This window comes from Carettochelys insculpta, chromosome 19 (genome assembly GCF_033958435.1).
Source record: "Carettochelys insculpta isolate YL-2023 chromosome 19, ASM3395843v1, whole genome shotgun sequence".
NCBI classification, from domain to species: domain Eukaryota; kingdom Metazoa; phylum Chordata; order Testudines; family Carettochelyidae; genus Carettochelys; species Carettochelys insculpta.
The window spans coordinates 21457459-21579354 of NC_134155.1; the positions used below are offsets into that span (position 1 = coordinate 21457459).

At 46.1% G+C, this 121896-nt stretch overlaps 1 protein-coding gene across 2 annotated transcripts; it reads left to right on the forward strand.

The window, feature by feature from the left end:
* The first annotated feature begins 56460 nt into the window (after positions 1–56460).
* On the forward strand, positions 56461–121122 carry SMTNL2 (smoothelin like 2). Of its 2 annotated transcripts, none has more exons than XM_075013557.1 (9): positions 56461–57210; positions 95480–95564; positions 97077–97319; positions 98202–98264; positions 102267–102342; positions 105220–105390; positions 106880–106997; positions 108957–109108; positions 119423–121122. In XM_075013557.1, the coding sequence occupies exons 1-9, from the start codon at positions 56791–56793 to the stop codon at positions 119547–119549; spliced, it is 1455 nt and encodes a 484-aa protein (XP_074869658.1). In that variant the 5' UTR covers positions 56461–56790; the 3' UTR covers positions 119550–121122. The 2 variants fall into 2 exon arrangements, with proteins under 2 accessions (XP_074869658.1, XP_074869657.1); XM_075013556.1 differs by having other exon boundaries at positions 56462–57210; positions 105217–105390.
* The last annotated feature ends 774 nt before the right edge of the window (positions 121123–121896 follow it).

Here is a 121896-nt window from a genome sequence, read left to right on the forward strand (position 1 = left end):
CATCAGTATCTGAGGGGTATAGTGTCAAATTCGAATTTAAAAGTTCAAATAAAGGCCAGTGTGGAAGTGCCACGTCTTAAAAATCAAATTTATTAGCTTCCAGAGGTGTCCTGTATGTAACCCACAATGCCCCTCACTGCTCCACTCTGGCCACTGCTCTTCGGTGTGAGGGAATTAGGTAACAGGAAGATTGTGAATTTTGAATTGGGACCAGGAAGCCTGTGTCAGTGGGGTCATGTTTGTATGAGTGAGAAATGTCTTTCTTTCTTTGCTATTAGCACTGTGAGCACATCTACCCATTACAAATAGCCCCAGCATGGAGTTCGTGGTTCTGTCTCTACAACTGGTATTTTTTTCTGTGCTGCCTGGTGCCACCCACTGCCCCCTTGGGCCACGTGGCAGCAGGGCTGTGGTGGGGGGTTGTGCTTTCATAAGAGGCCAAGAAACTTCTTCTTGGGAGTTTACATTGGTACATGAACCCCACTCCCTCCCCCACAGGTGCCATGCAGTCAGGGTCTTTCCCGTGCTCAACCACATCACGTGAGTAGCCCCGACCCAATAAAGGACATGCCTGCTCTTTGGTGTTGACCCCTACACCCAGGCAGCACCATGTCCTGGCTTGCGTGCAGTTAGGACTCCAAAGGTGGGAAAGATTTTTCGGGGCTTGCTGCTGCCAGGGGAAAGTCTCCCCTGGTGGCTAAGATATTCAGGGGCTTGCACCATGGTAGGCACAAGAAGTGCCATCGAAAGTTGAGAGGGCAGACATTCAGTGTAATAAAAGCCTAGACTATGGAGCTTCAAGAAATAAACATGACAGAGCAATATCCCAGGATGCTACAGGGCTCAGGGAACTGTGGGATAGGCTCCCACAACACACTGCTGCAACAGTCGACATTTGGCAACTTGTGTGTGGCAGCAATAAGTCAAACTTGTGGAGAGCCCCTGGGAAGGTGAGGATGCTCAAATTTGAATTTATACAAGCCAGGGTTAAAAAATCAATTTTAACAAAGTCAAATTTTTCTCATAGTGTAGACGTAGCCAGAGAGACCAGCCTGCTCTAATCTACTTCCTTGTTCACAAAGGATGAAACTCAGCTTGGTAGAAAGGGACAGCACACAGAGTTGGCATTTTTTCAAGAATAATTTAAGGGCTGTGGTGAGACTAAAGTGGTGCAAAGACCTTGTACTGGGCTGCTGCACAGGGAGGGAAATTTACTGCTGGAATTCACCGTACTTGTACATAAAGGTGGATTAAATGAAACCTCAGAGCCAAACACTCCTGACTATACCCGAAGGCTGGGTTTGATCTGTTGACCTGGGCAGTTAAATGGACAATCGCAGTTTACATGGAACAAAAATGTAGGAACTACTGAGTTCTGGCAATGGCTCTGCCACTGATCTGCTAGGTTCCCTTGGGCAAGTCATATCACTTCAACTGTAAAACAGGAGTAATACTTCTCACCAAGATGTAATTTTGGGATTTGTTAGATTATGTTTGCAAAATGTGAAAAGTACTAAAATTTGCACTAGCTCACAGACACCTGTCCCTCTTGACATGAATTCACAAATACACATAAGCAGCTGATTCTATTGGTTACCCATAAAGTTGCATTTGCATGAGATAACTGAGTATTTTTGTCTCAGGGTAGTAAGTCTGGGAATTTTAAATAGGATCCAAAATACAAAGGTACTATCTAAGTGCAACGGCAACACTGGGAAGATTTGTAAGGGCAGGATATTCTGTTGATTTTGTCATGCAAGCATGCTGGTTGGTAAGACACATGAGCAACAGAAGAATTTGCTCTCTGATTGGATTCAATTTTTGAACCAAAGACTCTCCCTAGTGTAACACCAAGAGACCTGGGTTGCTGGCACCAGGGATAGAACCTGAGAGTATAGGTTCTAAAGCCCTGCACTCTACCATGTGAGCTAAAGGCCAGGTGGCTTTCACCTGTGATCATAGGGCAGAGACTTCACTCACCCCAGATGAGGTCTCACTGCCTCTGGGTACTACATGCTTCCCTGGGCCGAGGAAGCACATCCAGAGCTTCTGAGACCTTTCAGAAGCTCTTCCTAGCTAATGCACCAGTTGTAACACTGACAGACCCAGGTTGCTAGCACTGGGGACACAACCTGTGAGCATAGGGTCTGAAGTGCTGCACTCTACCATGTGAGCTAAAGACCACGTGGCTTTCAGTGAAGGCTGCAGAGCAGAGACTTCACTCACCCAGGATGAGGTCTCAGTGCCTCTGGGTACTACACTAGGATTGGCATTCCTGAAAGAAGTGATTGCCTATATGCTGTTTGTGACCACCTCTCCTCCAGGACTGGTGTAAACATGGCAGTAACAGCAGTTGCACATCGACAATACTCAGTGCTCATGCATTGGGAAGCCAGTTTGCAAGGCAACAGATATTTGCTTCCTGATAGGCAGAAGGGCAACAATTCAAATGAGCAAAAAGAGGCAGGGTGTGAATGCAGAAGGGGAATGTCACAGGTAAGAGCAATCCTCAGCATGCTGCTTCGCTTTGGCCTCACTCTGGTTACTAGGCAGCAGTGCTCTCATTCATACAGAAGAACGACACAGCAAACCTGACATGCAGTTTTGATTTTGTGCTTGAACTGGCAGCACTGTGCAGGATCAAACCCTAAGCAGCACATGTTGGACCTCCCTGGTCCAGCACCCTTGGCACCTGACCAGTCCTGAACAATGGAGTTTGCTGGACCAGCAAGGTCAATTCCAAACGATCTGCTGCTGGCCTCTGGGCATTCTCACCAGCCTCCTAGCTGCTGGGCCCCACTTCCTGGCCACTGCTGCCAGGCCCCCATGTGGACTCCCACCCCTTGCCAGTCCCTGCCACCAGGCTTCACTCTTGATCCTATTGATGCTTCCTGCCCCTGGACTGCTAGCCTGGTTCCACTCCCAGCCACAGCCAGGCTCGTGGCCCCACAGTTGTCAGTCCCTATGTCACTGGACTCCCAGTCAACCCCTGGTCCCAGCAATCTGATCCAACAACATCCATGGTCCTGCTGGACCATGGATGTTGCCAGACCAGAGAGTCCTGGACCAGGGTGCTTCATACTGTATTACCGGAGGATGTAGCTCTCCTTCATTGCACAATGGCCCCTCTCACTCAGGCCTCAATTGAGAAGGTATTCACATTATGCCTCACTATAACCAATGGGACTCTTCTGGAATTTAAAGACACATCTGTCATGCTTACCTGCACTGCAGAATGGATTGTCTTAGAGAAGGAATTCCTGAAGGAGGCCTTAAGGTTGGGGCTGGCTGAACCAAGTGGCTGGGCAGACTGGAAAGTATTTGAAGCACAGATGTCAGTGCACACAGAAGCCCCCATCTGACTCCCAGGCATGCTGAGGCAGCTGTGCTGAAGGGTTGTGTCTCCTGTCAAGCCTCAGGCTGCATCTTCTGGGTGAGCACTGACTGGGCGTGATACTGAAGCATGTGAGATAGTAGTGTGAGACCACAGCTATGCATGAGAAGCAAACCCAAAGCCAGTGTCTGGGAATCATGAGTCTCTTCCGAGCTGAGGTGAAGAAGAAAGTAGCGTATACCTGAACAGGTGGTACAGACTGCAGTGTGCAGACAAAGCTTTTGGAGAGGAAGGATGCTAGACAATCACCAGTGAGCACTGTAGGGAAATATGGTTTAGATGGGAAGCTCCAGAGCTGATCTACGACTTTGCAATCCATAGGGCAGCTTAATAGTTCTTCAAGACAGCTGGAATACTCTGTTCCATGAACCCTTCTGCTTCATCACCTGTCAATGTGCAGACAGATGGATTTATAATGGCCTTAATCCCACCTCAAAGCAGTGTCCCACCCTGGCTCAATCAGCTGGGCAACAAAGAAGGCAGGAGTGAGAATAACACCTAAAGGCTGCAGTTGTCTCCAAGATGGATGGGACAATTTTTCTATGCACTTTCATAAGCCAGTTTTCATAAGGCATGGGGTGGAGGGTGACAATATTAAGTCCCCAGAACCATCTCTTTGTAGACAGTGATGCAGATCCCTAGCTGGGGTGATTGTTTATTTATACCAGATGAGGATTTCCCACACAATGCTAATCTCATGATCTGGCTCTGAGCTTTCTTGTGAAAAAAGAAATATTAGACCATCAAGCACCTTTTTACATTCTTTGAACTGATATTGGTTATAATTATTTTTTCTGCATTAATTCAACTGAAGCCAATTGTACCAGCTGAGGATCTGGGCTAATTATAGTTTTCATTCTGTGTTATTTCTTGCAACACTAATAAAGAAAAAAAATGAAGAAATGAAAGGACTGGAACAGGGTAAAACAGACAAGGGAGACAGTTTTCCCAAGATGGTAGTTAAAAATTACATCAAGGCAGAACTATTTGCCTGAGTCCTTCAAGGCTAATCCCATCAGTGTTTTGTTCAGCAGAATTGAAATTTCAAGCTAAAGCCGTACTGGGTTTCATTTCCAAATCTGTGCTGCATACCTGTTCCAAGCAGCAGGGAGACTGATTTTTTTCTCATGTTTTTGCTAACACTCTGGGCTGAAGCACACAACTAGATTTTGTTTAGTTAGAGATGTTTCTTAGTTGCTAGAAGTGCAACGGTGACAAACCCTCAAAATAGGGTTGAAATGGACTTAAATGTTGTCTGGTTTTCACCCCGGCTTTCTGCCTGGGGGTGAATTTCACCCTTTGAATCTTAGCTGGAGATTGAAAGAGTAGGAATCTGAAGTGGTCTGTCTTCTCCCTGCACTGGGCTCCTGTGTGTTTCATGGTTTGAGGCATATCTACACTACGGTGGAAGGGGTAAATTCCAACCTGAAGAGACATGCTTGTACTAGTATTTTCCACCTTCATGGAAAGCTTTTAATACAAAGAGCAGAGCCTTTCCCTTGCGCAACTGTGCATGTTGGTTTGTGCATGCAGTTCACACACTTTCTGAAATGGCACAGCTCCTGCCATGCCTGCTAAACTCACTCCCCATAATCTGACACAATCACTGAAAGTGCAGGAACTATCGTACAGGAGTGGCTGCTCATGAGGACCAGACACTGGGGTGAGCACAGATGATCTGTTGCCACGGAGCTAGTCCATTATTTTAGTCGGTAGCTTGGTGACAGCCCCTGGTTTCTCACACCATTACATTCCCACGGCATCTTTGAAGACTCCCTGCTTTGTTTTCAGGCCTCACTATCTGGGAACCTCTCCCATGAGTAAGTTCACAATCACAGAGATAAAGAAAAGAAACCCAGAAGCTACTCATGACTTCCTGAATCCTCCCAGTTCCTCTCTGCACTGCAGAGTTCAGCACCAAAGCCCAGGATAGGTCAGACCCAGTCTATTGATTTAATGGGGTCCACAGGGATTCAGCCCCTCAGGATCAGATGGACCTGGTGGAATTGTGTGGAAGTGTTGAGTGGGGTATTAAAGAAGTAACCTGTTAACATTGTGTGCTGTCTGATGGTTAGAGCAAATGACAGGAATCCCTAAATCCTAGACTGTTCAGTCACTCCTGTCACTGGCTCCCTGGGTAGACTTGGGTATGTCACTTATGGTAAATCTGTGTTGCCGGCAGTGTTTTCTCTAACTTTTTTCCATCCATGGGTGAAATAAATTTTGTTATTTGTGCAAAGTCATGTGTGGATATGCACCACACATACAAACGCATGCTGCCTGCTGTGGAAAATCTGCTAATCAGCTAGGCAGCACCTGAATGTCTGCTGGACAGCCTCCCAAGCTCTCAGCTTACAGGGAACATGGGTTGCAGGTGCCATTTCCTGCTTGGGTAGAAACACAAGCTTTGACAGAGGCAACTGGCTAAGGCTAGCAATGCAGGCAACCATGGTGGCATGGGGCACTAGCTGTCCAAGTGAATAGCTGAGGCATGACAGTACTGTATTTGGGCAGCTAGTCTGCGCCACGACAGCTGTCCTGCTGTTTTCAGCTTTAGGAAAGCCAGCGTGTGCAGGTCTACCCAAGCTGAAGATCCTATCCTATCTCCAGCTGCCCTGTAGGCATACTCAGACTCCCTGCCTACACCTTAAGCTGTGGCTAAAGCAGGGAGCTTACAGCTACAACACTGCACAGGAGAATCAATTGAGTCACTTCTTTGCAACCTGGATCTACCTACATGCAGAGTACACCTAGATGAAGAGAAAGGAAGGAATAATAATGACTCTACCTGAAAATGTCTGCCTTGTCCTCCAGAGATGCTTGGAGTTCTGTATCTTTGTTTCAGCCCTCTCTTTGCCCTAGCTGCTTATACCATAAATCTTAGCAAAACCATCAATGCACACTGGGAAAGGAAAAGTTGTGGAACACGTATGGTTTCAATTACTTTTATCCGCTGGGGCTGACTGTGCAATTTGGTATCTGTGAGAAGCATAGGATGGGCCAGCTACTAAATCACACGGACGACTCGGTTGCTTAATTAAAGGGCAGTGTTTTCCTTTACGAGGGACCAGTGCGTACAGCATTTATGGGAGAGAGGGAGGTGAGAGTCCAGGGGCTGTACCCATGGCTAGCAAGGTATGTTGATTTGCTGTGCCGTGTTACCACATTTGGGCTACCTTGTTCCAATTGCATCCCGCTGCTGAAAGTCGACATCTTCAGGACGCCGTTCTTAGCAGCACTGTTTTCTGAGAACTTTGCCGGCATTAAGCAAAGAGATTAGCCATGGTCCAAAAGGGACCTGATCCTGCAAGTCCGTATGCCGGCATTTCCCAAACTGTGTTCTGTGGAACACTAGTGCTCTGCATGATGGGAATAGGTGTTCCGTGAAAAAAATTCAATGCTAGTTCTATTTTTCCTTCTAAAATATTAAATAAGAGATTATGTGTATCAAAAATACTAAGGTATTTGAATAGTAGTTATATTGTAGGTATATTCATATTTATAATGCATGTGTAATAGTATACTTATTATGCAACTCATGCTAAAACAGAGAGGCAAAAACAGACAGCCTAGCAGGGCCTATGATGACATCACTGCTGGTATTAACAGGCGACTGTGTGATCGCAGAACAGGGGGGAACAACGGCCAAAATCAACTTCCCAGTGATAAACTCCAAGAACCACTGATGTGATGGGGCTGTTCAGTCAAGTGCTGAGTTTTTCCACTGTGTATTGGATAAGAACTAAGTGTGGTTCATGCCCTTTTACTCAGCAGTAACCCCAGAGGGGTTTGGAGTCCAGGCTGGTAGGAAGAGGGCACTTGCTGTGCATGGAGACGGGGTGGGGTGTGGTCCTGATCAGTGGTCCAGGGAAGCTGAGCACTTGAGAGGCTGCCTGTGAGAGGTTCACCCAGCTGATTAGCAGAGCACCCACAGCTATGCTGGCAGCATGTTTTGACCAGTGATGCTCATCCACACATAACATTTATTCTGCACATAGCTAGTTAAAATCAGAGGGAAACTTGATCCTGGGGCACACAAACAGTTGCCAGCTGGTGTTATTGAGCACCACCTTCAAGCACATTGTGGAGGAAGAGATTTCTGACAGCTGGTGGTGTCAATACAGCACCTGCATTCCACAGAATCACAGGGCTGGAAGGGACTTCAGGAGGTCATCTAGTCCAGCCCCCTGCTTCAAGCAGGATCAGCCCTAACTAAGTCATCCCAGCCAGGACCTCGTCAAGCCAGGACTTAAAAACCTTGAAGGATGAAGAATCCACCACCTCTCTAGGTAACACATTCCAGTGCTTCACCACTCTCCTGGTGAAATAGTTTTTCCTAATATCTAACCTACACCTCTCCCTCTTCAACTTCAGACCATTGCTCCTTGTTCTGCCATCTGACACCACTGAGAACAGTTGTTACCCTCCTCTTTAGAGCTCCCCTTCAGTAAGTTGAAGGATGCTATTAACTCACCCCTAAGTCTTCTCTTCTGTCAACTAAACAAGCCCAAATCCCTCAGCCTCTCCTCACAGATCTTGTGCTCCAGCCCCTTAATCATTTTTGTTGCCCTCTGCTGAACCTACTCCAGCAAATCCACATCCTTTTTACACTGGGGGGCCCAAAACTATTTCCCCTCAGGAGACCACCAAGGGCACCCACTCCCAGTTTTCCAGGCGCTGCCTTTCTCTGCTGGGGACCCACACCACATGGCCTCCTGGCAGGGGTATTCCCAGGCTGCATAGCTCCCTGCCTTCACTGCATTATTCCAGAGCCCCAAGGCCTTTACATCACTGCCAGAGCCCTGCACAGCACACTCCAGGCTGCGCTGAGGGTTCCCTGGAGAGGCACAGCACGCGCCAGCTGGCACTGAAGGCTGCCTGGGGGAGGCTAGTTCCAGCCTGCCCCTTCTGCCTGAGGCAAGCCACCCATGGGAGGTGGGGAGGAGGCAGTTACTCCCAGGCCCCTTTGAAACACTGCAGAGCACTGTGCTGCAGATCCACAGGGGTGGGGCAGGGCAGGGCTGACTGCCCTAAACCCCGCCCTTTCTGCCCTTGGGGCAGTGATCCAGGCCCCCCTCCCACCTGGCCCCCAGGCTGTGGGCACTGCTGGCCTGAGGCCTTGCATTTTACTGGGTGTGCATTGCCAGGGACACCCCCTCCCCCGAGCCCCATTTTACCCAGGGGCCTGGCGAGTCAGTCAGTACCTGGCCAAATGCAACACAGGCGTTGGCCGGAGCAGTCCTTCAACCCCTGCCCACACTAGGGGTCTCCTGATTTCAAGTTCTCCACCACTTCAGCTCAGAATATGCAGATACAGTGTCTGAAAGGGGCTTTAGTAGGCCCAGTCCTCCCAACCATACCTGAAGCAGCAGGTCCCTCCGTGGGCCAGGTGTCCTGTCCACTTGCCTGATCTGGAGGGAGGCCCTGACCCTTTTTAAAACCAGGCTATTTATCCAGAAATCCTTTGTATTTTGGTTCCTAGAGTGTCCAGTTTGAGCTAGTCAATGTGCACCTCTCTGGCGGGTGGCTTCAAAATGCTGGTAATGGAGGAAGCACATTAACCTCCCCAGTACGCACACTGCCACAAACACACAGAGACACTACATTTTTAACACACTGGACCCCCCAGGTAATAAACCTCATTCATAATTCAAAAAAGCTCATTCAGGAGATTGTAGGAAATTGATAGTCAGTGAGAGGTCATTTTTAGTCAATCTGACAAAAGTCTAACATGATCCAATGGCTGGAGGCTAAGGGTTTGTCTATACTTACCGGACGGCTGACGCTCTGGAGATTAAGCTTCTGGGGTTTGATATAGTGGGTCTAATAAGGACCCACTAAATTGAACACTGAGGGCTCCCCCAGTGACTTCAGTACTCCTCGTGAGGAGTACAAAAAGTTGACAGGGGAGTTTCTCTTGTCAAGCTCCTGATGTAGGGACAGTGCAGAAAACTAATGTAAGGTACATCGACTCCAACTACACAATTAACATAGCAGAAGTTGTGTATCTTACATCAATTATTTTTCCTAGTGTAGACCTGGCCTAGGGCTTGAATTTGGAGTAAAAAGAAGGCAGCCACACATTTTTTACAGTGAGGGGAATTGACCATTGGAAGCACTTTTCTAGAGAAGGGCTGGATTTGCCATCACCTGAAGGTTTTAACTCAGGACTGGGTCTCATTCAGAAAGATCTGCTGGAGTTCACGTAAAAGTTATGGACTTGCTGAAGTGACGCAGAAGGTCAAGTTAGATGCTGTCTTACTGCCTTTATAAATCTATGATGTGAATACTAGTGCTGGTAAAATGCTTTTCTAATGGACCAGGCCAGCCAGCCAGGTTTAGGACCTCCAGAGTGAAGGAAGTGGAAAATATTTAAGGGAGCTCCTCATTAAAACCTTAGCAGCCCATTACTAGTCTCACAATGCTGCTCTGAATGAGCAAAGTGTCATTATCCCCATTTTACAATAAGTAAAGGAAAGGACAGAAAGGTTACGTGACTTGCACATCTGAGTTAGCGCTCAGGCATTCCTGCACCATAGCTCTCTGTGCAGAACCCTAGAGCTCTGGATTAGTTTATGCACATTTCCAAAACAAGATATAAAATACCTTCCTCAGCTCCTGTATCCAAAAGAAAGGGGGGATAATATGACAAGCAAGCAAGTTTTTCAGACTCATGGGCCTAGAGGGAGTTTTACTCAGGTCAATGGAGAAAACAGTTATTTCAAAGGGCTGTTTTGTGGGTTCATAAAAATGTGATGAAGTCAGAACAACTATGTGTTTTGAAGGCCAGATTTATGTTATATCATTACAACACTCCACTCAGCCCCCTCTTGGCCTGAGCCAGCCCTTTCAGTATCTGACAATTCTCAGAAACAAAGCTGACAGGTACTGCTTGAAGTGTTTCATTGCATCCCTTGTGCTTCTTCTCTTTACAGCCAGGCTGATTTGCATGCTGAGGACAGGATCTGAATGCAGTAGTTCAGTTTAAACACTATTACCTTCTATCGTCACTTGGGGATTGAAAGTATCCACCCCAGAAAGGCCTGATCCTGCAGTCTGTCCTCACAGTCTGCTCCATGACACTGTCAGCAGCAACTGGAATCCCATGCGTAATGCAGACAGATTGTGTTATGAACCCAGATGGTCAAAAGAGCACCAGAAAAGCATTAGAAAAGCACGCTGTTTGGGCCTGGATTTTCAGAAGAGCTCATTGCCCAGCTCTGTGAGTAATTTTGAAAATCTGGACCTATGTGATCCATTGCAAGACAAACTGGAATGATAAAGTTTGTGGGTGATACCAAGCTGCAAAAAATGTAACTAAGTTACAGTGAAAGTACCCTTCTGGAAATCAACTTGAGTAAAAGTACAAACATGTTGCAGCTTAATTGTACTCAAGTATCCAGAAATAAAAATAGCTGTCCTACGATAATCTATGGTTAACCATTTGGGTTATCATTATTTTTCATGTATATATATAGACATATATACATAAATATATATGTACACACATATATAAAATGTGCATACAGGTTATATACACACACACACGCATATGTGTGCGTGTGTGTGTGTATCATAGACATACAACACTAGAACTGGAAGGTGACTCAAGAGATCAGTCCCCTGTCCTCACAGTAGGACCAAGCACCATCTATACCCTTCCTCTTAGATACCTACTCAGCCTGTTCTTAAATGTCTCCTATGATGGAGATTCTACAACCACTGTAGGCAATTTATTCCAGTACTTACCACCCCAACAGTTAGGAAGTTTTTCCTAATGTCCAACCTAAACCTCCCTTGCTGCAATTTAAGCCCATTACTTCTTGTCCTACCCTCAGAGGCCAAGGAGAATAATTTATCTCGTTCTTCCTTGCAACACTCTTTTAGGTACTTGAAAGCTGCTATCATGTCCCCTCTCATCCTTCTGTTTTCCAAACTAAACAAACCCAATTCTTTTAATCTTTCCTCATGGGCCCTATAGAAAATAGACCTGTAATCATTTTAGTTGCTTTTCTCTGAACCCTTTCCAGTTTCTCCACATCTTTCCTAAAATGCGGTGCCCAGAACTGGACACAGTGCTCCAACTGAGGCTTAATCAGTGCAGAATAGAGCTGAAGAATGACTTCTCATGTCTTGGTCACAACACTCCCAAAATCATATTTGCTTTGTTTGCAACAGTGTCAGACTGTTGACTCATATTCAGCTTGTGGTCCACTATGACCCCTAGATTCCTTTCTGCAGTACTCCTTCCTAGACAGTCACTTCCCATTTTGTATATGTGAAACTGATTGACCTTTATTGACTTCAAAGTGGCATTGGAGTAGGCCTGATATAAGTTAGTGGGTCTGCTGATGCCATCCCAGTGTAGGAAGGGTTGCTATGAGCAAAAGCACAAGCCTCAAATTCTTCCTTAGAACTACTTAGTATCCGCACAATGTTCTTATTGTTGAGCAGTTTATTTATAGTAGCACCCGCTACGTGCTCAACCATTTCCAAAGATTGAAGAAGTACCGTGTCCTGCCTGCAATCTAAAGGCAGGCCAACCATGAGACACAGGGTCAGACAAGGGGAGGAACAATAGCCAATTGAGGTACGAATCACTTCAGGCTTTGAATGCCCCATACAGAGTGAGTGCATTAGGCAGCCGCCTCTGTCAACTTGTGCTTGTATTGAAATTCCTGGCACTCTACCCACTTTGGAAATATTTGTCCCAGGTTTGCACCCTCCCCTTTCCCACCCCCAGCTTGAACTTTCATGGCTCTGATAGGAAAGCTGAGCGATCCCCCGAAATGTCAGCTCCTCTCTGAATTCAGCATTGTGCTGTGTCCTCAGTTCCCCTGGAGGTCCTGAATAAGGGTGGTTCTCACTGGCACTGTTTGGGCGTTTGGCATTTCATATTACAAAGCATGATGTTCACCTGATGGTCTATAGTGGTGTTTAATGTACTGGGCACCCTCACAATGGGGCCAATCTCTGGTTAAACCCAGGATCTGGTCCAGCATGCTGCAATCTAGACAGAAATGCCAGCTTTGAATAACTCCTGAAGGGATTTTGTTTTTATATGGGGAAAGACTTAGAGGTAATTTGCCCATCAAAAATATACTAACACGTATGATTACACCCAACTTCTGCAGTATGCGGTTGGTTCAGCTTTTGGAACAAATTGATGGTGGTTGGCGGTGCCTCAAAAGACATTAAAACCTGAGCATTTCAATGTTTTTTGTACTGCTGAGGCATAACGCCACTCTGAAGACAGAACTGCTCACCTCATCACTGGGTTCCACCGCTCACCAGTGGGGGTAGGTGGGTACTTTGATGGGAGATGCAAAGCAACAGCAGGGGTCAGCAACCTTTCCCAGGCAGAGTGTTGAAATTTGACCTTTTGACCTCTATATACGGTCTGAGTGCCGGTGATACTTTTAAAAGTCACTAATAGTCCTACTTACAACAGCTTCATTCATAAATAAACATGCAGAGCTTCACTGTTTAGGTGGTGGTTGGTAGTATTAGCTGGTCTTTTGTCAATCCACAGGCTGCCTGGCTTTGAGCAAACTCCCAGCTGCATGGGGAAGGAGGGGCGGGGCTGAGCTCCTGCCTCACATGCCAGTGAAAATCGGCTCGTGTGCCACTCTTGGCATGCATGCCAGGGTTGCTGACCCCTGAGATAGAAAATCAGTAATTTCTATGCTACCTGTATCAGTACACGGCTGGTATTATGGGTCACAAAACTATTGGATGTGCAGAGGCGTAGTCACTGATGGATTCTCTATCCAAAGCCTGCAGGTTGTTTTCCCTTGACATAAGCATGAAGAAAACTGTTGTATTCACTCAAGGTTTACCTCAGTGACTCAATGTCATTCTAGATAACAACCCATTAGATGTGGCTCAACAATTCTGCTACCTTGGATCTACTGTCACCACAGACCTATCCATGGATGAAGAACTGAACAACAGAATCAGGAGGGCAGCTTCGATTTTTGTCAGACTTAGGATATGAGCATGGAACAATACTAAGCTGACAGTGAAAACAAAGATACAAATCTACCAGGCATGTATATTGAGTATCCTGCTATATGGTTCTGAGGCATAAACCACCTACTCAAGCCAGGAGAAAAACCTGAACAGCTTCCGTCTTTGCTGCCTCAGCAGAATTATGAATATCACCTGACAAGATAAAGTTTCAAATGCAGATGTCCTGTCAAAATCTGGCATACCCAGCCTCATAGCGATCCTCAACAGCAGAAGACTATGATGGCTTGGTCATGTGAGAAGAATGGGTGACAAACGTCTTCCCAAAGAAATCCTCTTTGCTGAACTGTCAGGTGGGTTGAGAATAAGGCCGAAGCTAAGATTCAAGGATATATGCAAAATGCCATGAAAAAGTTCAACATTGATCCAAAATCTTGGGAATCTACATCATCAGATCGAAATACCTGGTAACGATTGCTATGACAGGGCACATCATTCTTGGATATTATATGTAAAAGCCACACAAAAGAACTTCGTCTTAGAAGGAAAAACTCTCAGACTCAATAGTTTGGAAGTAGACTGACATGCGGTTATTGCAATCAACCATGCAAATCCAATATTGGATGAATAAGGCACGAGTGAAGCTGCAGACTCAAACCCTGCCCATAGATCCTCACTGCCACTGCCAACCACCATCTCTCGAGACAAAAAAGGGCCATAGATAGAACAGCCAGGTGCTGACCCTTCGTGGCAATTGAAGATTCCATGGCACATTTAATGAAAATAGAGGTGTTAGCCTCAGAGCCTTGATCAAATTCCTGTTCAGCTAATTAAATCTCACTTGCCTAAATCCCCCTTGCAGTCTCAGCTGGAGATGGTGTTCTTCACTTTCTGAACCAGGTTACAATGTTGTTAAACAGCTCCCACATTCCACACAAGAGGTGGGTGAATTATTTTTATTCATACTTCGATTGAAACTAAGGCACAGAGACAAATATCATAAGTCAGCCTGAACAAAGAACAATTATGAGCTCATGAGCAGATGATATTCAAATGGCTCCCCAGTACAAAGAGGCAGTGCAGTGTCTGGATTGGAAAGCTTGGAAAATATTAATATGCAAAGCTGATGTATAAAGCGAATCACAGAGTACTAGAACTAGGCAGGATGGAGAGAGAGAGAGAGAGAAAAAAAGACAGAGAAAGAGCATTAAGTTTTAGGTTATGTCGACATTACAGACTTCTGCTGGCATGGCTGTCGGAAAGGGGCTCGAAGAGAAATGATCCCTGGCTGACATAGCTCTGTCAGCCCAAGTCCCTTATTTCAGCAAAGCTGCACTTTTCCCTGCATAGCTTGTTTTGTTTGGTCAGGATGGACGGAGACAAGCAGCTGGGCTAAGATAGAATGCTCAAAGCAGCACTTTGCCTCTATAAGCTGAATCTACACCAGTGGCATTTTGGCACTGTGGTGTACTGGTAGGCGCATCCTCTCACAGTCAGGAGGTACCACCACAGATCATTGAGTAAAGGAATAATGAAGAGAACAGCAGAAGCATTAACACAGAGAGAGAGAGAGAGAGAGGGAGAGAGAGAGAGAGGCATCACCTTAGTTCAGATCTAGCTCAAACTTTCTCCAGAATTCACAGTGTTTGGCTTGGGGTGTTGGTGTGATTTTTTGGTTTTGCAAAAATAAAATTAAAAAATATAATAAAAAAGAACTGCTGGTACTCATCTGGATCCCCACACCCTCTCCCCTCTGCCCAGCCAGTCCCATGGCTGGGGCTGCCGATGTGCCGATACTCAGTACTGGCAAGTACTAGCACAAAAATGGGCTGGTGATAAATGTGAAGAAACGGCAAAACCTCCATCTAGCCCCAATTTCACAGAGTTACCACTTAACAAAAACAGCTCCAAATGAAAAACGGAAGGATTTATGGACACATCTACCTGTCCGTGGGTTTTCTATAGCGCCTGTCAGATCCCCAAGATATTTAGGACTTATCTATACTCGGTGCTTGGTCAACTCACCAGAGGTCGATATTCTGGTGCTTGATTTACAGGATCTAGTATGGACCCACTAAATCAACCGTCTCTGTCAACCCCAGTACTCCTGGCAGTCAGGAGACATAAGGGCGGTTGATGGGAGAGTTTCTCCTGTCAATCTCCGAATGTGGGGACAGGGGAGAAATTCAGCCTAAGACACATTGACTCCAGCTACAGTGTTCTTGTAGCTGGAGTTGTGTATCTTAGGTCGACTTTCTCCTCTAGCATAGACCCATCCTGAGATGCCCAACTGTTGGAAGTAAAGTTTTACCCTGCGCTAACTCCCACTGATGTTAATGGAAGTTAAGTCCCAATCCCTACAGATACTCAGGAATCTAAGTTCCTTACTGATCACCCTTTTATTGTACTAGATCATTGCGCTCACCTTGTGTGTTAGTATTTAGAAAGCATCTCATTCATTCTGCAGGCCAGAGGCACCAACCCCTAGACCCCAAACAGTCTTTCATTGTTGATGTTCTTGGATTTTTGCATCTCTGGAGCAAATGTGAGACACTTGTTCCCTCCAGAGGAAACAGACAAAGTCAAGCTGTGTCATGTTTCATAGGCTGCTGGGCTGTATTTCATTTGTGAGTAAAGTTATCCCTCCCAGAAGCCTGGATCACAAAAATGATAACGACCTATACTACTGCAGTACCTTGAGGCCTCGGCTGAGGTGAGAGCACTATTGTACAAGCTGCTGAACTCACACAGACTGAGAGACAGTCACTGTTCCCAGCATACCATGAAGGAGATGGTGCAATGGCAGTATTATTCCCCCAGCTTTTTTTTTTTTAAATAGATTGAGGGCCCGATGTTTAAAGGTATGCAGGTCTCTAACTCTCATAGATTTCAATAGAAATCAGATTCTACTTGTGGTGCTTGTGATAGCATTTTGTTTCCAAGAAATCTGTGAGGCCCGCTGAAGGAAAATGGGATAGACAAGAGCTGGATTTAGAAATATGGGACATTCGTTATGTTAGGGATCAATATACCTTCACAATTTGGCCCTAAGTGACTTGCCCAAGGTCACATGTGGAGTCTGTGGCAAAGGAGATCCATCTGTTATGACTTCCAGTCTAGGGCTTTAACCACAAAACCTCTCACTCTTTGGGTCTAGAGTTCACATAGCTCATTCTCTGCGCTTCTAGTTTACCAGGACCCCACCCTATACTGTCACCATAATAAACTCTTCTTATCATTAGTTGTGCAATCACAGAAGCTTCTGAACACATGTATGAACCTCTGGTACTTCCAACTGACAGTGGGAGTCTTGTTACAGAGCTTGCTGCTCCCTAAATACATGTACTCACCAGGCCATTAATAGAATGGTCTCCCCACCAAGCCTCATACGATGCCTGTTTGTGTAACGTGGAAATAATATCCCGCCGTGCTAAAGGCTGCAATGCCCGAGCCCCGGCTCACATTACTGCCTTTTATTTCCTGCTGCTGAGGCATAGCTGCTGTGGGTCATAATTCACTGGGGCTGTTATCACAAAATAACCGCTGTATGGCTCAGTTCCTGTGAAGTGCCCAGACAGCTGTATCGATGACCTTCCCAGGACTCCAGCAAGCTCCCTGGCACCTCACCTGCAACTTCCTCACCTAGGAGGGTGTCAGCTGGGGTGTTGAGGCTGCCCATTACCACACTTTGAGCAGCCACTTTTCAGAGTCACAGAAAGACTGAGCAACCAGAGCTGCCTGTTTGTATCTCCTCAGTTTGCTTTCCACATAGCACTCACAGCAATTGAGAATGGGCCAGATCTTGACGGCTGCATGTTCTTTTTTGCACAGCTTGTTAAGAGCTGTGCACAGACCCCTTCGTGGGAGGCATTAGCCGTGTTCATTAATAGCAACTGGGAAACTTATCAGTATGAACTTGACCACATCAAATGTCATCTTATCTATTAACTCAGGGGTATGCAAAGTGTGTGTGGGGGTCTCCTTGGGGTGTGTGTGTGAATTTCAAAAGGGGGGGTGCAACACAATCAGCTCTTGGGGCTCGGGCTCAGACATCTCATTAAAAAGGTTTACATGAGTTATTGTTTTTATGTCTGTATATTCACATTTATATACCGATTGATAAAGTTTTTATCTGCTATAGACTTATTTTCTGACATGAGCCAAAAGGCTTTTCTTCTGTACGAACATAATTGAAATTTCCATCAGTTTGGATAACATTGGATAGGACTGGGGGTGGGGGCTGCTACCTGCAGAGACAAAATGTGGGGCCTGACATAAAAAGTTTGTTCTCCCCTATATTAACTAACTCTTTGCTTATACACAGAGTCAGGGTATGTCTCCCTAGCAAAACCCGGGCATGAACTAGCCTAAATCTGGCCACCATGGCTAACAACAGCACTGACATTAGTGCAGGCCTGGCTAGAAGCAATGTTCCCTGTAAGCTAAGCATTTGGGCAGCCACCCAGGAGAGATTCAGGTGCCACCTAATTGATTAGCAGAGCACCCACAGGGGCAGCATGTGTTTCTATTAGGGATGCAGTTCCGTGGACTGAGCTGTTGATTGACTGGTGAACAACTAAACCAATCCTTGCTCAGCAGAACCGATTACAGATGTCAAATAAAAATCCACCAGCTGCAGGTGTTGTACACTCTTTTCAGATCTTATGCTTTTTCTGTAATGCCTGGATATGTTGACTCTTGAAGCATTTGAGAGACAGTACAATGGTTTGCCAACAGGATAATCTTTACTGAGCTAGAATTTCCAGATCACTGGGAGATATGCTGCATGACTTCATGTTGACCTTTAAGATGTCTTTATAACACTTATACTGACCACCAATAGAGCGCTTTCCATGAGCAAGCTGGCCATAGAAGACCATCTTTGGTATCCACATATCATCCATCCTCATACCATGACCAATCCAGCAAAATTGCTCATAAACATTGCTTCCATGCCCATGACACCACACAGCTTTAAGAACCTTTGTGTTAGGAATTTTGTCCCACCAATTCACATGGGCAATCTTCCTCAGACAGTGCATATGGAACTGATCGAGTTTCAAAACTTGGCGGTGATATATTGTCCATGACTCTGAACCATACAGCAGGATATTCACGACAACTGCCTGATAACCTCTGTACCAAGGTAGCAGTTTAACACCATAGTTATTCCATAGGCATTTGGTTAATTTTCTGAAGGCAGTGCTGGCTTTGGCTAATTGAGCACATAAATCATCATCCACGTTTATGCTAGAGGACAGTACAATTCCAGGGTAGTGGAACTTGTCAATAGCCTCAAGAACAGTATTAGCAGCAGTGATCACTGGAGAGCTGGGCTCTTTCCAAACAGGCTGAGGCATAACTTCTGTCTTCTTGAGGCTTACTGACAGTCCAAAATTATGAGCAGATGTAACAAAGTGATCAAAAAGCTCCTGCACATCCTTGACTGAATGAGTCAACAATGCACAGTCACCAACAAGCAGAAGGTCACGCATAGTGGGTCACTTTGGTGCGAGCCCAAAGTTTCTGGAGGTTAAAAATACACCATCTGTTCAGAACTGAATAGATGTGCCCAACGTGCAGTGCTTGAAAGCAACTAGCACTATCTTTGAAAAGTAGATGTTGAACAGGAGAGGAGGACGCATCCTTGCTTTGTACTGTTTGATATTTCAAAAGGTGCTGATGTCTGTCCATTGTTTAGGATGTGCCCAAGCATGCCATCATGAAAAGACTGAACAATGCTGATAAATTTTTCAGGACAGCCTATTTGCATAACTGCTCTCCAGAGCCCATCAAGTGCCTTGGTCAAATCGATGAAAATCACGTAGAGATCCTGACGTTGCTCTTTATTTTTCTCTTGTATCTGTCTGGCTGTAAATATCATATTGGCAGTGCCTCGACCAACATGAAATCCACACTGGCTTTCAGGAATGATGCCATTTTTGAAAACATAGCAAAAGCTGGCTGTAAAGGATGCGGGCCAGGATCTTACCAGCTATAGACAGCAGAGATGCCCTGTTGGTCATCAAAGCAGGCACAGTTACCTTTTCTCACGCATATGTGTACATTCAGAGTATCTTTGAAGTCCTTGGAGACTAGCTCCTTCTCCCAAATGGCACTAAATAAATGGATGAGATGGTACATCAACTCTTCAGTAGCAACTTTATAAATTTCTGACATAATTACATCACTGCTAGGTGCTTTTCCAGATTTCATCTGTTTAACAGCTTTTTGTACCTCATCAAGAGTTGGTTGTATGACCTGCTATGGATCATTAGCCCATTAGCTATGGATCTCTTCAAGAATACTTCTGTCAGAATTTGAGGTCTGGTTTAATACTTTATGAAAATGTTCAGCCCAGCAGTCAAGGATTTTAGCGCTATCTGTGATCAGAGTGAGGCTATCAGCAGAGAGCACTGGTGTGGAGCCAGAAATGTGTAGCCCATTGACTGCCTTCAGCCCATCACAGAATGCTTTAAAATCATGTCTATTGGTTGCATCTTGAAGTTTAAGTGCTTTATATTTCCACCAGTCCTCTTTCATTTGCTGTAATTTAAGTTCTGTGTCCTGCTTAGCTTGAATGGATGCTGATTTCCTGGAGGCATTCCCTTTATTTTTGATCAAGGCCAGGTGTGTCACAAGCATCTTATCAAGAAGAGCTTCGGTATCTCTGTCCTTGCCATCAAATAAGTCCTTTTGCCTGCATTTTTGGAAACTGAGGATTTCAACAGCCTTTTGGTAGGCTGTTTCTTTGAAGTGAATCCAATCTTTCTCAATAGTAGGTGGCTGCTGGACCTTCATTGGTGATGACTTAGGGTATGTTTGTACTAACCATAAGATTGCTGCACTGTGGTCGATCTTCCAGAGATTGATTTTGCCACATGCGTTAAGAATCAGAGAGGTAGGTGTGTTAGTCTGTATCTGCAAAAACAATGAGAAGTCCGGGAGCATAAGCTTTTATGCGCAAAGACTTGCTTCATCAGATGCAGATGTGTTAAGATGTGACAAAATTGACCTCTCGGGGCTCATCATAAACCCTGGTACTCCATGCTATTGTGTGGAGTAAGGGACGCCAGCGCAAGCCCGAAGACCCCTGATCTACACTAGGGCAGAAAGTTGATTCTGATACATTGATTCTAGCTTCACTAATGGCATAGCTAGAATTGCATATCTGAGATTGTCTTTGTTTCTCTAGTATAGATCTAGCCTAAGGAAGCATCAAGACTGAGTTGAAACAGCGCTTGTGTCTCCGGTATTTCAACTTTACCTATATCCAGCTTTTTTCAGCGTATAGCAGAATGATGACATTTTGGTGGACAAAGATTCAAGGAGACAACACTGTGTACCTTGTAGTGGTCAGACTAGGAGCCAGTGCCAAGCGTTACACAAGTCAACTTAACATCAGAAAGAACTCTTGGTTTTGTGATGATGCATCATTCATATGCCAATGCTTAGACTGAGGGTGCATCCAAGTTGCTTTGTATCAGTTTGCCTGTTGGAAGCATGTGCTTGCAATAGCAAGCTCATGGTGCACGCAAGTGTAAAAAATAACCCAGACATTATAATCAAACCAGCTGATAAAGGGGTGCTGTTGTCATCATGAATAAGTCAGACTATGAACAGGAGGCAGCCAGACAGCTCTCCAATACCACATTTTACAGCTCTCTCTCCTCTGATTCCACTTTGGAATTCCAAAAGAAATTACAACAACTACTTAAGGAACTCCCTGCTGTTACTCGGGACCTTATTCACTCAGACACACCATCTGAGCCCCAACCTGGATTATTCTATTTATTTCCCAAAATCCACAAACCTGGAAACCCCGGATGCCCTATCATTTAAGGTACTGGTACCCTCACCACTGGACTATCCAGTTACGTGGACTCCCTCCTCAAACCCTATGCCACCAACACTCCCAGCTCTCTCGAAGATACCAGTGACTTCCTGAGGAAATTACAAAACATCGGAAAAGTTCCTGACAACAATAGGGGACAAGAGCTGAGGAACCATTGTTCCAGGTCAGCCATAAATATATTAGCATACTGTGGAGCCATGTGGGTGCCCATAGCAGTTCCACTAATCTGGAGGTATAAATTGTCCCCAAATTGGAAATAATTGTGGGTGAGAACAAAATTACAGAGGTCAGACAACAGATTGGCTGTGGTGACATCAAGGATGATATTCCTGATCACTTGTAATCTGTCTTCTTGTGGAATATTAGTGTATAGAGCCTCTACATCCATGGGGTAAGAGCAGAGCCACCTGGACCCTCACAGCTGTCCTTGGAAAAGAGATGGAAACAATCTCAGCCTCCAAAGAGCTGGTTCCATGGTGAAAATCTTAGCTAGAACAGACATTCCCCAAAGTTCATTCTCATTGGCCATTGAAAGAAGGATGGTGAGGACCTACGAGGCTGTCTTCACCAGTGGAATCTCAAACATTTCTATGCTAGAGGCCACTTCTCAGGGAAGACAGGAAGAGGGACTGGCTCCTGCCAATTTCCTATGAAACCTAAGGAAGCAGCATGACATAGCTGCTAGATCAAAAGAGGGGCTATCATGAGATCTGGGTTTAATTCCTGGCTTTGCTTCTAGCTTATTGAGTGATCTTGGAGAGTCAAGTCATGGTGATGTGCCTCAGTTTCCCTACTTGCAAAATGGAGATAAGGACACCTTCCTCCCTTGTAAAACATGTTGAGATCTACTGCTGACAAACAGCCCAGAGGAGCGGGGTGTTATTATTGCTGGTTACAGCTAACATGTAGTTTTGGGGCAGCACTAATCAGGGAAGATGAGAATCAACTGTGAAATGAAATAAACTAGATGAGATGAAAATAAACACCATGTAACATGATGAGCGAGGTTGCAGTTTTCATGTACGCACATCTAACTCTTCTGCTTTTACCTCTGCTCCTTGAATCAGGGAATCATGGAATTCTAGGGCTGGAAGAGACCTCAGGAGGTCATTTAGTCCAGCCACCTGCCTGAAGTAGGATCAACCCCAACTAAATCATCCCAGCCAGGACCTTGTCAAGCCAGGACTTAAAATACTCTAGGGATGGAGATTCCACAATCTCTCTAGGTAACACATTCCAGTGCTTCACCAGCCACCCCCCCAGTGAAATAATTTTTCCTAATATCTAACCTAAACCTCCCCCTCTGTAACTTCAGACCATTGCTCCTTGTTCTGCTACCAGTCACCACTGAGAAGAGTCTCTCTCCATCCTCTTTAAAGCCACTTTTCAGGAAGTTGAGGACTGCTATCAAATTGCCCCCCAGTCTTCTCTTCTGCAAACTAAATAAGCCCAAATCTCTCAGCCTCTCCTCACAGCTCATGTGCTCCAGCCTCCCTCTGCCCTCTGCTGAACCCCCTCCAGTGTGTCCACATCCTTTCCATACTGGGGGGCCCAGAACTTGATGCAATACTCCAGATGTGGCCTCACCAGTAGTGAGTAGATGGGAATAATAACTTCTCTAGATCTGCTGGAAATGCTTCTCCTAATGCACCCCAATATGCCGTTAGCCTCCTGGGCTACAAGGGCACAGTGCTGACTCATATCCAGCCTCTCATCCACTGTAATCCCCAAGTCCTTTTCTGCTGCACTGCTACTTAGCCAGTCAGTCCCCAGCCTGTAACAATGCTTGGGATTCTTCCATCCCAAGTGCAGGACTCTGCACTTCTCTTCCTTGAACCTCATCAAATTTCTTTTGGCTCAATCCTCTAATTTGTTTAGATCACTCTGGAGCCTATCCCTACCCTCCAATGTAACTCCCTGACGCCCTAGCATAGTGTCATCTGCAAATTCGCTGAGGGTGCAATCCATCCCCTGATCCAGGTCATTAATAAAGATGTTGAACAGTACCAGCCCTAGAACCAATCTTTGGGGCAGTCCACTTGAAACCAACCGCCAACCAGACATTGAGCCATTGATCACAGAGACAGACCCATTAGGGTAGGGCCTAATGTTTGTGGTCCAATTCCCCTGAAAGGCTCCATCTAGCATTCAGGAAAGGCTTAGCCAAACCTTAGCAACTGTTCACACTGAAGTCATTTACTGAATACACCAGAAATGCAGACAATGCTGCAAGTGGTAACTTATCCATGGCTTCAATGGCTAATGTAACCTGGACTGAGAATGTGAGTGCTTGTGCCCTTGGTCAACATAAGAGGAAAAACCTATTGCTGCTGTAAGCTAATGGAGTTTTCCTGGTAGCTCACAAAGTAGAACTGCATGTTTAAGGTCATGGGTTCAAATCTCCTGAATATCCCGACTGGGGTGCTTGAACAAAGCCTAAATGCTATTTCAGTGAAATACTCAGAGAAGCTGCTTGGGAGCTTGGTAACAGCCTGAGAAGTGTTATGCAAATTATTTACTTTGGCAGGGGGCTCTCGTTTTCCTGCTCTTTCCACTGCTCTTGGGCTTCATCCTGCAAAGGTCTGAGCATCCCTTCCTTCCTCTACTGATTTTGGTGGGAGTCAAATATGTTCCACACCCTGCAGAATTAAGCCCCTGATCTCACCAGGTCATATAGACAGACACTTCTTGAGCTTCTGTGAAGCCTCCTAGTTCCATGGGTGTCACTGCAGCTAGGCCAATTTATACCAGCCGAGGACCTCCCCCATCTCTCCACTTCCACTAACGCTAAACCCAGACAGGCAACCTAACAACAGGGCCTGGTTCAAAGCCCAGTAAAGTCAATGGCCGCTAGTATTTGGCCAAACTAGCTTTAAGTGACTCATCCACTGGGACTTCCACCACTTTGCTTCAGAGCCAGAACAGACCTCGCAGTTAGCAACATGTGACTGTGTGGTGGGTCTGGACATATGTGCAGGGCCTGATGCACTCTGTACCAGCGTAAGCAATGAATGACTCCCCCCACATCAATGGCCTTTTGGTGCTTTTGGTGAGAGCTGAGTCAGACCTGTGACACACAGGGTGTGCATTAAAAATGTGGGTGCATCTTTCCAAAAAAAAAAAAAAAATTTCTGAGCCCAAATTGTTTTTCTTCACTGGGAACCAAAGTACTCAAGAAAATATAATCACAAAGCAATTCTCTCTTTCTCCCTCCTCCCGCTTATTTGAACAGCTGGTTTCTGGAAAGATATTACACTGCCTTTTAAATTTAATATCTTCCATGGGTTCTCCTGGTTTGCAGTGCCAAAATATTTCACGTCCAAATAATGCATCAGCATTACTAGTTTTGCAATAGCTTGCTAGAATCAGCACGCAATCTCGCAGCATGGCACTCAGTAGTTTTACGAATGCGGCAATAGAAACAGCTGGGGCAGGCTAAATGGCTTGCTTTAGATTATGAAGTGCGAAGCAGATGGCTGAACAGGAGGGTGGTGCTAACACTTGGCAAAATGACAGAATCATAAAGGTTTTATATGAACCTAAATTGGAGATAATGGACCCAGTGACTCCCCACCGCAGCTCCGGTGAGGTCAAGTGAGATACACCAGGGCTTTGTCTAACCTCTATTTTTAGTTTCCCCTTTAACATTCCTTTGTGTGTTTATTTATATGACTCCTTTCCTGCTATTCCCTTTCTTTACCCCTTTGTGCTTTGACTTCATTTACAAGATAAGATTTTTCAGGATACAGACCTTGGCCTCATTCTCATCTTGGTGACATGGGTATAAATCCAGCATAATTGCACTAGGATGAATGGTTTGACTCCAGATTGACACGGCTGGCATAGCTGAGTCCTGATATCTTTTAATGGACCAGTAAAGAGCCATGCCTACTGCCTTTGTTAAAAGATAGAGATTAATGAATTCCTCCAAGTGTAACTGAGGGCTTGTCTAGACAGGGACCCTCAGGAAAGTTAACCCAAATGAACTTTTAAAGTGGATTAGTAAAACCACATCAAAACCTGCTGCCATGAGGCTTGCTCAGAATTAAAGGCTATGTCTACGCAGTGTTGTAGTGAGGACTACAGGCTGCGCTCTGCCTACATGGACACTGCTGGCAAAAACTAAAAGGTACTTACTTGACTCCTCCTTCAAACAGGACTACATTAACGTGAACTAGACACTTTTCAGTTTATGACAGCTGTGTCTACGTGGGGCATGTTAAGGTATGTCTACACAACATAGTTATTTTGAAACAACTATCCTAGAGTCTACATAATGCAACTGCTATTTTGAAATAATTTTGAAATAGCAGTTGGCTTCTTTCAAAATTGGTAAGCCTCATTGCCTGAGGAATAGTGCCTATTTTGATTCTGAAATAGGTGCTGTTAAGACAGGGAACAGAGCCTATTTCGAAAAAAGCCACAGTGCATCCAATTGCTCTCTTTTGAAATAGGCTCTCTTTGCAGGCTACTTCTACACTAGCCCCTTCCTTTTGGAAGGGGCATGGTAGTGAGCGAGTTGGGGAGATGTTAATGAGGTGCTGCCATGAATATGCAGCCCCTCATTAGCATAATGGCAGCTGCTTGTGATTCGAAAGTGCCGCTTTTGAATCACACGTTGCCCGTGTAGACAGGGGCCTTTCAAAAGGACCCCACTGAACTTTGAAAGCCCCTTCTTCCTAAAACCAAATAGGAAGGAGGAGCTTTCGAAGTCTGGGGGTCCTTTTGAAAGGTCCCTGTCTACATGGGCGCCACGCGATTTGAAAGTGGCACATTCAAATCATGTGTGGCTGCCATTATGCTAATGAGGCACTGCATATTCATGGTAGCACCTCATTAGCATCTTCCCAACTTGCTCATTACGATGTCCCTTCCGAAAGAAAGGGGCTAGTGTAGACACGGCCGTGGAGATGCTGAATTTCAAAACGCATTTTGTGTGCAGCAGCATTATTTCAAAATAAACTTGTCCAAAATAGCTTATTTTGAAATAAGGCTGCTCTGTAGATATACCCTTAGGCTACAGACACACAGCACAGTTATTTTGGGAAAACAGCTGTTATTTCAAAATAACTTTGCAACCATCTACAGTAAGCACATGCTATTTTGAAATAAATTCAAAATAGAGGGGAAGTATGGCTTATTTTGAAATAATATTGATGTGTAGACGTAGCCTTAGAGAACAACTCTTTGGTGTGTTCTGCAGTTCCACACCAAGGCTATGTCTACACTGAATTCCATTTTTGGAAGAGGAATGCAAATGAGTGAGACTGAAAATGCAGATGAAGCACGGATTTACATAAGCAATTCACTTGCTTATTCTCACATGATTGCGCTTCTGGAGGAGGCTTTTCCAGAAACAAAAACAGCTGTGTAGGCAGGGTTCCTTTGAAAACAAACCCCATTTTTAAAAGAACCCTTCTTCCTGAAACAAAATAGGAAGAAGGGTTCTTGCGAAAACAGGGGTTGTTTTCGAAGGAACCCTGTCTACACAGCTGTTTTTGTTTCTGGAAAAGCCTCTCCCAGAAGCACAATTGTGTGACAATATGAAAATGAGGCATGAGATATGTAAATTTGTGCTTCATCTGCATTTTAGATCTCTCTCATTTGCATGCTGATTCCGAAAGTGGAAGACATAGCCCTAGAGTCCACACTGTGGTTCAATGTAAATATGCCCCTAGAGTCCCTAATTAATTTAAGTTAATTCACTTCTGTAGGCCTACACCAAATTAAAATGCCTTTAATTGACACAGGCTTTTAAGGCAGTTTTACTAATCCACTTTAAATTCACACCCTTCATTAATTCAGATTAATTTCCTCAGTGTCTCCATGTAGACAAGCCTTAAAACTTCACAACTAAAAGGGAGAATTATGGCTCTGTTTCATCAGAAATTCCTCCCAATCAGCTTACAAGGAACACTGAGTGCTTGGGCAGTTGCCCAGGAGACATTCAGGTGCTGCCCAGCTGATTAGCACAGCGCCTACAACCGACAGCATGTGTTTCTGTTGGTGGTCCACATCCGCACATGCTTTCAGGCACATAACAAAATTTATTCTGCCCATAAATGGAAAAAAATTAGAGGGAACACTGCTCCCAGCCAGTAAGGTATCACGTTATGGCTGCCATATTATTTAGCTCTTATGAAAGTCTGCATGTGCCTTAGGCAAGTCTTGGTTATGTGTACTATGGCTGCTGCTAACAGTTGGTGGAACCCATGATCTTATGCAAAGCCACCTAAACCTCAGCTCTAAAGCAGGGTGAGCTAAAATTCTCCAGCGAAACATGGGAGAAGTCGGGTTTCGTCTTGTGGACTGCCACAATCTGTGCCACGTGACAGCAAACCAAACCCAAGAGAGCGTCACAGGTTGTCTTTATCTGCTCAGAGCCTGGACTTCCAGTGTCCACAAATCACATAGAAATCAGTTCTCTGACCGGTTAGCAGGTCACAAAAGATGGTGGAAAAATCCATTGCAGCATGGTGGGAAAATAACAAGCCAGAGGAATTACATGTTGGATGGAAAGGAAACCCCACATATGGAAAGAGACAGACAGACGGACCACAGGCCATGATCCAAAAGGCAACAATTTTATATCACACCACAGGAACGTGTGTGGGCAGGGGGTGGGGAGGGCTGTGAAGGGTCTTTGGGGTGCACAGCAACCTGACTATTATCAGGCAGGAAAGCTATTCTCAGGCCAGGGTCTGATAAACACCAGAAGAGCCCTGAAGAATGTCATAATGGATGCTACAGTCATTTATGAAGTGCCTGGGGAACGCAGCATGAGATAGCAGGGAACCCAAAGCAGATTACGCCAAAGGAATGAGGAGTGACACCCCTGTACTAGCTACACATTTCTGGGGCTATTCAGCTGCTCGGGAAAGGCACTTCCTGGTACAAGGATAAAAACATGGGAGTGGCACACCCCACAGAAAGCCGAGTTGGTTGCAAATCATCAGCCCTCTGTGTTGTGGGGTACCTGTGCCTTTGGGCAGTTACACAGCCCATCTCAATGAAAAGGCAGAAGGGCTCAATCCCCCCACCCCCACTAGACTTCCCATGCACTGTCTATTGTTCTCAGCAACTGAGGCACACAGAGATTTCAGAACCATCCCCGGGGCACAGGCCGGGCAAGGCTGACTCAGGACTGAGTCCCACTCCCTAAGCTTGGTTTTCTGTACAGCGATAGTGCCAAAGAGCCCCAGTCATGGAGCAGGATCCCTTTGTACTAGGCACTGCACCAACACACGTAAAGATGGCCCAAAGATATTCTGGTGCCATCATCACCACGAGGCTGTTGTCTTCCACCCGCCGGTTAGCTGGGCAATTGGGCTCTTTCAAAATGGATGCTAGCAACTGATGCAGTGGAAGCCAAGAAGTGATAGTTGCAGATAGCACTCAGGTGGCTGGCCAGCATCCCCTCAGGCCTTCAGGTATAAGCCAGCACCATCTCGACAATCCCCATGAGCACCACAAGCCCCGGGCAAGGTGGCGAGGGCCCCTTTCCTGTTGCAGGGTCTGACTACAAGGCTTGTGATCCAGACTGAGAAGGAGCTGCCCCCAACTCCGCCCCTTCTGCCTCAGGCCTCGCCCCTTCTCCGTCTGTACCTCCTAAGTCTCCATCTTTGGACCTGCAGCCATGTCCTTCCTGGGCCACTGGCATGATGGAAATAATTGCTAAAGGCATTTAATTAAGCAGAACCCCATAGAAAATAATCACTAGTCATACCATGTACAGGAGGAGGCAGGTGCTAAGTAGGAGACTGTGATTAAGGAAATGGTGGCAGGGAAGTGAGCATGCATTCCTCCACCCCTTCTGTAACAGAGCGCTTCAGGACAGGTGCTGACACCAAGTGTCCCATCTCCAAGACCAGCCCCACCCCAGCTGGCATCGTTCCACGGTGTCAAGTTGTCTTATGCCATGAACAGCTAGAGCTCTGATCTGGAAAGAATTGGAGCCACCTGCGGAATTCTGTCAAACATGCGCTCGGGTAACGGTTGGCTGCAGCGAGGGCGACCGGGCCTTGGTGTTATCTGAAATCAATATTGGGAAAACAAAGTTTGCAGCCATGGCAGCAATCCCTCGTTCTCGAATGTTACAGGCTGCAGGGCTTTGGCATCCGTCAACGGTACATTTCAGGATATCTCTGGAGGTGCTTCTTGCTCCCTTAGGCATAAGGGATAATGGAAAGACCGGCTGAGCAAAGAGTCAAGAGCAAATTGCTCCTTTCGCTGAGCCTTGACACGCATATGCTCTCAGAGAATGTGTGCTCTGTGACTTCTCTGCCATCAGGATCTTAGCGTTGTGATAATCCCCAGCACCAAACATAGATGACACAGAAAAGTTGCCTGTCCGTTATTTTAAACAGCTGAAGACCCCTTGGCGACAAGCCCATATGAACTGAGTATTACCTTCAGCTGTTTTGAAATAAGCTTTGCAGATTAGTACTAATGGCTTGGCTTAGTTATCCCAAGGGCAGGCAATAAGATGATAAATAATATGTTAAAATTAACATGGATTCTGTTCTTTAATCTCTAAAATTGAACAGCCTTCCATGCCACCAACCTGCAAATGGTTCTGCTAATGGTTATTCTACATCTGCTTTTAGGGTACATAGTTCTAGTTCATATTTCGCGCTCCTATATTATTTACATCATGCTAAAGTCTGCATATGCCTTAGGCAAGTCTTGGCCAATAAGTATCGATGGATTGCATTCCTCATAGTTTATTCTCGACTCATAATAGTTTTATCACCATCTGAGATTGGTGAAACTTGTGAAGGGGCTAGAAAGGGTACGTTTTGAAGGTTAGGATTCCACAGTATGCATAACTGCAAGTAGCCACTCACGTTCTAAACACACAACGTACTCCAAACACACATTTCCCACTCCCTGCACAATTACTGTAAACACAGGGTACACACAGTACATGGACATACACACACCTGTTATGCACACATAAAAACACACAGCACACCTCTATCATGCATATGCACACATGTGGACATGGTACTCACAAACACGTACCCTCATCTGATCCTGTAAACATACTGAAAATTAACCAGCTTTGCTAGTCCATTATGTCCTATTCATTCCACTGTTTTCTTGTTCGCTGTCATCCCCACTTGTCTGGGCTTCTGTCCGGGAATCTTGATGTTGAAATATTATAGGAGAGACCATTTTTAAAAATGCCAGTGGGAGAAAGCAATGAGAAGAGATGGGGAGGGGTGAACAGAAATCTGAAAAGTTAGTTTAATATTATGAACCATACAGTTACAGGCGCAAAAGATGGGCTCTACCCTCAATTCCCACAACCAATGCAAAATTTCTCCTTATAATACGGCCTGGGCATTTGTCTCACTTCTGCTAGTTTTACATGAGTGCAGAGCCATTGTCTTAACATCTTCCAACTCTGGATGATGTTAAACAGATGCTACCAAAGTTAGTTATTTTTAAATAAGCAGGTCCAGGTAACTGGCATCTGGGAGTTTTAAAACAGTTGGCTGAGGAGCTCAAAGGGCCATTAATATTGACTTTCAGTAAATCTTGGGATATAAGTAAGCTAGTGGTGCGACAATTTTTAAAGAGCAAAAATGGGATGACCAAGGTAATTATAGACCTGTCAGCCTGACATTGATCCTAGATCACAACATAATGGAGCAGCTAATGTAGGACTTGATTAGTAAAGAATTAAAGGAAGGCAATGTAATTAATTCCTGTCAAATTAACGTGGTATCTTTTTTTACAGATGAGATCACAAATTTGGTTGATAGAGGTAGTAGTATTGATGTAATATGCTTGATTTCTGTTTGAATTGGTCCCATATAACATTTTGGTTAAAAAACTAGATTAACGTGGCACCCATTAAATGGCTTAAAAATGGCTAACTGAAAGGTCTTAAAATGTAATTGGACATGTGGACTCAACATCAAGTGAGCATATTTCCACCAGGATCCTGCAGTGGTCAGTCCTGGGCTCTATGCTATTTAAATTCTTTGTCAATGATGTGGAAAAAACATAAAATCATTGTTGATAACGTTTGCAGGTGATACAAAAACTGGGAGAGTGGTTTGGTGTTCCCTGTGAGTTGAGTGCTTGGGTGGCCACCCAAGAGGGATTCGAGTGACCCCCAGATGATTAGCAGAGTGCCCACAGCTGTTCACAGCTGACAGAATGTGTTTCTATTGGGCGTGAACATCTGCACGTGCCTCAGTGCACATAAAATTTATTCTGCCCGTGGATGGAAAAAAATAGAGAAAACACTAGAATGGTTAATAAATAATAATAATAGGACAGGTCACTGGTTCAGAGCAGTTTGGATCACTTGGAAAGCTGGACAGAAGCAAAGAATATACATTTTAATATAGCTGAATGTAAACATATACCTCCAGGAACCAAGACTGTAGGTCCTGCTTACAGGACGGGGACTCCCCTGGGAAAATGACTCTGAAAAAGATTTAGGGTCATGGTGGATAATCCACTAACTAAGAGGTCTCAGTGTGACGCTGTGATCAAAAGACCTAATGTGATGCTCGAATGCATAAGCAGGAGAATGCTGAGTGGGAGGAGAGAGGTTATTTTATCTGTCTTTGGCACAGTGTGATCACAGCTGGAATTCTAGGCCCACAATTCTAAAAGGAAGTTGATCAATCGGTGAGGATTTGGAGAGGAGCCACAGGAATGATTAAAGGATTAAAAAATGTAGCTGATTGTGATAGAGCTTTTTCAGTCTCTCTCTAGTTTAATAAAGGAAAGATTAAGGAGTAACTTGATTACAGTCTATAGTTATAAACACAAGGAACAAATATTTAATAATGAATTTTCAGTCTTGCAGGTGAAGGCATAATGTGATCCATTGACCTGAAGTTGAAGTTAGATATACTGAGCTGGGAAATAAGGCGTAAATATGTTACAGGGTGAAAATCAGCCAGTGCTACAATTTGCTAAGGTTGTGATGGATTCTCTCTCACCGAGCATTTTTAAGTCACGATGGCATGTTTTCATATATGACCTGCCCTAGGAATTACTGTGGGGAAGGTCTCTGGCCTGTGTTCCACAGGAGGTCAGAGGAAAGGACCACAATGGGACCTTCTCACCTTGGAATCCAGAGCCATCCTGTCCATAGGATGAACTAGGACAGCCACCTAGGCTCCATGATTTTGGGGTTCCATGGCAGGGAGGGACAGGAGCTTACCTGGGGCCAAAGTTCGGGTGGTGGAGGCAGCGCGGATCATCTCCCTTCTTCCTGCTGCTCACCGTGTGAGCGGTGGGGCTGGCACCCTGCTCAGCCTTGTTGCATCACGCTGCCCTCTCAGCCCACTGTGCCTCACTTCCCCACAGTGGCGGTAAGTGGAGCACCTCTCTGGTTCCTGCCACCTGCAGAGAAGTGAGGCGCAGCAGGCCAGGAGGATGCTGCACACTGCCGCTGTCATTGCCCATGTGGTGAGAGTACGGGAGGGGGTAACCCCTGCTCTCTTCACCACCCACCCCTTGGCCCCAAGTAATCCCCAGGCTCTGTTTGCTTGGGGGGGAGGGGATAAGGGGGCAGGGCAGTGCAGAGACAGGGCCTGTGGCACAGGGGAGGTTGTCTCAGGCCCTGCACTTGGGCACTGCTGGGGGGATGCCGTAGGTCCACACCCCACGTGGGACAGCCCTGTTGGAATCTATGAATCTATGATGGAGTTACTCCTCTGTTTTCTTAGAGGGACAAACAGATCTGCCATATTCTTGCGGAGGCTGCTGTCAAGATGGGATCTGAGCCGACCACCTGCTTCAGAGGGAACAATTTCTGAAGGGTGGCAGCAGTTTGATTCCACCAAACGCCACTAAGCACTTTCCCATAATGTCAAATTAGGACTCCAGATCTAAAAGTTGCCCAGCAATGCTAAGCAGGAAAATCAGACGACAGGCTCCAACGGCCCCCTCCCAGTTCCAATGGACTAAGAAACCAGCCACCCGCTTCCTTGCACATAATATGACATGGGCACAATCTGTAAGTAGCACATGGGGAATAAATATCTGATAACAGGCTATTGCTGACAATGTATAACTCAATCTGTGGCTGGAAGTCAAAGTTAGATAAGTTCAGACTGGAAATAAATCATAAGTATTTTTAATGGGGGAGGATAATTCATTATTGGAACGATTTACCAAGGACTGGGGTGATGTGTTTTTATAAGATAGGAGCGAGTTCAAATAGGAATTATGTGGGGGAAATTCTATGGCCTGTGCTATGCAGCCAGATTAAAATGGCCTTTTAGACCCCATTATAGACACAGAGCAGTGTAAAAGGGCCTGAATGCAAATCAGTCCCACTGTGTTAAAAAGACTCACCCAAGGTCACAGGGAAAGTCAATGGCAAATGCAGGAATAGAACCCAGGAGTCCCGGTTGCTAGTCCCAGGTGTAATCAATCACTTAAATGGATGACATATGATTTACTTGACTTATAGAGCTGTAAATAAAATGATAATGATACACAGGGGAGGTTAAATCTTCAGCCAATAAGTCTGAAGTGGAAACATAAATTAGTTCAGGTATGTGCCTGCAGCAGGAAGACACTTGTACGAGCACTAGATCACAACTCATAGTGTTGATGTGTTTACTTGCATTGACCAATTCTAGTGAGGGCCCAGACAAAGGTACCTTACATATGTCTAATTTCCTCTACATTACTGACCATTGGGGTGTTTCACACAATGTATGAAAAGTCTCTGAAGGCCTGTCTTTACCCCCATCTACATGAGTGCCCCTGCATGGGGCTGGAGAATTAGGACTCTCCCCTTTAGAGGGGCTGCCTGCTAAGGCCACTATTCAACAAGGGACTTAGAATGCACTTAATTTTAAGCACATGCCTGGACCCCCTGGACCCAATGTAACCACATGCCTCAAAAATGACAAGCAGTCCTGTTGCACCTCAAAGACTAACACAGTGTGCAGGCAACTTGTGGAACTCCTTGCCAGAGGAGGCTGTGAAGGCCAGGACTATAAGAGAGTTCAAAGAAGAGCTAGATACATTCATGGAGGTTAGGTCCATAAAAGGCTATTAGCCAGGGGCTAGGAATGGCGTGCCTGGCTTCTGTTTGTCAGAGGCTGGAGATGGATGGCAGGAGACAAGTTGCTTGATTGTTGTCTTCAGTCCACCCCTTCTGGGGCACCTGGCACTGGCCGCTGTCGGCAGATGGGATGCTGGGCTAGATGGACCTTTGGTCTGACCCAGTCATGGCCGTTCTTATGTTCTTAGGTAACGTGCTTTTGTGGGACAGACCCACTTCCAGTGAAATATATGCTTGTACTTTACTGAATTGGGGCACACCTGGACAATTACGCCCAGCTCTTCAACGAGGATTAGCAGTTTAAATGCCCTTGAGATCCATGATAATTAGGTGCCGTAGTTTCTTTGAGGACTTGGCCCTTAGTGGTTCAGGCTCTATCAATTCCCCCTGCTGTTCAGCCCTGCTCCCCTGTGCCCACCCCTGTGCCTGCCTGCTTAGCACAGGGGATTTCTCTGTTCTATACTTTGACCTGACAGCCCTTAGGAGGTTTGCCACGTGCCTGAGGTAACACAAGCTGTCTTGTTGGCAGCGAGCAAGGACCGCTACGTCCTCTCACTCCCTTCTCCCCCTACTGCTAAAGGGTTAGTCTTTGGTACACAAGTGACAACAGGTGGGCGCGAGCCTCGGGAAGTGCCAAGGCACTAGGGATATGCTGGCCCAGAGGAGAGCCTTCCTGTGGAAGGAATGGCAATTGTACTCTTATGCAAGCACCCACTGAAACCTCTGCTTGTACAGCAGCTCTCAGAGGGCCATTAACTAAACAATGCAGGTGGGCAAAATGCCAAGTAACAGTGGGGTGCAAATGCTGGGAGGCAGCTACACTCATCAGGTGTCAACACCAGTAATGGCCTAATGGTGAAGGTGCCCAGTGCAGTTGTGGCTAAGGAGATGTGGTGTCTTTTAAACAAAACTCCACTTTCCTTATTATTCTCTGTGGTATGATATCCCCTAGAGGCTGGGACTAAGACTGGTGCCCCACTGTTCTGGTTGTTGAACACACACATAGCAAGGCTTGAGCTACACTAGGCAGGTAAATTGATTGCAGATACCCAATTCTAGCTCCAGCAATTGTATAGCTAGAATTGACTTATCTACAATCAACTTACCTGGCCGTCTTCACAGAGGGAGGTTGATGGGACAAACTCTCGTCCTTGCAATACTGAAGACTACAGGGGTTGACTGCTGACCTCTGATAGTTCGATTTCATGATGCTCTACCAGGCATGGAAAAATCAAACTCTGGAAGATTTTCCACATAGTCTACTCTAGATGTACCCTAAGAGACAGTCCTTGCCCCACAGCATACAATCTAATTATACCCAACAGATACAGGGTGGGTGGAAGGAAGTGTTATTATCCCCATATGAGAGTTAGGGAAACTGAGGCACAGAGCAGCAACATGTGGTTGCCCGGGGAATCCACGGCAGTGCTGGGAGTCAAACTCAGATCTCTGGAGTCTCTGGCTGCTGTGTGAGCCATCCTTATGTTAGAATCACCTCATACCACAATAATGTTTTCTACCTGAATGAAAACGGGCATTTCTGTCTGCTCTTCGCTGGGCTCCAGGCCACACTGCACAGTTTGGGCTGTGTTGTGCAGACCCCACAGTCTCAGTTGTTTGTCAGGTAAATGGGCCCTTCCTCAATAAACAAGCCTTCTTAGGAGAAATGTCCGGATTTCCCGACTGAAGCCATCCCTGAAGTTCCAGCTGATTGGAAAGGATGCTTCCGGGGGGAGGGGGGGGGGTGCACCGCAATCATCACAAAGCACTTCAGCTGGCAACGAGCTGTAGACATTGGTTAATTGTTTTCTATATTTAGTTTGTTTCCCAGCATAGCGTGGAAAATGGCCAACTCCCTCAGGATCAGCAGGGGCAGGAGGGCACATGCAGCGGGCTCAGCAAAGCGCAAAGGGAAACGAGCAGCTGGGCTTCTGAGTGACCCACTTCTCAAAGGTAAAAGCAATTCCCAGCGTTCCCCAGGGGACGTGCACCGCTGGGAACACAAGGGGAATATTTATGTTTTTCACAGAGCAGTCGAGCAGCTATTTTTAGGCTGTCCCCTGACCTCTTCTGCAGTCAGAGAGAGACATCAGCATCGGGCTGTCAGAGCTGCTGTGTGACTGGACATCAGCAATCACATCACCAGTATTGAACTGGTGTCAGCTCTGGTCCTTGTGGTGGAGACTGGATTCATTCAGCTTGTACCATCATAAGCTTACCAGGTGATTCCTGAGCCTGAGTAGAGGCTGGTGCCCAGCACACAGCCTGTGCATTGCAGAACCATCTGCACTGGGGCGAATGAATCACGCTTTGTAACTAGGGCAGTTTTCACTATTAGCTTGTCCTGAATGGACACGTGTAACAGAGTGAAACACGTGCACAAGGAACCCCTCTCTCTGTTCCCTTTCAAAATGAGGCAGACAGTAAGCAAGGCTGGAGGGAAACTGAAGGCTCCATTTAGTGAGATGATCTGCATGTGTCTGCTCGAGACAGAAAACCAGCACTCCTCTGGCCCCTGTAATATGCAATAACCTTGCTGCGGCCAAGTGAGGCACTGTGCTGGGGGCACTGACAGCAAGCAGTTAGTGTGATATTTGGAAACTGGGTATTAGCTGATCTTCCTCCTCCTCTCTCGCCATGCAGCATGCCCCTCTTCGCAGGAGGAGGTGTGCTGTACACTGCATTTAATCACCAGCACAGCAGGAGTGGCCTGGCCGAGATCCCTTGCTAGAGAGAGAGAGAAGCTTACAGCAGCAGAGTGCTGATCACAATTTAAAACAGAGCGGCAAGATGGCCTGGTGAAGTGAGTGCAGGCCTGTTGGCTGGAAGCTCCAGAGTCCTAATTCCAACACTGATCTTCCAGGGAATTGCATTGTTTTGAGCCTCAGTTCTCCTTTCTGCAAAATGGAGACAACACCGAGCTACTTCCCACCCGCCCTGGGAGAATGACTGCAGGAGTGCTTTGAAGGGTCCATTTGACACAAACCACCAACACAATTGGCTCCTTTGTCAGTCGGTGAAGAAGACCCAGGAGCTGCCTGGGTGGTGGGATTTGAGCTCCACTCCCTTGGCTAATGGGAGACCCTTCATGGTAAGCTTGAGGCAGCTGGACAGGGCAGGGCCCAGGGTGTCTGCCTGACAGCTGTCTGTGCTACATCTAGTCTCAGGGACTCTAAGATGAAATGGAGCATGAGGCTGCCAAAACCACAGGCGCTCCTTAAACACCAATCTCATCTCACCCTGCCGCAACACACACAGCAAACACGCTTCTCAGGCTTCCTGAACCAGCCTCCGAAGGGATCCTTCCTCCCAGTGCCCCTCCTCAGAGAGGCTACTCTCCTCTTCCACCCTTGCAGACTTCCTGGCCCTCCACTCCTTCCTGCTCTCACTATCAAACGCCCAAGGAATCTGCTCTGATCTGCCCTTTGTTTGCACTGAATCTTCAGTGTTTTTTCAAGCCAAATTGCCTGACACCCAGTGGGACTGACAACCACCATGGGTTCTGGGGCGAAATGGGAGGGGCCCTGGCTCTGTGCCGCTGAAGAGGGTGGGGCCAAGAGTGCAAGGGGTGGGGCCTCAGGCAGTGTGCCCTTAGCACTGCTTGGGTTGTGGTGCCCTCCTTAGAGCTGGGCAGAACTGTGGAAAAGCGCTGCTGGCAAGTGAAAGGGGCCCAGAGCTTTGAAATACTGGGCCCTGGGGCAACTGCTCCCTTTGCCCTTCCTGTCAGCAGGCCTGCTGTCACCAGAAAGCCAGGACTTCTGGATGCACCTTTGGCTAAGGAGAGGCTTCCAGGCTCTCAATCTAGCAGCTGTCACCTGGATGATATTCACTCCCCGCCACAAAATCTGACTTGGACAACTATGCGCCTTACGTAACAACGTGACCAGCCAGAAATAAAACCAGAGCATCAAACTACCTCTCTACATGCTGCCGGCAAAACCCAGTTCACTTGTGCCAAACAGGCAACGCAGGAACATAGGAACAGCCAATCTGGATGAGACAGCTGGTCCATCTAGTCCAGTAACCTGTCTCCCACTATGGCTAGAATCAGATGTTTCAGAGGAAATGGTTAAGACCCAGGCAGCGGACAGACGTGGGATAAGCTACCCCTACATGTAGATTAGAGAGGTAGGAGAGACGTGGTCAGTACTCTCCTCTACCACAGGTTCCTGTGTGATATTGGCAAATCACTTTGCAATATCTGTGCCTCAGGTCACCCAGCGGTACTATGGGGACAACAGCACCATCCTACCTCAGCGGAGTGTCAGAAGAGTAAGCACAGAAAAGATGGCAAAATAATTACTCTAGTAATTGGGACCACAGATGCACCTTGGACAGACACCAGGTCTCTCCTTAATCTTTAATAGAGATCAAAATGAGCTCTGACGCATGAGGCTTAATAGCCCTTCCAAAATTTTTGTTAGCATTAGCTAGTGTAACTCTCTTATCGATGTAAGAGTCCAGTCCCTTTGGGACTCTGGCTGAATTCTTCACCATGGAAATCCTTGTGGCCCTACAGTAGCTAGGGGCACAAACTGCAGCATTTCAAGCGGTGGTCGGCCGCCTCTGCTGAGGGGAAACACAGCCCTTCCCTTCCATTTTGCAGTCTGGGAACAGGAGGTGTCCCTGTATGTTTTATTTGAGGGACTTTTACTGCCGAAAGCAATGTGGAAAATATTAGTCAGATGGGACGTTTGTTGATCTACACAGCAATTGTTACTGTGAGTGTTTGGCTGAAAAATAAAATATTTGTCCTGCAGAATATTTCTGGAACTCCAGCAGGTTTACACAAGCAGTGAAGAGGCAGTTACAGATCTTGGTGTCCCTTCCCACCCTTTGCCAATTCCCTCTCAATAGCCCCAAGGAAGGTCAGGGGGATCGCAGACTTGCAGACGGCACATGAAGAGCTTCTGGGAACCAGGGCCTGTCTATTCCAGCCTACGCTGGCTAAGATTGGTTAGGGGAACCTGGTTTGTCTGCAGTTACTGCGTTTCAGTTGTGTGGATCTGGAAGAGGGAGAAAACAAGTGCAGAGGGGGACGATTTCGACTGAGCATCGCCTCACTCAAATGGTTTTCTTGTTACACAGCCTGAGTGGCTGCTGCTGACTGACCCTCCAAACATTAAATGCATCCAACTCATCTGCAACAGCTCAGCCACTCCAAAACCTGAGTCCTCACAGAGGAACCAGTTCAACTGGACCTGCAGGGTTTAATACCAGGCATTGTACCATGGGAGGCTGGAGTGAGGGTCAACATGGGAGCTGGCTCTGCTAACTTTCCCTTAATTGAGAATTCCCCTCCACTGCAGGTGGGCTGGGCTTCCAGCCTGGTCCAGCTGCTGCCTGGTTACATTCCCTTGATGGCATCTGGAGGGAGAAGATGGCGCCATTCCTGAGGAGCTGCCATGGAATGGAAGCTCTCCCCTGTTGGTGACAAATGGGGGAGACAGGAACGCCCTTACACACACACAAAACAACCAGGTGGCAGTTCCAAAGTGGAGCTGTCAGAGGGCAACATAGCCCCATGGGCTACTCCCCACAGACAATCAGGAGCCAGGGGCTGGGGAGAGAGCAGCAGCAGCATAGCTCGTGTCCCCACCCCCACTGCAGCCCCCCGACTTCCAAGCCCTCCACTCACACTAGTGGCAGTGACTAAATCCCTGCACTCCACACTGGCTGCAGTCACTGCCCCAAGAGTTCTCCTCAGACCAGACCAGCGCTGACTGCCATGGAGTGAGGGGCCTAAGCTGCCCCGAAGTTTTATCCCACTAGGATCACAGGCTGTGCATGGAGTTCTGTGGGCCCTTGGGGAAAGCACATTGCCACGGTGACTGGCAAGGCAGCCCCCAACTGTCAGGGCTTATGAGCCTGCCTTTTCCTGCAATTAAAGAATGAGAGAGCCACCTTCTACGGCAGGAGATACACGGTTCCCCCTCCAGTCAGATAACCCCTGGAAAAAGAGACAAACATGGGAAATGTGAGCCTAGCCCAGCTGCAGCCAGCTGGAGCGCTATCCTCTAACACCTTGTTGGGAGCAGCGTTCTTTCATCCCAACAGAGCAGTTCCAGGGAACACAGTAATTGCTCCCTGCTATCCCACCTGGCTGAAAGGATATTAGTGTATATTTTTTAACGAAGGGTCACATCCCCAGCTGCTGTAAATTAGTCACTCAGTTGGCTTCCCAGGAAATGTGCCAATTTACACCTGGCCAGGCTGGCCCCTGAAATCTGCACCCTCCTGTCAGTTGCACAAGAGGGGCCAGGTTTTCAGGTGCTCAGTGCCCACAATCCAGACCAGTTTTCAAAATAAAACTCTGCTCTCACCTATGCGTAGAAATCAGAGGCACATTCCGAGAGCAGCTTATGAACCAGGAGTTCCTATTTGAAACTTAGAAGATTGTCAAAAGTGCTCCCCACCCAACGCTCTTTTGAAAGTCGGATCTCAGGTTTCGATGCCGAGCCCTGCTGAAAATTCTGGGCCAGGTGACTGACCTGAAAAAGCCTTAACTGCTTTTGCCAATGGCAGCCCTTGATCTCTGGCTAGACTAGAGGAATGGTGCAGCAAGCTGGGACAGTAGGAAAAAGGCTAATGATGATTGGTTCAGCTAGAGAAACTTCTTCTCATGAGCTGTCCTGCCTTTGTTCCATACCCTACGGCCTGGTACAGCAAGAGGGTGGGGAAGAGAGGTTATTGGATTGTGCCAATTTTCAGAGAAATTGGAGCTTCGTCCTCCGTCACCTTGGCTCCCACTCAAGCCCGAACACGAGGGCAAGGAGAGTCTGGAAGGTGCTATGCAAGTTTTCATCTGTTCCTTTCAGGCTGAAAAAACAAACTTGCTAAGGGCTTGTCTCCACTCTACAGTGGAGTGACACGGCAGCGATTGATCCACCACCTGTTTGATTTATCACATCTAAGGAGACATGATCAATCAGTCTTTGAGCAGTTTCGGGTCAACTCTGGTACTCCACCAAGACAAGAAGAGTGGGCAGAGTTGCTGGGGGACTGCCCCGCACCGATCTGCCCAGGTGGAAGACAGTGTGGTGAGTATGTCAACTTGAAGTTGCAGAAGATAGATTGATGGGGTGGGGATAGTGAGACAAACTTTTTGAGACCACAGAACAAACAATAATCCTTTTTATGTGGCTTGCCTATGAAAATTTTCAAAGAAAAATTGTCAGACCAAAAACAAAACCCCACAAATACACAAATCAAACAAACAATAAACCAAAACCAAACTCCCCACCCAAACAGCGACATACACAGCAAAATCAAAATGACGTAATTTAATCAGCTATCACAGCAATGAAGTAGTAACACTGTATCTGGTTTCAATAACAGAAAATAGATACCATCAGTATATGATATCAAAAAGGTGTCAGATTCCCGCCACACATGTGAGTTGTTCATGGATCAGCAGTGCTGCTCAGAACAAGGCCTCAGAAACACTGGTGTGGACAAGGCCTAAGAGTAGCTCTTAAGCCCCTCAAGCAGAACAGCTTAATTTTATGGAGCAAACGAGCAAGAGATTTCCCCCTGAGTAAAGAAACTGAACTCCAAGAGCCTCTCCAGTTGCTATTGACTTTATCATTAAAGACAGCACTAGACTTTACCCTTGATATACATTGACAGCCCAAGCACTGGGAGAGGGTCAATTACAAACAATCTTCCAAGGAAGAAACTGGAGAAGAGTGGAAATCTGTTGCCTTGTGCTGGACAAGAATACATCGCTAAAGCCAATGACCGAGGCAGGAACTGGAAAGAGAAATTCCCAATGTATACTTTTCAGCTGACAGAAGGGGATTTGGCTTTACACCCTAAGTATAAGCTTTCAGGATAACACCATTGTGCAGTTACTCTTTTGGCCTTATGGAGGTGAGCTCCTTCCACTTGGCTTAGGGTTTATTTGCTAGGCTTCCTTATTTCACAGGAATGATAGCTTCTGAAAGGGATACAGCAGATGCATGCAGGCTGGGAGCACTTTGAACGGTTGCATCAATCTGTCCTGTCCCATTGTTTTCATAGTGGTCTCTCTCACGCTTCCAAATCTGGGCTGGGTGCCAGCATAGGGAGCTAAAGAAAGATGATGTTTTGGAAACGGCTGTACATCGTTCTATAGGTTGATTACAAAGCACAAATTACCCTGCTCCTTGTTTGTCAGTTAGGCTTCAGGCTAGATCCTCAACTGGTGTAAATCAGCAGAGTTCCATTGAAGGCGCTAGAGTTATGCCAACTTACACAACCTGGGGATAAGTATCGGAGGGGCAGCCGTGTTAGTCTGGATCTGTAACAGCAACGAAGGGTCCTGTGGCACCTTATAGGCTAACAGAAAAGTTTTGAGCATGAGCTTTCGTGAGCACAGACTCACTTCACCAGATGCTGGTCTTGGAAATCTGCAGGGGGATGTGGCTCTTTATTTTAACACTGCTCATATAGGACATATATCCCTCTGGTAACAATCTGATAAAGTTCCTGATAATCAAGTTACCATGGCTCCGGGCCCTGACAGACATCAGAACAGCCAAGCTAGCTCCTACGTTTTGTGCCTATACCCTACCTGTCCTAAATTTGTAAGAGTACATTAAACACATCTGAGGTACAGGTGCATTAAAGGAAGGAACCTGCTTCCCTTGATCTCATGGCTTCCATGGTGCTAGCACCTCACAGCAATTCTCCATTAGCTTAGCAGCAGTCTGTGCTTTCTGAGCTGGAGGATCAGCGTTCTGCCTCTGTTCCCTCCATGGCGTGCAATACAATTAGAGCAGGTAGGTCTCAGAGCTGCGTTACAATAGCACCAGGCTTGCACAGCCTCTTGGAAGTTGCTATCAGGGCTGTCCCTACCAATACGCAAATGACACATCTGTGTGGGGCGCCAAATTGCCCCAAATTTCAAGGTGTCCTAGCAGCAGCATGGGACATATTGGCATCAAGGGCCAGCTGCAGACCCATGGTGGGCTCAGGACCGGTGCCTGCTGCGAGACCCATCCCCTGGCCAGCTGCCTTGTGGGCTGTGCTCATCCTCCGCTCACCAGAAGGTGGAGAGTGATGTGAACCTGCAGGCCAGAGGAATCAGGAAGAGCAGCAGTGGGCTGCACCGACTGGAGAGAAGTGGTGGTTTCCCCTTCTGCGGTGGAAGGAGAAACCGCTGCTTCTCTCCAACAAGTGGTGTGGCTGCCCCTTGCTCCTCCCGAGTCTTCCGGCCTTCAGGCTCATGCTGCTCACCGCCACCTGCATCTTCCACCTGCTCCTGAGGCCGCAGGTGAGCCTCCCTGCCCTGTACTGCTCCCGTGTCCCACGGCTGCTACCGCTGCAGCCTTCCCCCTGTGAGAGAATAAAATATCGCCTTTGCGGAAATCCATGGTAGACCCACATCTTGAATACTGCATACAGAGTTGTCTCATCTCAAAAGAGATATCTTGGCATCAGAAAAGGTTCAAAAAAACAACAAAAATAATTAAGGGTTTGGAACAGGTGCCATATGAGGAGAGAGTAGAAAGACTGAGACCTGTCAGCTTTGAAAACAGGAGGCTAAGGGGGAATATGATAGAGGTCTATAAAATTGTGACTGGTAAGGAGAAAGTAAATAAGGAAAATCTATTGATTTGTTCCCATAACGTAAGGACTGGGGGTCACTGAATGAAATTAAAGGGTAGCAGGTTTGAAACAGAAGTTTTTCCTTCACATAGTGCATGGTAGGCCTGTGGAACTCCTTGACAGAGGATGTTGTGAAGTCCAAGACTATTGCAGGGTTCAAAGGAGAGCTAGAGAAATGCATGGAGGAGAGGTCCATAAATAGTGTGACAAATCCATTCTCTGTTCCTTAGCAGTTCTGGGTGGCTCCTTGTGGGCCTCAGAGACTCACAGAGGCCTTTTTTTTTGCCCTGGGACTTCCTGATGGCAATGGTCTCCCTTTACTGAGCCATTTTCATCACACTCCAGTCTGAACTGGGGATGGAGTAGGTCCCTCTCCACCAGCCGTGAGCTGCTCTGGCTTTACCCCAGCTCGGCAGCTCTCAAAGGGAAATGGTTGGGGGGCGTCCAGTCCCACCCACTGCCCTGGACTCTGGTCCAGGGACCCTAGGGAAAGAGGGAGCTGGTGGGGCTTTTTGCTCCTGCTCCATGGCAGTGACCTTTCCCTGGGCCTCTTCCACCACTTCCCTCTGGTATCTTCCCCCTATCCCCGTACCTTGTTGCTGGGATGCCGGGCCGGGCCGGGCTGGGCCGGGCCATGTCCTATCCTGTCCTGTCCTGCTCTGCTCTGGCCTCCATCTCTCTAGGCATCACTCCCATCTCCTCCTGCTGCCTGGGGAAAGCCTTTTATAGGGAGCCCAGAGGTCTGAACTGGTTGCAGGTACTTTGATTACAGCTTGTTGCTGGCTGACTCCTGATGAGCCTCAGCTGCATCTCCAGCCTGCAGGACTGCACCTTCTGTGAACTTAGGAGGGGAACAAAAAGGAGTTCATCCAGCACCCAAAATGTTCTGCCTGCCTGCTCCCTTGGACTCCAATAGGACCCAAAATGTTCCCCCTCCATCAGGGCACTTAGCTGCAGTCTATGATCTGCAACAATAGGTATTAGCCAGGATGGGAAGGAATGATGTCCCTAGTCTGTGTTTGTCAGAGGCTGGAAATGGATGACAGAAAAGGGACTCCCTGTTCTGTTCACTCCCTCTGGGACATCTGGTATTGGCTTCTGTTGGAAGACAGGATGACTTTGGTCTGACCCAGTATGGCTGTTCTTACATTCTTATGAGAGGGTGCACATGCTGGACTGCGTATGGTACCCACATTGTTAGGGACGACCCTGGTTGTTACAGTAGGGTATCCCTAAATTATCATTTATTTTATTGTTTCTTCCTCCACTAGGTTGTCATTGGAGAAGAAATAATACACACATGGCCTGCTTTCCATTTACACTACAGTCCCTTTCCTCTGTTCAGATAGCGTAAGGGAGTCGTAGAACAGCCGTGAGTGCAATTTAAGCACTTTATATGCTACCAGAGCCTTAGTGTAAACGGAAATCTGGGTCACCGTGTTTTTCTAGAGCTTCCCTCTCCAGAAGTGCAACAGAACTGGAAATAAACAAGAGCTTCTCAGCATAACCTGGGAACATTCTGGGCACCTAAACCAGTATCTAGAAATTCTAACTATCATACTTCTCATAATTCTTGGCTAGCGTAATAGTGTTCTGGCAGGAAAAGATAAGAGCAAAGCTCAGGAGAGTAAAATGATATCACCCAAAAGTACATATTTACAAAAGCCTGGGAGTCAGTCGCCTATTAATTATAAATGATACAGTTTGCAGACCTTTCATGTCTGACAACACCAGTGACCTCATTGTTTTCATAATCAGTCTCTACCTGTTGTAAACTGCAGAGCAACATGGTACTGTAAGGAGTTGGCTGTCATCATCTCTTCTGCTGTTGGGGTGATTTGACCTTTATTGTAAAACAAGGAGGGTCTCAGCAGACAAATCACAGAAACCAGAATATCTGACTAGTTGTGTGTACTTGTGGGTAAATTCCTAACAATTGCCTGCTATAGAAATAGCTGACTAAAAGACATTCCACAAAAGCTGCTTTATGCACTTATTCAGACTAGGTCATTCAGGAAACCAAACTGAGCCTTGGAGATATTTGACATACCATAAGCAGGTCCAGACCCAGAAAAGGAATACCCTGAAGTTTGGTTGTTCTGAAAGGCTCTTCTCTGATTCTGCAGTTAGATGAGCTTGTGTGTTGGGTCTGGTGCCATATGCGTTTGTACAAAACCCCTTGGAACCAGATAAGACATACCTTCTGTAATTAGCAGTCAGAGAAAACTTCCGAGGAAGTTCATAATGATCTTGCCTTACTTGGTTCTGCTTAAGCACTGTGGCTTAAATAGATGTTCTCTCACAGACCCTTGTAGTTCTAATTTTTTTTTCAACCCAATAGGGGACTTCTTTCTTGCTTTGTTGCGCACTCAGTGCTGGTGAAATGCAGTGTTCCCTTTGATTTCTTCCAACCGTAAGTGGAATAAAGTAATGAAACCAGTACTCTTGAATCAGTGCAGAGCCCCTAAGTGTGGCTGCAATTCTATCAGTACAAATGAGGTGCTGTATACCAGCACATCTATGGAGAATAGCTACACCCACAAATGGCACCTTTAATTTGATAAAACTGCTTCTACACTAGGACTTTTATAAACATAATTATTTTGGTACAAAATTATGGCCCTCCCTGACACGATTATAGCTAATCTTCATAAGAAAAGCAGGCCTTAGAGAAGAAAAAGGTTGGAAGACAAAAGAGGAAAATTAAAAGCCAAATAGCCATGTCCTGCCCTGTTTCAAGCACCCTATGCTCTAGAGTTTTGCAAAAGGTCATATCTCCTAGTTGACATGCTAATAAATGAGCACGGTGTACAGAAATACTCAACATTTCCGGAGGCGTAACATGTTTTCCCCAGGAACTGCCAGACCCCCTAACTGCCTGCAGAATTTTGAGTTTGGCAAACCACCTGGATTTAAAAAATAAAAAGTAATGTCAGGTAAACTACCAACCCTTTCAAGTCTCTCACAGAGGGCAAGAAGAATGCATGCATGCAGCAGAGTGGACACCATGTTCCTGGATAGCCATAAGAAATGAGCATGAGGAGATAAGAGAGGTGCTAAATTGCACACGGTCTTGAAAGCAAAAAACAGAAGGTCTCAAGAAGGAGCCAGAGAAGGGATTTGCTCAGTGAACTACCGAATCATAAACACAAGGAAGACTTTGTAGGTAGAGATATTTTAGTCCCATCTCTGGGTCAAGGCAGGATAGTTTCCTTCAGTCTGTTTTCTAGCACTTTGTCCATTCTCGTTTCAAGTGCCCAGCATGACAGCATTCTCCTTTGCCCTTTAATGGCTCCCAACATGATCAAATTATACAGTGGCAGGGATGACTCACAGAAGGGCTGTTATCTGAAGACGAGTGTTATGACCTTATGTACCCTACGGGGTGCGGGGATTGCAAAACAGACTTAGCTATCAGAAGACACTCAGAAATGTGGAGGATCATGGCCAACATAGCTGGCAGGAATGGAGGACATTCTGCCGAATCAGATCCCACAGGAAGAGGCTCTGTTTGCCCTGGAGAAGCTGGGTGTAAGGATGCAGTGTTTTTGGAGGAAACCCATCTCTCATGTAGCACCAGAATGGGAGAATGTACAGATTCCCTCAAGGTGTCTCTGATCAGTGAGCTGACCTCCAAAGTGTGCACTCTCAGCTGCTTCAGATCCAGTCCTACCCCACTGCCACAAAGGGAGTTTTCACAAGCCAGTGTCCACTTCAACACCATCCTGAAGAATCAAATCAGCTGACCAGTCAGGCTATATCTATATCACCTGGGAGATCGATTTTGTGCACCTAGTGGGGAGCGCATAAAATTGTACTATCAGGGGGCGATAATCACCCCCCTGTACTCATTCTCAAGAGGAACAAGGGAGGTCAGCAGGAGAGTTTCTCTTGTCCGCCTCCCTCAGTGAGGATGGCCAGGTAAATTAATCATATTGATTCCAGCTATAAAATTGTTGTAGCTAGAATTGCGTATCTACGATCGACTTCAAGGTCTAGTGTAGATCTGCCCTAAATCATGATTAGCTCATGTAATATTGAACATAATTTGCCCTGGGCTACACTGACCACTAATCACATCAGCTCATCTCACTCCTTACAATCATGTTCCACTGTGCTACAACTGACGAGTTAATTTGGCATCTCCTACCACTGATCAATATTAACATCTCATTGCTGGTTTCTTTGTAAGAAAAAGGGGTGGGGAAAGAGCCTGAAAGTCTCAGTCCCAGCATAGGACCAGAGGCATAAATCAGGTATTTATATATTTTACAAGGCTGAAGATTTCACAGGGCTGCCATTCCAGATTAAGGCAACCGCAGTGTGACTGCTGTAAACGTTCTATTTAGAGGCCAGCTCGCTGCAGGGACTTGGTGGAATGTGTCTGTCTGTGGGACATACTAACTTTAAACCTTCTATATACATGGCAACCCACTGTAAATACTGTCTCCTGCGTGCAGAGCCATTGTGCATGCCGGAACAAAAGCTGGCACAGCTTCTTTTGATCGGGCAGCACCGAATCTATACAGTGGCTGTGTCTCATTCACAGGCCTGATCCACAGACCACTGAAATCAAAGGGAGTGTTTGGATTGATGTCACTGGGTCACTTTTCTAACCCAGTCCTGCAGCACATACAGGAATTTTCTTATTCCTCAGACCTCTCATACCCACATAAGTGTAACTGCCAACAGTCAGATTTGAACCTGGTATCCTCTGGAGCTTAATGCAGGAGCTTGTACAGTTTGAGCTAAAAGCCCACTGCTGCTCAGCTAAGGCGGTAGAGTAGATTCAATCTTTCTCTGTCTAAGTGGTCTAGCTGCCAACAAGGAGCAGTGAACCACACCCAGGAGATATGTGGTTTACATAAGGACTACTCACATAAGCCAGGGACCAAAGATGGGAGCTTCAGGCAAAGTGCTTTGCAAACACTAATCAATGAGAACCTGATTCTGAGATCAGAGCTGACACATCCATTTGTGCCCGTGAGCGGTATCACTCCCTCAGTCTTTGCGACAAGGTGCTGTTCTCTATATTGAGCTAAAAGCCAATACGGAGAAGACAAGTGACTCACCCAAAGGCACAGACATCTCTGGAGTCAGTCCAGGAGCTCAGCTTCCCAGTGTGGGTTCAGACCAGCATGCTCAATAGACTGGATTCTCCTTCACACTAATGCCACATGCACTGGTATGATAGTACAGAGGGGAGTGCAGTAAGTACAATTACACTGAGCATTAATGTAGGCCCTTATTCAGATGTTGCTCCTATGACTCCCCCGCCCCAATTTGCACACAAAACCGTCTCGCCTAAGGGGTAGTTGTAACTCAGGCTAATTAGCCTGGCTGGTTGGTTTATAGTTACAGACTGGATTCTGCTTACACTTGGGCTGGTAACCCTCCCTCTTTGCAATGAAGATACAGATTAAGTAACTGAAGTGTTGACAATCCTCCAGTGTCTTCCCACAATTCCCCCACATGCCCAGAAAGACAGCCAAGCATTCCCACAGCTCACTGAGACAGAATCGTAGAGTGGCTCAGCTTATTCCAGTGCTAAGAACCAAGGGATGTGCCTCCCCCCCTCCCAACACATCTAGGGACGCATACCATTGCGCAGAGCCGCACTAAGATCCCAGTAAGTTTGGGAAGGACTTTGCACTGTGGCTACTCACCCCTGGGCTAACATAGCCCTGGGGATGGGGACTGCACCTCTCCCAGCCTTCAGCACGCCTGCCTCTGCTGTGGGTCTCCTCAGAGAGTCTGCTCACCCCCGGCAAACTATGTCCTGCATCAACGTCACACAACCACTTTCAATTGGGTGGATACAACTGATAAGTAAATCCTCTTCCCATCCCCCGCATGCCAAAATCCAAGCCAGTTACTTTTGGTACAAATCTACATCCTGATCCGTCAAGCAGCTCTCTACAGGCATGTTGGGATCTTCTTACCGAATCAGGGCTTACACAGTTTGGGAACTGTTAGAGCTGCTCAGAAGAGATGATGGTGCTACAGCAGCAAATGTTGACTCTGGAGATGAAAAGGAAGGAGTGGAGGAAGGCCCCCTGGGGAACTATTGCCTGTTTCAAGGGAGATAAGGGAGCATGATGTCACTACACTGCCTGATGTAAACCTTGTGAGAGAACACAGACCTGAAGCCCAGGGAGATCCAAGACAAAGCTGGGAGGCATCTTTTTAACCCTTTGGTCTGCTGCCACAGTCACAATAAAAACTCACCTGGAGCTGCAGCCTCTGAGCTTTTACCAAACCTCTCCGCACTGCTCCGCAGACAGAACAGGGAGTTGCCCAGCCTCAGAGCAGGAGTAAATCATGTAGGGGGCATCTGATTAAGCTCCTTTAAAAGAAAAGGCCTAAGGCTTGACTCTCTTCTCACTTTCACTAGAGTAAATCTCTGTTGAAATCACTGAATTGGGCTGTGTGAAACAAGCGTGAGGCCAGAATTAAGTCTAATAGCTCTCAGAGTAATTGGCAAACAGATCCTCAGCAGGAGTACCTAAGCAATATTCCATTGGATTGGATGTATTGCTATTATGCCAGTTTACACATGGTGTGCAGGACCTGATGCAGGAACACGAAGCTCCTGCGGGGGAGGTTCTGAAATCCTCCCTCATACTGCTTGGCTGCATCTTAGCGTTGCATTTTTCCTCAATTATAGCTGACCACATGTAGCTGACCGTACCCTGAACGTTGCAACATGCACTATGAGTAAAGCAAGCAGCCCTGTAACACCTTAAGGGCTAACAATGCTAACTGTTTTAACAGTTCCAACAATTCTAATGGTTTATTTTTTATTTTGTTACCCACAAAAGCTCATTACCTAATAAATAAAGTTGTTAGTCTTTAAGGCGCTACAGCACTGCTTGCTTTGTTTTGCAAAGATACAGATTAGCGCAGCTACCTGCTGACGCTATGAATAACTTATTGTCCAAATTATGCCCTCCTTACAGATGTATCCAAAATGCCAAATACAGTATCAAAATATTGTGATAAGCAGTTACTTGGTGTGAAATGGAACCAGAGAGTGAGCACCCAGAACCCGTAATAATCAGCTTTTTTTCTTTCAACAGATCCCAAACTCAAGTTTCAACACTAAAGGGAACATCTGAATCACTGTAGAATTTCTCCTTGCCAGCGAACACTGACTTAATATTTGTTTTAGCTCCACGTTACACTGCTGATTGAATAACAGCCTATTTTATCATACTAGCAAATAACCCAAGAATGTAAGTCAATTGATAGCGCTTGGATTTACATTTACTGACAGCATTTACAGGGGTAGGAGTTAATTGATTGGATTAACTTTAATTTGAATGATCTCATGGCTGGGGAGATGTGCCAGATTTTCACCCTTAAACCTCCAGGAGAAATTTTCAAGATTTATAGTTGCAAATAGAGCTATTTTTGTCTAACATTGTTGTACTCTAGTTGTGTTGACATCAAAGATTCCAAACACTGGAAAAAATATGGCAAGGAATCAGTATGGATGTGCCAAAATAGCTATATAGCTTTTTACAAAAACACATGCACACACAAAAAATTTGGCATTAAGCTTTAACATGAAATAACTGTTGGAACCTAGATAGATTAGGTAATACAGTGCTCTTTCCTGTCTCACAACTGAATGAGGCAATTTTTTTAAAGGATCTATTCAGGATTCTTAAAAACTTGTGTTTACATTCTACACTTAAAAATGATAGTCCAGCTGCCGAAAGTGCAATAATAGTAGAAATGCAAAATGGATCTATTAACGAAAGAGGATAATGGGGAGGGGGCAGGTGTGGGAAATTACATTTACATCTGGTGAACTCTTCTGTCGAACATTAGGGGAATACTCAAGCAACCTGCAACAATCAGGCTAATAAACCTTATGGGAGCAGATCTGTTTATAATGGGATTATTTGCACACGTTACATGCATGAATAAGGATGAGTCACCTGACTCAAGTTCACAGGATTGGATTCTAAGGCCTGGTCTACATTAAGGGAGAAAAAAAATCAATGTAAGATACGCAACTCCAACTAAGTGAATTGTGTAGCTGGATTCAACATACCTAACACTGATTTTTTGCTCCATCCCCTCAACAGGAAGTCAATAGGTGAAACTTTTCCTTTGACTTCCCCTACTCCAGAGAGTCCCAGGGTCAGTGGGTCCACCCTCCCCCTTCAATTTAGTAGGGCCTCACTACCTCCGCTAAACTGAACCCTAGAAAATGGACCTCCAGAACGCCGATCCTCTGTATAGACAAGCCATAAGAAAACTTCGGACTTCCAAAAGGTGCCCCACTGTGGCCACAATATTAAAATTGGATTAAAAAATGTCACATGTACATGAGTGAATCCCGTCGCAACTGACGCTCTTGGAGTGCACAGAAGCACAGTTTGCTTTTGTGGGCAATATTGTCACACTACCTAGAGCTACAATCTGCAGTGACAGAAAGAAACTGAGGCCCTGCTCCCATGGAACCTTATGCTGCAGATTGAATTCCATTATTGTCTCAGCTTTTCCGTGGGCAGAGGTGGGCTTGCACAGCCCTAGCACCTCAGGGGCACAATCAGAAGCAAATGCCACTAATATCCTACTTCAGGGAGCAGATATGGAACTATCAGCAGCACCTTTGTAAGCCCACTGTAGGCAATGGGTTTGGACAGTTGTCAGTGAGGACATCATTGGGCTTCTGAGGCCTTTTTCACCACTGATGTTGAGCAAGGCAGACCAACTTGGTTCTCAGAGCCCTGGCAGCGTTTGCTGGACTGGCAGTTTTTATATAGATCTGTTCATAGTCTTAGAGCAGTAGCTGAGTGAGTCTGTAGCTTCACAAAGAACAAATAACCCTGTAGTAACTTAAAGACTAACAAATTTATTTCTTAGGTAATGAGCTTTCATGGGTAAGACCCACTTCATCAGATTTTAGTAGAAAATGAGAATCCAGGGTTTATATAGCAGGGGAAGGGAGAAGAAAAAATGGGGGCAGAGTCACCTGTCATTCATAGGACCTGTGGAAGAAGTAAACTATGTGGGATGGGTGCCATTCCTGGGAATTTAAAAGGTGGGAAAATTGCCCCTGTGTGTAAGGTAATTGAGATCGCTGTTAAATATGTCGAACTTGCAAATGAATTCCAATTCAGATGTCTCCCTCCATAATCTTGTGGTAGAATCCTTTTGTAGAAGAATGGCTACTTTCAAATCCTTTACTGAATGTCCACGGAGCTTAAAGTGTTCCCCCATAGGTTTATGTATATTCCAAATCCTGATATGCATAATTCCTTTTTACACATAAATTGAAAGCTGAACACATTTGATATGGAGCTCACTGAGACACAGTAAGGTCCATAATGCTATTTTCAGTCATATTTCAGAGAAGAACTCTTCAAGCTAGAACATATCCGAGGCTCCAGCCATGCAGGTATGTATTGGATTCACACCAGTGCTTGGATATTACCATGCTAGGTGATTTAGAAATGCTGCAAAATTTTTGCAGAATATATACCACCACGCTACAGAAATTGGCCAAACAACTGTGACTACGTAAACTGCAGCATTTGGGAACAACACCGTGTTTTTCATAACACTGAGAGAACAGCTGGATACTTCAGGTTAAATCATTTTGAGTAAGGTTTGATTGTCCAGCATGGATGGGGAGAGTAATTTCCAGGCTGTGATCAGAAGCCCAGTTCTCAAGGCAGCTCATGCTTTTTAAATGGTTTGGCCCCCAACCATTTTTGCTGGATCTGTATTTCAACATGATTCCAAACATGGTTAAAAGCCCAACGTAGATGAAGGCTTGGCTGATGCTGGCAGGAAAAAAAAAAGTTGATTTCATTGCACTGGATGGATTTCCAGACATGTCTCATTTGGAGAGAAGAAACAAACTGAGTGTTTTTTGTTCTAACAAGATGGCGTGGTGCTGCCATTCTTGGGCATTGTTTACTCCTCTTTAGTCTAGGCCTCTGTTTGGCTTGATCAGAAAAACAACTAAGGATAAGAGTGCATAGTCGGATTACCATGCAGTTTGCAGGGGGCTTTAGGACGGGATGAAAAGACCTAAATTACTATTTAAAAAAAGCCCTTATTTTTAGGAATGACTTAAAAAGGAGACACAAGTAGAAAGAACAGCAACGAAGGGTCCTGTGGCACCTTATAGACTAACAGAAAAGTTTTGAGCATGAGCTTTCATGAGCACAGACTCACTTCATCAGATGCTGGTCTTGGAAATCTGGGTGAGGCTTAAGGGTGAGGCTTGCTGACTGAGCTAACCTTGTTATCCCACCCTTGCTCTGGCTTATTTATACCTGGCCCTGCAGATTTCCAAGACCAGCATCTGATGAAGTGAGTCTGTGCTCACGAAAGCTCATGCTCAAAACTTTTCTGTTAGTCTATAAGGTGCCACAGGACCCTTCGTTGCTGTTACAGATCCAGACTAACACGGCTACCCCTCCGAAAGTAGAAAGAACAACGCTCAAAGTAAGAGAGGACTTTCCAAGTTACCCAGGAGATTTGAACACCAAATTCCTAATGGATTTAGGCTTCAGAAGCCCTTGGACAGCCTTGAGGCTTTCTGAATGGGCATGTCTTCCTTCCTCCCCACTTGTAATACCACCCCTTGGTTTATTTTTTTGTTCCAGTGTTTGTTTTCTATGTCATCCGTTTCATGATGGTCTTGCTGTTGTTTGTGGCAGCTACTATGTTCCCAGGGCTGCCTCCAGCTGTGATGACTTGGAACAGGGATATTTTAAACAAAGTGAAAAAAAGGTGCTTGGCGTGATGTTGAATGTCTGAAATGAAGAACAAATTTCCCTCATTCTGAGAGAGAGACTCTGAAACTGGATTTTAACTTCTTCCACAAAACTCAAGAAAAGCCCTCCCTCTACATTGCTCTTATTTACTTCATTGCGCAATATTCTACATGGACATTATAATGTTATTATCCTTTACTTGCCTGGATAGAGAAGTACCAAAAGAAGCAGATTTTCTTGCAACAGATATGTGCTGCTTAGGGCGAATTGGAAAGATCCAATTTCAATTAATCCTTTTCTTTTAACTGAAAATTGAGCTGTCAAATGATTTTTTTTAAAAAAAGGTGTGTGCTTTCCTTTTAATTTTTCTTTTTGTTGAAAATCTCGTTGCATCCAAAAAATATATAACTCTCAGAGTTTGGCTGGATTTTTTAAAATTTTTACAGAAAGTCCAAATTTTCAATAAGAAAAAAATAAATTTTAAACAACTCCCTCTCTCACCCCCTCCCAAAAAACCCACAAGATGTGGCTTAAAACTTATGAGATTTTAAAAATGAATGGGAGTTCCTTTTATTTCCCTCTTTTACCTGGAGCACATAGAAGTCATGATGTCAAGTTTGCTTTTTTTTTTTTTTTTTTTGCAACCACCAGGGTTAAGAACTTACTTTAAATAAGTGACAGCTGATATCTCAGCTAATATCCTAATTCCTGTAGCCAGGGCTTGGAGAAAAACAAAAACAATCTTAAATCTGAGAGGTGGTAACACTGTGATGAGTCCATTTCTAAAGATGGTCCTTTTCTAGAGTGCTGAGCAATGTCCCCTCTAATCTTGCCCATCCATGTGTGGCTGTTTTTCATCTGTATGCAGCATAAAACTTTATGTGCATCGAGCATTGCAAATGTGCACCACCAGGAGAAAAACTCAGCTGTGGGCTCTATCAGGTGGGTGGTCTTTGAATTTCTTCTGACAGCTCACAAGGAACACTGGTGGTGAGAGCTTTTGTGTGAGTCACCATGGGAAAGCTTGGCCAAGTATACCCCCAGATCTGCCCCGATTCACCCACAGGGCAACTTCATATGGGGCAGTACATCAAGGAGCCTTTGAGGAGTTTGCAGTTCATTCTGACCTCACTGTCTTCAAGTTGCTGTTGCTGCCGTCCGTCAGGGGACAACTGGTGAGCACTGACCCTGTACTGTGGCAAGAAAGCAACTATTGTCTTGGAGGTCATTGCCATTTGCTTGTTGCGTTGACTCACAGCTGTGAACGGGGCCCCTTCCACAGATGGAAGAGAGAGGAGAAGGGTGTGTGTGTGTGTTAAGCCAAGGAGGAAAGAGAGCTGTCAGTGGGATGAAGTTAAGGCCAGCTTCGGTGGAGAGTAAATACCATAAATACATGGACACATACAGGAATGTGTGTCAAGGCTCCATCTGGGGAAGAATAAATTTTGTTATACGCACCAAAGTGTGTGCTGAGGTGCACCATCTGCCCAAACACATGCTGTCCACTGTTGTGCTAATCAACTGGGCCTCAGTTGAATCTCTCCTGCGTGGCTGCCCCAGAGCTTAGCTTATGGTGAACACTGGTGTGCGTGTGTGTGTGTGTGTGAGAGAGAGAGAGACTGGGGGTGGACGGGGGGGGATACCACACCTACTGGGTCTCCGGGAAACACCCGCCCGCCTGCCCGTGTGCTGGGAGGTGCGTGCGGCTCTCGGGGCGGGCGCATGCAGCTGCGTCTAGGGGGGAGCACGTCGGTGCCGGAGTGGGGCGGGAATGTTGACTTTGGCAACGGCGTCCAAGCAACACAGGAGAGAGCAGCGCGGCTCCTCCCCTCCCCCGGCTGCCCTAGGTCCCAGCCCTTCGCGCCGCCCGAGCCCGGCAGCCGGCCCCCTCCCCACCTGCAATCGCAGCGCCTCCTCCTCTGGGCAGCCGGAGAGAGACGCAGGCGGCCGCGCTGCTCCGCCCTGCCTCCCTCCCTCCCTCGCGGCGGGGCTGGGGCTTCCTTGCGCCCCGGGTGCGGGAGGATGCGCGGAGCGCGGCGGAGCGAGCGGTGAGTGCCCGGCCCGGCCGGCAGGTGCTGGGCAGCGGGGGGCGCTGGTGCCTCCCTCCAGCGGTTCTCCCGCTTTCCCGTACCAGGGCCGGCTGGCTGCGCCTCGGGGGGCCGGAGCCAGGCGCCCTGCCCGCAGCATGGACGGGGTGGCCAGCGACATCGCCGACCTCAGCAGCCAGGACGCGCAGAGCGTGTGCGAGGCGCTGGGGCGCTACGAGGACACGCTGCGGGGCGCCGTGCGAGAGATCCATGTGGACATCCAGGTCTTCAAGCAAGGGGTGGACCGGCAAGTGGAGGAGGTGCTGCGCCTCGCCAGCCCGCTGGCGCGCACGGTGGCCGAGCTGCAGCAGGAGAACCAGCGGCTGCGAGCCCAGGTGGAGCGCCTGGCCAGGCAGGTGGAAGCCCTCAGCAGGTCGGCGGGGCTGCCGGACAGCTGGGCTGCGGAGTGCGGGGCAGCCGCGGGGAGCCCCACCGGAGGAGCCGGCTCCCCGGGGGCTGGCGCACGGCTGGCCAGGTTCTCGAGCCATGCCACCTTGTCCATGACTGGCAAGAACCAGGTGAGCGCTCCTGGGAAGGGGGAGTGCATCCTTGCATGGGTGCTTGGGAAGGTTGGGCCCTGCAGGGTGCTGGGAGGGGGCTTGGGCACCCATCCCCACCAGTGCGCAGGAGGGACTAGACCAGGCATTTTCCAAAGGCTGGTGCCCCCTCTTTTGTGGTTCTGATCATAACCCTTGACAAAGGTGGCTGGTTTGTGACCTGGGCCAGCTCAGCAATTTGGCTCCCTTTTATCAAATCAACAAAAAGTCCTGTGGCACCGTACAGACTAACAGATATTTTGGAGCTAAGCTTCCATGGGCAAAGACCCACTTCGTCAGATGCATGAGTGAGTGGGGGGTGGGTTTCGGAGGAGGATTTAAGGGGGGGGTCTCAGTAAAGGGGAGTGGGGGAGGTGACAAGGTCTGTTCAATTTTAATCAAATCAACTGGCAGCCGGGACAGATCAAGGCTAGGCAGAGATCCTGGCTCGGCAGCGCTCTGTTTGAAATTGGAGGAAGTTACTGGCTGATGTCACTCTCAACAGAAGCTTCTCCAGGGCTGGTTTTATCTAGTTTCCTTCCTTGAAGGGTTTAAAAAAAATGTGTTGGTCTCTGCGCATGTGGGGCCAGGTCTCCAGAGGGTGTAAACGGGCAAAGCTCCACTGAATCAGGCCTCCTTCTGGAAAAGGGGATTGTATGAATGAGGAGGGAAGCTGGAAATGCCCTGGTTATATCGAGCGCCCTCAGGCTCCGGTCCAGAGGAATCCCTGCCTCAGGAAACTGTGCAGTGTGCCAAAGGCCAAACACGCTCTCCCTTCAGGGGGCTTTATGAGTGGCAATAGAATTCCTGCCTGCTGGGGGTGATTTAGTGTTCTCCAGAAGGGAGATTTCCCCGCGGCACCCACCGCCTGCTGGACAGGGGTCTGGCTCTGAGAATGGGCCCTAGAGGATAAAGCTGGGTTCCAAACGCCAAACTTGCAAGAGCAGATGAAAGTGCTATGTCAGTGCTATGCTGATCTCTAGCATGGCATATGGAAACCCCACAGAGCAGGAACTCTGCTGGAAACCTGATACCCAGGCAAATTGCTTATGGCTTACAAAGAACAGAGGGGCGGACACAGTTCATACCACCTGGAGGTTGCAGTCAGACAGTGGACACCTTTCCCACCCTGTCAGGGTCCTTGTCAGCTGCAGATCCCCTTCTGCCCCACAGATTATGCAAAACTATCCTAAGGTAACCGAGGCTCAAGATCAATACATGAGTCAGTACTAAACTCATCCTAAGACCCTCGGAATATGAAGAACTGAGAGCTTTTAAAGCGCTTGACCATGGGCAGGTGTTGGAGTCACCTGCAAATTGCACTGCAGACTAATCTGGGTAGCTAGGGGCTGCACTGGATGGAGTTGAGCCAAGGTGGTTCTACGGTGCAGTTTCATTTGATTTGTTGCAATCTTCCAAAGGGATCGTCACTGAAAGATTTGCTCACTCCTCACTTTCACCACAGGCTTTAGAACACAAAGGATCAAATAACTCATTTCATGTTGTCACAAAGGGCCAACAAGCCACTGGGGCAGTTGCTGCAGCTAATGTATGGTGAGGCTTTACTCAGTCCTTCAGGAAATCCCTTGCGGAGGATAGTGCAAGTTTTCTTATTGACTTGATAAGTGTTTAAGGATTTGCCCTGTTGTAGATGCGTAACAAAGATCACAGCTCCTGATTCAAAGCCTGCTCAAATCAATGGGAATCTTTCCACTTGGTCCACAGGATTTCAGGTCAGGACTATAGATCAGAATGATCAGCTACACTCAGTATTGCTAACACTCACTATTTAAAAAATAATAAGATTTTTTTAAAAGCGTTATTTTTTACCATCTGGCTTTTGAACACGTGGGTCATGTTTTCAAAATTATGTCTACAGCCATGGGAGCTAGACATTTCCTGTTCTTAAAAGGACAGCTGAGATACTCATGTAATCAACATGACTCCCAGAGTGAAGTCTTCAGGCATCACATGACTTGTGTGACAAAACCAACCAGTATTGGCAGTGTTGCCAGTTTCACAGTTTTGTGGCAGTTCACTAATGACATGAACCAGGGGCAACAGGTGCAGTCATGCTACTAGGAGGCACTCAGATAGGAAGGCGCAGGGCAGAGTGTAACTGCTTGGATAGAAGAGCTGTTCCTAGTTACAGTTCCATTAAGATTAGCAATATTTCCTTTTTACTGCTAGAAATAAACACGTTGCAATTCATAATCAGGTGCTGAGTCAGTGGAGAGACCTCCAGTTCACTAGGGGTGCATCTAATGAGGTTTGGCTTAGAATCAGAGAACACTAGGACTGGAAGGGACCTCGAGAGGCCATTGAGTCCAGCCCCCTACCCCAAAGGCAGGACCAAGTACTATCTAAACCATCCCTGATAGACATCTATCTCACCTGTTCTTAAATATCTCCAGCGATGGAGATTCCACAACCTCCCTTGGCAATTTATTCCATGGTTTGACCACCCTGACAGTTAGGAACTTTTTCCTAATGTCCAACCTAAACCTCCCTTGCTGCAGTTTAAGCCCGTTGCCACTTGTTCTATCCTCAGAGGCCAAGAAGAACAAGTTTTCTCCTTCCTCCGTATGACTCCCTTTTAGATACCTGAAAACAGCTATCATGTCTCCCCTCAATCTTCTCTTTTCCAAACTAAACAAGCCCAATTCTTTCAACCTTTTTTCATAGGTCTCATTTTCTAGACCTTTAATCATTCTTGTCACTCTTTTCTGGACCCTCTCTAGTTTCTCCACATCCTTTTTGAACTGCGGTGCCCAGAACTGGATACAATACTCCAGCTGAGGCCTAACCAGCGTAGAGTAGAGCGGAAGAATGACTTCTTGTGTCTTGTTCACAACACACCTATTAATGCATCCCAGAATCATATTTGCTTTTTTTGCAACAGCATCACACTGTTGACTCATATTTAGCTTGTGGTCCACTATAATCCCTAGATCCCTTTCTGCTCTAGTCATTCCTAGACAGTCTCTCCCCATTCTGTATGTGTGAAACTGATTGTTCCTTCCCAAGTGGAGCACTTTGCATTTGTCCTTATTAAACTTCATCCTGTTTACCTCAGACCATTTCTCCAATTTATCCAGATCATTTTGAATTATGGCCCTATCCTCCAAAGCAGTTGCAACCCCTCCCAACTTGGTATCATCTGCAAACTTAATAAGCGTACTTTCTATGCCAATATCTAAATCATTAATTATATTATGCAGTATGGTATAAGCTAATATAAAATATTTAGTGGTAGTCAACATTCCCTCTATCTTTTTCCATCCATAGGCAGAATAAATTTTCTTATGTGCACTCGGGCATGTGTGGATGTGCACTGCCAATAGAAACACATGCTGCTGGCTGTATACTCACTCAAAATCTTGAATCTCTTCTGGGGTAGGTGCCCAAGTGCTCAGCTGACAGGGAATGCTAGCTACGGGTAGTTCATATTTTTTTTCACTGAGAAAAATTATTTTGGGACAAGAGCAATAGGGTGAAATTCTGGCCCCATGAACGTCACCTCCAGGATAGGGGGGAAAAGCCCACAAGAATATCAGAAACTGATACCTGGTGTCTGTTTTATCCTTATTACTAATGCATGTATTTCTGGTTCAGTCCTGCTCACAATAAGGACGAGACTGGTTAAGAGAAAAAGAATGGTCTAGTGTGTCAGGTGCCAGTCTACAGGACTCAACATCTGGGCTCAAGTCCTTTCTCTGCCACAGACTTTCTAAGCGACCATGGGCAAGTCATTTAATCCTTCCTCTGTAGAACTGAAATAGCAGAACTTTCCTACCTCAGAGGAGTATGGTAAGGATCAATATAAAGATTATGAAGTGCTCAGATGCTGTGATCATGGCACCATAAACAGACTGTTCCCACTGAAGTCAGAAGAAATATTTTACTTTAATGGGCAGTGGATTGCATGCTTTGATGTTAGCTACCCTCTCTGCCTCAGTTTCCCCATTTTTGAAATCAGAGACAGTGGGGAATTGAGATTTGAACATTTTCACAGTTCAGGAAAGGAGTGCTTGATAGGAGTGTGCAAAATGTGCCTAATAGAGTAGAAAGGGGGTGCAAATAGCTTCCTGTGCATTATGAAAGAAAGTTTTTACAGTTCACTAAAGAACGAGGATGCTTTAAAAGGCAGAAGTGGGCTCATTTTCAAGCAAAAATATCTTTGCATCCAGCCGGGCCCAAATGTGATCTTTCTGCATATTTACAACATTAATAGCTGTTACAGATTCATAGTAGCATTGAGCCACCATGCTTTTGGGAACACAGGTCTGCAAATGTTCCTCTGCCATGTATATTGGACAAACTGGACAGTCTCTGCGCCAAAGGATGAATGGACATAAATCTGACATCAGGAATGAGATCACACATAAATCTGTAGGGGAACACTTTAACCTCCCTGGACATTTAGTAAGGTCTTTGAAAGTAGCCATTCTTCTGCTAAAGACTTTTACCACAAGATTATAGAGGGAGACATCTGAACTGGAATTCATTTACAAATGTGACACCTTTAACTTTGGCCAAAATAGAGACCTTAACTCTCTTATGCATTATAAGGGCAATTTCCAACTAGTGCTACATAATGACAGGTAACTTTCTCCCCCTGTCCCCACATGCCCTGCCCCCTGCTATAAAAACCCTGTTTGTCATCTCCATTTTCATCTGAGGAAGTGGGTTTTACCCACAAAAGCTCATGACCTAATACATGTGTTAGTCTCCAAGGTGCCACAGGACTGCTTGTTATTTGTGTAGCTACAGACTAACATGGCTGCCCCTCCGAGACTGTTTATGATGCATTTTTCATGTCACTACTGTTAGTCACTACTGCCACTGCACTCATGAATACAAGACCCAAGTGAGAGGCAGAGCCCCCTTGCACTAAGTATGGAATGTAAATGCAGTAAGGGATAGTCCCTAGCCCAGAGAATTTATAATTTAGAGCAGTGGTTCCCAACCTTTTCACTAATACGGTCTCCCCGGTCGCCTCCCCGAACCGTTCGCAGACCCCTATCAAAGCCAATTCTAGCCAATATGTACACATTGTTAAATGAAAAAGAAAACCACAGCATAGATTTCTGGATAGCAATTAATAACCTTATCTGAAGGTATTTCATATAAAAATAATTGATTGTTAGAATAAGGTTCTAATGAAACCACATTAGCACGTGACTGGTTTTGTTCTTATTGGAACTCATCAGCCATGTGTAAACTGCTGTCTATAGCACGATTTGAACGTGGGACACCTTTGTCATAATCAAGGATGATACCATATCTCCACAGGTTCACAGCATCAGTTGTGGGAAAGGAGTATATAGACAGATCAGTTGGACTGATCGCTTTCCCAGATAATTAGACCACAACTGTTGGCCACGTGTGCTACGTTCACAAGCAAGTGAACTGTAAGCACACCGCAGTCGGGGTTGAATATATTTATTAAAATAAGATTCCAATGAAACCACATTAGCATGTGACCTGTTTCCTTCTTATTAGAACTCATCATACATACATAAACTATAGCATAATGTGAACCTGGGACATATTTGTCATAGTCAAGGACGATACCATATCTCCATGGGTTCGCAGCATCAGTTGTGGGAAACAAGTCTCTCTCTCCCCTCCCGCCCCCACGTGGGATGTGCTTACAGTTCACTTGCTTGTGAATGTACCACACGAGGCCAACAGTTGTTGGTCTAATTATCTGGGAAAGCGATCAGTCCAACTGATCTATCTATCTATATATATGTATATACTCCTTTCCCACAACCAATGCTGTCAACCTGTGGAAATATGATGTCGTCCTTGACTATGACAAAGGCGTTCTGGGTTTGAATCACATTATAGACAGCAGTTTATGCATGTCTGCTGAGTTCCAATAAGAATGAAGGTGCTAACGTGGTTTCATCGGGACCTCGTTCTAATAAATATATTCAGCAAATATATTCAGCACCAAGTGGGGTGTGCTTACAGTTCACTCACTTGTGAACATAGCACATGTGGCCAACAATTGTTGGTCTAATTATCTGGGAAAGTGATCAGTCCAACTGATCAATATATAATTGATTTAAATAAACTGTAAAGTTACAAACTTCGTTTCTATGATCATTTTTATTTATCTTGTCTTTTTGACAGACCCCCTGCAATACCCTTGCAGACTCCATGTTGGGAACCACTGGTTTAGGGGGACTAAACAGAGACAAAGTGACTTACCCCAAGTCACACAGCAAACTGGGCAGGGCCAGGGCTCCCAGATCCCAAGCAGGGCCTTATATAATTCATTGTGCTGCCTTGCGCCTCTATTTCTCCCTCTTTAATAAGGTGCCTCGCAGAGGAAACCACCTTGCTTATCTCTCCCAGTGATATTTTCTTCCCAACTCCTCTGTTTTGGTGGCTCTTTATTTTGCCATGTGCTGGGAATCACATTTAACCCCCTGAGCATGGCCAAAATGCAAGGGGCAGGCCCAACATTTTGTATCTGCCAAAGACGACAGCATGAGAGTCTTGTGCTTCCATGCAGGAGTATAGCTTCCCCCTCCAGCCTGTTAATCTGCGGTGCAGGCTGTGAGTGCTATGAAAAGGGGGTTGGATTTCTCAGCACAGGTCACTGGTTCTGTACTATGTTTCAGACAGCTCTTGGCCTGAGCTGTCAGTCCCACTTACCAGTGATGTCATTCAGAGCAGCTGCCTCTGCAGATCCCCTGGGGAGAGGTGAGAAAGCTCTTACAGCTGGAGCTACCTTGAGCAGTCCTAGAAGACAACAAAAAGTATTGAATTTACATTAATCTGATTGATGGCTTTGACTTCTGCAGGGCCAAGAGTGCCTGGTATGTTTCTGTAGCGCAGGGAAGTTTTGCGGTGGGGTGGGGGGCAGGAGGTAGACAGCTGGAGGATACCAATTGTTTAAAGTGATTTTCAGGCTCTATTTCATTTTTAAGCCTGCACATCACCTGAAGCTAACATGAAGCCTGTGTGGAGTTCTGCTCAGGTCAGCAGTTTGGTGGAATTTCTCTCCTCCTCTGGTATGTCCACCCTGCACTCAGAGCTGTGACAGCAGCTGGCATAAGCACACATAAGTTGTCATTGCGCTAGTGCAGCTAAAAATAGTAGCAGAGCTGCAGCAGCATGGAGCCCTGGCAGGCATGCAATGAGAGTTCCAAGGTTCCAGGAGGGCTTGTCCACTCTGTGCCGGCTTCTGCAGTGATGCAAGTTCACTGCTCATTTTTAGCACCACTGGCTAGATTAAAGCCGTGTGGATAGGCTTATACTACAGGTTGAACCTCTGCAGTCTGGCACTCTCGTCTGGCAACATCTGTGGTCACGCATGATTTTAGTTCACCAGACGTCCACTTATCATGGGTCTGGCCAAGTTTCATGTGGTCCCGCAAAGTTTATTGAGGAGACCTGGCTCTTTGTGCTGTGCTGTTATTTAGCTCTAATTACTTCTAAATGTCTTCTAAGAGCTCAGTAAGCAGTAGAAACATTGGTAATGCTGCTAGACAACACTGACCTCCCATGGTTCAGAAAATTCTCTGGTTCAGCACTGGTCAGGTCCTGAGGGTGTTGCACTAGAGAGGCTCAACCTGTAGTTGCAATCACACCTGTGAATACAGTGCAGATGTGGGAGGTGAAATTCTGGCCACATCCATGTCAGTGGAGAGTTTGCTATGACTTCAGTGGGCCAGAGATTTTACTCTCTGATCTCATTCACCAGGTCTATTGGAGGTGGCAAGGGGGTAGGGTGGGTAGAAGGGGAGGAAACTTTCTACATGGGAATGAGAAGTTAATACAGATCCCACATTTGAAAATCTGGGCTAACAGGACCCTGTCCAATTTAGGTGCTTCCAGGCCAGTATGATTTTTTTCAAATGAAGGATTAATGTTACTGTTACTGGAGACCTCCTTATTCATCCATGCAGTCCTGCCAAAGCACACATTTATTTAGGGTGATTCTTGGCTGCTCTGATACAGCAATGCCAAACTCAGCTGTACGCATCCAGTTTCAGATTCCAGCATGAGAAGATGGACGCTGCAGGTGGGCATCATTTCTTGTGTCCATGTAAGCAAGAAAGAGGATCCTACACCAAACCCCTTTTGAAAGGCACAGTCCATTACTTCGTTTTAATCCATCACCTGCATGTGTCTGCCTATCGATTAGGGCCCAAACACAGCCCTCTGCGTGGGATTCTTAGACTTGAAACTCACTCCTACATACGCAGTTCCATAGCTATAATCAACATATATACAATCAACTTACCTGGCCATCCTCACTGAGGGAGGTTGAAGGGAGAAACACTCCCATTGATAGCCTCCCTTTCTCCTCACAAGATTGAGGAGTACAGGGGTGGACCATTGAGGCCCGATAGTTCAATTTTGCGCGTCTCCACTACGCATACAAAATCAAACTCCAGATCAACCCTGATCAGGTTGATCTTCCGGTAAATATAGATGTACCCAGAGACAGGAAGGCTGTGCAAAAAAGCTATTGTCTCCTCTGCCCCTGGAGTCGCTCTCAGCTCCCAGGTGGACTTAGTAAGCAACACCTACTGTACCGGAACAGTGTAGGAATTCTGTGCTGGACACTTTAAAAAGTGGGTCAGCATGAGAAGCTGCTACCTTAGCTCAGCCCCTGAGCTGTGAACTCTGGGGAAAGTTCAGATCTAGCAGGACACATGAACAAAGATTGGGAGCACAGGATCTGGTCCAAGAGGTGAATGTGTCTGGGCCTCTGGGTAAGAGTGACCATAATATAGTTACATTTAACATTCCTGTGGCTGGGAAAATACTACAGCAGCCCAAGACTGTAGTAATTAATTTCAGAATGGGGGACTACACAAAAATGAGGAAGTTAGTTAAACAGAAATTAAAAGGTAGAGTACCTAGAGTAAAATCTCTGCCAGCTGCAGGGAAACATTTTAAAGACACCATAATAGAGGCTCAACTTAACTGTTTACCCCAATTTAGGAAATGTAGTAAGAGAACCAAAACAGTGCCACCATGAGTTAAACAATAAAGGGAAAGAGGCAGTGAGAGACAAAAAGGCATCATTTAAAACATGGAAGTTAAACGCTAGTGAGGAAAATAGAACGGAACATAAACTGTGCCAAGTGAAGTGCAAAAATATAATTAGGAAGGCCAAAAAAGAATTTGAAGAACAGCTAGCCAAAGAGTCAAAAAGTAATAGCAAAAAAATGTTTTGTAAGCACATCGGAAGCAGGAAGCCTGCTAAACAACCAGTGGGGCCACCGGATGATTGAGATGCTAAAGGAGCACTCAGGGATGAAAAGGTCATTGCAGAGAAATTAAATTATTGCTTTGCATCAGTCTTCATGGCTGAGGATATGAGGGAGATTCCTAAACCTGAGCAATTCTTTTCAGGTAACAAATCTGATGAACTGTCTCAAATTGAGGTGTCGTTAGAAGAGGCTTTGGAACAAACTGATAAACTAAATAGTAATAAGTTGCCAAGACCAGATTGCATTCACCCAAGAGTTCTGAAGAAACTCAAATGTGAAATTGCAGTACTAACTGTAGTTCGTAAGCCGTCATTTAAGTCAGCTTCTGCTCCAGATGACTGGAGGATAGGCTTCAGAGGTGATCTTGGCAACTACAGGCCAGTTAGTCTGTCTTCAGTACCAAGCAAACTGGTTGAAACTCTCTCACAAGCACAGAGTAAAGAACAGAAAGGTCAGAAAACACTGATGAACATAATTTGTTGGAGAAGAATCAACATGGCTTTTGTAAAGGGAAGATGTGCCTCATCAATCTATTAGCATTTCTGAAAGGGTCAACAAGCATGTGGACAAGGGGGATCCTGTGGATATAGTGTACTTAGATTTACAGAAAGCCTTTGACAAGATACCTCACCAAAGGCTGTTAAGCAAAGTTAACAGTCATGGGATAAGAGGGAAGACCCTCTCTTGGATTGGTAACTGGTTAAAAGATTGAAAACAAAGGGTAGGAATAAACAGATAATTTTCAGAATGCAGAGAGGTAAATCGTGGCGTCTTGTACTGGGACTGGTCCTATTCAACATATTTATAAATTATCTGGAAAAAGGGATAGACAGTGAGGTGGCAAAATTTGCAGATGACACAAAACTACTCAAAATAGTTAAGTCCCAAGCAGACTGTGAAAAGCTACAAAAGGATCTTAATAAATTGGGTGACTGGGCAACAAAATGGCAGATGAAATTCAGTGTTGATAAATGCAAAGTAATGCACATTGGAAAATATAATCCCAACTATACATATAGCACGATTGGGTCTGACTTAGCTGTTACCACTCAAGAAAGAGATCTTGGAGTCATTGTGGATAGTTCTCTGAAAACATCCACTGACTGTGCAGCGGCAGTCAAAAAAGCTAACAAAATGTTGGGATTCATTAAGAAAGCAATAGATAATAAGACAGAAAATGTCATATTACCTCTCTGTAAACAAAAAAGCAGTAAAGTAGCACTTTAAAGACTAACAAAATAATTTATTAGGTGAACTTTTGTGGGACAGACCCGGTTCTTCAGACTGTAGCCATACCAGAACAGACTCAATATTTAAGGCTGTTCTGTTCTGGTATGGCTATGGTCTGAAGAAGTGGGTCTGTCCCACGAAAGCTCACCTAATAAATTATTTTGTTAGTCTTTAAAGTGCTACTTGACTGCTTTTTTGTTTTGATAATTTATAGACCAGCACAGCTTTCTCTCTGTTACTACCTCTATGTAAATCCATGGTACGTCTACATCTCGAATACTGTGTACAGATGTGATTGCGCCATCTCAGAAAAGATATATTGGAATTGGAGAAGGTTCAGAAAAGTGAAACAAAAGTGATTGAGGTTATGGAATTCTGCCATATGAGGAGCGATTAATAAGATTGGGACTTTTTAGCTTGGAAAAAAGACAATTAAGGGGGGATATGATAGAGGTATATAAAATCATGATCTGTGTGGAAAAAATAAATAAGGAATCGTTATTTACTCCTCACAACACAGGAGGTCACCAAATGAAATTAATAGGCAGCAGGTTTAAAATAAAAGGGAATATTCATATGATGCACAGTCAACCTGTGGAACTCCTTGCCAGAGGATATTGTGAAGGCCAGGATTTCAACAGGGTTCAAAAAAGAACTAGATAAATTCAGAGAGCATAGGTCCATTAATGGCTGTGAGCCAGGATGGGCATGGAGGGTGTTCCTAGCCTTTGTTTGGCAGAGACTCAAAATGGGTGACAGGGAATTGATCACTTTATGATTACCTGTTTGGTTAATTCCCTCTGGGGCACCTGGCATCGGCCACTGTTGGAAGACAGGATACTGGGCTTGATGGACCTATGGTCTGACCCAGTATGGCTGTACTTATGTTCTTAAAATTCAGGTGTTAACTTGTTAGACACCTTCTTTAGCATAACCATGTCTGCTATCTTCAGATCCCTACTGCAGTGTCAGGCAGCATTCTAGAGCTGGTTGAAAATTTTCAACCAAGACAATTTCCTACCTCTCAAAAACCCTAGAGTTTTAACTAAACCAAAACTTCCAGAAATATTAAGTCATTTTTTGGAACCAATGTTCCTTGTGAGCTGCGCCTTGAGGGATTCATGTGCCACCCAGCTGATTAGCAGAGCACCCACAGCGTGTGTTTCTACTACGGGTGCATGTCTGCACAGGTGTTAGTGCACAGAACAAAAATTATTCTGCACCTGGATGGAAAAAAATTAGAGGGAGCATTGTTTTCAACCCCATGCTCCAAAAATACTGAATTTGTTTCCCCTTCCGCTCTTCTCCATCTCCACCTTTCCCCAGTCCAATAAAATCAATATGTGCTGGAGAAAAAGGACACTCCTGAATGCTAGCTTTTGAGAAGCTGAAGAAGTTTTGAAAATTTGGTGTGGAAAAAAGCAGAGAGAGAGAGAGAGAGAGAGAGGAAAGCAAAATATTCCAGACATTCATTCTAAGAGTGGAATCAGGTTATCATCCCCTACTTACCTACTCTGGGGGTTTTAAACCTTCTTTCTGAAGCACCTGGTGCCTGTGGGTGACATCATCTTGGGTTAGATGGGCCTGGAGGGCTGATCCAGTCTGGTAATTTCCATGTGCTCAGTGTATTCAGTGCAAAGAAAGTGACGACCCCCAAACATTGGGTTTCTGATCAGTGAATCAAAGCCAATGTTTCCATTTGAATTATTCAATTTCCCCCCAAGTCATTTTTTAAAAGTTCAATTTTAATTGGAAGCTTTGGTTTCGGGGGGGTGCGGTGGGATGGGGACAAAACAGGTTTTTCCAGCCATCTCTGCAGAAGACCCTTGAAAGCACTTGGCCTTCTTCCATGACCAGACTTCCCTGGCTGCACTGGGTTACACTACATTTTCCTCAAACCCCTTCAAGCAGTTGTCAGCCATGAACTTCCCGGTAAATATGCGATGGAGTGTCAGTGAGAGATAAGAATAGGTGAGGTGAGACCCCTTCTGCAACACTTGTCTGTGACGCTTGTTTTATTGCAGGGCCAGGGAACCTTTCTTGGATTGGGGACCACTGACCCAGTCAGGGCTGCACACAAATCAGAAGCTCCCCTCCTCCCAAAAGACACTTGCCTAACTTCCCTTGGAGTCTAGCCCCGACAGGGGGTGGGGAGGTTAGTAGATCTTGTGGGGCCTCCTAGGCTATGTCTACACCGCAGCACTATTTTGAAATAATCCATTACAGAACAGCTGTTCCAACATAGCTCATTTCACAATAACAGTTCTGCACAGGAATGCCTTTCAAAATAGCACCCAGTGATTTCAGAATAGCATGTCTGGACACATAAGCCATGTCTACACGTGCACGCTACTTCGGAGTAGCGGCACCAACTTCGAAATAGCGCCCGTTACGGCTACACGTGCTGGGCGCTATTTTGATGTTAACATCGATGTTAGGCGGCGAGACGTCGAAGTCGCTAACCCCATGAGGGGATGGGAATAGCGCCCTACTTCGAAGTTGAACATCGAACTAGGGCACGTGTAGACGATCCGCGTCCCGCAACATCGAAATAGCGGGGTCCGCCATGGCGGCCATCAGCTGAGGGGTTGAGAGACGCTCTCTCTGCAGCCCCTGCGGGGCTCTATGGTCACCGTGTGCAGCAGCCCTTAGCTCAGGGCTTCTGGCTGCTGCTGCTGCAGCTGGGGATCCATGCTGCATGCACAGGGTCTGCAACCAGTTGTCGGCTCTTTGGATCTTGTGTTGTTTAGTGCAACTGTGTCTGGGAGGGGCCCTTTAAGGGAGCGGCTTGCTGTTAAGTCCGCCCTGTGACCCTGTCTGCAGCTGTGCCTGGCACCCTTATTTCGATGTGTGCTACTTTGGTGTGTAGATGTTCCCTCGCAGCGCCTATTTCGATGTGGTGCTGCCCAGTGTCAAAGGTGAACGTCGAAGTTGCCAGCCCTGGAGGATGTGTAGATGTTATTCATCAAAATATCTTATTTCGATGGTGCGTGCACGTGTAGACATAGCCATAGTGTCTATTCCAAAATAGTGCCTTTGGAGGCCATTATGGTTTATTTAGAAATAGCGCTATTCTGTGTCTTAGCGCTGATTTTGAAATAGTTAGTAGCATCCTTCAGTCTACGTAGACTATGGAACGCGCCCTTCGTAGTTCCGTTTGGCATTCTCATTTGCAGCGTCGGCTGTGACTGTGAAGACCCACACGAGAGTGACAGTCCTTGCTGCATCTGTTGCATATGTAATGGGTGTCTGGCAGGTCCTTGCTGTGCTTTCTGTGGGCTCGCTTCTCCTTTGCTAGCTATCTGATCCTCAACTCACCCTTCTGAAGGCCCTTGCATAGTTCCTGCCTCCATCTGCTGCGATCGTCTGCCAGCTCCTCCCAGCTGTCTGGCTTGATGTCTACTTCCCTGAGGTCTCTCTTGCAAACATCTTTGTAGTGCAGCTGGGGGCATCCCGGAGGTATTTTGCCAGAGGCTAACTCGCCATACAGCATGTCTTTTGGGATCCTTCCATCATTCATCCTGTGGACGTGGCCAAGCCAGCAGAACCGCCGCTGCCTGAGGAGGGTGTGCATAGTTGGGATTCCAGCTTTCTCAAGGACAGTAGTGTTGGACACTCTGTCCTTCCACGATATTCCAAGGATGCGCCTGGGGCAGCGCAAGTGGAAGACATTAATAGGCATTAGGCCTCCTGCAATGAGGTTAATGAAAATCTAAATAAGACACCTGCTATTTTGAATGTATTTTGAAATAACGCGTGCGGAGGGTAGACGCTTACAAAGTTATTTTGTAATAATGGCTGTTATCCCGAAATAACTTTGCTGTGTGGCTGTCGCCCTAGGCTCTGGGTGGGGTGGGAATGAGAGGTGCAGGCTGACTTTGGGTTTGCAGGCTCTGGGCAGGATGAAGGGTGCAGGGGAAGGGTGTGGGTGCTGGGTCTGGGCAGGGAGCACAGTGCAGGAGTGAGCCTGGAGGGTGTGTGCAGGAGGAGGACCTACCTGGCACAACTCCTAGGCACAGGTGGCTCCGCAGTGTCCTGTACTTGCAGGCACTGCCCCCTGCTTCTTCCGTTAGCTGCGATTTGTAGCCAGTGGGAGCAGCAGGGATGGAGCCTGCAGGTGCAGAGACAGTGCTTCCTTGTGCTGGGGGCAGGAAAAAGGGAATGGCAGAGCCACTTCCCCTGCTAGGAAGAGCTGATTGACCAGAAGAGGTTCGGCTTGATCCAGCTGGCGAGACTTTGGGCTCCCCCACTGAAGCAGAGGGCCAGCGCTCAGACTGCAGCCATGGGGGGGAGCGCTGAGGCTTGGAAACTTGCATGCTCACCCTGTTGTGGGGGAAAGTGAGGAGGAACAATGGAGCCACAAATCTTGTGGGTGAAATCAAGGCAAGCTGTGAGCTGGACCATGGTAAGCCTTGCAGGCTGGAGATTCCCCAGCCCTATTTTGTTGTATAATTGTCTAAGTGCACTTCTGTTTTAAGACCTGAAGAGTGTAAGTAGCGACTAATAAAGGAGCTATTTTGTGACGTGCCAGAGCCCTGTTGAACCCCTGTCTACGCAACAATGTAAAAGAAATACTGCTAGTTCTTTTGCCAGGCTCAACATACACGTTTGATGACTTTCCAAGGCTGTGGAATGTACTTCTTTTGCCTTCCCTAATACCATCTGTTTTCCCCAGTGGGACACCTTCAGGAGCTGGGTATAGGAAGCAAAAAGGTCAATGGTGATCTATTTTTGCAGGAAGAGGCAAATTTAATGGGAAAGCATCTGAACCAGAACGACACAGACTGGGTTTTAGGCAGCACTAGCATCCGAGTGCAGGAGAAAGTGAAGAATTTATTTGCTTATATATGTCATAAATAAACACACATTTGCAGACCCTAGCATGCAGATCTCTCACCTTATCTGACAGGGACATGTCAGGTACGCAAGTCATGCAAAGTCATGGGGTGGGCCACACATGCAATAAAATAAGGTATTCAAAAGTTTAACTGGGGGAGGGGAGCTGAAGATTCCCTTTGCCTGGGGCACCATTTGTTCTAGGGCGAGCTCTGGACATATATACGGCCAACTGCTGCTAACTCATGAGGTATTTGTTTGGTGGGGGAGCAGGGAGTGGGGGGAGACGGGACAGCCACCAGCCAAGGTTTTGCACCCTTCAGTTCAAAGTGCTCAGACACAGCTGTCAGGGGGGAGGTGACCCACAGCTTAGTGTCAGTATGTCCGAAGCTGTCCCATAGTTGTTGCCTGCAGTGCTGCTCTCTTGGAGTGGGGCCTGTCGGTGGTGGATTTCACTTCAGGTCTCATAGGATATTTGTTCCGATAGCCTAGCACCATGGAACGCTGCCATTTGGTCGACTGCAGTGCAAGTCACGGGTGACATGCAGTTACAGCGGCACCATGACAAGACAGGAAGGGTGAGCAGAATCCATGCTTGATATACCTGAGCAACTCCAGCGGGTGGCGGAGCAGTCACTAATCCTCCGGGCCAGTCCCATCCATAAGTCTAACGGCTGGCCGGCCCTGCCCTGCACTTTTGTGGGCCCTGTGGCAGCCGTCCCAGCTGTTCTATGGATGGGAGGGGGAAGGATTACCGGGGGCAGGTGTGGGGGCAGTGACGGGTGGCGGCAGCTGCAGGGTGTCGCCTCTCCTCCCTGCACTCACCACGCGGGTGTCACATGCAGCAGCCTGCTCTACCATGCCCTCGTGGCCTGCAAAGCCCTGGTTCTCTGCAGCAGCAGGAAGCAACCTTCTCTCCCCACTGCCCACAGAGAATTGGGGCTCAATGGGCTGGAAGGGTGCAGCCTGGAACGGCAGGATGGAACAGGCTGTGGCTTGCACCACTTGCGTCGTGTGTGTATGAGGGAGGCTGAGGAGGGACAACCCCCAGCTGCTGCTTCCACCTGCCACACCCTGCCCCAGGTATGATCCCCTCGGGGTAAGGGGACAAAGCAGGGAAGGGATAGGGCACCAGCTCATTTGGAGCCAACTCCGAGCTTGGCACTAGAGCTCCCAATAGTCTCTTGTCCCCGTCCCCGTCCCCGCCCCACTGGCTCTCTTCTTATGTGGTGCTTAAGTGGCACCTTAGAGCCAACTCTGAGCCCATTACGTCTAACTGGACACAGGAGAGTATCTGGAGTCAAGAAGAGAGGCAGACGTGACCCCATCCACGCCTTTTACAACAGCTCCCTCATGCCTTTTTCCCTCAGCTGGGCGGGGAGATTTATTGCACTGATTAGGCGGAGGGGGGAAAACCCTCTGAGCTAAGGCAGGTTTTCTGATAAGGCTGGGAGTGTATTATTCCACTGCAGAAAGGCTGCACGCAAGCACGGCGTTTGGGGTCAGTTGTGGTGCAGCCAGAAGAACATGCTGTGGGTGTACGTCAGGCAGGCAGCTGTTCTGCCAGCTTGGACTAGAGCGCTGGGGCAAACGCAGCTGGCTGGTCTGCAGGATCCTGATGTGGAGGGTATTGTGAGGCCAGCCTCTCCCTGCATTTCCAGTGCTCTAGAGTGAGGCCGGCACCAGCCAACCACCGACCACCCTGGGATTCTAAGTTTGTTTAGGTGGTTTGTGGTTCAAGGGTCTGTACTGTCACCCATCACTGCAGTCCATATCTAACCTCTGCTTGTCTTCCCCTAGTGCACCAATGCAGGGTTAGGTGATTTGACCTCATAGGGACAGATTCTACAACATGCTGAGCACCTCCTAGGAAGTATTCAATGCTTTGACTATCCACCAGCAGAGATGGTGCCAAGTACCATGTGGCACTGGAATCTCATTGAGTGAGTCCACGGTGTTTTAATTTAGTGTTGGCAGGAGTGCTCTATAAAGTAGATGTCTCTCTCCCGACAAATGAGAGTAGTTATTATATAAGGTATTAGGGAGAGAACTAAAGATGCACCTCTTACTTCTCTGCTGCTGGTCACAGTACTGTCTTCAGAACTGGGTACCTGGCCAGCAGCCACTGCTCTCCCATGGCCCAGCTCTGAATGTGTGTAGTAAGTCCCCTTGACTCCAAAACTCCTCATGGCCCACCCACTTTGAGACCTCTTGATTTAGACCATTCCTGGCAAGTGTTTGTCTGATCTGCTCTTTAAAACATCCCACAGTGGAATTTCCACAGCCTTCCTAGGTGATTTTATTCCATTAGTTAGCTTTCATTAGATAACTGTTCTTAACTAACCTTTAGGAAGTGTTTTTTCTAATGTCTAATCTAAGGGCTTGTCTACACTAGCTCCCTACTTTGAAGGGAGCATGGTAAATAGGGTTTTGGAAGTTTATTAATGAAGTGCTGCGGTGCATATGTAGTACTTCATTAACCTAATTCCCCCCTGTGGCAACTTCGACGTGTTAAACTTCGAAGTGCCGGCTTGCATCTAGCCACAGCTCAAAATTTTGAGGAGTAAAGGGACTTTGAAGTACTGGCAGGTGAGGAGTAAAGGGACTTCGAAGGACCCCAGGCACTTCGAAGTACCGGCGGTGAGCCGTGGCTAGATGTGAGCTGGCACTTTGAAGTTTAACACTTCGAAGTTGCCATGCAGGGAATTAGCTTAATGAAGTGCTGCATATGCACTGCAGCACTTCATTAATAAACTCCCAACACCCTACTTATCATGCTCCCTTTGAAGTAGGGAGCTAGTGTAGACAAGCCCTAAGTGTCCTTTATTATAATTTAAGTGTAGCTTGTTCTATGCAACTCTAAATGTCAGCCCGATCTGGTGGTTGTTTTTTTTTTTTTTCAGCTTCTGCTTTAAATATCTATTTTAAAGAAACTCGTTATCCAAAGTTCCATACTAAAGTGCAAATCTCATACAAACTCTGTGATGAGTTGGCACTTTATTTCCCCACCCTCATCCCCTCACCCAGACCTGCTCCCTGTGTATATTTTGGGTCATATCTATTTCCTGGCCCAATCAAGTTTCATTATGTTTGCTCTCGCTCCCCTCTGCGGTGAAACTCTGCTATGGAAAAGTAAGCTGGGCTCACTGTTGGCTTGTGCATTGCCAACAGAACTGTTCATTTTCCAATTTCTAACCACAAAATTTTTATTGATGGGCAAGGGGGTACACAAGGCAGAGTGTACCCGGCAGATGCCTTAACACACAGATTCAGTTTGCCAAGCTGGAAGTGTTGCACGGAGAAAATGTGGAAACAGACGCTGATGAAGACCATGCGGAAGTGCACTTTAAACCTTCATCCAGTGTGACCTTTTCCCCAGCTAGTATTGATCATTTCGGTCAGTTGTCTTGGAAAAGGAAAACTTTGAAAACTCAGCTAAACTTTTTCTCCTTACATCTTCACACTTCCAAGCCCCACCCCAACTGGTTCTTTCCACTCCCTGTGTTAGCAGCATCCCTTATTTTTATCCTCGCCAGTTTGACAGGGTTCCTTGATGAATTCAATGATTAAGGTCCACCTGTATATTATTAGGAATTGATCCAGAGGCGTGGGATCTATTTACCAATCAGAATCAGCTCTGGCTGTTAAGAACCTGATTCCTGACCCATTTCATGGCTGTAACAACTGATTGTGGTAGCATTATGCCACGTGTACAGCCATGTGAAGAAGTGGTGCCCTTAGTATTTACATCCAGACTCTCCTAATAACTAAAATGACATGCTGGGTAGTGAAACTGTTCTATAAGTTTCTTAGTAACTAGCTTTATAGACCTCCACGTTTGGCTCAGAGAACTCTTCCCATTTGGTTAGTAACACTAAACTGTTTAGACCCTATACGTTCCTATTTGGATTTAAAATACCTCCTAGGATTTTCCTTTCAAGGATAGAACTGATTTGACACCAGTTTTCCACTAGGAGTAACTCCCCTGATGTTGTTTGTCCTGAGGAAGGGTGCAGAATCATGACCCATTAATTAGGGTTGCCAACTTTGGTTGCATGAACCCCTGGAGATTTCATGACATGACATAATCTTTCATTAAAGATTAATTCCCAGAGATTCGACGACCATTCTGGGAGGAGCTTGGCAACCAGTGTTCCCTGTAAACTATGAGATGGCTCAGGAGAGATTGAGATTGGCCACAGGTAAGTTTTGTTTTACTACAGGTGGTGCACATTTGCACATGCCTCAGTGCACATCACAAAATGTATTCCATCCAAAATAGAAGAATCCACAGATGGATGTAAAAGACTAGTGGGAACACTGGCGGCAACACCTACCATTAATATGTTTTTCACTACTGAACAAACTAAGCCGTGGCCATGATTACACCGAATGAGGCATTCCAGTGACTTTCCTCCTGACAGGGCTAAATTCTGCTCTTTTACCAGTGACTATTTACCTTGGCTGCATTTGAAATTTTGCCAGTGAGCAATGAAGATAAAATGATCTCCAGGAACCCTTGCTCAACAATGCAGGAAATGGGCGAATTGCATTTTCAGTATTTGATTTATGCAGGACCAAGTTTCTCCCTTACTCATTACACGACACTGGCCTGTCTTCCCAGACCAGGGAGGGTAAACACCACACCTAAAGGTATCAGGCCCTTTCTTCAGGGCCCCAAATACTAGCAGGACCAGTAATCTTCAGCAAATCCTAGAGCAAACCACTTCAACATAAATCTAACAGCTAATATCCCCCTGACTCAGGGTCTTCCTTACCAGTCTCCCTACTCCTAGTAGCTCCTCCCCAGTTGTCCTGGAAAACACCTGCCAGGGAATTAATTCCCTGCTCCAGACAGGATCCTACTTCCTGCAGTTCCCCCACACCCACTCTTGCAGCCTTACAGGAAATAGGAGTGCCTCAGGAAATCAGCTGACCCTTTCACAGCTGGTTCTGATTGCCTCCTTCCTGTACCCAAACACCTGTTTTTAAACGGACATTGTCTCAGTGTGGGGCTGGCTGGCTCTAATGACTCTGCCCCTTTCAAGGGCAAACCAGCCTGTTGTACTGATGAAAGAGTTAAATTGTTTTGTGGTAAAATCTGCTCACGGGGCTGAATGATTGGGGCCCAAGTCTGCCTGTTACAAGGGCCTGCATCTTTTTTGGGTTTGTCCCCTGAATAAACTCAATGGCCGGGGGGAAGAGGTTATACTGAGCAACTGTCCTGGGGGCTGGTGATTCAAAAGGGTTAGGGTTCCCAGCTATTGCAGCAGCAGCCCTTTAAATCACAGCTGGAGCACTGTGCGGCACACTCTGGGTATCTCTGAGGGCTGGTAGGGCAGGGTGGGAGCAGATTGCGATACAGGCAGTGCTGAGGGCTGGCTTGTGCCAGCCCCACCCCTTCTGGGAGCAAACAACACTACAGGGGCATGACAAGTCTGTGGGCCTCCTTACACATGGGTGAGGCTATGGAGGAGCATGGTACTAATGTGTTGACAGCATTTGTCTGCAGTCCTTTAAGGCCCTTCGTCATGGCCCTGCTGCATTTGGCCCTGCAACGGTGACAATCCTATAATGACAGGAAGCAGTTCCCTTCTCAGGCTCTCATGTCCAGAAGCGTGTTCGAAAGCTGCTCTCGTGATGCTGCACAAATTACTGCCCCGCAGGTGTGCATTCTTCCCAACTGGGAGCTAGATAATTGGGCCCCAGCATGATGTTGATGGAAATTTTGCCACATGGTGCCTTGAAAGGGGGAAAAATGATCTTCACCTAATCAAGCACAAATGACAGCCTCACCAGGAAACCAAAGACCTACTAAAAGCAAATTTGATAGGACTAGGTATGGCAAAGCACTCTGGGCACGATTCTGGCTCCAGTCCAGCCAAGCACTTACCTACACAGGCAGTCTCATCAATTTCAGCGTCACTAAGCATCTGGTGAAAATCAAGCGAATGCTTTGCTGGCTTGGAGTCAGAGTGCTCTTGCGGTACTGGACATTTAGGCTGTTTTAGGGATCTTGGTCCTTCTGAAGTCAGTGACAATACTCCTACTGACTTCAGTGCTGCACTTTTGACCCGTAATGGGCTAATCAGGCTCTTTGGGACAGGGACTCTCTTTTCAATCAGGGTTTGTACGACGCCTGTAACAATGCTATGGGATTTCTAGACAGATCACATTGGCCAGGTGCTTTGTGCATGGAAAACCAGTTGGTAGGTTGCAGTGTGGTAGCCAATGGAAGATTGGAACCTGCCATCCATTGCCTCTCTAGATACTTGTTTATTATTATCCTGTGACTGGGGTTGTAACAGAGAGAGAGCTGTGCTAGTCTATATACTATCAAAATAAAAAAGCAGTCCAGTAGCACTTTAAAGACTAACTAAGTAATTTATTAGGTGATGAGCTTTCATGGGACAGACCCACTTCTTCAGATCATAGCCATACCAGAACAGAATCAAAATTTAAGGCAAAGAGAACCAAAAATAGCAATCAAGGTTGACAAATCAGAAAAATATTATCAAGGTGAGCAAATCAGAGAGCAGAGGGGCAGAAGTGGGGGGGGGAGTCAAGAATTAGATAAAGCAAAGTATGTAAAAGAGCCCCTATAATGAGCTAGAAAATTGCCATCCCAGTTCAAACCACGTGTTAATGTGTCGAATTTGAATATAAATATTACATTCAAATATTATATTATATTATATTATATTATATTCAAATTCGACACATTAACACCCTAACCGGAATGACAATTTTCTAGCTCATTATAGGGGCTCTTTTACATATTTTGCTTTATCTAATTCTTGACTCCCCCCACCACTTCTGCCTCTCTGCTCTCTAATTTGCTCATCTTGATAATATTTTTCTGATTTGTCAACCTTGATTGCTATTTTTGGTTCTCTTTGCCTTAAATATTGAATCTGTTCTGGTATGGCTATGATCTGAAGAAGTGGGTCTGTCCCATGAAAGCTCATCACCTAATAACTTATTTTGTTAGTCTTTAAAGTGCTATTGGACTGCTTTTTTGTTATGACTGGGGTTGTTATGGCTGATCAAGAATTTCAAGAGTAATACTGCACACCTCTATTTTGGGGTGCCCAGCTGGGACACTTTAAAAGGCTCTGATTTTCGGAAAGTGCTGCTCTCTGAAAATCAGGCTGCGATCATATGAGTGACCAGAATCAGTAATCACTCCAAAAATCTGGGTAATTACCCACCAAACCCTGGGGTCCTTCCTCAGGTAAGATGGTCAAAGGAGTCTATCGGAGTTTCACTCAAGGAAAGGCTGCTATTTTAAAGTTTGCCTTCCTCAAACACCCCCAACCCATTAGTTCCTCAGCCAGCCTGCCCATCACTCACTAATCTTGGCTGGGCTGCTCTCCTGAAGCATGTTTTGCTGTGGGTAAATTAAAGGCATATTCACAAAGCAAGATAATAGGCTAGGGTGGGTATCTCTACACTGATAAAAGAAGTGGCTGGGCCTGGACTAGCTGACTCAGTCCACAACGATCAAATTTCAAAGTACATGTCTCTGTCCCTGTGGGTTCTCAGGGCCCTGAGTGCTCACATGAGCTGACCCTGGCTCTGAGACTTTGTGCCATGGGTTTTTATCATAGTGTAGACATACCTAATACGGCTTCTCCTGAAAAGAAAGAGAGCACGTTGAGCTGTAAAAGCCCTACTGAGGTTGCACATTAGGCCTATGAACTGTAACTTGTAAAACTGTATTTAACACTGTGCAAATAATCCAGGATGGGGCATAAAAACAGCAGCTGTGTTTTTCTGTCTGCAGGAAACAAATCCAAGTGTCACTTACTCAAACTGTAGAACTCCTGGGATTTAGCTCTTATGTCTTATCTTTGCATTTACCATCTTGCTACCCAGGCAACAAAGGCCACTTCCTTTCTGTTTTTCTATGTGTAGGAGGTTTCTGTGTATCATTCCTGAGAATTCCTCCCCTGCTGAACATCAGGGGTCAAACCCGGGTTTCTGAGCCAAGCAGGATTTTATCTACCGATCCCATTGCTGTTGTGTCCAAGCACCTCAGTCTTACAAATATTGACCCTCCCAGTCCCAGGGGAATATTTCTGTTATCTGAGGTTTACAGATAGGGTACTGCTGTGAGGGTTCATTTGCTGGCTCTTGTGATAAAGTCTGAGCCCATGCCAGGATGGTGCCTGGGTTTGGTCATGGAAACATGCGACACTGAGGTTGTCCATTCTTGCTAAACTCCACATTTGTCCTGCATTGGTGGCCGGCTAGGGAAAAAGCGTTAACACCTTCACAAGTGGCACTGCATGCAGTCAGGGAGGTGCTAGTGTAAGGGAGGTGTTGAGGGGATTTTCTCCACATTGCCTACACTTGTCTGTTGTTTAATCTTCCCAGTTCCCTTTTTATTCTGATCAACAAAGCCTCATCTCCTCAGAAACCAGACAGAGCTACTTAAAGGAGAGACATGCCAGTCCACACCCCTGACTTTGTCCACAGTTTCTCTTTGATCCCTAGTCTCTCAGTTTTGAGTTGGTCCAGTAAAAAACATCCCCTGCATTGCTGTTTTCCTGCCTTCTCCGACAACTTTTAGGGACTCATCCCTTTCCCTTGCCACCCTTGGTCTATGCCTGTCACCGCTGTCTATTCTGTCAGCCTTGTGTCTTTCCCCCCTATGCTTTCCTTGGGACTCAGAAGTCTGCTGCCTGATTGGCTTGGCACAGGTGGACTTGAGCCTGGGACCTACGTATAGGAGCCTCTACAGTTTGACCTAAAAGCCAGCTAGCACTGAGCTAAGGCTGTAGAGTGGACTCATTTTTCCCCCATGTAAGTAGTCTAGGGCAGTGTTTCTCAGCCAGGGGTACGTGTACCCTTGGGGGTACATCAAGGTATTCCGGGGGCACATCAACTCATTTAGGTATTTGCCTAGTTATTTAACAGGCTACATAAAAAACAACAACAACAAAACACTAGTAAAGTCAGTACAATCTAAAAGTTCATTCAGATAGCGACTTGCTTCTACAGCTTCATATGCCTTATGCTGAAATGTAAGTACAATATTTCTATTGCAGTTCAGGTATTTGTTAATAAGATGGTAGAAAGTCAGCTAGTTTTCAGTAGTAGTCTGCTGTGATATTTTGGCATGTTTTTGTAAGTAGTTTTTAAATGAGGTATAACTTGGTGGTGTGCAGAACAAATCAGACTCCTCAAAAGGGGACAGTAATCTGGAAAGGTTGAATGGCACTTGCTTCAAGACCTCAGAATACTTTGGGACCAGGTTTCTCAACCAGTGATACATATACCCTTAGGAGTACACAAGAGAAATCTGGGGGTACTTATAATTTTAAAGGGGTACGTTATGAAAAAAGGTTGAGAAACACTGGTCTAGGTGTCACTAAATGGGACAGAGAACCACACCCTTAGGTGTGGGGGTTACACATATTTAAACTCTTCACAGAATAGTAACAGAGAGATAGCCATGTTAGTCTGTATTCTAGCAAAACAAAAAAGCAGTCCTGTAGCACTTCAAAGACTAACAAAATAATTTATTAGGTGATAAACTTTCATGGGACAGACCCACTTCTTCAGATCTACAACCCTACCAGAACAGACAGGGCTGCTTTGGCCAGGCTGGAGTGCCCCCATCACCCCATGGCGGACCCTAGTTAATCCTTAACATCCCTAGAGAGAACACCCAGCATAAAATAGTGAGCTCTGGTCTGGAGCTCAGCACTTCTGGACCCAGATGCTTACCCTGCTTCAGCTGAGAGCAGAAGCTTTTAGTTTGCATACCCCTGCTTCTGCCAGTAGGCCCCTGTGATTGGGAAGGTAGAGTGATCTGGTTTCTTGGCACTTATTTGACACTGTAATGAACCCAAATTTGGGACCTGCCGTTGTGACTTCAGAGAACGTCTTATGTTTGAAGGAGGATTTCAAAAGCAGGGTGCTGGAGCAATCACAGTGCTGCTGCTGAGAATCAGCTCCTTGTGGGGTAATCTGCTGCTCTTGCTCAGTTTTTTAACCCCTGCATGCCCTGGCCCTACCTACTTCGGATTGTTAGTGAAGGAAGAGGTCCTCTGTCCTTTCTCACTGATCACCTCTGATCTGTCTGTGGTAACTATCTCCTGCCATCTTTCTGTTGTTTGTAGTTAGCCTCTCTGAACAGGATCATCTAAAAATGTAGTGAGGGTGTTCTTTTTGGATTCTAGCATAGGAGAGTCCCCTTTCATCATGTTTTACATCCCATTCACCAAATGCATGGCAGCCACTTCACGTGTCAGGCCAGTGTTCCTCCAGCATGCGTCGCGGGCTTTCTGCATGCCAACTGGCAAACAAGGGGGATGACTTGGCTCAGACGGGACCACTGTAACTCCTTGCTTATCTGTCCCTTCTCAGAAAGGCCCCGGGGTGGCTGGCAGGGCTTTCTGTCGAATACCAATGGTTGGCAACAGCTGAGGCATGCTTCCCAGCATTCCTCTTGCAGCATTGCAAAAGTGTGCTCAGGGAGATCTGTTTGAAAAGCATTGCTCACGAGGTCAGGAGGGTTGGAGGTTGACCTGGACAGTATTGCCTGGAGCAGATGGCTTAATTGTCATTTGCAATCCCTACTACTGGTGGCAGAACTCCTGGCTGGGTTGGCAAGTGATAGCTATTAAACTGAAAGAGGTGGCTGAAGAGACTGCAAACCAGTGCTCCCTGTAAGCTGAGTGCTTGGGCATCTGTCCAGGAAAGATTCAGGTGCTGCCCAGATGACTAACAGACTCCCACAGCTACCCATAGTGGGCAGCATGTTTTTGGATTTATGGTGCACATCTGCAAACATCTTGGCGCACATAAAAATTTATTCTGCACATGGATAGAAAAATTAGAGAGGACACTGCTGCAAACCCTGCACGGTGTGGCCAAAGCAGCCAGGAGCACTGATCTCCCGCTGGTATAGCCCACCTGACTGATTCTCTGCCACTACAGGGGCCCTGGTGGCACCTCAGTGTCTCCTTGGTTTGAGTTGAGCCTTGGTTGCTCGGCTTCATATGGGTAATAACCAGGTGAAAGTTAACAGCCTGTGATACATAGGAAGAGACACAAGGCAGTTGAATGGTCCTTTCTGACCTTAAACCTTATGCAATCTTCTGTATTCCTGTGGTTGCTACAGAAAATTTGGATAAGACAGTTTTCTTCCAAGTGTCCCAATGTACCTTTCTTTTGTGAATGGCAGGCACAAAGTTTTATATAAGCAGATGGGGAAAAACTGAAGCAGGAGCAAGGAAGAAGCTTCCTGTTCATGTTGTCTTGGAATTACAGGGCTGGGTTTAGGGCTCAGGTCCAAAACTGGAGAAACCCCACTGACCTAGGTGCAGTTTCTCCAGATTTGCCTTGGTGCATCTAAGAACAAAATTTGTCCTAGTGCTGGAAAAGACCTAGAAGACCATCAGTATTTGCTGTAAGCTGGGCGCTTGTGTGGCGCTCAGAAGGGATTTGACTGCTGCGCTGCTGAATAGCAGGGCATCCACAGCTACGTTTTGTGTTCTTCTGGTGGACCACATTTGTACATGCCTTGGTGCATGTAAAAATCCACACATGAATGGAAAATATTAGAGGGAACATTCATAGTATCCTAGGTCTGGAAGAGACCTCAAGGAGTCATCGAGTCCAGCCCCCTGCCTAAAGTAGGATCAACCCCAACTAAATCATCCCAGCCAGGATTTGTCAAGCTGGGACTTAAAAACCTCTAGGGATGGAGATTCCACCACCTCTCTAGGCAACACATTCCAGTGCTTCACCACCCTCCTGGTGAAATAGTTTTTCTTAATATCCAACCTAGACCTCCCACCGACTGTAACTTCAGACCATTCTCCTTGTTCTGCCATCTGTCACTACTGAGAACAGCCTCTCACCATCCTCTGTAGAGCCCCCTTCAGGAAGCTGCAGGCAGCTATCAAATCGCCTCTCACTTCTCTCTTCTGCAAACTAAATAAGCTCAAATCCTTGAGCCTTTCATCATAGGTTATGTGTTCCAGCCCCTAATTATTTTGGTTGCTCTTCACTGGACCCTCTCCAATGAGGCTAGATCCTTTCCGTACTGTGGGGCCCAGTTTCACCCCTGGGAGATAATTCCAAGGCCAATCGCAGTGCTAATACACTAATTGTCAAGGCTTTTTTAAAGCCTCAGGATTGTTTGAGGATGGACAATATTAGTTTTAGCTAATAGATCATTTTCTTTAATAACTTCTTACACTGATGTAAGAGGCAATGAACACGTCATGCTTCTTCCTGGGATGCTTGTGGTTTCCCTATGTCTTGGGTCTCTTCTCTTTTCTGTTGTATCAGTTGATGTGTGCTTTGTAAATTCTTGGCATGGTTGAAATGCAGGGGACTTTTGCTGTTGACATCAGTAAGGCCAGGATTTCACCCAAAGCATGTAACATTACTTATACTTACATGGCAGTGCCAACTGTAATGATACAGTCCTTGATCTCTTGGTAGTTGGGTTTTTTTTGAAAAGCCCTTGCTCAGGGAGGCATAAGATTCATTGACAACAGGAGCTGCTCTTTAAAAAGAGAGAAGCCTCTAGCTCTGGTAGTTGCAGAGACAGGCTTGAAAATGTGACCTCAGGGCAGTGTAAAGCCTCTGAAACTAGATGGCAAATACTGCAAATTGAAAACACCCAACATTTGTTTGTTTGATTTTTTTTTAAAGAAAATCCCAGGGGGGATGGGGGCTCACTCATAGTTTTCCAGCCCTTGGGGCTGGCGACGCTGCAGAGGGGTGCTGTGAACCTCTGACTGCTTTCACCTGAGGAGCTCAAAGAAGTGCTTTGCAGACTTGAACGAAATGAGCTTCCCAGCAAAAGCCCTTTGAGGTAGCAGCCTGACTATATTGCTGAGCAACAGGTGAAAATTGCTTATGGGATGTGCCTAGGGGTGGAGTCAGGCAGAGACCTTGGGAGCATAAGCTACTTCTCCTCCCTCTTCTTGTTAGTCTTTGCTTCCCTATGGGAATCAGAGCTGCCAGTGAGCAGCCACACTCCGTTATCCACGGTGCTGATTGACACACCTAAGGCACAGGAGATGGCCCCCAAGAACAGCCGATCTAAATCGGCAAGGCAGACAAAGGCAGTATTGCTATCCCCAGGTCAGAGATGAGGCACAGAGAGGTTAAAGGCTAATGTTTCATGAGAGCCTGGGGACAGATTTTCAAAGGCTAACCACACCCAATTTTTAGATTTGCACAGCTCCCAGTTAGGCACTGAAATACTAGCAGTCTCCCTCAATAGCGCCAGAAATTGAACCCAGATCTCCTGAACCCTACTTCTTTGACTACAGGCCAAGCCAAGACTGACTCCTAATGCTACCTCAGTTTCCCCCACAGTACAGGTTGTACCTCCCTTATCCGGCATGCTTGGGATCTGACAGGAGAATTTGAGGTAAGGGAAAGTGCAGGGCTGTACTCAGGCACTGGCCTCCCTCCCATGGGGCTCTGGCCACAGCCCTGACTCCCAGGGGCTGCCACAGGGCTCCAGCCAGCCCCTTCTCCCCCATCCCCTCACCACAGGACAGGTGGGGGTTCCAACCCCTGCCCATGGCAGCCTCCTGCTTCCTGCTGATGTGAGGCATCCTGTGGCTCCAGCTCCTGGCCCCACTCTGCTGGAGGGTTTGGTTCTCAGTCCCATGGCAGCATCCAGCCCCCTCTGCTGCAGGACAAGCAGGGGCTCAGGCTCTGGTACTGTGCTGCTGTGGGGCAGGCAGGGGCTCCAACTCCCAGCCCCAGCTGCTGAGGGACTCAGGTTCCCAACCCCTCGGCAGCATTCTGGCCCCTGCTGCTGCAGGGCAAGAGGGGGCTCGGAGGCTCAGGGTCCCGGTTCTGCAGTGCAGACGTGGGTTCCAACTCCTGGTCCCCGCCACCAGGGAGCTCTGGTTCCTGATGCACAGCAGCCGTGAGGCAGGCAGAGGCTCTGGCTCCCAGCCTGGCTGGGGTTCCTCCACCTGCTGGCTACTCTCTCATCTGGCAACATCTGTGGTCACTCCAGACGATGGATATTGCCAGACGAGCGAGTACCGGATTTGAGAGGTGCAACCTATACCGCTATCTGTGACACCGTAACTGTCAAATCTGCCTGAAGCAAGTCCACGGTCAGCGTGGTAGGAAGTCAGTGTAATGGGTAGGATAATGCATCGTCTGCGCCGAATGACGCCTAATCCGCCTGCATTCTGTCTTGCTGCGATCCGTGAATTTATTGGCCTATTCTCAGCTGTCAGCAGGTGCATCAGAATTAACGCTTACCTCCATTTGGAACCTGTTCTTTCCAAGCGTTCATTGTAAAAGAAGGAGTGCGTTTTAACTGTGTCTTGACAAATACGGACTGGCAAGAGATGGACAGTCCCTGGCGGAAAAGGCCACTTTCTCCGCATATAATAACTAGATGTCTCTCAGGCAGAGGTGTGTTCTCTCAGCTTGGCTAAACCTTTACCTCTCTGATGGGGCTTTAAAACACAACCATGTCATCTGAGTGCTCTGGGGTGCATCCCACAGTGAGCTGGAGGACTCACAGGCGCTTTGTCAAAGACACTAATTAGAATTGTGCCTTTTATCCGCGGGCTGTTTTACAGACACATGAGCGAGGAGAGAAAGGAAGCCCCACCGTCCCTGAGGTTAAAAAAGCCTCTGGGCCTAGCTGGCCCCACCCGGCTTTACCTGCAACCAATGCCAGGCGTGAAGAGAGGAGAAAAGGAGCAAACAACCCCCTAGCTTTCCCCTCTGGGAAAAGAGTGGAAGCTACCAAGAGGCCCCAGCAAAGGAGAACCTTGACTCTGGGGGCCATGCCCCAAATTTAAGTACTAACTAGGAAGTGGTCCAGGGTTCCAGTGCCCCGTTTCTTCCTGCCTACTCTGTGATCTAGCCACTGGGCTACCCAGCCTCCAGGGATGTGGCCAGAATACATCATTGACTTTTACCTCACGGTGTGCCCAGGCGGTAGGAGAGTATTGTTTTATGCAGGAGGGAAAAGGCATCCTCAAAAGCAAAACTCCACTTTGACTGCGTGAATTGTGGGGTGCCCAGCTCTGGACCCCTCCAGTTTATATTTCAGAGCTATTGAGAGCTCATAACTCCAGCCAAAGTCCGTGGGGGCCGCAGGTGCAAAGCACCTCTGAAGACCAGACCCTGAGAGTTGTGCTGAATTTTTCAAAAGTAGCCTCTAAATTTGGCTGCCCAAGTGCCTTGGTGGGGGTCACAGAGGAAATCCACGGGAGCGGTGGGAATGTAACGCTGACTCATAGACAAGCCCTTCCCTCCCACCCTGTGTCAGGCATGGTGTTACACATTTTCAGCTCACCACTGTGCTATTTGTAGTGTCATCCAGTCTGTATGCTCCATTCTGGTTTGGCGGCCAAAACCATTGCCCGCCTGCTTAGACAGAGCTGATTGGCAGGCCCTCGTAGCAGCTGTCCTGTGAGGATAAAAGGGCAGCAAGACAGGCAGGCACGGTTGCTGCCAGAGGGACACAAGGATATCTTGGACAGAGGGGTCGCAGAGAGAGGATCTGTTCAGCAGGCTGGTGAGACACTATTAGACAAACCAACCCACTCAAGAGGGGGACTGCAGAGGTAGGAAATAGCTCTGGGAACATAGAGGGTATGAAGAATTCTGGTCTGGCTGTTCCCGATGAGAGCTCTGGGCTGGAATCACATGGAGCATGTGGGCCTGCATTCCCCTCTGTAGAGCTAGAGGCTTAGTTTAGAGAAGAAACATCTAAACCCAGGAACATTAGGGCTGATTAGCCCCTAATGAAAGCTTTAAGCCTCTGCTTCCCCTTTATCATAAATGAATGGAGTCCATTGAGCACCCAGTCCAGAGTGTCCTTGACGTGGACTTGACAAATACAGTGTCAGGTCTGGTGGCAGAGGGAAGGACAAAGCTAGATTGGCAAGCGAAAGGGGATGCAAACAGATAAAGATCCCTTAAACAATTCTAACCAGCAATGAACAATCCATTCTGTGCTTTTCCCAGCCAAGGACCATCAAAGTCACTGTGAGAGCTCTACAGAGAACAATGGCATAGTAGTGTCCTTGGGGTTTGGTTTTGTTTTTTTTTTAATTTTAATATGGCCACTTTGTTCAGAGTGGGTGAAGTCAAGGGGAGTTTGACTTTAACGGGACCAGAATTTGACCTTTCCCTAACTCAACTGCGTTTGATTTGTCACACAGTGGAGAAAGTGTGTGTGTCTGCTGTAGGAGGCATCCGTTTCTTGCAGACCAAAGCAATGTGTGGGCTATAGAAGAACCCTTGGGTTAGCTGCAATTTCTGCTTTAGTGGAGATTTTCGGTTATTCATCTAGTAGGTACATCTTGAGGCATGGGGGTGCTTTTGTAACTCGTATTCTACTTGCCATATCTATAGCAAAAGTAGCACGTAAATATTTTGTCAGATGAGAAAATTACTCCCTAGAGTTGGTTAACCGGCTCTATCTAGGGTAGGAGGATCCAGAACTGACCTACCATTGTTGTGTCTGTCTGCCAAGTTTGTAGAATTCTTTGTGAGGTTTCCTTTAAAAGAAAATGGAAAAAAATATAGTGAAAAGTTTACAAGGTTTCTTATAAGAGTGGCTTTTCAGAAGCACTCAGTGCTGGTTGCTGGTTGCTCTTTGCTCCTGCTGTAGCTGCTCAGAGCTTTGCCACTAACTTCAGTGGGAGCCTGACTGGGCATTGTGAAAAGCCCTTTTAAACTCAGCAGCAGCAGCAGCAGCAGCTCAGCATTAAGGAGACAGTCATCATCAATATAAGCTGCTCTGTAGAACTATGGAGGAGGTGATCCTGAACCCTAGTTGCATGCTGCCTCATGCAGCCCAGAGGGGAAGCAAACCACCTGGCCAGAGCAGTAGAGGCAGCAAGTTGGAACACCAAGGTATAGCCCGATAGCCATGTTACATCCCTGCTCACTGCATGCTCAGATCATGGTCCCTCTGACACACAAGTGACTATGCACCACTAACGTGGCTTCACTAAACTGAGTGGAGCTACGCCAGGGGTGATTGGTCCCACATGCTAATTGCAATGTGTGCAGATGTGAACTATGTGTGGAGTCCGCTTAACAATACTGTATGTTGAAATCTGCAGGGTGGATGGCCCATTACCTAGGACTATCCCTGGTGCCAGATTGCGATAGCCATTTTCCCCACCCTGCCCCAGGACCAGGACCAAGTGCAATCCCTGTCCTCGGGAAGAAAATGCTGTCTCTGGGCAGACACATGAGGCGAATTCTGTCCCCAGCTGCGCACATGTGGAGTACCTTCAGTGAAGTCAGTGGTGTTGCTACAGTTCTAACTGGTGTAACTGAGAGCTGACAGGGCCTGGGGATGGATGGACTGTTTATACTTATCACATAATTAACTTTAAACATGAACAGTTCCTTTGAAGTTAAGCACTTTGGTTAAGTGCTGTGCTGGTCCAGGGCCTAAGTCAGCATTGAGTAGAAAGGGTTACGTGCTCATAAGAACAGCCATATTGGGTCAGACCAAAGGTCCCTCTAGCCTGATATCCAGTCTTCCGACAGTGGCCAATACCAGGTACCCCAGAGGGAGTGAACAGACCAGGTAATCATCAAGCGATCGCCCCTTTGCTACCCATTCCAGGGTTCTTGAAAACAGAGGCTAGGGACACCATTCCTGCCCATCCTGACTAACAGCCATTGATGAACCTCCTCCATGAATTTATCTAGCTTTTTTTTAACCTTGTCAAGGTCCTGGCCTTCACAACAAGCTGTAGCGAGGAGTTCCACAGATTGACCATGTTGTGTGAAGAAATACTTTCATTTGTCTTAAACCTGCTATCTATTACTTTTGTTTGGTGACCCCTAGTTCTTGTGTTATGGGAACAAGTAAATAACTTCTCCTTATTACTTTTTCCACACCAGTCATGATTTTATAGTCCTGTAGCACACCCCCCTTCCCTGTTAGTTGTCTCTTTTCCCAGCTGAAAAGCCCCAGTCTTGTTAAATGCTCCTCACATGGCAGCTGTTCCAAATCTCTAATATTTGTTGTTAACCTTTTCTGGATTTTTTCCAAGGAAAAGGTACCTTTTTTGAGACAAGGCAGGTGACCACATCTGTATGCAGTATTCAAGATGTGGCAGAATCATGGATTTATACAGCAGCAATAAGATACTCTGTTTTATTTTCTATCCCTTTCTTAATGAATCCTAACATTCTGTTTGCTTTTTTGACTGCTGCTGCACATTGAGTGGATGTTTGCAGAGAGCTATCCAGAATGACTCCATGGTCTCTCTCCTGAGTGGTAATAGATCTTTAGACATCAGTACATAGCCCAGTGTAATACGCTCCAGTGCTCCAAGTGAAGATGCTCCATATTGCTGATGGGCACTCACTGCTGGTTCCATGTGATTTTAGTGAGTGCAGCACATTTGCATGATGGGGCTTACTACTGCTCCCTTTCAGACCCCACACTCCGAACCCTTCTGCACCCTTCCTCCCACCCAGATCCCACGCCCCAGTCCTCTCCCACACCCCTCACACCCAGATCCCCCCCACCCGCAGCCTGTTCCCATATCACATCCCACCCAGACCCCCACCACAGCCTGCCCCTGTATCCAACTCCTGCTCTGATTGCCTGTCCCCAGCCCACTACTGCATCTTCCCTCCTGCCCAGACACCATAGCCCCCCACAGTTAGGGACCACACCAGTCAGGGTTGTTTTTTTGTTTTGTTTTGGGGTTTTAATATTTCTGACTTGTATGGCCCCTTGATTTGTCTATGGGTTGCTGGCTCCCACCCCTGCCTTACATGTTAGGCTAACCTGGATTTCAGCAACACTGGGGTGATCCTAGGAACGCCATTCAATCCATTGTGTTGGTCTGACTTTTGGTGTAATGGGGAGTAGAATGTGTCCCTCTGCAGTTTTGCCAACCTTAAGGCATTCCCAAGTTATGAATCAGGCCCTAAAATCATGACATTGGCTTAATGATGATTTTTTTGTCTCCTGATTTCTGCATCTTTGGGTCACATTAAGTTCACATTTTTAGTCTTTTCTCCACAGCCCTAAGAGTTAGAAATTTCCATTTAAAAAGAAAACGGAGACAAAAATCACCTGCCTCTAGGAACTGTGGCTTTAAGATAAACACCAAACTATTTTGAGCGTTGGGATGAAACAATGTGACTGCAACCCAGCCTCTGATGGGATTTTTTTGTTTTGTTGTGTTTAATCCTGCGCTCTGAAACCACTGAGAGAAATCGAGACATAATTTCTGCATTTAATGTAACAAGCCAGTTGAACAACCAATGTTCCCTTGAATCTTTTCCATCCATGTGTGGAATAAATTTTTGTATGTGCACTAAGGCATTTGCAAATGTGCACCATCAGTAAAAATAAAAAAAACCTAGTTCTGGGCACTCTGCTAGTCAGCTGAGCGGCATTTCAATGTCTCCTGAGCAGCTGCACAAGTGTACAGCATACAGGGAATACTGTGCACAACTGACTTTTTTTCCCCTTTCATAATTTGTTTAGATTGAGTTAACACACAGATGTTTGTTGTAGACTTTTTTTTAAAAAATATTTTGGGCAGTCTGAGGTAAAAGCCTATTTAAAGTGACATCAAACTTTCCCATGGACTTTAACTTAGGGAACTAGCAGTTTCCCATATACAGGTATAAGTACCAAGACATTTTTAATCAAAGTGATCATGTGATTTCAAAAACAGGTTTTTTTGGTCCCTTGTAACCAAACATTGAGTGTTGTTAGATGATAGAAAACAAAACGTTCTTGGCTGATTCGCATGGAATTAAATCAGCAACATCAAAACATAGAGTAGTTTTCCAAAAACAACATCATTTCAAAAGTTATAACTCAGTCACAAAGCTCTAGGATATTTATTTTTCCCCTAATGCTTTTTCCATATGTCATCTAACCGCAATGATTGTCATTCTATCTGCCTTCAGTAGAGAGAACTTGTATAGAACATGAAGCAGTTTTATGTAATGTGCTGTAAATGTTGCATAAAGAAGATTCATGTGTAAACATAAAGGACTCTTCAGGCTAATGTTGAGAAGAGTTATAGGCTGAACTTCACAGTTTACCCAGTGGAAAACTTTTACTGGTCATAAATTACACCACTGCTTTATATAAAGGCCATTAAATCATTATCAAGCTAAATATCCTAGGCTAGGATTTAGATTTACAGTAAATTAGATTCAGCAACTGGATTGTATGTGTCTCTTATTTTGCCCTACACAGGAGGGGAATAGAGTTGCTGGGATACTGCTGTAATAACTCCAGCCTCACTCCTGCGGTCAGCCCTGATGCATGTGGCTAACTTTGTTCACAGGAGCAGACTCTGTTTAAGTGGATGAGACGATTCAATACAGTGAAGCTTTACACCTGCATAGTATTCGTGGAATAGGGCCCTCATTCTGCTTCTGCAGTTATTTTCACACTGTACCTGCAAATCCTGGATCTGACCTTGTGGGGTGTTGAGCGGAGTTCCCTGTAAACTGAGCACCTGGCCGGCCACCCAGGAGAGATTCAAATGCTGTCCAGTTGACTAGCAGAGTGGCAGCATGCACTTCTACTGATGGTGCACATCCACACATGCCTCAACACACATAACAAAATTTACTCCACACATGATTGGAAAAATTTAGAGGGAACTGGGTGCTAAGCTTCTTAAACACCTAGCCCCTCCATGAGGCCTTGATCCTGCAAAGGCTAAACTTTACGCATGTGACTCGTCCATTGGCGTCAACAAAACTACTCCCATGTGCAGAATTTCACAATGCAGGAGCTTTCGCAAGACACAGGCTTGGTGTCAGAGAAGCGCAGGATTATCTGAAGACATAACAAAGTTGGAGACAGAGCACAATAAATTAACTTTGTACAGAACAACTGTGAAGCACGACTGGTATGTGCATCTGTGAAAGAGATCATACTCAGTTCCCTGAAAGGTGCTGACTGTGTCTGATACACGTCTCTTGCCCTGGGGTGAGATATCGACACTCTTCAAATCCAGGGGAGTTGTGAGATTAATTTCTATGGAGCCAGGATTTCATCTGGGCTGCATCTAGACTGCCGTTTAGCACAGTGCTGCGGCTGGCAGTGCTATGCTAATGACAGCTCATGAAATTGCACAAGGACATAAGGGACTGGTGACAGAGGGGGGCTTAGCCAGCAGAGGCACATCCACACGGCCTCTTTACTGCCAGCATGCCCCCTGCTGACAGTAAAAATCTCGCATGGCTATGCTAATGGTTCTCCATTTGCAATTTTGTGACCTGTCATTAGCATACTGTGCTGAACAGCAGCCTAGACACAGCCCTGGATTGTGCATGCCACTAATCTAAGGTGGACAGCGCTGATTTATGGAGCTGTGAGGGAAGACTGAAAGCACTGGGCTTGTTTAATGTAGAAAGGAAAAGACTGAGAGGGGACATGACAGTAGCTTTCAAGTACTTAGAAGAGTGTTACAATGAGGATGGAGAAAAATTGTTCTTGGCCTCTGAGGGGAGGACAAGAATCAATGGGCTTAAACTGCAGCAAGGGAAGTTTAGGTTGTACTTTAGGAAAAACTTCCTAGCTGTCAGGATGGCTAAACACTGGAATAAATTGCCTGGGGAGGCTGTGGAATCTCCATCACTGGAGATATTTAAGAGCAGGTTAGATAGACATCTATCAGAGATGGTAGCTGGTGCTTGGTTCTGCCATGAGGGCAAAGGACTGGGCTCGATGACTTCTCTAGGTCCCTTCCGGTTCTAGTGTTCTATGATTCTGTGATTTCAGCCCTACTTCTGCTCCCAAAGAAATCAACAGGAGTTTTGCTATCAACTTCACAATCAGGGTTTATTTTCCATATTGAGTTAAATTACCAACAGATGTGCTCACCTGCAGGTTCGCAGAAGAATCTGGCCTTGGTATTCAGTAATATTAAAAGCACGTCAGACCTCACTCTGTTTTGTGGAGCAGAGGGCTCTGGTTTAAGTCACAGTAAACACTGGAAGGTTGGGAGGGTGGAACATCAGAACTTCCAATGTATTAAAGTAACAGAAGGTGGAAAAGGCAGACCGTGGCCTGTGTGATGCCTCCCCGATTATAGTAAGCACAGAGTAACTTCTATGTGCCACAGAAAGGGAACCCCCAACGCTTCCTTTGTAATGAAGGAAGTGCCAGGGTTCAAACAATTTTATTGCATTCATACCTGATGCAGCCAGGCCAGTGGCCTCGGGGTTCTGAAACATCAAGAAGAAAGGTGATTGGGCTCAGCGCTGACAAACAAGGGCACGAATTAAGCACTGGAAACCCCTCCTGTCTGCATTGGGCCAGCCTGCCCTTGGCTGTAAGTAGGATTTAGTTCCTTATAACCAGCACTTTTTGTGCAGTGGTCTGCAGACATAGGTGACGTGGAGGGGTGAGATACATAAGGGGACATATGCACCCCCAGCATCCCCTCACCCTGGCATTCACTGTCAGTGCTGCACCACTTCTGGTGAGTGCAGGGGCAGTTCTGAGGTAGCACAGCAGGAGAGCAGCACAAGTTTCCTAGCTCAGGCTACTCACAGGCTGCACCAAGAGGGGACTGCCCAGCACTCACTGGAAGCAGTGTGATGCTTTGCAGGAAGATGCGGGGCATGGGCAGAGCAGGGTGGGAAAGGGAGGGGCATGGGCAAAGGTGGGACATAGAGCAGGGGCAAGGGCACATGATCAGTCTCCTCCCCCACCACCCCCGGCCGCACACAAATCCCGGCACTGCTCGCCTCTGACTGCAGATAGACTGTTTAGGTAATCGAATGTGATCCTGAATGATTTGCCTTTTGGAGGTAGGGGCTGCCTCCCTCTCTCTTGCATGGAGACTGTCACAATGGGACCTGTTCTCAGTTGGAGCTGCTGAGTGCTACAGCAACCCCCATTAATCAGTTGAAAGCCAGACAGTACTGATGTATTATTGCCTGTGGTGTTTCGGCAGAGTGTGGATCTGGATGACCACAGCGAACCTGAGTCTAGAAGAGTTTCCAGTTCCTCCATAGTTGAAAACGGACACCAGTTGGCAGGTAGGAGGAAAGAAATGTTTGAAATAAGTCTTTTCAAGTTAGACTTTGAAAGCAAAATATTACTATTGGTCAGGAGCTCAATTCTGTCAGGGACTGAGCTACTCTCCAGTGGTGCCTGTAAGCTGACCACTTGGGCAGCTGCCCAGGAGAGATTCAGGTGCTGCCCAGTGGCAGCATGTATTTGTATTGGTGTGCATATCCAGACATGCTTCAGTGCCCATAACAAAATTTATTCTACCCCGGATGGGAAAAATTGGAGGGAACCCTGTTACGCTCTAATGTTTCAGTGTCCTGTTCCGTAATAGTTGCAGCATGAATGCTGTACACTAAGGCCCTGATTCTTGCAAACCCTTCAGTATGTTGTAGAAAACTAGGGTTGGGTGAGAGCTCAGGCTGTCATCTAGATCAACCCCAACAAAATAATTCCAGCCAGGGCTTTGTCAAACCTGGCCTCAAAAACTTCCATGGATGGAGATTTCACCACCTCTCCAGGTAACCCATTCCAGTGCTTCACTATACTCCTAGTGACATAATTTTTCCTAATATTGAACTGAGACCTTCCCCATAGCAACTTGAGACCATTGCTCCTTTTTCTGTCATCTGCTATCACTGAGAACAGTCTGGTTCTATCCTCTTTGGAATACCCTTTCAGGTAGCTGAAGGCTTCTATCAAATACCCCCTCACTCTTCTCTTCTGCAGGCTACATAAACTGACAAAACAAAAAAGCAGTAAAGTAGCACTTTAAAGACTAACAAAATAATTTATTAGGTGAGCTTTCGTGGGACAGACCCACTTCTTCAGACCATAGCCATACCAGAACAGACTCAATATTTAAGGCATAGAGAACCAAAAATAGTAATCAAGGTTGACAAACCTCTGTTACTAAATAAGCCGAGTGTGTCCCAATCCCTAATCATATGCTTAATTCCATTACCATGAGTTGTCTCAATAACTTGTTAAGCCCATACCTAAGGGTCTGCAGAACTGGGACCTAAGGCCTCTCATCAGCATGATTTCCAATTACAGATAACAGGACTTTGTTCTCTGAATGCCTTCTTATTTGTACATTTCAAAGGACTTTGCAAACTATTAATTAACTCTCACCACCTGTTTGTGGGAAAAATCTTATCTCTAGTTATCAGAGAACGAAACTGAGGCATAGTTAATTTAAGTGAACCAAAGAATAACAAAGGAGTCCTGCCTCCTAACACCCAGCAATATATACCAGATAGTAGCACTAAATGGAAACATAGTGGACTAGTCATCTGAAAGAAGTTTATCTTGTTAAGAATTTTAAAGACCAGAATGTGATCATTTACTATTCATTTATGTTGGTGTCTGTGCAATCTAATACAAGTGACATAATCTGTTAGGGACAAAGTTGATTGTTATTCCAGTGCTTCCTAAAAGAAAATTAAATAGAGCCATTGTGCATGGAAATTGTTTTTGATTTTTAAAAGATAGATGTCAGTAAAAATGTTTCTCTCTTCTTCTTTCCTTGAATACCTTAGGTCAGGTCAGAGTCTCACAGGAAGTAACCTCTTCCCTTCAGATGTCAAACTCATCCCCTGAGGCCCATGCCCCGCCAGTAACCTTGCGGATGCCCCACCTTCCTGTTACTGCAATAACAAGAGTATCAGAAAAGTTTTCTGGAGAAACCTCCACCTTACCAGGAACTAGTAATGCCTCCAGTGGCCTAACAGGGCAAAGCAGGAGCCAGAACGAGGCTGTGATGAAAAGTTCCAACCAATCAGGTAAAAGAAATTTCTAGACATGAAAATAATTTTATTCCTGCTCACACTATTCAGTGGTCTTCTTTTCTCAACTGCAATCCAAGTAAAGGTCGGTGGCTGTGATGTTTATAGTCTGGTTTATACACACACTGCAGAGTTTACATACACATTGCTGTAATTTGGGGTAAAAAAGGACCCGATCCAAAGCCCAATGAAAATCAGTGAAAGTCTTTCCATTGACTACAGAAGTCTTGGGATTAGGCTCATAATGAGGAAGGTTTTGTTGTTCCTGTTTTACAGATGAGGAAACTCAGGTACAGAGAGATCAAGTGATCTGCCTAAGATTTCAAAGAGACATGAGCAGTGTGGCCCAGAATAAAACGAAGGACTCCTGACTAGATTGGGTTGGAAAATAAGAGTGAGAGGTGGGGAAGGGGGGCATATGGACCTGAATCTCTTATTGCACTAGTCTGATAGGCTATGACTACACAGTGCCCTAACTTTGAAATAGGCTATTTTGGCATTTGGCGCTATCTATGTCTGTTTTGAGGCATCCCTGTCTCCTCATGCGATGAGGTGTACAGGGATGCCAGAACAGCGCACCCATTATCTCGAAAACTGTTTTGAGATAACAGGCACATTGCATAGACATGGGCAGCTAGTTTGGCACACCACCATATCCTGACATAGCACCCGCCCGCTAGACGTAGCCATATTGATCACTGAATTCATTGCAGTCACTTACTCCTGCTTTGTGAAAGGAAAGTCGGGCCCCATTGACAACAAGAAAAACTGGGCCTATTTAAATAATAATAATAATTAAAAAAGTCCCTCCTTTCTACCTTCCCTTGTATTAAAACAAAGAAAAAAGTACAATCCTACCTTGTCTTTTTTGCTTTTCAGTGACTGCTGTGAAGAGCTGGAATTCAAGTTCTGTGAGGACAATGGGCACATCCATAGCTGCAGGTGAGTGTTACTTTCCCCAGCCTTCAGCCTGGAGGGCATAACCAACACACCCATTATTATGTTAATTCGTAAAGGGTCGCCAATGCTGCAGTGTTTGGGAGCTCAGATCTGGTCCCAGGTCTACAAGCAGGATTTGCCTATCTGCTAATTGTGAATTGGATGCTTGGTTCTGTTCATCAGCCTGCAGTAATGCTAAGGCATGTGTAGATGTCTAGCTTAGCCCCACTGACATCCAGGGGAACCTTTCTATTGCCTGATGTGAGTCAATAAAATCAATTCTTAGCAGGGGGCAATTGTCTGGTCAAATTCAGGGTATGTCTACCCAGCATAAGCTGTTCCCAGGCTGGCCTCTCCATGGTAGCTTGAATCCAGCTACTGCAGGTGGTAGCAGCAATGAAGATAGTGCCATGTCGGCTGCAGAGCTGTCTAGCCTGCGATATATAACCAGGTTCCACGCCAGTCTTCAACTACATGTTGCACTTCTGAAAACTGTCACTCTCTGATCTGCCAACAGACCACAGATGCTCCTGGACTGGAGATCCTGGGATCTGAAGAGCAGGGGGGGCCAGTCAGGACCAGGGAGAAGCACGGGGCAGAGCCCCATGGCAGACCCTGGGAGCATAGGGCTAGAGACCCCCAGCAGCAGCTGGGTGAGCAGCCCACCCAGGCTGCCTACTGGGAAGCAGTGGCAAGGAACCTCCCCTGGTCCAGCAAATTCTCTTCTTCAGGACCAGTCAGGTTCAGTGCTCCTTGTAAACTGCATGCTTGAGCAGCTGCCCAGCAAAGATTCAGGCACCACCCAGCTGATTAGCAGAGCGCCCACAGCCGCCAGCATGTGTTTCTATTGGTGGTGCACATCCCCATATGTTTTGGTGCATATAACAAAATTTATTCTGCCCATGGATTAAAAAAAAATTAGAGGGAACCCTGGTGATTTCCCGATGATGCTGGACCAGAGAGGTCTAACCTGTACCTGCATTGTTGAAGATAATTATGCTTTCTTTACTGCTGTTCATCTGTTCTGGCTGGATTCAAGAGAGCTCCAGCTGGCTAACTTGTGCACACCCTTTGCTGTATAAGCATGTCCTTGGAGGAGTTTGCCACTGGAGGCTGGTTTTACAAACTCTTCAGGGCTATGTCCACACTAGCCCAAGACTCAGACATGGCCATGCAAATAGCCATTTCAAAGTTTACTAATGAAGCACTGAAATACATATTCAGCGCCTCATTAGAATGCTGCCAGCCGTGGCACTGCGAAATTGACACGGCTCGCCGCTGCATGGCTCGTCCAGATGGGGCTCCTTTTCAAAAGGACCCCGCCAACTTCAAAATCCCCTTATTCCTAACAGCAGATAGGAATAAGGGGATTTCGAAGTTGCTGGGGTCCTTCTGAAAAGGAGCCCTGTCTGGACTAGCATCGCGGCGGTGAGCCGCGTCAGTTTCGAACTGCCGCACCCGCCGGCATTCTCATGAGGCGCTGAATATGTATGTCAGTGCTTCAGTGGTAAACTTCAAAATGGACATTTGTGTGGCCATTTTGAAGTTTTGAGCTAGTGTAGACACGGCCCAGATGACCAACCCAGAGCAAAGAAAAGCCTATAATTTATTGTGGATTTTCCAGCTTGCTCCTTGTCTGTGGACAATCCATAAACACTTCATAAATCACATGCTGAGAAGGAAATTTATTCTCACCTTCCAATGGCTTGTGTAGCACTGAGGCCATGGTGTTACCAGCTCTGACTGGGTTTGTGCTCCTTCCTGTATATTGGGGCAAACGTGATTTTCAGGAGGCGAGAATGACCAGATGTCTCAGCTGTGGTAAACATGGAAGGAGCAAGCGCTGTATGAAGCTGCAGTCACGTGGCTGATGGGAAAAGATTTTAATATGCATGGTCTTGACATGAAGGCAGATGAAACTTGGGTACATATCATGAAGGCTGCTAAAGAGGGCTACGTTGGTAGAGCAACCACGCCACATACGAGCCTGTTGCAACGCACTGGCTGTGCGACTGATACCACTGTGCATTGCAGGAGCCTTAGGGATGAGAGGCATGGCTTGGAAACTTTTCTGTTCAACATCTCTCCCCTTCTTCAATGCAGAAATGTGCAGAAGGACAAAATGCCCCCAACTTTTAATTCACGTCTAAGCAAATGACTGGGGCTTTGTCCCTGTCACCAAGGCTATGGTTACGCTATGGCAATCGGTCGACAAAAGTCACTGTTGGAAGAGATTTCCCCACAAAACTTCTGTCGACAGAGTGCGGTCACACACAAAAGCCAATCGGAAGAGCGCTCTGTTCTGTTGACAGAGTGGCCAAACTCCCCCGCTGCTCCCTCAACAAAACAGGCACCGGAAGCACAGCAGAGAGGGCTGCCCATTGTCCTGGCCATCATGTCTGTCGAGAGAGAAGGCCCCCTCAGAGCATCCACACAACTGTTTTGTCAACAGAACCTAGCAACAAGAGACACTCTCCCTCATCTGGGAGAGGCAGAAGGTTGTCGGTGGAAGTGCCAACTTTTGTCGACATAGTGTCAACAAAATGCATGTTGTGTATGGATGTTCCACTGGTTTTGTCGACAAAACTGGGGTTTTGTTGGCAAAACTTGCTAGTGTAGCTGTAGCCCAAGTAATTACTCTCTGCAGACAGCAATGCTATTTGTCAGCTCAAGGAGAGGCAGAAACAACACAGCCTAGGATACGCATTCCAGGCCTAGCACAAGGGCTCTCCCACAGGCTCAAGGTACCAAGTCAGGCTCCAGATCAGCTCTGGGCAGAAGAGCACAGGAAAACTTTCCCCTTCCAAGGCTAGGAACTAACACATCTTTTGGCTGAAGAGAATCTCCAACCATGACCTGCTCCTGTGATGCCACCAGGAGGACATAACCACTGTCATCATGAGAAGACACTGGAGATGGATAGGGCATGTGATGAGAAGGGAGGCAGATGCCATTGTAAAGACAGCACTTCACTGGATGCCTGAAAGACGATGGAAACATAGAAGGCCTAGGACAACATGATGGCATACAGTTGAGGCAGACACAAAGACAATGAATTACAACTGAGACACACTGAAGAAAATGGCCAAAGACAGACAGAAGTGGAGGACCTTCATTGCTGCCCTACACACCAGTGGGCATAACAGGCTTTACCCAACTAGCTAACTATTCCGATCGTCAAAGTGAAGTTAAGTTTCCACTTGAAAACCTGGGGCCTTAATGCCCTTTCCTTCACAGTGCTAGTGAGTCAGTCTATGAGATCAGTGGCGCTACATACATGTGAAACTGATGAGCAAAGAGAACCAGCCCTTTTGAGCGTTAATGCAGAAAGACCCTGTGCTTCATTCCCAAGCACAAGTATGGAACAGGGTGGACCCTGTGCTGAGCCTCCAGATAGCATGACACTGAAGATACTGCCCAGGAAGAGGTCAGGGCAAAGCTGGCTAAAGGCCACTTTTGCATCCCGCTGAACTTGGATTGCTTTAGGGGCTGAAAGAGTCCACACTGGAACTAAACTAGCCTGGATGGTGATTGCTTTAAATTATATCACCCTCCCTGGTGCTGCTTATAGCTTGACTGAATAACCAGAGCTGTCAGTGATACTTTTCTGTGATACCTGTGCCTCCCACCTTGACACGTCCTGGCTCCATCTCCAGTATGTCCTCTGCTCTGAGGCCTGGGGGAGGGCTGGTATAGGCCTGTCTGTCTAGTCCCAACACAATGTCTGCACCATGGAAATTGTCCCATGGCCCCTCGTGAGCTGTATACTGCCCTTTTGTGTGACTGTAGTAGCGTCTAGTGCCCAGGACAGTGGGAAGAATCTCTCCCCAGGAGATTATTAGCTCATACTGGCAGAGGTCTTTTTTAGAGAAATCTGCAACTTTTCATTGCTGTGAGTAAGAATAAATGTGCAGCCACATCAGGAAACAGATTAAAAGCATGTGGGGGAAGGAGAGAAAATTCTTCCAGCATTGATGCATCTTGTTTTTCTTGCTGTTTATACAGAGAAAAGCACTTCCGTCACAAAGTGTATGTCAGCCACGAGCTACGGATCGACTAGTGGAACCAAAGCTAGTGAAAGGTAGGACTTTTCCTTGACTGAGGGAGACTTTTTCTGTGTGTGGTCAGTAGATCCTGAATGCCTTCTGTTGACTCATCCTGGCAGCCAGACCAGGTGGGTTCTAGGGGCTGCTACCCAAGCCCACAAAAGGGTTTGAGTGTCTCTGAAGCAGAAGACACTAGGGACTGGAACAGAGGGAGACCCTGCAGGTTTCCTAAGCAATAATCAAGCCCACAATGATGCTTCAGCAGAGATTTGTTTGTCACCCAAGTTAACAATAAAGGCAAACCCCAGAAATAGGTTACTGTGTCAGGAGCAAGTTAGGAGTTGCAAATGGTTTATTCACCTTCATCACAGGCTAAGAGAAGGATAGCCTTGTGGGTCAGGCACTGGATGTGGACTTGGTTCTGTTGTTAGCTCCACTACAGTCTCCCTTTCGGACCTTGGAGGAATCCCTTAATCTTTTAGTACTTCAGTACATTGGGAATAACAATACTTTCCTAAGTCCCAGACAGTGTTCCCTCAATTTTTTTTCCATCGATGAGCAGAATAAATTTTGTTATATGCACCAAGTCAAAAGTGGGTGTGCACCACCTATAGAAACACTTGCTGCCCCATGTGGGTGACTGTGCTTGGTCAGCTTACCAGGAACACTGATCATATCAGTGCTGGAAAGTTAAGTCCATTTACTTTGTGTGCAATGCTCAGATATATGGCTCCCAATACGGTACTAAGTACTGAAATAGTTTGATAATGCCTTCACCAAGCCTGTTCCCCGAGCCAGAGCAGGACTGTTCCCTGCAGTCTATTTTACTGTGCTTTAGCAAGGCTAGTGACCTGCGTGTCCGTGCATAGAGTGTCCCACAGTCATGCAGATCTCGCTGTCAGAACACACCAAGTTCAGAACCTTGCTATTCATTGCCACATTGCTAACTCTGTTCTAATTCCAGTGTGAGCAAGCACACATAGGATGAAAAAAGATTGAGTTACCCTTTAATAGCCATGCCTGGGCCTCTGAAAGCTCCTTTTAAAGCACTCAGCTGTCTAAAAGTTATTATTTTGGGTCTATTTTTGGCACTTGAACGCATGACCCCTATCAAACATCCTTAGTTTGACAAGCCTGCAGTTTCTCTTACAGCTTTAAGTTTCCACACTCCTTGCAGCATACACTGTGATTTTTTGCCTTCCCTCCCCAGGCTGACCACCACGCCTTTGTGATTAATTGAAAAATCACCCTTGGTTAGAGTAGGATTACACAGCATCTCAGTTACTGCAGCAGGCAAAACCTCATCAAGAAAAAGGGGAGCACAGACACTCTGAAATTCTTAAACTGGGCTTGCATCTGCCCTGAAAATGTCCTGTCCAGGGTCGTGAATGTCTTATGAACTAAATAGGTTAAGATGCTATAACAGCTCCTTGCTGGTTAGGTCATAGAAGGACGATACATGGGACTTGGAGTCAGTAGATCTGGCTTTAATTCACAGCTCTCCTGTGTCTAATGTAGACCTTGAGCTGTTAGTGCCTTGCTTTGTTCCTCAGTTTCCCTCAGTTGGAAAAGGTGGTCTCTCACCTTCATTCACATACGTACTACAGGTTGAACCTCTCTAGTCTGGCAACCTCGAGACTTAAGTGGTGCTAAACAAACCATGGAAGGTCAATACTACCTACTACATTGCCAACACTCCTACTGCATACTGGGCTCTGAGAAGACATTTAGGGGTGTATTAGAGCTAAATAATAGCACAGAAGTCTGAGAGTCAGGACTGGCTATAAACAAACTTTATGGGACTTTACCAGTAAACTTGGCCACACCCATGATAAGCAACTAACTAAAATCATTCTGGATTATGGATGTTGCCAGATGAGAAAGTGCCAGACTAGAGAAGTTCAACCTGTATGTGGCTTCAGTCATTAATGTTTGTCAAGTACTTTGGGAACCTCAGTTAGAAATGGAAAGTGATATATAATCCAATTGGCCTGCTAGTGTAACTCAGCCTGGGTTTGTTAGAGGCAGTGGAGCTGTGCTGATTCACAGGAGCCAAGGGTTGGATTTGGTATGAATGACTTAGTAGCCAAAACACCATTTTAAGAGTGTGACTTATGCCCTTAGATGCCTAAATCTCAATGGCAACTGAATATTCAGACTTTACAAGCCTAATGCTTAGATTTTTAAATGGATTTAGGAGTTCTCTGCTCAGAATTGCAATACTTGACTTAGATGGCTAAGTCCCACTTTCAAAAGTGATTTAAACCTAGATATTTATTTACACACTTAACTCCACTGATAACAATGGGAGTTAGGCATCTAAATATCCTTTGAGACCTGGCCTTTTGCCATTCACATCTATTGCCAGTGTTCCCTCTATTTTTCTGTCCATGTGCAGAATAAATTTTGTTATGTGCACCAAGGCATGTGCATGTTCGGTTGACTGCGCTGCTTTTCTACTCAGCTGGGTGGCACCTGACTCTCTCCTGGGCAGCTGCCCAAGCACTCAGCTTACAGGGAACACAGCCTATTGCCTGTCAGTGAGATTTAGGTTCCTGAACAGTGTTCCCTGTAAGCTGAGCACTTGGGCAGCCACCCAGCAGTGATTCAGCTGCCACCCAGCTGATTAGCAGAGCACCCACAGCTGGCAACCTGTGGTTCTCCTCATGGTGCACATAACAAAATGTATTCCATATATGGATGGAACAAATTAGAGGGAAGATTGTTCCTAAATACCCAAGTTACTTTTGAAAATGAGACTCAGGCTGCTGAGTTATTCACATGCCTTTGAAAATGTTTATTCCATGTGTTTAGGTTGCTGAAGTTTAGGTGTCATTAATCTCAATGCTTTATGTGGTAGTCAGTGTTCCAGTAGTTTATCTTAGATTGTTTTTGGTCTTATCTTTCAGCAGCACCTCTGACAGTTATTATGATGTGTCACCCAAATCACGCTCTCCCCCTCCGACAGCACATCGTCAAGTGGAAAGGAGGCGAGAACTGGTGCGGTCTCAGACATTGCCACGCACTTCGGGAACGCAGGCCAGAAAAGCTCTCTTTGAGAAATTTGAGCAGGATAGTGGAAAGTATGTCACCTCTTAGTCTCTGCTGCATCCTTTGGCATCCAAATAGGGTCTCAGAAATGGGAACATACTCTGCTAACTGCTTGTAGTGGAGGGATTGGCAAATCTGGAAATTTGAGCATAGTAAATCTGGGGCCTGATTCAGCTCCACTTGAAGTCAATGGGAAAATGTCCAGTGGGTACTGACTCAAGCCTTTGGTGAGCACCTTCTATTGAGAATGACGATCTAGCAATACCAGGATGTCAATCCAAAAAAAGAACAGAAGGCAGGAAATTCAGAGCTCTACCGGTTGTGTGTTCACTCTGCTGGCTCACCTGGTGTTGTTAAGGGAGTATTATAAAATCCTCCCTCTGGATGGCTCATGAAAGGAGATGGATGTCATAGTTTTATATTGTCTCAGAGGCATAGTTGTGTCAGTCTGTAACTTTAAAAACAACAAGCAGTCTTGTGGCATCTTAGGGACTAACAAATTGATTAGGTCATGAGCTTTTGTGCGTAAACCCACTTCATCAGATGAACAGTCTCAGAGGGGTAGCCTTGTTAGTTACCTAATAAATAAATGTGTTAGTCTTTAAGGTGATACAGGACTGCTGGTTTTTCATCAGATGAGTTGGGGTATAAATTACAGAATCCAGGGTATATATAGCAGCAAAAGAAGATACCTGTCAATTGTAGGACCAGTGTTAAACAAGCTAATTAATAGTCTCAGAGGGGTAGTCATGTTAGTCTGTAGCATCACAAAAACAAGCAGTCCTGTAGCACCTGAAAGACTAACAATTTTTTATTAGGTAATGAGCTTTCATGGGTCAGAGCCAATTCGTAGCATGGGATGTGGAAATGCAAATATCAAAGGTGAGGAAATTGCCTTTGTTGTGAGTTAACCATTTAAGACCTTTATTCAGGCCTAATTTGAGAGTGCTGAACTTGTAAATGAACTCCAGTTCAGAAGTGTCCCTCTGTAACTGGGCGATAAAATTCTTATGTAGAAGAATAGCTACTTTTGAATATCCAGGGAGGTTAAAATCTACCTGTGCACCATCATTCCTGCTGTCTGATTTGTGTCCATTTATCCTTTGGTCCAGAGAATGTCCGGTTTGGCCAGTAGGCCTAGGAGAGGGGCATTGCTGAATTTGTTAGTCTCTAAGGTGCCCCAGGCCTGGTTTTTGTTTTTTATAGTCTTACATTGTTATTGAGAACCAACAGTGTGTATTGTGCTTTAGAGAACATTGTCCTTACCTTATAATGTCTATACTGGAAAGAGAAGCTAGAGGAGAAATCCTGACACTTTTGAAGTTAATAAGATTTTCCCTTTAGCATTATTAAGGCCACGATCTCACTCTACACATGCCTCACGTAGCACATTGGCAAGGGATGGCAAAAGAAATGTTGTATTTATGGGTTTTTGCTGTCTGTTGGGGCATGCACCGGATGTGAAGGTGTTATGTTAATTGACAAGAAAAGACTAATCCTTTCTCCCTTTCCTGCTTGCAGAGGAAAAGGAGAGTCCAAAGCAAAGCTGAAGAGGTCACAGAGTTTTGGAGTTGCTAGTGCAAGCAGCATTAAGCAGATTCTACTGGACTGGTGTCGCTCCAAAACCATAGGGTACAAGGTGAGAAGACTTCATTGCATTCAGTGTGCTCCATTTTAGTGCTTTACAGGAACTTCTACTATTTCTAGAGGAATTATACTCAAAAATGGTATAATTCATGAGTGTTCCACCACTCATGAATCTAAACTACGTTAGACAATGATTTATATTTATTACTGGACTCCAAAGCCCCAGCAAGAAAGTGTGTGTGAATTACACGTCATGCTTAGTTTATTAAAAGTCAGTAACATATTCACACCATTGAAGTTAATGACGAAGGGCTATATTGTCTAAAATATTTAGACACCCAGCTTGTCATAGGAGGTAGGTGCAGAAATACTTTTAAAAATATGGCCCTCAGGTCTAAACTGTGTGTGTTTCACAATTAATCTTTTTCCTAATTGCAAAATATGCCCCTTTTATTTCATATGTAGATCAGGTTGGTGATTACTTCATAGTAGGGTTACCTGCAGACTAGGGATGTTAATGGATAACTGGTTAACCAGTAAGCCTCATATTATAAACAGAGGAGGCTTATTGGTTAACTGGTATGGGTTGGAGCAGCCCCCAGGGTAGCCTGGTAATGCCATGGATGGAACAGGGGAGCTCTCACAACCGGGCTGGAGCAGGAGAAGGAGGGAGAGCCCACAACCCATCTGCACCAGGGGAAGGAGGGAGAGCATCCAGCCAGTTGAGATGGAGCAGCTCCTGGCTGCCCCTTTCTCCTGCTATCCATTTAATTGGTTAACTAATTAAACAGGATTTTTTACATCCCTACTAGGCACCAAGATAACTTTGTTATGCAGTAGACCAGACTACTCTATACTGGAATTAGAGATGTTCAACCACAGTAAATGCTTGAAGTTACATTCTCTGAGTTTCAGCCTGTTCATATCTATGGGATTGCTCTGGTGTCACTGAAGAGAATCTGGCCTGTCTGAGGTTCTGTTAATGTGACATAGCATTAAACTGCATTGCCTAATGCAACTGCAGGAAGGGATAAGGACAATCTCCCAGACCTCTTACGAACAAAAGAATGCCCATTCCACAGTTCCATTCTGAGAAAATGAAGTCTGTCTGTCTGATATTAGTTTGTTAGGAAGGAAGCAAAAAAACCCAATTCTATATTGTTAACGTGGGTGTAAATCGAGAGTGCTGCACCTGCAAAAGGGCCAGCTTCTGTAGTGACCTACCCTGTGTCCGCTCCCAGTAGGCCAAAGGCTCCCCTCCCTTACCTCCAGACAACCCCCTGGAGGTTAACGTGGCTGGCCAGAGTAAAATCAGCACTAATTTGACCCTAAATATGTAACAAGCAAGTACTGGTTAGTCTTTATACAACACCATACTAAGCACTGCAAAGCAAGATGTCATCCTCTGGTCAGCAAGCACTTCAAAGGGCTAAGTAATGCTCTCAGTTTAGAGCAAACAAAGGGCTTGTCTATACTATGGGGAAGATAGAACCTGAATGGGTCGATCTTCTGGAGTTCGATTTGGTGTGTCGGGTAGAGATGTGTGAAATTGAACTCTCTGGGGTTGACCCATGTACTCCTCCCTTCCTCTTTGTGGACGGCCAGATAAGTCGACTGCAGATAAGTTGATTATAGCTATGCAATTGCCATAGCTAGAACAGTGTATCTGCAATCAACTTGCCTGCCTAGTACAGACCAAGCCAAAGACGGAAGCTGATTCAGTGCCCATTGAAGTTCATGGCAGTCTTTCCATTATATTTAAATGGGCTCTGGATCAGGCCCCTAAAATACACATCTGCTCTGCACCTGCTCTAACTCTCACAAAGGGGCTGAGGATGTCAATTCTTCTCTTAGCCCAAAGAACACTATGTGTATACAGACAAGAAAAAGTACTACTGACTACTGGGCATGTTCCCTTTCAGTAAGACAACCAAAATACAGCCGCTGAGCAAAGAGAGGTGCAGTTACCAGCTCTGTATAAGGCCATAAATCTCTCTTTGCCTTCTGACAGCACCTTGATCTCCAGAACTTCTCCTCGAGCTGGAGTGATGGGATGGCATTCTGTGCCCTTGTGCATTCTTTCTTCCCCGAAGCCTTTGATTATAATGCGCTTGACCCAGCTAACCGCAAGCAGAACTTTGAGCTGGCTTTCACCATGGCTGAGTGAGTATCTCATTAGATCTCTGTGAAGTGCATCCAGATAGTCTCACAAGACTGAGGCAACACAGCTTAATCATTTCTCTCCCATACCCTGCATCACAAGGTCACACTTCTTGTGCCAGAAAAGGGTAATGAAACTGTACAAGACAAAACCTCACAAAGCAAGAGGCGCAGGAATCAAAAAAGATGCATTTTTAGCAGATGGCTGGTAAGTTATAGGTTGTTGCAAGGAAACTTCAGGGCTCCATGGCTTAGTCTGTCCTGGGATTCATGCACACAGAGTCTTGCCTGCCCACTCCAGTTCTCCACATCAACCAGATTAGTTCCACAGTATTTTAGCTATAGCTATTACATACACAAGGGACTTAGGAGCATTAGTACCATTTGGAAAAAATATTCCCTCTTCAACACTCATAATAGCACCAGAATACAAGTTGAATACCTCTATTCTGGAACACCCTTGTCTGGCAACATCTGTAATCTGGCATGATTTTAGTTAGCTGGATGACCACTTACCATGACTGTGGCCAAGTTTCCCTCAGTCCCATAAAGTTTGTTTACACCCCCAGTCCTACCTCTTAGTGTTCTGTGCTGTTATATAGCTGTAATTTACCTCAAAATGTCATCTATGAGTCCAATGAGCTGTGGAAGTGGTGGTTATTTGCTAGACAAGATTGACCTCCTGTGATTCTGAAAATTCTCTAATTCCGCACGAGTCAGGTACTGAGGGTGCTGGATTAGAGGTACAACCTGTATCTACAAAGCACTTATCACTGCAGTTTCTAATAGCTGGGTTATGTTTCCACAGCTATGGCAGTCTTGCCACTGACATTGGTGGGAGACAGGACTGGGTCTTCAGCATGTGGGACATGCATGCATATGAAGTTCTCACGTGCTTGATTTAGGTCTGGAAATTCATGGTTTTCACTTCAACACTTTCATGTGCTTTAACTCGATCTTCCTATTGCACATCAGAGAACTTTCATTCAGTATCTTAAGTCAACAAGGGCTGTTGTCTAACTGTATATTGTTTGCCCTAGTCCTTTGAGCAAAAAACATTAAAATAGCTTTCATAAATTCTGCTGACAATCATTATTGCATGTTCCTGACTGGTGGCTTTACTAAATCCATGTCAATACTTATCTGGAAAGCTCTTAAACTTTATAAATTTTATTAATTGAGATTTGGAAAAAATGGGAATGTACTTAAGAGGGATTAATAGTAACCATGACAAAGTAAACAGATCAGACCCTATGACTAATAATGGTTGACAGCCTATTGGATTTCAATGTAGCAGAGAACAGAATACATGCACTTTCCTTGAGACAGCTGAAGAGTGGGTTGTACAAGGTGACTTACATACAGCGGATGATACAAGCAGACTGAATTTAAGAAGTCATTACTCCAGTGTTAGAAAATTGGATTACTTTAAAAAATTACTCTCAGCCTGATTCATCTTAATTTTCTTCATTAACTGGTCCTACTACTGGCAGGTATCATCTTTTTTTCTCTCCCATTCCCCTCTACTACGTAAACCCTGGATTCTGTATTTCCACTCCAAATCCCATCTGATGAAGTGGCTTTTACCCATGAAAGCTCATGACCTAATAAATTTGTTAGTCTCTAAAGTGCCACAGGACTGCTTGTTATTTCTCAACCAGATCCTGTAAATTGGGAGATGCCATTGATTTGAGTAAATTGGCCTAGCTCTACTTAATTTAATTGTTATATGGATTTGCAGCAGCACAGGATCTACCCTCCAACTTTAATTTACAAGGTCAAGGAAATCAAACTTTGCCTTTGAATTGAAACCAAAACAACAATCCTAAGAGTTGTGATACCACAGTGCCTCATCAGTCCAACTCAAATTAACAGCACTTTAGTTTGGCAGATAGAAGAACTGCCATTTGGCCCTCCCCTGCAAGGGAACGCGAGCGGCTGTTGCAAGGACACTTGCAGTGAGAGATTATTCCACCCCACACGCCACTCCTGAGAGAGCCTGTCATGACAAAGTATATGCAGTTGTAAAAGGATGTTAATCAGTCAAACAAACACAAAATTAAGTGGTAGAACATGCAAAACATGCATAAGCCAAGAGGCTGCATGGGAGTGGTCTCTGAGCAGATAGTGAGTAAAGTGGAATTCAGTACCAAAGTCCGTTCACCAGTCCTCTGATGCATGTTTACAGCATGTACAGAACCAGTATGCTGCTGGCATATATCCCAGCTAGAGTCTACATCAGGGATTCCCAACCTGTGAGATGGGACCCAAACGTGGGTCGGGATTAGATTTTTTAAGGGTGGCCAGCTGGGCTCTTAAGGAGTCATTCGCAGCACTTGATTCCTCCTTAGCTCCTGGTACCTGAACCTGCCGTGCTGACATAGAACTCAGTTTAATTGGTTTAACAGCTGGCAGGAGGGATCCTGCCCCGAAACCAACTAAACTGAGTTCCATTTAAGCCTGCAGGGGAGGGAACTGCCCTGCTGTAAGTGGGGGGGAGTAGGAGGGCTGGGTGGAGCTGGGCAGAGAAAGAGGCAGCCCAATGAAGGAGCCATTTGGCCCTCCCCTGCAAGGGAACACCAGTGGCTGTTGCAAGGTCAGCAGCAGCATCTTGGACTTCCCTGTGAAGTAGGTGCGGGGGCCGGGGTGGCTAAGCCAGGGTTAAGCCTGTGGATGGGGGTGAGAGCTGGTCAGGGCTCTGCACCCCAGCCAGCTCTCATTGCACTGCTGCAGGGTTTCCCTTCCCTCTCCCTGGGATCCTGGGGCTGGCGCTGCCGGCCAGATCTAAGCACCCCAGCTGGTTTCAAGCCGCAGGACTAGAGGGCTTCCTCCCAACCCCAGCCGGGGATCCTGTGGCTGGCAATGCTGGCCAAGGCTCAGAGGCCCAGCCAGCTTCAGGCTGTGAGGGTGGGGGGTTCCCCCCAGCCACAGTCATACAGCTTCAAGTTGCAGGGGTCCCCCCAACCCCAGCTGGCACTGCCAGACAAGTCTTCATGCCCCAGCCAGCTCCCAGCTGCAGGACTGCCAGGGTCCCTCCCCTCCCTCATTTTTTGGAAACCTTATGCAGGACAGGCAGCCCTGGCTGGGGATCCCAGTGGTAGGGCTGCCTGTCCTGCATACGTTTTCCAAAAATCTGACAACCCTAGAGGGGTTTAAGCCTGGGGTGGTGGGGGGCTGTGCTTTTCACTGGGGAGATACTCCCACTCTGGTTTTGAATTGCTTTGGGTCACAAGGTCTTCCTGAATGGTCAAAATAGGTTCCCATCTCAATAAGGTTGGAAACCGCTATTCTATGTACTTCTGTTTCTGCATGGATAGATGTTGGGAATTGAATTTCTCCTGACTTTTGGAGGACTAAGGATCATATAGTCAGACCCTCCAGTCTTCTTGTTTTGCAATATCTTTCTTGTTTGTTTAGAGCAACACTTATTTTGCTTTGTGAAATGCTGTTGGGCGGGGGGAAGTTGTGTGTCTACACTCTCATCATAAATGAAAGCAATCAAAAATGTCAGCCTATGACTCTCTTTTTAACACACATTGGTCTAAGGGTCTGTCTCTGCTAGGGAGAGATTTGCAGCAGGGTAGTTAAACAGGTGCCAGTGCAACTCAGAGGGTTTGAAACTGGAGGAAGCTGCAGCAGGGCTTGTCTACACAATGCATCAGTGGGGTGTGAACTGTAGCACACCCCAGCAAACTGCATGCCAGCTGGCCCACCTAGACCCTGCTAACCTATGCGGTTCCTTGCTGAACATTAAACGTTGTGTTCCAAACTGAGCACTATGGAACTTTCAGTGCACACCAGTCACACAGATCTGCTACGCTACAGCTGCACAACAGCCTAAACTCAAAATAGGCTACACTAGCCATGTCAAACTCTGGCGCAACCAATTTTTTTGTGGCCTGCAACTAGAGGTTAATAAAACATCTAAGTGCAGCCCATGCAGTCACGCATCTTTCTCTGGCATGCATGAGTGGCAGGGGAGCAAGTGGGGTACGACAGACGACAAACACCAATCCTGGCTCCTCGGGCTGTCTGTGGGGCTTTAACATGCATACGGCAGACGCAGACAGCCTGAGGAGCCAGGACTGGTGTTTGTCCCACCCCCGACACTTCTGTGTGCCAGAGAAGGATGGTGAGAGGGTCAGTGAAACTCACATGGACTCAGGTGGAGAGGGGTGCCTGCCTGGGCCAGCTGCAGGTAGGGAGCTGAGTGGGGCAGAGGTGCGTGTGGCAGAGTAATATGCGGAGGGGTTGTGGGGGGGTGCAGTGCAAATCTCATTGGGCTTGGGGCTAGTGCTTTGCGGGGCAGTGCCTCCAGGGACCTGAGGGTAGTGCACGGAGGTGGGGGCAATGCAAGCCTCAAGGGGCCTGAGGGGGTGGTGCATGGGGACTGCACTGTAATGGGGAGCAGTGCAAGCCTCAGGGGGCCAGGGGATGGTGCAATGGGTGCTGCACTGCACTGGGGGGGGGGGAATACAAGCCCCAAAGTGTCCGAAAGTGGGGGCAGAACACAGTGCGACGGGGGACTGCAGTGTAAACCCTAGAATGACTGAGAAGGAAGTGCAGAGAAATTGGTGGGGGGGAGTGCAGTGTAAATTGGAACGGAGAAGTAGAAGAGGGGGAGGGGAGTGCAGTGTTTCTCCTTGGTGGAACTGAAAGGAAATCTCCTTTCCGGACACTGGACAATAGCCACAGAAGCTGTGATGTCCTGACACGGTATCTCTCCCTATCACCCCTTCCCCTACCAGGGACCACCCAGTCCCACTCAGTGCCCTTTTCTTCTCTCCCAGCTTCCTTTATGCAGGAAGAAAAGTTGGATTGTGATGTTTTCTATGGCCCACTGAAAGGGGTTGGGAAAGGAGAATCCCTAACCTCCATATGGGGAGAGAGGTTGCTCTTGGGGCAGGAGAGGGGTTTCACTGTGTTGTACCCACCCTGTATAAATGTGAGAGGGAAATACATAAAATCAGCCAAAGTATCATTCAAACCTGGTCACAATGAATGACAAAGCAAACCCTATACAGTGGAAACGTTCTGACTTAAGTACACCCTTAGTGACATAACACCAGGGAGCTGCTGTGATCAGTTTCTCTCAGCCCTCATCTTCATGCTCTCTGCACAGCTCCATTCCCCTCGGATACTGATTCTTTAAGTTAACTCTTGCTGTTGTTCCTTCCCACCACAAATGTCAAAGCCCATTCATTCACTTCTCATGTTGGTAACTTACGACTTTTCTGTGTGGTAGGCTAGCCTCATTTTTAGAGATGATGAAACTGACAGCACAGAGAGCACAGAACTTGCCATAGAACACAGGCATCCTGACACCTGGCTTTGCATGTTCACTACAAAACCATCTGTCCCATCTTTCTTTGAGATATTTGGCTGTTCTCCCTGGTCTGCTTTTATCATCAGTGTTTTCTACCTCTTTCCACCCTCACTGTTAGGTGTGTTGTTTCTCAAATTTTATGAATATTAATAAAATTATAAAACAATAAAATTCATATTATGTATTAAATTCTCAATTAAAATTATTGTATTTTATTCAAACAAGACCTGAAAATATTATGAAACAATCTATAATAAATAATAGAAATAAAATAGAAATACATTTTCTTTGGTGGCCCTGAAAGCTATCAGTTTTCATTTGTGTGGCCCCCAGTAGGCTTTGAATTTGACATGCCTGAGCTACACAAATTATGTATCCTATTTTGAATGTAGTTCGAAATAAGCTATTTTGGCATTTGGTGCTGCCTAAACAGTGCCAAATGTCGAAATAAAGCACTATTTTGAGGGATCCCTTACTCCTCCTGCAATGAGGACTACAGAGATGCCAAAACAAAGCAACTGTTATTTTAGAAAAATATTTCAAAGTAACAGGTGTATATCAAAGACATGGAGTAGTTATTCTGGGATACAGAGGTATCTCGAAATAGCTCTGCCATGTAGACATAGCCATAATGTGTAACACACTAAAATTACATCCACAGATGTGGGCTACATAACATTGTGTAGACTAGACCCAAATATTTCATCTGTGCAGTATATTTACAATACTGGTGGTTCTGATGTAGTCTGTGTTAGGGTACAAATACACAAGGATTAAAACCCCATGGCTAGCCAGCATCAGCTGATTTGAGCTCAGGGGGCTTAGGTTAAGGGGCTGTAAAACTGCTGTGTAAAAGTTCAGGCTCCAGCTGGAGCTCAGGCTCTGGGATCCTGCAAAGACAGAGTGTCCCTGAGGTCTACATAGCCATTTATAGCACTGCAGCCTAAGACCAAGTCAGCAGCCCCAGGCTCGCTGCAGCCATGCCCCCCTCCCTATCTTTTCCTCTCTGTGCAGCCATACCCTAAGTCTCTTAATTAGTGCTTGAAAGATTTTTAGTATGATTTTTTGCCATAGACAGCAGCAAGAAAAGCAAAACTACCCAGAAATGCTGTCTGGTGGACTTTTGATTACAGAGCACAGAACTCTCCCAGCGTCACACGGAGTATGGGTTCACTTGCTATTAAAGGCAGAGCTGATTTAATTGCTTCCCAGTTGCAAAGATCAGCAGATACCTCCCTCCAGACTCTTGCAGATGTTTCTTCTACTGCAGACCAGTGGGAACTTCAGATGATGTTTCCTTTCTTTTTCTTCACAAGAGTAAACATCAGGAAAAAAGTTTTGGCATTGTCAGAACTGTCTAGACCAAATCCAGGCTAATGAAGAAGCAGATGCCTAATGGAGACTATAGTATTAGTAATATTCTTGTTAAAGCCCTAGTATACTCTAGCTTCATAAAGGACCAGATGTCTGAAACTGTGCTATAAAAAGCTAATCTTTCCATTAGGCCATAAGTCAACATGTAGTGGGAGCATGCCAAGTTAAAAATCAAGAATCAGACAGCAGTCAAAGCAAATCACAAGGAAAGCTGTGAAGTGCTACAGCTTATGGAAAGTAATTTTAACAGTTTTAAACATGCCGTTAAATTCCATTCTGCTGTTTTTCTGCACAGAGAAACAGTTACTGGTCTTTAGGGGTTTGACATTCTACTGAAGCTTACTTAGGTAATTGCTGCAATTTAAGTGTGTCCTCTGAGTGGGATGATTTTATAAGCATTTCATTTAAACCAGCCTCATGGTGTTACTTAACAGTGCTCTTTGTGAAATGGGTTCTATATTCTGTGTTGGTAGAGAAAGGAAGCAATAACATCCTTTCTAGCTTTTTATGCGAAAGGAATGGGTGACTCTTACTGAGTTTCGCCACCAGCCATCATAACAAAGAAACTGGCATTTACAGCACCGTTAGAATGGGAATATGGAAAATAACTTTTACACCCCACAAAAAAATCCTACACTGACTAATACCCTATTTAGATGAGACTTGCATGTCCCCTGGAAAGATCAAGAGGATGGAATAAATTATTTTTCTGGAGTGAGATTTTTGCAAGTCTCCTCCTATTGATATCCATGACAGTCAACTTCAGTGGGAGCCAGAAAAAGCCTATTGGGCTGGTCAGCCATCAATTAATTCACAAATAGGAGAGTGACATGAAGATGTCCTACTTGTTATCAAGTGACCAGCAAGATTGCTGTGCATTTCTGAAAAATCTCAGTCCTGTTTGTTGGGCACTTTGGCAAAACAATACCAAATAGCTGCATTGTTCTGTGTGTTTGGCACACCTGATCAGAGAATGAGACCAGACAGCTCTTGCCCAATTCATAACAGAGGAAAACTTTACAGCTATTTGAAAGTTTTGCTAATTGCAGAAGGAAGTAAATTTTAAGCTGCTTGACGCAAAATAAACATGACTCATGCTCGTTTGCTGGGCTGTTGAACTCCAGTAACAATAAGAACGCTCCATGGGGTAGACAGTCAAGTTCAACATGCTTTTTCCAAATAATCACAGGATGCAGCAATGCATGGCTACAGATGCCTACAAACTTTTGATGTAGCTTCAAACAGTAACACTGATGTGCAGTAAGGCCCCTTTCACAGTGAAGTTTTTCAAATCAAAACTTCACCAGAACTAGAATCCCCATTTACCACCACACAAGGCTTTCACCATAAAGGAAGTATTTGAGTTTGCTGTAAGCGAGTTCAGTCATAGATAGTCTTCTCTACTCCTGCTGCTAATTACCTATCATGTGAGTTAGCCTAATGATGTTTAGCTGATTGCTTTCTGACATGTGCTCTAATAGCATGCACTACCTCCCACATGCCTCTCTCCTGGCTTGAGGTGGTTCTGCACAGCCCTGGTTTACTTTGCCCCTTTTCTCGGGGCTCCATAATGTGCTCTACTAAGGTTTCCTTATGGTTACCACCACCCCAGCTTAGGACTGGTTCAATAATATTTACAGTTCAAAACAAAGTGCTTAGATAAAGTTCATCACCACCACCCAAAAGGTCAGACTCTGCTTTAGCATGCCCAGCCAGACCTGGGGCTCTTCTTCTGTCCCAGTTTGCTCTTCACTGAGCAGCCGCTCTCAGCCCTTCATAGCTGGAATTCAGTCTTTGCACTCATTAGCCTCCCCCACTTGTTCCTTAGGGGCTCTTGTGCTCTGTAACCTCTACAGCAGCCTCAGTAGCTTAAGTTGAGAGATCAGTGGGTAAATCAAACTTCCCCTATTATTGCCTGCCCCTTTTAAAGGCCCATGTGCCTTCTCTTAAGCCCAGTTGGGCAGCAGGTAATAAGTCCCAGGTGCACTAAACCCATCCCTCCTGTTCTCCCTAAAGGACCAGTTATCCTGTGACCTAAATCCAGTCTTTTTCGTATCCAACATGGTGTACAGAAATAAGCACGGGCTAGACCAGAAGAGACCCTGAAAATTCAGTGGTTACCTATTAGATAAGAGCTGCCTGTGGAAATGCCAGCTTTCCCCTGGCTGTTGTTGACTCTGACTTTGGTGCTTTCATTTGTAGCGGAGAAAGACCGGTATCATTTCCATCCACAGCTCTGGGGCTCTACTGGACAAACCTCTGACTGTAGAGCCCTTCAAACTGGCAAATCTGCATGAATAGCCACGGCTCATGTTTATAGATATGCAGGTGGATACAAATGGTGTATCTACACAGGGCTCTACGTGCCCACTGTGCATCATTCCCCAGATCTTCTGTAACCCCCTGGGCCTGGACAGATGTCTCATCTTCTGCCTGATACTTGCCTGAGTTAGCCCTTGATCCTGAGGACCATCCAGGACTGCTTTCTTGGTCACTCCCAGGCCATCCCTACCCAGATGCAAAACATGCAGCCGTGCAGGGCAACATGAAAGTTGGGGCACCAAACTGCCTCAGATTTCACAGTGCCTGATGCAGCTGCACACTGCCTATGGCTCCACCAACCTAATTTGGTCCCGTTCCCACAGACTTAATGTTGGAGCTCCAGTAGCCCTTAGTGACTGCCGAGGCGCTCTACCGTCACTACAGTCCCAGTCCCACTCACCAACCAGTATACGCAGGACCGGCGGAATCCTGGAGCAGGGGGCAGCTGCAGAGCAGGCAGCTGGAGAGAAATTATGTTTTCCCCTTTAAAGCATTGTGCCTCTCTGGCTGGATGCCTGGCTGCTCTTCTGGCCTGCACCCCACTCCTGCCTCTGCTCCAGCTTCGCCAATTCTACTTGACCAGGCCCTGTTGCAATAAATGGTGTCTGGTCTGAGAAAAATGAAAACCCCTTTCCCAGAGCTTTAAAGCCCTCCCTTCCCACCCCGCCCTCTGCTGAGTGGCTACAGGGGAAGGGCCTCAGAGAAGTGCCAGTGCTGGACTGCAGAAGGCAGCAACACTAGTAGGGACAGCCCTGGTCACTCCCATTTAAAACAAACATTCGGGCCTTCCTCATGACGTTGTTTGCCATTTCACTTACTTCTGTCGTCCTCTGCAAGCCTCCTTACTGGCTGGCAGAACAGCTTCTGGGTTCCCCTCTGGAAAACTGCCTTTCTTGTGGAAGTGGGAGAAGAGGATTTGCAAGCCTGAGGGACTCTGCTTGCTCAGGCCCAGGGAGAGGCAGGTATGCATCCAGCAGAGGATTAGGCACTTGATCTAAAGTCCACCAAAATTAATGGAAAAAAAAATACCACTGAGCATTGTCAGACCCTAGGAAGGGAGGCGGGTGGAACGGGAATATTCCCTGGTTACAGAAAATGGCAGCCTTCAAGCAATGCATGAGAATGACCATTTCAGTGTTAACTACAAGGTTATATAAGTTTCTTTGAGAATGAATTCCACTCTTTGAGACAAGCCCAGGTGATTCTGAAATCAGAGTAGCAAAATGATACTGGACGTACATCAGGGTGCACTGGCAATAACCATGTGTGATGGCTTTGTTTTGGTGTTACTGCAGGAAATTGGCTCACTGCGACCGCCTAATAGAAGTGGATGACATGATGGTGATGGGACGCAAGCCAGATCCCATGTGTGTTTTCACCTACGTGCAGTCGCTATACAATCATCTGCGTCGTTTTGAATAAACCCACAGGGAAGCTTGTCTACAACCCCATGCTGGGACAATGCTGGTGTTTTCTCAATGAAAGGAGAACGGTGTTTTGAGAATAGAGCGCGGCCATTATTGTTCACTCTGAAGCTTATTACTGTCCCTGTGCTTGCATTCAGATGTGTCACTGTTTACACTGCTGTCAAGCAGAGCCTCAAGATGTTGATCACAGCAGTGATAGGAAAAGCATAAGGAGAGGCAGAAATCATCATTCTGGTGCTAGTAATAAGTTGTTTTAAATACAGTTGCGTCAAAAGATTGAAGAAAGCTAAATTGTATGTCTCCTATTTGGCATGGGACATGAGGCTGTGTTACAAGCACCTATGCTTCAAAGTCACTCTCTTACAATGCTTTCTGCCACTCAGAATAATATCGACATGTTTTCTATCTCTCTAGCCAGCCTAACACACAAGAAACAGAAGACAGCTTATGCCATGACTTTACAAAGGAAGGCAGCCTCTGCTCTGGTGAATACAAATTATTTGACTTCCACCATTTCAGTATCACTGCCCTCAGGCAAATATATGTGTGTAGTATGTTTGTGTGCTTGCAACATATCTTCTTGGGGAAGAGGTTCTTACAAATCAGTGGCCCATATGGGGACTGAAATCACAGCACCAAAGCACAGGCCTTTGCCACTTAATCTAATGAAACTGCTCTTCACTTGCCACAGTAGAGGGCTCTTATTTTTTCTCTGCATCAGCCACTATAGGCAAGAGCCACAGCCCACTTAGTATCTGAGCTCAAGTCTCCATTTGGACTATTACTGTATAACAGACTCCACCCAAGTGTGCTGGTGGCGGTGTGTGTGTGTGTATGTGTGTCACAAACCTAAAATCTTTTGCTTAAGTGGTTGGTTGGTTGGTTGAAGCTGTGCTGCAGGTCCTAGCTTAAGTCCGTGCTCAGGAGGCATGGAAAGAATGGAGTTGTTACTTATATGCAGTAGGTATTTGTAGATTTAGTGCTTATGCACTGGCAAAAATTTCAGGAATCCCATATAACAGGAATAGCATGGGCAACAGCAGAGGAAGCTACCTGAGACTGTGCCTCAGCCCTAGCCCTAGGAGACAGTAAATCTGAGATGAGAGAAAATAGTGCAATCCCAATGCTATCCTTGGCCTCTCTGCTCAGAGGCCTGTTAAGGTGTCACTAAGTGTAAATGATCTGGGAGTTTTAGAACACCTTAAACTATTTCTGATATCAGTTAAACTAGAATAAATCCAGAATAACCCCATTTACTTCAGTGACTTTATTCCAAATTCACACCTGTGGAAAGAAGATCAGATTCTAAACGCTGGCTTCTGTTCACTAGATAAGCAGCTTTGGTTTAGCAATGAATGTGAAAAGAAGTCCTCCTCCCTCAAACAACTAGCGAAGTAACAACTGCTAGGCAAGCAGATTGGTCTTGATAAAGAATGGGTTGCGTGGTTTTTTTTTAAATTTTTTTTTAAACCTGCAACTGTTTGTGGTCTTCACAGATATTTATAAAAGTGACTTTGGTTCTGTATTGATGACCATTTATAATAAAATATATGTCAAACTCCTTTTGATTCAGTGCTTCTGGCTGAGTGGAGGATAGAGCTGGAATGAGATGCCCAGGAAGTTTTTCCAAAACTGAAATACATTTAGAGTATAAAGGAAAAACAGCAGACTAGAGCCCACTGTGATCTCAGTCACAGGGCTATAAATCCAGAGCACTGTCAGTGCTCAGAACAAGATGTGACTGAAGCTGCTGGGTCTTACTGCAGTACAAAGGATAATATTTGGTAGGCTACAAGTATTTGCATGGTAGGACCTATCATAGCTTCTCTCTGTAGAAGTGCTGTGCTCTCTACCCAGACTGCTCCATCGACACTGAGATTACCCATTGCCTAAGAATAGTAGCCTAGGACTCAGAACTGAGCTCCTTGCTCTGCTACTGACATCCTGTGTGACCGGGCCAAGTCACTTGGTCTCCGCAAGTCTCAGTTTCTCATCTGTACTACAGGGAAAATAGCATGGTCCTACTGCACAGGAGTGTTTTGAGGATAAATTCAGTAACACATGCTCACACGATGTTGATGGGAGCCATACATGAACCTAAGCTGGACACAGCTCACATTCTGTCCCACAGATCATCCTGCTTATCCTGAGTTCAGTTCTAGAACAACTACTCCCTGCACTGCCCACGCCCGCTACAAAATCCTGGCAACACAGGAACATGCAAATGCTAGTGGAAACTATAGCTTGTAAGCATGTGAAGCTCAGATCTTCAGCTGAGGTAAATGACCCTGGCACTCTTGAAGTCAATAGAACTACCGTCTAGGTTAACTCTTGTCATTGCA

Excerpts from the sequence above, each read along its gene's own strand:
- SMTNL2 (XM_075013556.1), top strand. The coding sequence starts at position 56,791 with ATGGACGGGGTGGCCAGCGACATCGCCGACCTCAGCAGCCAGGACGCG. Across the intron at positions 97,320-98,201 it reads GAAAAGTTCCAACCAATCAG|TGACTGCTGTGAAGAGCTGG; the intron begins GTAAAAGAAATT and ends TTTGCTTTTCAG. Across the intron at positions 106,998-108,956 it reads CCAAAACCATAGGGTACAAG|CACCTTGATCTCCAGAACTT; the intron begins GTGAGAAGACTT and ends GCCTTCTGACAG.